The 144,179-nt window shown below is 41.8% G+C and overlaps 2 protein-coding genes and 1 long non-coding RNA gene across 6 annotated transcripts; all 3 read left to right on the top strand.

The window, feature by feature from the left end:
• Nucleotides 1-59,719: 59,719 nt before the first annotated feature.
• On the top strand, nt 59,720-68,878 carry GHITM (growth hormone inducible transmembrane protein). 2 transcript variants are annotated; one of them, XM_030241217.2, is made up of 9 exons: nt 59,720-59,842; nt 61,201-61,360; nt 62,896-62,995; nt 63,232-63,343; nt 64,604-64,745; nt 65,778-65,886; nt 66,970-67,158; nt 67,701-67,872; nt 68,678-68,878. In XM_030241217.2, exons 2-9 carry the CDS (start codon nt 61,232-61,234, stop codon nt 68,763-68,765), a joined length of 1,041 nt encoding a protein of 346 aa, XP_030097077.1. In that variant the 5' UTR covers nt 59,720-59,842; nt 61,201-61,231; the 3' UTR covers nt 68,766-68,878. The 2 variants fall into 2 exon arrangements, with proteins under 2 accessions (XP_030097077.1, XP_030097078.1); XM_030241218.2 differs by having other exon boundaries at nt 59,741-59,838.
• Nucleotides 68,879-78,555: 9,677 nt separating this feature from the next.
• Nucleotides 78,556-86,374, top strand: LOC108961643 (uncharacterized). Its single transcript, XR_001989999.3, has 3 exons — nt 78,556-78,722; nt 80,797-80,865; nt 83,407-86,374. It is a non-coding gene; the product is annotated as an uncharacterized LOC108961643 (long non-coding RNA).
• Nucleotides 86,375-90,719: 4,345 nt separating this feature from the next.
• Nucleotides 90,720-143,796, top strand: CDHR1 (cadherin related family member 1). 3 transcript variants are annotated; one of them, XM_050976511.1, is made up of 17 exons: nt 90,720-90,918; nt 99,207-99,302; nt 107,371-107,516; nt 108,341-108,391; nt 109,217-109,306; nt 109,794-109,880; nt 111,594-111,710; nt 113,299-113,442; nt 115,752-115,830; nt 118,692-118,792; nt 120,538-120,741; nt 123,773-123,925; nt 128,021-128,185; nt 130,237-130,304; nt 132,789-133,017; nt 133,906-134,160; nt 141,111-143,796. In XM_050976511.1, the coding sequence occupies exons 2-17, from the start codon at nt 99,266-99,268 to the stop codon at nt 141,660-141,662; spliced, it is 2,478 nt and encodes an 825-aa protein (XP_050832468.1). In that variant the 5' UTR covers nt 90,720-90,918; nt 99,207-99,265; the 3' UTR covers nt 141,663-143,796. The 3 variants fall into 3 exon arrangements, with proteins under 3 accessions (XP_050832468.1, XP_050832470.1, XP_050832469.1); XM_050976513.1 differs by lacking the exon at nt 99,207-99,302; XM_050976512.1 differs by lacking the exons at nt 90,720-90,918; nt 99,207-99,302; nt 107,371-107,516 and having other exon boundaries at nt 108,342-108,391; nt 109,627-109,880.
• The last annotated feature ends 383 nt before the right edge of the window (nt 143,797-144,179 follow it).

Below are 144,179 nucleotides of genomic sequence, written 5' to 3'. Positions count from 1 at the left end.
TCATGAGAGCCATTGGTCTGGTGCAGCTGGGAAATCTGAGAAAAGCTAAATGCAGAAAAATGTGAGGACCTGCAATGGAGAGAGGGGCATCAGTGGGTTGCAGAATAAGGCTTCTGTTCACTTTGAGATTTTCTGTATGGAGAACATGTCTTTCACAACCCTTTCTTAATGTCAAAATACTTATTTTCCTATTTTGTTTGTACTGTTAATGGATTCTTAAATACAGGTACATACAGGTCTCATAGGAATTAAGAGAAAACACAGTTTTGCTTAAAAAAACTATCCAGAAATCCAAATGGTTTTGCAGAAATTCTGAAGCACCTCACTCTAAATGCATGGCTGAGTGATAACAGCAGTTTCCTTGGGGGACTGCTAATATTTCTTTGCCCACAGTGACTACAAAGTCTGTTAACACCAGCTGCTATTGATCTTTCTATTTCATGGCTGGGTCTTCAACTACCCAGAGATTAGAGAACAGGGAGGTTTGTAAATATGGTAGATAATTCCCTCAGACTGGAATGGGTCAAAGATCCTTAATTTCTTCTGTATTATTTTGGTTAGGTGTTAAATTTGACTTTTTGGGGACTTTTTTGGCTGTTGGTTTTTGTGGGTTTTGGTTGGGTTTTTTTTTTTTTTTTCTAAGAGGACTATGAAAAATATGCCTCAATAGTAGTTCAGCAGTAGCTTTTAATGGTGATTTAATAAGTGTATGTTAAAAATTAATTTTTCACTTTCAGTGGGGGAGGTCAGGGACATGCTGATATAGTGAGGCAAAGAACTGGTAAAAGAGGGGATTCTCATGAATTGACACTTCTGTTCTAGGTTTTGGAGGGTGAACAAAAGATGTTGTTTTCTGACAAAGAGAAGCTCTCTTGATTGCCTCATTCATTCTTAAGGGTTATGTCAATCAGCCATTGCTTTTTCCAGGGTTGGGAATAGCCAATACTATTGTTGTTACATGGACTTGGTGGGAATGTTCTCTTACCAAGGCCAGAGTGAGCAAGCTCAGGGAATCTTGAGGTGACCAATTACTATCATTTTTCCTTCAACTGACTTTTGACAGATGATGGCTCCAAAGTGGTAAAACCAAAGCAGCAGCTTTGCCAGCTTCATTGCTTTCATTTTCAGTATTTTTATGTGATTGATAGATATACTCCTCCCTCAGATATGTTCTGCTTATTCTCATACACAGTTTACACTGTGATTCCTGCTTTTAATATCCTTGTATTTAGACAAGCAGCCAGCCTTTCTGTAGCAACAGATAGCAGTATAATTCACTGAGAATATAGTTCCTTTCCTGGATACTTACTGATATGAAAGAAGTTTTTATCCTGGGGAACCAGCGGTTCTTCCCCTGCTACCTGTGGTAGATAAGATATTGCATATTTAACTAGAAATGAACAAAGACAAGAGGCCTTATTTTCACTTGTAATATCTCCAAGGCACTCATCAGCAGGCTCCTTGGTTGAGAACTTTGCCTGGTTTTCAGCTCACAAGCCAATAAGTTGCTGAGATGTGGGAATGCAGTGGGCTGACTTGGTCCACGTGGATTTTACATATTCAGCCAATTAGTAAGGGACAAAGGAATCTTCCCTTTTAAATTTGGGTGGAAGGTTTTTTCCCTATTTGATGTGAACACATGCAGTCAGTAAGACAGTAACCAACCATGTAAAATCTTTTAATGAAAGAAGGAAAATGCATGACAGAATAGATTTTTAATTTTTTGCCCTGAAATCTATATATTTCTTTCTCACTACTTTATTATGTTTCAACACAGTAACTTCCTGCTTAATGTGGTAGAAAGTATGGATGCTGGACCATTTGGTTTATCATTTAAATATAACAAATAGCTTCAAATTAAAAAACTCAACTAGGTGTTAAAGACAACTCTTTTTGAACTAGGTGCACGGGGCAGTGGTCTCTGTGCCCTGCTGCCTGCAGAGAGCTTGGGCATGTACTCAGACTACATCCAGTGACTGCAGCCTGTGCAGGCAGGAGCTGACAGGGCAGAGGCACCTCCCTGCAGCTGCTGGCTCTCTGCTCTGTGTCAGGTGAGCTCCAGGGGTGAAGGCCACTTGCTTGCCTCAGCTCACAGGAGCTCACTGCTGTGAGCTCCATACCTTTATTGCCATAACTGTAACTCTTACCCAAGAGAGATGGCAAGGCATCATTTTGAAGTTAATATCCTCTAGGATAATGCATATGCTATCCAGCAAATATTTGGTTTATCTTCCTGAGGAAAAGTCCTTTCATGGGAAAACCTGCCCAGTCAGAAATGCTTGCACAGCATGGCAATGCTTACTGCAGAAGGGATAACTTCTGCCTCATATTTTTTCTGAGTGCAACATCACTGCAGTTTGAGATAGGTTTAAATCAATGTGGATGATAGTTAAGTATTCTGGTTTAAAAATGAAAAATTGATTTTCACCAGGAGGATATTTCAATAAGGTCAATAGGGGCATGGTGATTGAGTAAATCAGCTTTTGTTCACAGTTTACCAAATCTCTGTCACAATAACTTAAGCATGTTAACATTTGTAAAACTAGTTTCCCTTGAGGGAAAAGTGGTTATCAGGGCCTTCTCCTGAGAGAGAGAAGCTTGGCTCTACTGCTTATATCAATAAGCATTGATTGAGTTCAAAGGAGCTCTGTGGATTTACATACCCAGAAGTCCTGCTCAGGAGATCAGACACCTCTAACCTGTTTTGCTTGCTACCTCTGATATAATGTGGTTCAGATGGTGAAATTTGGTGTCCTCTCTGCCCTGGACAGGTGTGTTTTAAGGGCTTATTTTACTTCTCATTATCCTCCTCTGATTCTGTTAGTAATAAATTAACTTTACAACTTTAGGTTGAGCCTGTTTTCTTTCACTCCCTTGCAGTGTTTTCTCTCCATCCTTATCTCAACTCAGGAACCCTTTGTGATTTTTTTTTTCCTCCTCTGCCCAGCTGTGGCAGGGGAGGGTGAGCAAATGGCTTTTGTGGGCACCTGGCATTTGGCCAATGTCAAACCACAACAGATGCCTAATCCTGAAATTCAGCCATGAACAATGTGCATGATTTTACTCCTGTAAGCTTGTGATTGTAGTTTCTCAACTTTCTGACCCACCTGAAAGTACCAAAAGCCTGATTTGATTTGATGATATGGTGAGGTGGGGAGCTGTGTAAGGTTCCCAGGGTCCCACACAATTTGAAGGGTTACTGTCACCGACATGTTCTATGAAAAATCCTTTCCTTAGGATTTTTCCCCTCCTGAGAAGCTGAGAGGCCTCAGGAACAAACTGTAAACAATTCTTATCTGCTGCTGTGGAATGCAACAGGGGAATCTGTGATTGGTCTCCTCTGGTTGTTTCCAATTAAGGGCCAATCACAGATCACCTGTCCAGACTGTCTCAGTCAGAGACAAGACTTTGTTATTCATTCCTATTCTATTCTTAGGATTTCATCAGAAGGCTAAGCTTTCTTCTATTCTTTTATATAGTTTTAATATATTATCTATCATAAAATAATAAATCAAGCTTTCTGATACATGGAGTCAACTTTCTCATCTCTTCCCTCATCCTGGGACCCTTGTGGACAATACCACAGGTTACCATAAAGAGCGGCCTCTTACTGGGTCTGGAAAGCAGGGTCATGCATCTGGAAGTGTTGTCTTAGATAGCTCGAGTTCTATCCTCATCATAGTATAAGGATTTCATATTATCAGAGCTTCACACCTTCTTGATACAGGCAGCTCCTCTACACACTGACCGTTCCAGGTCCTCACAGTAATCTGACTCTCCTCACTCCTCTTTCCTTACTCTTATATAGCACTAGTTCTTATTGATTGCAGGTGTGGCCTGTTAAGATCAGACCCACCTCCAATCTTCAGCAACTGACCCAGCTGCAACTCATTGGGCTTGCAAGATCACCCTCTACATGGAAAAACCTGATTGGGAAGATGGCTGATGGCTGTCTTCTCAGCCCTGTTTTCTTCTGAGGGTGGGATCTGTTGGGATGCATCCAGTTCCCATGCCAAACCCTCAGCACAGTTCAAGGGTCAGTGAGAGATTCCCTGAGCTCATCCTGCTGTTGGTCACAGCATGCTGAGAGTTATTTCTTGTCCTTGTTGCTGTCCAGCTGCTTGAGAGCATGGAGGGTATGAATTTTGTACACATGCAAAACTGGGTCTAAGTTCGGGTAACTCCTGCTGCAAGGAACAGGTAGTTCTGTTTCCCCTGGGCACTTGCACAGATCTAACAGCCATGGGATAAGCAAGGTATATATTCATCCAACCAATCAGGGGGAATAAGGGGAAACATGCCAGATTTTGATGAAGCAAACTACCTTTTATGGCTTACCTGTTTCTAGTTATCACAAAAGTCTCTAGGTTTGCTCTATTTTCCTAGAAACTGTTTTTCTGTTGTCACAGTCAAAGTGAATTTCAGGTTTCATGAACTTCCTTTCACCTGATTAGACAGAAGCAGTTCTAGGAAGCTGTTCTTTCTTTTATCCTGGAAGGTTTAAAAATGCAAGGATCAGTAATAGAAAGTTGTAGGTATTATCTTTAGACAATATTGTGTTTCTGAGTGGAGGTGATTGATATGGAAATGCTGTGCAGTGTAATATTCACACTATCTCTGTGCACATTTTACAAGTGGAGAATACAGTGATTTTTTTTTTTTTCCTCTACAAGTTTTGACAAGAGAAAATCCTAAATGCAACTTCTCTAAAACTTCAGAGATTGTAGCATGGGGGATGCAGATGATGGGAGGAAGGTTGTACCCTCTTAGCTTCTTTTATCTGGCTGGGGTCTGCCAACAGTAGGAGTAGAAATAAACCTGTTGTAACAGGAAAGCAGAGTAGGAATTGACTCTGAAGGAGGAGCTTAGCAGAAATCCCAGCCAGAGACTATTTGGACTGATTGACTGTGCAGCCGAAACCTGCATTAACTCCACTAGATGGGAAAGCTCTTCTTGGGGACAGCTCTTACTAATCTGCATTTTAAACCTATATTGCAGTTCTGCAAAGCTCTCTGGCTTTGTTTGTCTTCTGATAATTTCTTCCTTGCTTAACATATCGTGAAAAAGTTGAACCTTCCCTATCCAAACAGACAAACACTTGGAAATTGAATGAGCCTCCTGAAGTTCCTTCTCCCCGACTCGATGTGTTCAGGTTTTTGGTGGCCACTTGGAACTTAAGGCAGCTGCTCGGGCAGGTGGATTGTCAGCTCTCGCAGCCATCAGTGCACTGGGGCTGTGGGGTGGAGCTGTGTGCCCCTCCCATCACTGACACATTCTCCCCACCTCGAGGAACAGTCCTACAAGGCAACCTCTTTGTGACACAGGTGCTCATTTAATTTCAGCAGTTGCTCACATGCAATGAAGCCAAGTGTGGCTCCTGGGGAATTCTGTTGACTCCAGGAGATTTACCGTGGTGTAAATCAGAGGCCAAGTGACAGAGGAAGCCCATATGTTCTCCTGGAGTGCTGATTATGGGGGAAAGGAGCTGGATCAGAAGAAAATGATTGCACCCAGATTGTTTTCAGTGTTTTAATGACTAGCTTAAGGCAGCAAATAAAAACAGAATCAGAGGTGATTTATATTTTTGCTGAAATCTAAACAGGTCTGGCCCTAGGCATTTGCATTTGTTCCTGTCTAACACTGTGGCTGACTTCAAACATCTTGAACTGCAGGAATTGCTGAAAGACTGAAGTGAAAGCTGCTTGTATAAGTCAGTGTCAAGACTCTCAGAGCCAACAGAAAGGGCAGGAGGGGGTATAGGTATGGGGAGAATTGGGCTGCAGAAATGGGTTGTAGAGGAGGAGTATCACATTTGTAGGGAAAGCACTGCTATCTGTTGGAAATACCCTCCACTCCTCTCCTTGATTAGCAATAGCTACTCTGATAAACCCATCTCATTGAGATCAAGAATTATTACACAACCACAGAATATGCTGAGTTGGAAGGGACCCAGAAGAATTATCAAGTCCAACTCCTGGCCCTGCACAAAACCATGCCCAAGAGTTGCACCATGTCCCTGAGAGTGTTGTCCAAACACTTCTTGGACTGTGTCAGGCTTAGTCCTGTGACCACTGCCCTAAGGAGTCTTTTCTAGTGCCCTGCCACCCTCTGGGTGAAGATAATTTTTTTAATATCTACCCTGCTGCCCCCCAGGTTGGCCCTCCTGGCTGCCAGGGCACTGCTGAATCATGTTGAACTTTCCATCAGCCAGGTCCCTTTCTGCAGTGCTGCTTTCCAGCACCTCATTTCCTAGTCTGTCCAGGATTATCCCACCCCAGGTGCAGAATCCAGCACTATCCATTGTTGGAATTCATATGATTGGTGACTGCCACTGCTCTAACTTGTCAAGGTCTTTCTGTAGGACCTCTCTGCCTTTGGGGAGTCAAAGGCTCCTTCCAGTCTTGAATCATCTGCAAACTTGCTCAGTATCCCTCCCAGTCCTGCATCCAAGCATCCTATGAGCATGCATAAGTCCGGCATACAATGAAGATGTTGAAGAGCACAGGGCCTAAAATAGAGCCCTGTGGAGCTCCACTAGTGACAGGCCTCCAATTTGATGTCACCCCATTGTCAGCCCATACGTGTCCAGAAGGGTCCTGTAAAAGACAATATTGAAAGCTTTACTGAAATCCAGGAAGATGACATCAGCTGGTTTCCCTTGGTCAACAAGATGGGTTACCCTGTCATTAAGGAAATCAGGTTTGATAAGCAGGACTTTCCTCTCATAAAGCCATGCTGGCTGTGACCTATAGCTGCATTGTCTTTCAGGTGTTTTTCAATACCTCCCAGAATCGTCTCCATAACTTTACCAAGCACAGAAGTGAGAGGCCTGCAGTTTTGGGGGTTTCCTTCTTGCCTTTCTTGTTGATTGGGATAATTTCTCAAGGACCCAGCTGTCTTGTGTTGTACCCACTCCACAGCTTTAGCTGACCAGGAAAGGAAAAGGAGCTAAGACTTCAAATAAGACTGAAAAGTTTTGCAGCCTGTCCTGAGCTTTCATTTTTTACTCCCTACTCAAAGTCCCAAACAGAAGGCTGCTTCCAGAAAGAGCAGCATCAGGGTGATTGGCCCTATGCATAGCCAAAACCACCTGCCATCTAGGGCAGCACCTTGTTAGTTAGAAGGAGAAAAAGGTGACCTGGAGCCCCATACAGTAAGGTTTGTGCTGCTATTAAGGGAGCAGCTGAGATGTGGGACAGCAGCCACTGGTATATATTAATAGCAGAAAAGCACTCCCTGCCTTTCACAGGCAGGGCTTGCCATTGCACCTCATTTTTCTCTTGTCACAAGAGCAGCCTCCCAGACTTTCCAGGACTGTTTCTGGCTCTCTATCCCAGTTTTGTCACTCCAGAGTTTAGTTTTGCTTACTCTGCTGTGTCTGTGTCTGGCAATAATCCTGAGGACCAGTGCCATTAGATCAGCAGGCTGGGTCCCAGTTCACCCTGTTTGGGTTGATCAGTGCCCTCCAGGATCAGGAAGCTCAGAAATGCCATAGCCAGAAGCCCTGAGCAAGGAAAGAGGGCTGAAGCCCTTTCTATATAGGCAGTAAGGCTGTAGCAAAATCTGCATATTAAATGGATGTTTGCTTTGTACATGGAATAGCCCCTCTTGCATTCAAATTCACATGAAAGAGATGCTGAAGTCTGTTCTTCCTCACTCACTCAGTGATGTGCTGTGGGTGTTTCAGTGACACACTGAGCTCACAGCACCATATTTTCAGCTTCTTGTTAATGCTTGCCAGGGTAGAAATCTCATTCATGGATGACACTGATCTTATCACAGATATTGATTCATCAGCCCAAGCTGAGTATTAGCAATGAATTTTTTCCTACACAGTTCTCAATCCAGAACTTGGATTAAGTATTCTGCATCAAAGGGACTCCTAATTTCTTTTTCCAGCATTTTCCACTGAAGTCCAAGTGCCTGTCACATAGCAGCAGATCAAAACAGGGAGGAAGGGTGAGGTGAATTGCTGATATTTGCTAGTTTTAATTGGAATGGCTCTTCCAAATGAAATCTCTCATTAATAAATTCCATTTTAAAAAGTAAGTCCTGGAAACTGGAGTTTGGGGTGTATTGGAAAAAAACAATACCAGGGAAGGGAAAGTTTATCTGTTGGAATAATTTATGGTTTTGTTTTCATTTCTCTGTTCTCATTCTGTTTGGGGAATATGGGGGAAAGCAAGGGAAATTCATAGAAACCACAAGGCCATTTAGATGTTTTAGATGCTTTTGTGACCTCCAGATTTCCAAGGTTCAGTTAGAAAACTACAGGCTGTTTCAGGGAAGGGTGACAGTTCCCTCTTGTACAAGTCAAACCTGCCTGAGTAGGGACCATGGGTACTCTTGGGTCTTCACAAATTGTTTCCCAGAGGCCATTTTCCTGTGCCAACAGACGATTTAAACATCCTCAGAGTTTTTCAGGATTGAGTTTTGATGCATTTCTGTTCATTCATCTACTTGCAACTATCTCTGTGACCAGATAAGCAATGTCCTGTGGCATTGTCTGCTCTCTTCAATACTATTAAATCTATATAAAGCTATGCAGCAGCTCCTGTCAGAAAACTGCAGGACACAGGCAGAGAGAGTGATGTGAGAGACAAGGCGCTGTAAGGGACAGCACCATCTGCTTTGTTGACAGCCACTTGTGCAGAGAGGACTAGGCACTGATTAATTTGTCAAGGACTCATGTGAAGATCTGTGAAAGGAGGCAGATCTGTGTGTGCACAATGCACCAGGAGGTGTGGGGGGCAATGAGGTGGCTGTCAAGATGAGAGGGAAGGGTGATAGAGGCTTTCATTCAAAATGGGTGTCTGGATATCTCACTTGGAGAATGGGACAAAGCCATTGACACAGCTGGCTGCAAGACCACAATGAGTTGCAAGCTGTTGCTGAGCAGCAGAATGTAAGTATAGGTAGTTATTTACGGAGCACAATAAGATGTGAAAAAGAAAGAGGAGGCTGGCTGATAACCCTTGGTTGATTTACATACATACAATTTTTTTTTTTTTCTTTCACTAAAACCTATGGGTTAGAAGGTCTGCTAATCTCCACTAATTGGCAGTGCTGCTGCCAGGCTCATGTACAAGGGATAAAAGGAGCCAGAAGGATGAGGGACTGCCAGAGAGATACAGTGGAGGGATAAGGCACACCAGTGTTCAATGGGAGTTTTCACAGCTGCAGTCCACTCTGGGTCTTTTCCTCAGGCTCTGTTTTCTCCTAAAGCCATGCTATAAAATCCAGACAAGTTATGTAATTAAGCAAATTAAAACCAGTCTAGAGGCATTTCTGTCAGCCTGGCTAACAAAGACAAAAATTGCTTCTTTCACAGAAAAGCTGCAAAAAAGAATTATCTTCTAACAATTGGTGCCAGTACTTTAGATCAAAAGAGAAGTAGGATCAAATATGGATAGCAAAGACTGAAAAATTTAGGGAGAATTTTTTGAGGGAAGGGAGTTTCAATCTCAGTTTGTAACAATCTCAGCACTTTTATCAATTATCTGGAAATCATCTGTAAAATAGACCTGAAATATAATGAGTGACATTAACCTTTTGAACAATTCAACATTGCCTATTTGTGGTATTAGTTATCTGTGGATCAACAAAAATAACAGGTGAAGACCCCAACTCACAATAGCTCAGTTCTGGGCTTTTCAGGTCTTACACTGACAGACAGTTTATGGCAAGGGTCCATTGCTGAAATAAATCCATCTGGCATGGCATAGTTGAGTCCTCTAGAGAAGCTTCCATATGGAGTCAAAGAAGCAAAGAGGAATGCTCTCCCATCCTCAGCACTGCATTTTTGAAAATGAAGAGATTAATATCACAAGTACCATTCCATCCTCTTACAGAGCCATGCATATACCATAAAAGACAGTAAAATTGTAAGAATAACTCAATTTTTAGGGACTCCATACCAAAAAAAGTACAGACCTCTCAAGACAGGATGTTTGAACTGGACATGTACCTTTGTCAAATGTAATCCAGATTAGATTCAAGAGAAGTAAGGGTGAAGAAGATGAAAGGGTGAGAAGTAAGGGTGAAGATGGTGGAAGTTTTTGAGGTTCTGCTGCTCTGGAATGCTCACACATTCATTGCCAATCAAAGGTATGTGGATTGTGTGCAGAGACATTAGTCATAGAACAGGTATAAATTAAAGGAAACTTCCCATCTTCTGCCAATTTTAAGGGCACTGGATGCTTAATGAAAGAAATTCCATTTTGAACTCACTGAAAGCAACCCAAGAGAGCAGTGCAGTCTGCTCTTCCACAGACAGGCAAAGAGGGACTGGGGCACAGACCCCTTTCACTTCCACACAAAGTCTTTACTAATCCCTTGGTTACAACAAAGATTTGTCTCAGTTACAAACTCCTAGTCAGACTTCCAAAATACTGCCCAGCAGCAGGATTGACATTGGAGCTGTGGAGACAGACTTCTGCCAAAGTATAATTGCAGGATTGGGGACTATGTTAATCAGAAGTTTGTTCCCAAATCTGTTAAAACCATGAAAAAAAAAATCAGTGGCTTTGGATTAGACCTTCATTTATGCTGTTTAGCTTCCATGTACCAGACTGATTCCTAACTTGGCTGGCTTAGTAGGTTTTAAGATGTGAGTGTCCACCTCCTTCAGGTTTTAGCCTGGAAGATTTGAGTCACTTGGGAAAACTGTTTCATAATTACTGTGAATCCTGGTTATAAAAATTCATCTCATGAAAAACGTGTTTTTCTTGCTGATTTTTCCAGAGGAAGGAGGAGGAAAATTGTTGTAACTGGACAAAATTTTGGCAGTATTTAAAAAAAAAATCTGTGGAGAGTTGATTTTATTCTAGGTTTCAGGGTGGCAGGGATTTGGGGTTTTTTTGGGGTGGTTTTCTTGTTCTTGTTTTAGTTTGGCTTTTTTGTTTGGTTTGGGTTGTTTGTGGTTGATTTTCTTAATTTTTTTCTTATTATTTTACTTTCTGATGCCTAATGAAATTTTGGCTGGTAAAATGCCTCGTGAGACATCCCAGGCAATTCACCCTGTGTTTTATGTGCTATCAAAATACATGGCTCCAGCCTGTGCAGCTGCTTGCTGTCAGGTTCATTACATCCTGAGCATCCATGGCCCCAAGTGGTTTCTGCTGAAGCCTCTGTCATTCATTCATTGAGGAGATGACAGACTGAGGAGAGAGCTGATCCTCATGGAGGTGGGACTGGGGCTGCCTGATTGATTGTCCACAGAGGACAGCAGGCACTGAGTCAGTCTGCAGGGAAGGAGGATACAACAGGCAGTTGGTTTTGTCTTTCTCTGGAGCATTTCATCCACATTCCTGCAAAACATGTGCTTTGTTTTGGCTTTGTTCCACATAATAACCTGACAATGGCTAAGGATTTTAAATCTTTTTTCCTTTTGTTTCTCATTTGTTCCTAGGAATTGGAGAGGAAAGTGATGCTGTGTGTTTCAGACTAAGCCGGTTTGTCCTCTACAGAAAAGCTTGGTGCATTTTACCTCATACAGTGTTAAATCACCCAGAAGTGTCATCACAAACAATTACACCTGGGAGCTTTACATTCTCAAACAGAGAAGTGAGAGGGTGGACTTTTGGAGCACACTTCTCCTAAATGCCCTGGTTGCACTGCACAGCTTCAGGGAGTCACTGCTGCCTGGCAGGGAGTCACTAGACTGCAGGGGAGGAGTGTGTGTGGCACACGCATTGAGCTGTGCAATTTGCTGCTCAGCGCCCTGTCCCAGGGCACACGTGGCACCCCAGCCACCCAGGGGACACCAACAAGGCAGTGGCACTGGCCGGTTACCAGCTTGGCACTGGGAAAGGCTGGCAAAAGCTGCCACAAAGCTTGCCCAGCAGGGAAAGAAACTGGCATGGCTGCAGAGGGTGCTCTCAGTGGGTGGCACCTTTTACCTTGGAGTACAAGCAAGCTGTGAGGTGCACAGGCCAGCAGCAGCAGCAGTGACTGGGCTAGTGACCCATGGTGAGGAGAACCATGAGGAGAACCACCAGGAGAACTGGATCTGGGCCAGCACTGCAAGGGCTTCACCTTCCCATCTCTGTGCCAGGCTGATGATTCAAGTTTGCCTGGAGCAGCATGTGGTGTAACTTGACTCTTAGTGCTGGTTTGCAAGTCCAACTCTCTCCACACGGCAGGATTTTGAAATGACAGGTGTGTGTGCATCTATGAAAACATTGCCCTATTTCCCTAAACCCTCAGCTAAGTGATCTTGTCAGGTGACCAGTCAAAAAGAAAGGCAGGAGAGGAGCTGCTGTCACAAACCCACCATTTGCAGAGGATGTCTGTATCGTGCACAGTTCATGCAGGTAGCTGGTTATTTAAGATCATTGTTCATTTTAAAATGACATGAGAATTTGAGCAAGGATTAATATGATTTTGCGCCTGCAGATGGACAAACATGGAATGGGCAAACGTGAATGTTGATTCTGACATTAGGGAAAAAAATACAGTGTTTACATCTGAGCATTAGGGTCAAGGATTTCCCTGTCTCCCCCTTCATTACAGCATTTAGTGCCTTGTCACAGAAGGGTTCTCTGAGGGCTGCATTTGTGATCACAGGCTGAGTTCTGTGGCAGAACCCAGAGCAATCAACTTTGTTGTGCATCTCCAGCAGAGATTTAAGCTGATAACAGTTGTATTTGTAAACTTAATGCCCTTTTATGTTACCCTGCACATAAAAAAAATGAGCAAATAGCACTCTGAATGGATCACCATGAATCCTTCCTTCCCATGGGAAAGACTTCATGGACTAAGCAGAGCAACTCTGATCTTCACTCTGGCACTGGCAGAGGGGCACTGCCATATTGAAAGCATTTCAGACACAGTGTGCATTTGCTGTCACCTGAGCTGGAATGGCTGTTTAGCACAACACAGAGTCTGGTGCAATTTAAAGCCTCTAAAACAGAACCACAGAAATTCCCTTTCCTAATTTGGTGCTGGCTCAGGTCCCCAGATGGCTTCAGCATAGCAGTACATTAAGCCAGATCCAGTCCTGCCTCTGCAGCAAATCCATGAGTCCAGATTAATATTTTGGTAGTTTTTGGAGGATTTTTTTCTCTTTGTGTTTGGGAGGGGTTTTTTTGGTTGGGTTTTATTATTACTGGGGTTTGGGGGATTTTTGTGGTACAGGGAGGATGGAGGATTGGATATTTCTCTTTTCCCCCCTTAGGTCATCTGACATCCTTCATTTTTCTGTGTAGATCTTCCTCATGTCTAAATGAGTTTTAGTAAATCTAATCCTCCCCCCTCTGTTGTGGCAGCTGCAAGTGGTCTGTCTTCCTCACTCCTCAAAATATTAATAATTGATTTTGAAGAGATCATATTGTTTACTTTCCTTTATAGCTATCCATTGCCTCTTCCTTGTAATTCTATAATATGCCTTCTGCTTAAATTTAGGTTAGTAGCAGCTCTTAGCTTGAATACTTTGGCCACCCCTAATGTGATAACAAATTGCTGATTATCAAAGGAGTGGTAGCACTTAGACTCCCACACACACTAAATCTAGATTAAGGAATGTGAGAAATGAAATGTAGGCAAGAGAATGGTTGGTTCCTTAATCAGAATGCTATTAAACAGCAGAACACAGCCCATTACTAAAAAAAAAAAAATAGAAGAGACATAATTGAATATTTAATATGGCAAATATGATGAAATGGACATCTGGAGAAAAGCTGATGTTACAGCCTATCATGTTCTAATATAATCAAAGAAGAGGACAAGTGAAGAGTGTGTTTCTCCTAATGGGTCTAGGAAGGGATGAAAACCTGCCTTTAGTTTCTGGCTGTTTGCCTTCATGGAGAGTTCTGTCTATTGACTGTTCCACTGTCCCTCTGCAAAGTGGCTGTAGTAACACCTGGCTCCTTTACTGCACCAGCTCAAATGACCCAGTCTGTGGAGGATCTGGGATTTTTTTTCTTTGTTTTTCCTTCCAAATAAATAATAGTGTGGTCTTTTTAGTTCTGCATCCCTGTTTTTGTTTTTTTTTTTCCCTTGAGAACATCTTAAATTGAAGTTCATATTTGAGAAGGGATTCTGTTTTCATGTCTTCAAGATCATTTATAAGATGATACTTTAATTAATTAAGATGCTTTAATTCTATTTCATGCCTTAGAATTTTTCTTAAACTTTAATTTTGGAGTGAAGAAGCCTCTGGATGTAAGAATCTCTTCTTATAGAAACACACATTTTTATTTGCATACAGAAAAATTAGAATATCTTAAAAACATAGCAGCAGTGTATATAGATGCTAGGAAAACAAAAAGAAACTTGCAAAATAAACCATGTGATCTTGTGGTTGATGTGAAGATAAGAAAAAAGCATAATTTCTTTTGAATTATTCTGTTAAGAATGAGTTTTAGGGTTTTGTTTGGAATTAGTTTTGGAGACACTCCTTTTTGCTTCTAACTTGCCACAGAGCAGTACTAACTCTTCCTTCTGTATTTTTTTTTCCTGTCTGAAAGAGCAGAAAGAGGCACTTCTGTTTATTTATAATCCCTTAAACTGAGATACATAGCCTGGTGTTCTTGGCAGATTGCATAAAAGACCCATCTATGAACCAATAAAGAAATGCTCCAGATTGATTAGATGCTGGATAAGGCTTAGGCTGAGGAGAGCTGGCCCAAATCCATTTAAAGTTAGGTACAGGTCTGAGTTATGCTTCATCCCTGCCTGCCTTTTCCTGCCTTCAGCTGCAGTTCATTGAAGCTGTTGTCTAGGATACAGGCAGGCTTAACTTATTCAGCCCATGGTTGAAATGCAGAAAGAAAATAGTTTGTGGGCTGATGCAAACATTCATGTGGCATTTGAAAATTCACTTACCAGAGCTGGTTTCATCTCTCACATGGGAAGGTGCATGTTCTTAGGAGGGACCTTGGAAGTACAGTGATAGAGACCACAGCAGGTGAAAGAGAGAGAAACAGACAACATCCTGATATCTGCATCCTTCTGGGTTTTGTATTGGTGCTGCACAACTGACAGTGGGGATAAAATCTTCCACTTCATTCATTTATTTCACTCAAGTTTAAAACTTCCTACCATCCTGGATAGTCCTAGGGACCTGAGAAGCTCCAGACAGCCTCCAGGGACCATCCCAAGCTGCAGGACACAAACATGTATGTCTGTGGCCATCCATCATGACTGGGTGAGAATTTGAAAGCTGCATTCTGTATGCTGTGTCACCACTGAGCAGCTTTCCTTGGCTGAATGGCACAGCCAGCACGTGAGGAAGAGGAAGGGTAATGCTGTTCTGCTCATGGGCTTTCCTTGCTAGGTAATTATGGTGAGGAAGCAGGAGCCCACCATCTTCTGCTTGCTTCTGTCAAGGAGGATCATGGAGCTTCTTCTATGACAACTTCCATTAGGGAGAACCCTCATTTAAGGAAATTAAATATCCTTTGTCACAAAATGTCATAAAATTTATAATTTTTATTATTTAAAATTTTAAATAACTTTCCTTTTAAAATTATTTTAAACCATTTTTAAATGAAATTATGCAGGTGATTGGTCTGGAGACAGGAGATTTTCCAAAAAGTTGGTGGGTTCAGGCTAATATGTAGGGGTTTGTGCAAGTCAGCCTTTCCCTTCCTCCAATGCAGGAGTTTTCAATGGCATGCAAAACAAAGTTCCAAGCAGAGCAATTAGCCAGTGTCTCTGGAAAGCAGCACTGTGCCTCTCAGGAATGAGCACACAGGAAGGGTCTGGTAAGACTTTGTGAGTGACAGAGCTTTAATCAGCATCCTGCACAGAAGAAACTGCAGGGAAAAGTATATTATTTTGCTCCATTTCTCTAAAGATAAGCAGGGGGGAAAAAAAAAGGGAAAAAAAAGAACAAACAACAAATCCCCAATAATCACAGCTCATAAATTCTTCGTAGTGTGAACAGTCCTTAGGTAGATACATCCACCATGGGAGGTGTGTGACAGCTTCTAGGCACAAGCTGCTGCCCTCTGTGTGGCCTACAAATTGCTGTGTACACTAGCTAACACTTTGCTGATGGGCTGGGCTGTTAAACAGGAAAGAGCTCTTGACTGAAAACAGACCATTTTTCTCCTTCAAAGCAGATGTATTTTCTCATCACCACCTTTCATAGTAATTCAGTGATACTGTTTGCTGTGCCAGCATCATTTTCCCTGGCTGTTTAATAACCAGGCTCTGAACCAGAGCTGCAGAGGATCTCATTATTCTGCTCCAAAGGTAGGAGAGGAAGGGTAGATGTGAAGAAAAACATCTGTTTCTGAGCATGTCATAAGTAAGGTTATGCTGCCAACTGCAGTATGATATCTGAGATACTGCAGTCAGTATCCCTGCAGCAGCTGTAGGAGAGGAATGAAATGAGAGGAAAGAAAAATCAACATGGAAAAGCATTATTGATTTCTTTTCTGCAGCACCGAGTTTAACCTGAGTTTAATATTACTTGAATTTAAAAGATTTGGAAGCTGCTGCTTGCTAATCCATCTGCTCCTATTTGTTATCTCTGGAGGATTTGCAAAATCAGAAAGAGTTAATGCTCTCCTGATGTTCCCCAGTGCCTCAGAAAGGAGACCCACTGACTCACATGTCCATGAGGGAAGTCAGAGCATTTTGAAATGTTGTGAAAGGCGAGCTTCACTGCCGAGAGAAACATCCTTCAGAGCAGGGCAGGTGCCTAAAGCACAAGGAAGAGAACCGTGGAGTGTAACACACTGCAGAGACATGTGAGCTGTGGGTCAGCTTTCCCAGTACTAAATCTTCAGTCTGGGGCTTGTTCTGTGCAGTGCTGGCTCTGTCTGTCATGGTCTGGCCACCCAGAGGTGCAGAAGCAGCAGCTCAGAGAGGCTGTGGGGTGGAGGCTGGAGAGGTGGCACTGCCATCAGCTGGCACTGCTGCTGTGCCCCAGCAGGGACCAGCCAATCCTGAGGCAGAGAAAATCAGCAAGTGCTGCTGCAATGTTTGGCTTTTGCCTTTTTGCTTCTGGTTCCTCACAGTTTTCTTCCGGGCACAGGTCTGGCCTTAATCTGCTCGCTGTGAAAGTCCAGGGAAGTGCTAGGACATGACACCAGGTCCTTCCAGCTTCTCTATATAAATCACCCTAATTTAAAATAAATTTCTAATGGGAATATTTGACATAGGATTTTTCAGCTGGCAGAGCATTGCCCACCACATGCCATGTTTTTCTTTCTGGAAACTAGTACCACAGGAGAGCCTGAAAATTACTTTCTTGCAACGGGACTGCCCTCTTTTCACTAGGTTTGCATTGATTTTTCTATCATTTTCAGCCATGAGTTAGAGGACATTTCAACCTGCCTCTCCAGCATCTGAAGAGGTAAAACCTTCTGCCTGTGGTATTGCAGTGACTATTTCAGCATGGCTAGAGTTAGATGGAAAAAAGTATTTCAAAGGTGCTTTTAGGATGACTTCAGTTTTTAGCTGCCTCTTTAAAAACAAAAAAAATATTTAAAAAAATATCAAAAGTAATATAAAAGGATGACTAGGGAAAATGTGGACACTCTCTGGAAGGAAATGGGAGACCTGGTTACCCAGGACATGAAGAAGTCTGAGGTACTCAAGGACTTTTTGTCCCCTCAGTCTTCACTGGCCATGAAGTTCGACAAGGTCTGTACCTTGGTCAGGGCAATCCCAAGCACAAATACAGGCTGGGAGGAGAAGGGATTGAGAGCAGCCCTGAGGAGAAGCTCTTGGAGTGTTGGTTGCTGAGAAGCACCTGGCAGTGTTTGCAGTCCATAAAGCCAGCTGTGTCTGGGGCTGCATCCAAAGCACTCAGGGCAGCAGCTTGAAGGGGGTCCTTCTTCCCCCCACTCTGTTCTGCTGAGCCCCCACCTGCAGTATTCACTGGGATCTGGGGTCCCCAGCATGTGAAGGATGTGGGCCTGTTGGAAAGAGGCAAGAGGAGACCAGAGGGATGGGGCACCCTCCCATGGAGATGAGCTGGAAAAGTAGGTGTTACTCAGCCTGGAGAAGAGAAGGCTTCAGGGAGACTTTGAAGAAATCTTCCAGCACCTAAAGGCAACCAACAAGAAAGATGGGAGAGACTTTTTACAAGGTCATGTAGTGATAGGACAAGAGTTAATAGCTTTAAACTGAACTAGGGCAGTTTTAGGTCAGATATGAGGGAGAAATTCTGCACTGTGAGGGTGGTGAGGCACTGGAGCAGGTTGCCCAGGGAAGCTGTGGATGCCCCATCCCTGAGAGTGTTTAGGGCCAAGCTGGATGGAGCTTTGAGCAGCCTGGTCTAGTGGGAGGTGTCCCTGCCTTTGGCAGAGGGGTTGGAACTAGGTTGGTCCCTTCCAAATCAAACTATTCTATGATTCTGTGATAGACACACCAGTGCCCTTTAGCCATGGAGCTGTACAGCACAGCAGCAGCACAGTGAGGACAGAACAAACCTAGCCAAAAAAACACAAGGTCAGGGAAAACTTGATAGTGTTCAGCCTATGGATTTTTGGCTTGTGGAAATTTTGTCATGAGATGCATTCTATTTTGGCTGCTAACATTTTTATCTAACAATTTTATCTTTTTTTTTTAACACTACAAAATATTTGAGGTGAGCATGAGCAGAAGAGAAGCTAATAGGCATTTTAACCAGCTGTTTTAATGAGTAGGAAATGAAATAATTACAGAATTGAGAAGGAATCTTGCATTTTGGGATCACTGTTTCAGTCCCTACCAAGATCAGCAACAACCCTGGGGTTTACTTATTCTTTGCTTACTTCTCTGCATCTCACAGAGAAGGTGGAAGAGTTTTTTTTCCAGGTGCTTTTTCCCTCTCTCCTGCTAGCAGACTCTGTTGGGAGCCCAGGGACCTGGCTAGGGCTGGCCATTATTCCCACTGCTAACTTAGGATATGGATAGGATAAGTTGCTCCTACACTGAAGCTTTTGTACCTGAGTCCCTTCCCAGCTGATTTTCCTCCCTTCATTTACTTATTTTCTTCAACAGCAAAAAACCAAAGAGTTACTTTCTATTCCTAAGACTGAAAGGTGGGTATGCTGAGTACAGCTGAGGGATTCAGGAGCATCATTCAACAGGCCCAAAACATTGGTACTTTCATAACACCTGTTAGAGTATTTAAGATGGAAAATCTTGCAGCAAATGAGATGAGCCTCTTTCAAAAGGTCTCTTTGTTTTTTAAAGCTTTTGGAAGACTCCTGAGACATGAGCCCAGAAGGCTGCCCATTTAATAAATGAGAGACCAAATTTTGTTTAATATTGTCTGTTTCAGAGAAGATGCTCCTGGCAGATGCTGTTTATTGAAACAAAAGCTTGATGGCTTTTGCTAATGATGGTGTATCCTACAAAATATTTATGTTTTGGGAATACTCTGAGTTGTGATCTTTTGGTAGGAGTTTTTATTGATGGAGTCTACCCCATTATGGCGAATTTATCCTCTCCTCAGAGTTATATATATAAAACCTTTTCTCTGTCATTAGTTTTCCTGTCTCCAAAATGAGAATTAGCATTGCAGGATATTATGGTATGGGTGAAAAGATGAATCGTTACTCTTTGGAAAGGTAATTAACCTCCAAAGGCATCTGCCAGAGAGCTGCCATTACACCATCAGCTGCACTCTGTCTCAGTTTTAGCCTCTCCCTGTCCTCCTCCAGCTCTCAGGGGTGTGTTGTTTATCAGCTCAGCTCAGTGCAGGCAGGAAGATGGATACCTTCAGCCCAACACCTGCGAGGAGCAGGGTGACAAATGCAGGGCTCTCTTGCCATCAGGATGCAGAGCAGAGCTGTGACCTTGGCAGTGCACCTGAGCAGGTGTTGGCAACATCCAGGGATGCTGATGAATTGTGCTGGCTCAGTGCAGGGAGGGCTGCTCGTTAATGCAAGCCTGTGTCAAGGAAAGAGGAGACCCTTAGGACAGGCCCTTAGGTGAGCCCTGCTGCTCTGTGTCAGGGAAAGACAGCTGTACAAAAGGCACATTGACTTTGTGTGAGAGGGAAGGGGGAAGAGCATCTCTCTCCTGGCAGTTCAGGTATGAATCCTGGTATGAGTGTGTCGTAGCACTGAGAGAAAAATTCCTAGCCTGTCTACAGGCACTTGTTTGCTAGTAAACAAGAAACACTGTTCCAAACAGAGATGATTAATGGCAACAGAAAAATTTAGGAACTGGGTGGAGAGCTTTATTCTGCCTTGATCACAACTACCCATTATGTCAGTAAGTTCTGATTTTTTCAGACTAATGGTAGGTGTACACTCATACAAACATGCAACTGTGCACTGAGCTCGCTCTCAAGGGACTGTGGATTTATCTCTAATGCTGACAGATTTATTTCTAAAAGACAGACTATGCTCACAAATGCTCCATTGTGAGCTGTTATTTGGAACAGAGCGAAACCTGGTCCCAATGGCTAAGGCAAAATGGAATAGGGTTTTTAAGTCTTTGCCCTCCCAAATGAAGTGATTTTTAATTGAAACCTTTTAGTTCTTACCAGCATACATGAAAAAGGAAAAGCCAGTGAGGATTTCATACAGATTTCCTGGCAAAGAATTTTGTCACAGTGTTGGAGGAGTGCTTACCCTCATGTGACAACAATAGCAATAACCAGTCTTTTGCTGCTGCTGCTTCTGTTGCAATGCATGTTTTATCTTATATTAAGATAATTTGGCTCTCTGTCACCCTTCAGTGACCAAATTGTAGTTTAGATTTTCCATAACAAAGAGCTAGAAAGATGTTGGAGATGATCAAGACACATCTCAAATAGGAAAGACTCTTATGCTTCCTGAGTTTCTTGTCTTCCTGGATGCCCCTGATTTTTTCCTAGACACTTCTTTGTGTTATTGCCTACCTAGGTTTGTACATGCAGTCTGCAGTGCTGGAGAGAATGGTCTTACTAATTCAGGAAAGATTTCCAGAAACTTTGAGGGGTTTTCTCCCTCCTCTTATATGTCTGTTGCAGCATGTGTATGATGTGCCACTGCTGTACATGCCTTTGCCTTCCCCATCCATAACGTGGTTGGATTTTTGTGCAGATGGGCATGTGAATATCTGTTTGCAGAAAAAAGCATGGCTTCTTGTACAAAAAATCTCTGCTTTCATAAGAAGCACATTGATCTCAGCAGATAGTGAGCTCTCTTTAAACCTCAGCTCTTCAGTAAGAGCCAAATGCCACAGAGACAGAATTAAACTCACCTTACTATAAAGACACTAGGAATGCATTTAAGCAGTGCTTGAAACTTTCAGGTATGGGCAAGGGCTGCTGCATAAAAAACAGCAATTGTTTCCAAACTCTGTAAGTGATTTTTATTTCACTGTTTATGTTGCATTCAAAGCATGAAATGATGCACCTCCTGAAGTGCAATGCTCATTTGAATCCATGGGTTCCAGCCTCTCCCAGTCAGTGGGAGTCTCTGCATTGATCTTGGCAGGCTCTGGACAAGTGTAGGCAGAGAAGACTGATTTTGTCACCAGAATAATGAGCAAGCTGCACCCCCTCTTCTGTTATTGAGAGCTCAACTCACACAGGCATTCTCCTCAGGTTCTTGTTCCGTTCCAGGTAGTAATTGGATTTCACATGTACATCCTTACATCCCTAAGCAATCCTTGCCTGGCAGGTAATGCTTTGTAAACAGCCATCCATTGCCAGAGCAGTGCTTTCCCAGATCTTTGAGCCTGAGAGTTTCTGCAGAGGAAGCATTTCCTCCCAACAAACACTTTTGTATCTCCTGACAAATGGTTCTACTAAAAGAATTGTGAATTTGTGTGGGTTTGTTTCTCTTTGCTGCCTCTGCTGCTTGAAGTATCCTCAGGAAGGTCAACTGACCTTTATCAAGCCCTGGCCACTGGCAAGATGATATCCATAATGAATGTACTTCAAGGAGCCAGTGCTCCAGCATGAGTGGTTTAACATCTGACCCCTTCAGTACAAACAGTGCAAGACACAGAAAATACTTGACTCCTTTTCCTAGAGCAGAGCAAATTCCAACTGTGTACCAGATAGGGTGTACAATATCACATACTTATGACCTAGCTAGAAGAATCATGCATCCAGTCCTTCACTTGGTTAAATGTAACAGTTCCTGCAGCTTGTTTAGGTTTTTCGCTATATGTGTGACCTGTACTGCTGGCTGGAAAGATGCAAAGTTTACTAATTTCCAAGTGTTGTTTAGGTTTCTTTTGATGTCACCTGCCCTACCCTCTAAAGGAGAAATACCTTAGTTAAATCATGAATATATGGAAAAGCACAAAAGAAGGCAAATAACAGCCTTGAGTTTGTAACAAGTCCTTTTCATTTTCTGTGATACAGGACATAACATCACGTGCTCCACACTGGCCAGGGTTTTTACTAACACTCACGTTGTGCTCCTCCATATCACGATGGAAATGTTTTCCCAGGCAAGCTGAGGTGAAACACCAAAGGCAGGGTGTGCACCGTGGGGTGAGAGCTGACTGACAGATGCCAACATGTCAGTCTAGGCCTTGAGTGACTGCAGGGAGGTGGAGCATAAATGAAGTGCTTCCTCACTACTCTCACCTGTTTTAAACCATGGTTCTTTTCTTAAAATTAAGAAAATGGCCCATATTAGGCCACGTATGACACAAACATGTTTATTGAAGTAACCCTTTGTCTACCTTAGGGTTTTTTCCACATGAGCTGTCAGGCCAGCCAAACACAGAGTGTAACAAGGGAAATTTTGTGAAATCTTCCCTGTGTTTGAGGGAACAAAAATGGGAAGATCCTTTCAAAAAGGGAAGGGCTCATGCATTGGCCTTATAATTTTTAAGTTTGTAAATGTTATGGTATTTCACTCTCTTAGTAATAACATGGCTTTCTGGTCATTGTGAGGGGTATTTATTGCACTGTCCCTGAAGTTTTCATTGTCTCCCTGGGGAGAAACTGTTGAAGTTTTGAGGGGGGACTCTGATCTCCTTTTGAATGACAGTCATCTTTGCAGTATCAGAGAAATCTCTATCTCTGTTAAAGCACAAGCTACTGTCTGTTCTGCATTCTGGAAACACCAGTTTGGGGTCCATGGAACTTAAACCTCTACTGGGTATTCTTATGGCAGCAGCATTTGCTGGGATTTTGATGTGTTGGGGCTTTGGTGGGGGTGAATTTGTTCTGGAGGCTTGTTAGTTTTTCTTTTTGCTTAGGAGCCAGGTGGTTCCTCATGTTCCAATAACCCTTTTAGTAGGGATTTTACACTGACATTCCATCATTATGTGCAGGTAGATTCATTGTTCGGTATAATTTTAAGGACAACCTGGCTTTGAAATACTCCCCTCTGTGACCAGAGGATACACACGAAAAGTAATGGTAATATTTCAAAGCAATCATTTGAAATACTTTCTTATACTCAGAAAATTATGATCATTTATTCCCTGTTCCTAATTCAGTACTCATCCTGATTTAGAGATTTTAATTTTACTGGTAATGTTATTACCAGTTGTTAAATTATAGAAGTCTATTTTTCTTCTCTACCTCTGATCTAGATAAATGCAAAATCAGAAGTTACTTGAACTCATTTGAGATTAAATAAAAGAAAAATGAGAAAGAAGCTTGAGGAGGTGGAAGTATTTCAGGATGTTATCACATATTGCCTGAGCACTTAGATTCCAAGATGATACATACCTAAAAACGCCAAAGACAGATGTATCTGGCATTATCTCACCCTCTAAATGCTTGGTAAAATTACAGAAAAACTGAGACAATAGAGAAAAGGGGGTTTTTCTTCTTTTTATACCTCCACCTGTGACAGTTACCCTTAAGAAAGCCTGTCACATCTTTTGATAAAAGGTCCATCCTCAGTTTTAAATGGGAACTATCTGTGCTGAAGCAGACATTCAAAAGCACTTTCTATAAACAGTCCCTTGGGAGCCTTTAGCTCCCTGCTAACACAACAACAAGAAGAAAAGTCAGCTCCTGAGTCAGGCTGTCCTTGCCAGAGGAAATGGGGGAGAGCCTGAGCCCCTGGCAAGGCACTGCCACTTAGCCCAGGTGGGCACCAAGGCATGTCTGCTCACTGGCACCCACGGGGCAGTTCCCAGCCCTTCTGCACACACAGAAATCATTCCAGCCTGTGAGGAGCCAGGCACAGATTCCTCTTCTCCCTTTGAAAGTCTGAGGCAACACCCTGGAAGTAAATGAAGCTGCACTCTGCTCTCACAAGCAATTTTATTTTTTCAGATAAATGTATGTGGCTCCGAACAAAAAGGAGCAAGAATTAAGGCCAGCTCTGACCCGGGTGTAGCATGGTGCAATGCCTTGCACTCCCAGGGAACTGTGACCATTTAGTCCATGTGAGGATCTGTCCCCAAGCCTGCTGTGAGCAGAGGGAAGCCTGTCATGAGCTCAGACTGTCCTTCTCTTGCCCTTCCTTTTGGCATAGACTGTCATCCAGAACACTTGCTTGCAGAAAATGCTTTTTGTTTAGTGCTGAAAACTCCCTGAATTATGCTGAAGGACACTGTTTTTCTCTACCACACATGCACTGTGTCCAGTAGAAATTGGTTTAAAAACAAGCAAACAGAAAACACCTCTCCCAAGAGCCATCCAGGGTGAATTGACTAAAATTTTCATGTGGCAGGGAATGGAAAGGTCTGCATCCTACTGCTTCCTTTTCTGCAGCACAGGAGAAAGGCAGTGATGGACAGAGCATGTGTGAGAGCAGGAGGGAACAAGGATCTCTATGTGGCTGCAGGATATGAGGAGAAACAGTGAGTAGCAAGAACCTCTCCTTTTAGACACACTTTAAAATGTTTTTCTGAAAGGCGATGCCTAGTATAGGCTTGGTGAAGGGAGGGTGTGGGAAACACAAAAAAACCTTTTCAACAATAGAGCTGCTGCAGTGGTGAGCTCAATGGTGCCACCCAGAGTACCTTTTTGCATAATATATGATGCTCTGTGTGGGTCTGGAAACTGGGAAGATTAAAGCAGATGATCTTTCTGCATGCAAAGCAGCCAGAGACAGCATGATGGATTATTACTGAATACATTTCTGGCTGTGCATAATTGTGTTCTGATCTTCCTTGTTGAAGTTCTACCACCATCTCTCTGCCAGACTATGTTACTTAACTCATAAGAGGCAAAAATACTCTTTACTTCTCCATATTTTGACCATAGTCCTTTGACCATAGTCCTTTCTGGGGTCACTTGCATTTGGAGTAGTTTACTGCCAGCTCCAGTAAAATATTAAAATGGCACCAAAACATCAAGAGCAGACCAGCAAGGGTAATCAGGTAACTGGCTGCATGTAAGGTCTGGGAAAAGAGTGTCTGTTCAGATTTTGATAGGCTTTGTTTAACACTTTGTGGTTATTTCTGCACTGTCTGATGTCTGATTTGCCCTGAGAATATTAATGCAAAACAACAGAGAGGGATTGTTCTGTCAATTACCTTTCTGTCATTTCTATTTGACCGTTATTAGAAAAACACGATGCAGTGTATTTACTGAGTAAGGGTTAAATAATCCTTAACACATAGTGGTGAACAGTACAGAAGTCTCTCTTGCTTACAAATGAAAAAGTCAAAATGAAGGTGGCTATGTGCACTGGGAGTTTCAGGAGCCCTGAGATCCAAGTGCTGAGGGACAGGCAGGTGGTCTTGGTCAGCACAGAAGAGCTGCAGCTCTCCTGGAGACGAGACTTGTGGTGACATGGTTTGCCCTGCTGCCCTCTGCATTGGTTGGAGGAGCTTTATTGCAGGCTTGGCAGTGTGGCACCTGCCTTTACATCTGTGGCGTGTCACCCACTTCAAATAGTCCATAATTATTTTAACCCCTGCATTAAACAACTTTTAATTGCACATGGTACAATTTAATGGTACATGGTATATGAACACTTAGGTGCCTTTCACTTCTTAATAAATACAAGTGAGAAGTGCAGAAACTGCCAGAAAATGTCCTCCTTCTTTCTCTTCCCTGACTCAGTAAAGCAAAACTGGAAATTTAAGGAAAGATTTAGGTCAAACTTATGTTTAGATATTTTTTTCTCAGAAATAAATAGCAAAAGTTATTCTGAGGCAAGGTTTAAAAAGGAGATATTACTCCTTCACTCAAATCCCTGAAGCATTTCAACAGTCTTTATTTCAACACTTATCATATTGGCAATTTCTGGAGAGATATATACACAGATATATAAATGTACGTATAGCTGTACCCACAAGCAGTCTTCAATTTGCATTCACTATTACTGCTGGTCCTTAATATCAGGCTGTGCTAATTAAGTTGTAATGAACAAATGTGCATCATTTGCTTTCCAAGCTTTTTCATCTAAAAATGGGAGATTTTTATGTTCATTATGACATTAATTCTCCACTTACATACTGTTACTGAGCCTTTTGGATATAACCTTCAAGAATATCGATGCTTTCTATTTTCAACATTTTAATTTCTAGCCTTAAAAAGAGATGTCAACAGGTGAAAAGGGTACTTTAATGCCTTATTATGCTGCTCAGCTCCAACTCTAATACTATGAATATTTTTCATTTATTCAAAATTAAAGAATTTTTGCCATAAATATATCCCTCAGTATTTTTATGTGATAAATAAATGGTACAAATAATACATTTTTTCACTCTCAAAGTTATAAATATGATTTAATTTGGATCACCACATAACTAGTAGGGGTATATAATTTTTTTTTGATGCTTCCATTTTTCCTTTTAAGATGTCTGGAATTGTCTCATTCCAATTTGCACAGGACTCAATACAAAATCACATGTTTATAGAAGGCAACTGGTTGCCTCTAGACAGCAAAAGCTTGGCTTTTCCTTAGCTTAAAATGTTTGCTTGTCATGAGCTGCAGAGAAAGGAACCATTTAGCTCAGCTCTGGTTTTGGCTGCCATTTCTCCGAGCTGTTCAGCAAGGCACAGAGTCCTCCCTGTCCCTCTGTTGCACTGCAATATGTTGGAGTTGCAGGAATTTCATGGCATGAATTGCTGCCATGCTGAGCAGAGCCTGGCTGAGTGGCTCTGCTGCTGCTGCTGAGCCCAACAGGAGGGCCCTGAGCAATAACTGCAGGCAGGTTCCATGGGACAGCTTCTCCACAGGTGCTCTTTTGGCCAGTGCCAGGCCGAGGTGTGCCAGGAGAGGCCAACCCCTGGTGCCTCCCTGCAGCTGCAGCTTGCTAACAAACACTAGGTTGGTTCCTCCTTGCTCGAGAGAGTCAGTCCAGTAAGTGCAGCTTGTGAAAAGAAAATCTGCCTGCAGGATTAGCTGTGTCTTGTGAAACCAAGCACTTGTGATGGTTGCTCCTTTTAGAGCCAGTTCTCACCCCGAAAAGGATTCTGAGATGCAGTTTCTTGCCAGGCAGTCCTGTGTTCCCACTTGCAGACCAAACCTCAAGGGCTGGCACCAGAAATAACTCCATGGTCTATGGCATAAAGCAAACCTGTACTGAATCCTGTTAAAATACAGGATGTATGCAGCTTCTCTGGAGCTGCAGGTTTTTCCTGCCTCTGGGTGACTCGTGGTGAAGAGCAGCTTCTCTTTCAGGAGTTGTGCAGCCTGTTCCTGCAGCTGAGGGAAGCTGGGGAGGGGTGGCAGCAGAACACACCTGAGTGCACGTCAGGGCCCTCGAAGCCATGGGGAGGCCCTGATGTGCTCCAGGAGATCAGAAAGCCCAGAGAGAGATCAAGAGCAGTGACAGCCATGTCAGTGTTGAGAGGGCAAGAGAAATATGAGGAGAGCATGTGCGTTATCTGAGAGGCTTCAGGACTTTGTGGCTCTCCTTCCATACCTCTTTACATCCCCTGATAGGTGCATGTTTCCCCTACATGGCACTAGAAAGTTGCAAGCAAGACCTTCAGGCATGGGGAAGAAATTGGAAACACAACTCTGTCCAGCAATTACACAGTCTTTTTCTGATGGCAGCATCCTACTGCTGCCTTGCTGGGCAGTTTTCCCTTTGGGACTTACAGGGTTTTCACCGTTTTTACTCTTGTCTGTCATCTCTGTCTTAGGCATAGTCCATTTTTTCCTCTAGAGAATTGCTTAAGAAAATACACTGAGGAATTAGTTCCTGCAAGTCATTCCTGAGCACAAACAAAAAGCCTTGAAAGTGATGAAAGGTGTTTGTATCATTTGTGAATGCATTGATATTTATCCCTATTATCCTTCACATTTTCAATTCAAGCAGCACATAATTTATCAGCTCTGTTGTCAAATGCTGCATGTAATTGTGTTAAGTAGAAAGCTTGGTGGGAGAGGGGAGAGCAGATGGGGGGAGATAAAAATTCACTTTTTCCCAGGAGAATTGCAGAGCAGAACTTGCTTTGAATTTGGTGGCCATCTACTCTTTTCAAGTACTCCCATGGCACATGTTGTAAAAGTGGAGCAGTATATCAAATGTAGGAGTGCAGTTCAGCTAGGGCAACACAGGTAAATGTCTCACTGGAATGATGCAGAGCATGAGACTGGAAATGCTTCAAAGGTTTGCCAAGTTCAGCAGTTGCATAGCAGCCCCTTGCTCATTGACATCACTCTGAAAATGAAGTCCCTTAGATACAAGATGCCAGTGTACTGCAGTGGTCTCCTTTCAGTATCAATATTATGCTGCTTTGAGTAGAATTTTGTTTAGTTCTTTTAGTCTCCTTCATGAAAACATGTAGACCACACGGGTAACAGATGGCACCACTTAGACTGGGGATGTCAGCTGCAAAATAGGCTGGAAAAAAGCTACTGACATGCTTTAATTTCTGTAGGAAAACATGGCTTTATGTTCCCTGGCTGTTCTGTATTCAACAGCTGTGGAGTCACAGTAGAAGACCTGTCAGTCAGATCCCTTAATGTACTTTGCAGAGTTGCTAATTAAGACACTCAGGTAGGGAGCACACCAATAAAGTATGCCTATGAAAGTAGCAAAGGGGACAACTTGGGGACAAGGGCCTCCACTTTATTCCCCACATTAAGGCTACTGCAGCCAGCATGGCAGCTGGTTCTTCTGCGGCTTCTCCCTTTCTCCCTTTCTCATCATGACCTCTGGTGTGTTGACAGAGCAGTCCTTTGGAAAGTGTTCTTGCTTATGTCTTTGTCAAAGATGCATGGACAGCTTCTCACCAAGATTTTTTGCATCTTGTAGGCCTAAAAAATTACATTGAAAACATGTAGATCTTCCTGCTAGCTTTTCCCTTTCACTCTGGAGGAGCTGCAGTGCAGGGAGCAGGTTGGGAATTGAGACACCTTGATGTGTTTCCCTGGACCTGGTAAACCTGGTTAGGAGAGAGCCCTTCTGCAATTCTTTTTCCAGCATGCTTAGAAAAGCACTGAGGAAGTACATTGCTGATGGAAGGAACAGACTCAGTGCCTGCAGGATGGCACAGTCTAGGGTAGTAGGGAAAGAAAAAAATTTCTTTCTCTTTTTTATTCTTTTGATCGTGAATGGAGATATGGAAATTGCAATAAAACTCTGTGTTCTCCCAAGGTGCTTTGCTCATATGAGGAGGGAACGTTGTGACCTGGAACTTTGGCACTTTAAGAACTTAAACATTAAGCCTAGTCTTTGAGGGGGATGTGTTTAAAAAGAGGAGATTTCTTTAGTTAGATTTGGTGTCCCCATGGAAAGGATGCTGCTCTGGTGCAGAGCAGTGCTGTGCTATTACTCCATCAGTAGGGTTTTGCCTTTTCCCCTGTTGAATGCTGAATCTGTGCTTTGAACCTTAGTGGCATTGCCTGCTTGAACAGGACAAAACAAGGCAGCTACTGAGCTGTCATAGGGATGGGAGCCACCAACTCCAACCAACCACAGAACCCTTCAGCCAGCCTGGCAGGGAAAAGCTTTTCCTGCTGTGATGAAACCGTGCCCCATGCACTGATTGCACTGACTGTGAGTGAGAAGTTTTGTGCTGTGGCTTGAATAGAAAAAAGAGAAATAGGATGTGGCCTGCTCTGGTGTGTCAGCCATTTGGGAGCACTAACAGTGACAAGTGCCTGTCTTAGGCAGAACAGGGGGTGTGAGGGATTTGAGCAATAAGTGTTGTCATACTGGTACTTTGATGTCAGCCCTGACTGTGCCAGAAGAGCAGCTTGTCCCCTGTTAATAGATTAGATAGATTAGCAGAAATTTCTGTGCCTCTCTAGCATATTATCAGCAGTTTGCCTCTGTTTTGCTACATAAATAGATTAAGCTTTAGCTGTGCTCGTATCAGACAAATTTTCTTTGCTTTTTTTTTTGAATAATCGTCAGATATTCTCATCAGTTTTGTCCCACAAGCAAAGCTTTGAAAAAAACCCTAAAGAGCTGACTGAACAGTTGCTTTTCTTTCAGCATCTGTAGCTGTTTAATATTTTGCTTGTCTGTCTCTTCAGGTGCACAAGGGAGAGAGAGCTGCTCTCTCCAGTCTGTATCAAGACAAGCAGAACTTGATCAGCTGGGGAGAGAGGACGAACTGCCATGGCAGTGCCAAAATTTCTGGCTCATGTTCTTGAGCTCTGCTATTCGTGTGTCAAAAATTGAAAGTGTAACTGGGTGAATAATCCTCAGGCCATGAAATTCGTAAGTGAGTTTCAGCCAGGTCTTTAGTGGGGATTTTGTGAGTCCAGTTGTAAATCTTCCTTCCATTTGACATGGGAATCATGTAATTTATGCGGTTCTGGAATTGTGGAACCAGGCAGTGCTTTCGGTCATTGCTATTTTTATATTAATTTATTTAAGTGCTATGGTGACCTGTTACCTTTCTTATAAAATCAGAATTTTGTAAGTATTTAAAGCAAACTGACATGTGAAGGAGCTTTGTATATAGTTCTGGATACTCAGGACCACAAGCTAAACAGATTTACATTTGCTGAAACAAAAAAACCCCTCCTGATACTGCTGTTGCAATATAAACACCTGCTATGGTGGGGGCAGGTATCAATGACCTCAGTGACAGAGCTTTCTTTAAGCAATTTTGAAAAGAGCGATTGTTTCTTTCATGCACAAATTGCTTTTTGTGTTAAATTTCTGCTTAAGAGCCTCATCTAAAGTCAAATCTCTACAATGCCACTACAGTACTTGTCTCACAAGCTGAATCCATTGTTGGATTTGGATTTACTATCTCCTATAACTTTTAGCCTAATACTTACCTCTTGGCAGACTCTTTAGGCATAGCCAGTAATGAATTCAGGAGATATTTCATGCCTGAGCCAGGAATTTATTTGTCTCACTTCTGTGAATGCACAGAGTGGAAGGACTGTGTGTCTTGCTGCCATGTACTGAGAATTCTATTGAAATCTTATCCCTATCTATTCTTATACATCTGAATCCTGTGCAACAACTTACTCTAATTGTGTCTCAAAACGTGTCTTACCTGGCGAAACTGTGTCAGCATGAAATGAATCTTCCTTGGACAATGGTGAAAGGAATTTACTGTGCTTGGATCTTTTGGGGTTTTTTTTTGTTTGTTTGGTTGCTTGGTTGGTTGGTTGGTTGGTTTTTAAAGTATTTGTGACCTAACCTAGAATGTCATTAATGCTCTCCTCTATTCTGCTTACAGTGTGAACATGTAGACAACTGTCACTAATTCTCCAGAGCCCATAACCTAGATTTAGTCTTGCAGAATTTGCTTTTATACATGGTAATAAAGCATGGGAATGACACCTGGCTTTGGTCATCTTAAGTATGAAAGCATTATCAGCTCTTGAAGTGTGAGCTACAAGTTATTTCTATGAGGTGGAAAAGGCTGCCTAATTTTATTTCTCCTTGTATAGAAAGGAGGAATGATAAGAACAAAAGCTTTTGAAAGTAGCCGGTGAAATTTCTTGGAAATTTTTTTCACCTAATTCAGTGATTTCTCTGTAGTAATCAGATGTTGCTCATTTGCTATTTTTCTTTTTTATTATTATAAAAGTGTTGGTTGGTTTGTTAGGTTTTTTTAAAATCACAGCTGTGTCAGCCCTACTTTCACCCCATCATTCTCTCAGCAGTGGATGAGAATTTGCTGCAGTGCATTCTGATAGCCTTAGTGCTTGTCCTTCAAGTCAGTTCTGTGGTTAAACAGATACTTTGAAAAAGATGACAGAATCCAAAGAGGATGAAAAATCATCCCAGTTTTCCTTAGGGAAATAATATCCTTGATGTAGAGTCTGTGTTACTTAGTTTTACTCCTGTATCATTTTTGTGCTGTCTTATTTTTCCCCTTCTCAAAAAAGACACAGGGATCTAGCCAGGCACACAAACTACAAAGGGCTCTAAAATGCATCTCCCTATGTGCCAGGAGAGCAGAGTAAAATACTGCAGCTTTCTGTGAGAGTCCATTTTGTACCACTGGATTACAAGATAGTGTCACATAAAATTTATTTCTATTTTCTGACCTAGAAAGACAGATGAATAATGTAAGACTGTCATAAAAAAGAAAACTAGCTCAAGATTTATTCTTTAAAAGAAACAAATACTATTAATTTCTGGTTCTCCTCTCTGGTTCCTTCTTCTTGACTAGTTCCCTAGCAATCACTTCTAAATTTCAAATTTGCATTTCTGCCAACTTGGCATGCTATATAGAAACAAAGCTTTTCAATAATATATGTATTGTGCCTGCTCTGAAAGCATATTTTGGCAAGGGCTTTTCTAACTCTAACTGGTATCCACTGTCAGAGATTACTTTTCTATTACTATTTAATTTCAATACAGCCTAAGAGAGGCTGCTCTCCAAGGTCCTGCAGAGCAGTGTTACACAGGCAACAGCTTCCTGCAGGAATTTAGGGGCTGTCAAGGAGCCCAAGAAGCAGCCCTGGAAATTCAAATCCTGCATGCAAAGAGCAAAGCTTCTCACTTGACTGTACTCCCAGTGAGGTTCAGAGCTGCTGCTCCTCGGGGACATCTGGGGGTTCATGAACTTGCTACATCCCAGAGAAGCTTGGTGCTAAAGGTCTCTGCTGCTGCTGCTGATAGCCCCTAAGGGCAGGGCTGGACACTGAGGGCTGTTAGGACCTACATCAAGAACCTTTCAATTTCCAACACTCCACGGGGAGGGTTTTTAATGAAACAACAGGTTCCTACTGATTTCTGCCAAGCCAAAGACAGACGGGGGCCAAAATTATTGGTAGTGAGAAATCACTAACTAGAGCATCCTCACTCCACTCCTACAGGGAGCATATCCAGATGTCAGTCCCAGGGGGAGGTTCTTAATATTTTCTCTGATCTGCTGAATCACAGAAGATGGACATGACATGGCTTTCTTGGGCTTTCAGTAATCTGACATTATGATGCACTTACTGGTTCTTACAAGAATGAATACAAACTGTCCCTGGATTTAGTCCACCCTTAAAAGCTTACCATTCACAACATGCTTTAGGATATTCAATTACTGAATCATTTATGCTAAAAAATACAACCATAGAATGGCCTGGGTATTGGTCATGGGTATGAAGCTGTAAAAAACCTATTCTAGAAAGTTATTTTAGAAAGTGTTTGTGCCACAGTATGAAATTAAGCTCCCCAGTATATTGACATTTGTGCCTATGTAATTCTGTGAATAATTTTATAGAAAGCTATGTGATAGGGTGAGTGCTTTTTAGGAATTTGATACTAAGAGATACAATAGACTGCATTTTGTTAAAAGCAAAACAATAATTAAAGCCTGTTCTGCCTACAGTTCTTGTGGCTTTGTTTTTGAAAGCCAACCAAATTTAAGAATTGCTGAGGCATGAAATGCTGGCAGTTAAAATGTATATTTTTCTTCTGTTATAGAGAAATACATGTGAAAGAGAAACTTCAGAGGGAGAAGGGAGTTTTTAGTAAATCTTACTTCAGGATGAATATTCTTCCTTATTTTGAGGTTTGGGAGTGGTTTTTTTTTTCCCATTTAGAATGTTTTTTCTTGTTTCTGACACTGACTGTGTACTAACACAAACTGATGATATGCCAAATGGCACATTTTTATTTACAAAGCATTGGTAAAATATTTCCCATTTTAAGATCCTTTTTTTCCTTTGTTCAGTGCCAAAACAGCTTTATTTTTCATAAGATAGAATTGCAAAAATCTTTCCCTTTTTCTACATAAAGTGATACAAGCTGCATCACAAAACAACTTTCCACTGAAAATTTAGAAAAAAGTGATGAAAAGCAATGCAATGTTTCAACTTCTGATTAAAACCCTGCATTTTTATCATTAGGAAAGAAACAGTAAAAATGTATGACCACCATCAATTCCCAGGATCAGCAATCACTTGTAGGTAGTTTTTTTATTTTCTGCTCCCTTGCTCTATCAAATTGTTGCATTTGAATATTTAGCTCAGCTCCTTTGATCTCCTTCCTCTATTCAGCTCATGTTTCTGCCTGTACTTCCTCACGTTGACACATAATGAGGAATTATTTATAGATAATCGAATCTCTCTCAGTTTTGCAGCCACTGTGAACCTGCTATATTGCATACATTTATCGATAAACTACAGTGTGATTTATTTCAATGCACCCAAAGCCAGCTTCACAAATGCAATTCACTTACAAAAAGATGTTCACCTGCTTTGTAGAATTGTTCCTCTCAGGTGCTGTTCTCATTCTGATCAGCTTGAACAACAAAACCAAAGCTAAAAAGTAGCTGTAGCAGCCTCTCCATTGTGACTATCCCTGGGAAATACCAGTGGTTCATATTTTCAGAGATGTGTATTAGCTCTTCCACAGACATGCTCTTGTTGCATGCCTTCCTCAAAACTCCCTTGTTTCTCCATTTTGTCACCATATTTTTAAGTGGTATTTACAATACTCTTGGTGCATTCTCAGTTGCAAGACTGTTTGTGATCTGTAGGCAATCAAATGGGATAAGCCTATGCACATTTGTGGAGAAACTTGGTATGGCTGGAACATGTACCAAGCACACATGAAAGAATGAGATAAGTGCATGGGAAACCAAATGCAGCAAAAATTAATTTTGATCTCTTGCTTATTTTCCTAAGCCCACTGGCATCTACCTATCATTACAATAATGTTGGCCCCACTGACAGAGGATTCTCCTGTTAACTATACTGCTGTACAGTGAGTTTCCTGCTTATCCCAGCTGTCACATTGCTGAAGTGTCCTGGGATATGAAGCTGTCAACTTGCTGTGTGGAGCCAGACCCATGTCAAGCAGCTGTCATCCCATATTCGTAACCTATCTTGAATCAGTCTGAAGGCTGCTTCCCTAAAGGGACACTCAGAAAGTCCTTAAATACCCAGCTTTTCTTATCTAGAAAGGAGTTCTTGTAACTTACAGGTATCACCTCAGTAGGTATGTATTTAAGGGCCTTTTTTTTCCCTTCTTCTAGCATATCTCAAGTTTGCAGCAAAATCTGTATTTCACCAGGCATGCATATACCCAGTGCACATCCAATCTTTGACCGTCTGGGTGGATGCTGTTAACGTTATTTATACATTACCAGACATGGGCTGGAAGCAGCAAGATAAAAGCTGTATTTTATGAGTGCTCCCAGAAGCACAACCCTCAGTTGCATAATTACCTGTGGCATCTGCTGGAGACGTGTGTTACGAAGCGCTGGGAGCTATTAATTTGCACATGACTACTGCTCTGGTTTTCCCCCATTTGTCAGCTGACCACAGCATGCTCAAGAGCCTCTTCCTCATCTGGAAGAGGGCATTATCCCTGCTTTCTTCTGCAGCCAGGCACAGGATAAGCAGCACCTGTTGGGAAGGCAGAGGAGGGAGGTGGAGGTGTCCCACACCACGTGTCTGTATGTGCAGGAGGGTAACAGGGGTAAGAGAGGCTGCGCAGCCACACTTGGTGGGTGCCTGTGTGCAAGAGAGAGGCAGAAACATGTTGAATGTATGCTGCAGGCTTCCTGTTGGCCTCCTGCAGTACCAGGAAGAATTGTAGCTCTTTAATCAAGCACGTAATTCTAATTGAGGAAGGCCATCCTGCCTAATTAGGGTTTCCCTGCTGACCCTGCAGGATGTTACTTATGAACCTCATCAAATCTGCATTCATTCACTCAACAAAACATCGTTCATGAATAACTTTTCTTTTTGCCTGATGCTTCAGCTGCCTACCTTTCTCTTCCCAACACCATCATTTCTTGCCCTGCTCCATAAATGTAATGCCAGACAACACCTATTTCTTCCACTCTTCTAAAGAAAGCATTAGTCCAAACTAATGCACTTAGCACATGCATTTGCATTTTTGCAGTGGACAGGACAACAGGATTTGCACTTGAGTGGAAGAAATGCTTTCTGACAGTGAGGATGATGAAATAGACTTCTTTAGGTAGGTGGTCTCACCAGGACTAAAAGGCTTTAAGAACAGTTTAGATTATTTTTCACCAAAAGTGCTGTAAGGTGTAGTTGAGTCTGTTTAGTGGCAAGAACGTAAACCCAGTGATCATTCAAGATCCCCTGCATCATTATTATTCTTCAATTATTCTAATAATAATTCTGCAAGCTCAACTCACTGCCTGTCACTGTTTCCAGTTAGGGTTTTTTGGGTTGGGAGACATAAATAATTAATAAAGCTGGTGAAATTTTTAGTGACACTTTTAGGTACTTCCAGGCATGAGATGAGGTACTCAGCTGCACCTTAGTTTGAGAACACAGTTCTGCACCTCTGAGAGCCCTTCATCCATCGGGCTATTCCATGTCTGAGCTTTCATGGCTCCTGGTAAGGAGCTGTTTCACTGGGGCTTTGCAATGGCAGGGCCAAGAAGCAGACAGGGCACACAGCTCTCATACCATCTCACTGCCCTGCAGGTGAAGGATTGAGGCCCCTAGCATTCCTCCCATGCCCCTTAGATAATTAAGGATTTCCAGCATGCTAATTTGTGTTATTACCAACCAGTCTTTCTGCTGCAGGAATCTGTTCTGGAGAGGCAGTGATTTCAGACTGCAGCACTTTAGAGTGCTGTATGCAGAGCAGCAATTAGAGCAGATGAATATTATATCACCAGAAAGTGTGATGTACTCCCCCTGTCAAATTTCAACTCTGGTAATTAAATTCTTTCCACCTACATTCCCCTTCACATTTCAATGGAGAGAGGTATACTTCAATTCTTTTTCCAAATATTTATGTAGGGTTAAGGGGGAAAAACTAAATGTTTCTTGCTGTCCATTCCTCATCTGGTTACAGCTGAGCAGTGAGAGTGTGAGCCCTCTGTATCACTAAACTTGAATGGTAAAGTGCTTTGAGAACTTTAGGAGGTAAAAAGCATTTCTTAATAATCTCATCCTCAAAAGTGTTTCAGTAACTTCTTAGAAAATAATGTCTGCTCTTAATCTTGGTGGAATAACATGGAGCCTCTAATATACACTGTAGGTTTGAAGCAAGACAAGATGCAGGTAATAAAATGTAAGCCTCAGCCATCAAGCCCAGCAGCTGATCAAAACTTGCATAATGCCAGTGCCTCTTCAGATCCACAGTTTTGGTTTTTCATTGTTTCTGGATAATTTTTAACTGAATTGAAGGCTTTTCCTGAGTTTCTTCCAAGCTATTTCTAAAGCCACTGATGTTAGAACAGAACACGGTTTCAGTACTTACTTTTCTATATATTTTATGGGAATTTTTTTTGAATGAGCCCAAGTACCTACAAAAGGAGAAACAGTCAAAACCCCATATCCAAAGGAATTACAAGAGAAGAAATCCATAGTATTCATGTATAGAATAAGGCCTTGTATAAGCCTATCCTAGTACAGAATTGTGGCGTCTCATTTTTAAAGCTCTAGTTCTTATAAAGAACTAAAGCATGCAGTTAAGGAAAATATATAAGCAGATTTGATTTACTGGAGAGCAGTTAGCTGGGATGCCAGCAGCTTTGACCTGCCCATGCCTGCAGCCCCGCTGTGCCACTGGCTGTAGTTCTGTGCTTTGGTGTCTGCTTAAAACTCTGTTTAATGCCTCAATGTTTCCCCAGCTGGTAGGATTCAGTGTAAGTGCTGGAGAGTTTCTAGAGTTGAATCAATAGTTGCTATTGCTGCTTTCTGCCAAGACTTTAACCTTTTTTTGAAGCAGTTGTGCACTACGTTAATGAGTCTCTGCAAATAGAAGCCTGTATTAAATTGGCACTGGAGTTTGTGCCCTGGAGTTTGTTCAGACACTAAAGGCAGCTGAAGGGAAAGTCTGAGTATTATTCTAAAATGTTAAGTACCCAGAATTTCCTCTCTTCTTCAGCTGATGCACAGCAAGTCATCCCTTCTAAATGACCCTGTTAGCTTGAGTTAGAGGCATTTAGTGTTATGACTCAGCCATTACAAGCTGTATCTTTCTAATTCATTTCTCATCTTCCCTTGCACTCTGAGGCCAGCTGATGGATGCAGAGATGGTGCTTGGGTGAAATGCTGAAAGCAGCTCTCAGCATGCTCTGAGCCCTGCAGGAGCTAGAACTAGCTTTTCTCTACCAGGATTGTGGGCTAAACTGATAAGCCATGTGCATGTTTTTTGTAGTGTGCACACGCCGCACACACAAACCTCTGCTCAGTATGTCAGTCTTTATGGTATTTCTGAGAATTGCTCAGGTGCCTGAAATGATATTTTGAGCAATCCTCCTATGAAAGGTTTGTTTAATAATCATTACATCTGAAGTCTTGAATGGCATTTCAAGCCTTTCTTGCCATATCATCTGATTTTGGTTTTGTTTGCTCCACAGACAGAATATGTAAATCCCCACAACAGGTCTCTACAATGAAATAAGAAATTACCAGAATTTTATTGCTGGTTTTTTTCTCTGCTACCTCCTGGACAAAAGCCTCCCTCAAGTTGTTGCTCTCATTTGGCTGGTATCAGCTAGGCTGACAAAAGTAAAACCATCAAGATCAGAAAAAAATTCAAAAGCTTAAGGGAAATCTGAAATGTGCTCATTCCCTGGAAAAAAGACAAAGCACATTTTCCAGATCACTGAAACAAGTGAACATATTCCATATAGGTTTTGTTAAATTATACATTTAAGAAAAAGATCCCCTCACCTTGTCAATTGGATGGAAGGAAGCAAAAGGCTTTAAGTCTGAAAGTGGGGCATGGTATGTGGATTATTAAATGCAGAAAAATTTAAAAGACTTCATAGGATGGAAAACCAAAAAGTGGCAGGCCTGATCCTCTGTGGCACTCAGGCTTCTGAAGGCACTCGTGGTGGATTGGGAAGTGCCACAACAAGGTAGTGGGAGGACCAGGCTCTGCTGGGCAAAGTGGACTGGGGTGAATGTTCCCAAGGGTAAAGCAGAGGGAGGAATGATCTTCCAGCATCGAGGTGGACATGAAAGGATCTACTTCTGCTTCCATGGACCTATCCAATTTGTTCAGTACTGCCTCCATAAATACTGGGGACTTTCTGGTGGGATGCTGCCAGCTTTTGGCTTCTCCCTTCTTCCCTAGCAAGGTGAAAGGGAGGGAACCTGTTAATCCTGAGAGTAGAGGTGCTGGGAGAACAGAGTTTCCATGGTTCTGCATTGTGTGTGTTAGAGCTGTTGAAGATGGAGCCAGCATGTTGGCCATCAGCCTTAGGACTTCTGGGCTCCTGGGATGTTTGGGGCCCATCTAGCAGATGGCTTTCCTCAGTAATTGGAGCATTAGGCACACTTTGTAGGGAAGGTATCAGGCTGGGAAAGAGGACTGGAGAGCCAGAGCAGTTCTCCTCATATGCCTGGCTCCTGACTGCTGAGGGGACTGCCTGAATGAGCCAGAGGAGTGGGGCAGCTCTGCCTTCTCCTGTTGGCCAGGCTGGGCTGAGCTGAGCAGCAGCTCTGTCCTGAGGGTTGCTGAGTGTCTGCACTGTACCTGCACGGAGAAGGCAGCAGCCTGGCAGGGCCACACTAACAGGTCTGGGTGCTTGCTGAGTGAAGAGCAAGTGTTATTTCCAAGGACATAGGAGACTTTTGAGTTCATGGAAACACAGGATTATAAAGCCATCGGTGTAAAATAGTACAGTTTAATTTTCTGAAATGCAACCAGGTAGGTGGGGAGATTAAATGTTGGTCCATTTATTCCCTCACAACCTAAATCCAAGTATTTCAAAAATAATCACTTAAGTGACATTAAGATAGGTCTAGACTTCCAGTAAAATATTGATACTGTTTTTCACTTGATGTTTGAAGATTTTCTTATCAGGTTGGTTTGGTTTTTTATAGTGTATGCAGCCTGAAGTAGAGGTTGGATTTGTTACCTAAGACTTATTCCAAGTGAAGAGGATTTGGCAGTAGTATGTATTTGAACTTACTTGTTTTTCAGAGATTTCTTTACTTTGCACTTCCTCTGAGGTTAAGCTGCCAAATAGCACAGCTTGGGCTCTTTTACTGGTTTAGGAAAGACAGGAAAAAGTTCCCCCTGAACGCCATTAGAGGTTAGATCTCTTCCTCTAGATTTAATTTGCTGAATTCCACTCATACAGAAGGAAGGAGCTTTAGTACTCTTGGCAGACAACTGTATTGTCATTTACAGCTCCAAATAAGCAGTTATCTGATAACACTGATAAATGACTGCCTTGGAGGGAGTGTGTATTTAAGAGGCATTACCTCAACTGAATTATAAGGTTGGTAAGAATGCCCCTCCTGTGCCAGTGGAACAGAAGGGCACACTGCATCTCAGCTTTGCTGTCTGGGATTTATGCTGCTTCACTATAGCATGTTAGAACAATCATACAGATATTTCCATGCTGCTTGCAAACTGTTGGAACGGGTACACTTGGGAAGGGGAAAAGGATGCACATTAGTAATGTTTTCATCATGTGTTTATTATTTTGTGTATTTAGAAGTATGGGGTTTTAGAAGCTTAATAAAGCTAGCTGCTGCCAAAGAAATTGCAAGCAGACCTCCATGGTGATAATTTTTCAAAGCAATCAACATATAAACCCCACTTCAAGTTTTACTTTGGTGGGATGTTGGCATAGGGTCACATCTGAATCCAGATACAGGTTTGGAACTTTCCTAAACTTCAGGGGAAATTAGAGCTGAAATTTGCTTTTCATCATTCCTCACTATTTCTGTTGGAGCAACACCAGCAAGAGACAAATGCCAGCAGAGAGGAAGGAAGGACTGTGTGTCTGACTCCATGTGACATTTGCTAGATCTGAGCATAAAGAGCATTAACATTTAAAATCAACTCTTGAAATTTGTCCTCTCCTGCTGATGGGAGATGTTGACCAAAACCAAAATTCTAGACTGGTGAAATTCTCCACATCTCACTTGTGTGATGAGACAGGCTATGCAGTCAGGTTTAGATTGCTCTCACATTTGTGGCATGTTTTAGACACATTTTTGATGCAATCATGACTTGGCCACCAGTGCTATCTGACAGGCTAAACGAGAATGACATTGAAAGCTTTTTCATTTTGCATATGTTTGCAAGAGCAGCTACTCTTCTTTAATAAATAAAATGTTTTCTTTTGCTTCTGTATTCACCTGTACAGACATTGAAACTCAGCAATTTAGTAAAAGAGCCTGGAGGAAGGTGGGGTTATTGAATTTTATCGTGTTACATGTTAAATAGTTCTTTGCCTTTGAGGTCACTGGGTATGATGTATAAAATTGGGGTCTCTCAGGACATCAGGCACTCTTTCTTCCATTCTTATACCTCATTTGTATAAGGGGGTTTTTCTGGCTTTGCTAAAGCATTAGTAATCCAGTTGAGTTCACTTAAAAGCTCAGACTTTCCCAGAAGAATATTCATTTTCTCAGATGCAGAAAATCCAGCATATCTTGTGTCATTAAATATCTTGGAGTACTTTCAGGCAGAGTAGGACCATGGTCCTTTTGGTTTGGGCAAAACATGGGTCTGACATCCAAATTTTTTCAGATAATTCAAAGAGTTAACAGGGTTTCTTTTTGTATTTCCCCCTACAGAGTCTTGTTATCAGCACAGACAAACATAATTCTTGTTCAGTGCTAGTCCCTGATTCTGAGAGGGCTTACACATATGATTAGATTTCAGTGGAGCAGCTTGTGTATAGATTTAAACAAGAATTTGTTGCAGGGCTGGAGCTGTTGTGAATAAGATGCGTATTACCCTGGGATCATTTGATGAAAGGTGTTGCTATCTGTATCACTCAGATCAGATATGTTGCTTTTACATGAGTGCTGTTGTTGTAGTAAATTCATTTCCTAACATTTAGAATAAAAGATACAAACCCTGGATGACCTGAAAAGAGAATCAACATATCACAGGCACTGCATGTGGATTGCTCCCTGGCACAGCTGGCTGACAGGTATTTCATGGAGTTAAAGGTCATACAATTTTTGTGTGTCAGGCTTCAGTTTGCACACAGATCAGGTATTTTTGACATTCATATTCACATACACTACTTAAAAGTTCTTCCTGCTGACTTAAAGAGCTCAGAATTGGTTGGCTGGCCAAATTCACACAACCTAATTTTTTTTTTGTGCTGCCCACCACCACTGGCTATTACTGGATGTGGCAGAATTGTCAAAATGCTCATAAGCAGCCACTGATTTGTGGCCAGAGCAGGAACACTATGGATAGGCTTGAAAAATGTCATCTGAATAAAAAAGCATCTGCTGCTTTCCTTGGGAGGTAGTGCAAAAATATTGATTTATTTTCTCTCGATGCATTACAGAGACGGAAAGGAGAGCTGCTTGGAGTATTCAACCTCATCAGCCCTCTGAGAGCCCAAGACTGAGGCTCTTATTTGCCTCAGTCTGTGATCCCTGTTTTGTTTTTTGGGATAAACATCACAATCAGTGATTTGTTGAGATGGGTTTAAGGTTCTTGACATTCCTTGAAAGAGCACCCCAGCACCCACTACCACTTCCTTTGTGGTAGTTTTATTAGGAATGTGCCATTTCTTCAGAAAAAGGCTGAACTCCTGAGCTTATTCAGGATTGCGTGTTTTGCATTTGGTTTCATTTGAATCAGGATTTCACCCAAACTGGTCTATCCATGGTCTCTTTGTAAAGTGCCCACCACCTAAATGTGATGTCAGGTGTGTGCTCTTCCAGGAGCATGTACCACATTTTGTACAGATTTGCCTGGTTTCCTCCTCATTCCTACTGAGATCCTGCTATTTGCCTTCATACCCAGCCATTCTAAACAGAGCTAAAGAGAAGCTGTATTTAACGTGCCCTACAAGGAGCACCACCAGTGGGTTCCACCCTTTTCAAAGTGATGCAGAACTCAGCTAGAGGCTGAGGTTGGATGTGTCTCAGGGCCAGTGTGTGCACACTCCCATAGCCAAGGGATGAAAGGAGCTGTTGCTACACCATAACCCATCTGTGCTGGTTCAGTTTCTACATTAGGAGCAGATAAACCTGGAAATGGCTACTTCTCCCCATGGCTGAAATGAGAACGTAGCTGGAGAGTTCAGATGCAGATACTTGTTTTGTAGACCTGCAATTTGAATACACAAATCCCTGCTGATGTGTGCTGAGCAGGAATAAAGGCCTAGTGGCAAATGGGATAAGCAGAGCAAAGTCTCAAAACCCTAAATTTGAACAATTTTGTGGACGGAATACCTATCTGTGGAGCACATCAGCACTACACATGTTAATGACCTACCCTCTAGTATAACTGTGTGTATCAATCTGAAACAGTAAACTCTAGGAACTTATCTGTGGGTTTAATATGGCATATATCAGTTTTGTGCTATGAACTTGGAGCACTTGCCATACATCTCAATGAAGACCAATAAATTGTCTTTTGTATCTAAGGTAGGAAAAACATATCTATCTCTGCAGTGCAGTGAGCTCTGCTAGCTAAAGAATGTTGGGATAGTTTTTGACTGCAACAATGAGATTATAAAAAACATTCTAAAGTGAAAACCTCTCACTGCCACACACTGCATGTTAAGGGCCAGGAGTGAACTCTGAGAGCTGCAGAATTGTCTTTGTACTGCTCTGCCATTGAGATGTATTCTCATTAGGGGGAAAGTGATTCACCCAAAGTAGGATGTCAACAACTTTGCTTTTTCCCACACACTTTCTTTGAACCAAGGGCTTTTTTATTGTCAAGGTCCCTCAGGATCATAGCTCATGAGAAGTTTCATGCAAGTTCCAAACCTACTTGAGTCTTTTCTTAGTGCTGGTACTGAACAAGGCAGGTTTCTTCAATTATTTAATTTCTACTTTCTACTAGCAATGACTGGCTTCATTTTTCTGCAGCTCTTTGGCTTTGTTGCACCACTGAAACCCTGGTATTGCAGGGTTTTGGTTTGGGGTTTGTTGTTTGGGGATTTTTTTTCTGAGGGTCACATCAAGGATAGCTCAGCATATTGCAAAGCAATGTACTTAGCAGCTTCCCTTCCCCCTCAGACACTGAATGAATAAAAACAAATCTAGAAAGACATTTCATTCTGACACCTAATGGCATGCCAGGACCAGACACAAACTACATACCTGATAAAGCAACAGCCACAATCAGGTAAAGGGGATGGGTTTCGAAATGAAGGTTATTTAATGTTCTTGTTGTTGCAGAACATCACAAAATATTAATAGGGACCAGTAAAGAAACAGTATCACTTCTATCAGGAAAATGAAAGCCAAGTTCATTGCAGTCACATGACTCCCATTAAGGGCTTAATAGAGATTCCCTTTACTGCTGGATCATGCCATAAATAAGCAGATGGTGGTGATTTTGGGTCCAAATTGTTGGATTTACATACAAAATGTCTTTGGATAGCAGGAAGAAGGTTGAATAGCTTTAAATTAAACAATAAAAGCATACTGTCTTAAAAAAAACAAAAAACAAAAAAACAATGAAAGCAAGAGTAACAATCCTATCAGTATGAAAAGCTCAAAGCCTGCAATTCTGGCAATGTTTGAAATCTGAGTGAGATAATACATAGTTAAGATTACTCAAATATAGTAAATTGAAAAATCAGTGGAGTCTTGCTGATTTATAGCAATAGATTTTTGTTCTTATGCTCTTCTGATTTTATTTTCAAGTTTAGACTTCAAGTATATTCATTCAAAAATATTTAATAAGCTCTAACCATAAGCCTATTTTGGATGGTTCTGGTTACGCAGCTTGCATCTGAAATTTTCTATAAGTAATATTTGTTTTTAACCTACTTTTCAGTCAAGCTGATGGAAACCTGGCTGCCTTGATTTACACCCTCTGAAGGATTTGTGCCATAAGATCGCTCCTGGCTGCTGTTGTAACATGATCCTGCCCCAGCTCTTACAGCTCCTAAAAGCACACACAAATGGAAAGATTCATGACAGGGTTGCCTACCTGGCTGACTTCAGTCCTGAGCAGCAGTGTCTACATACAAAGAGCTTTATGCCAATGAAAAACCATGTTATACCAATGCCTTTTGCTTCTCTGGATTAACTGTGTCCGGTGTGGATGTCTCCTGGATGCTTTTACATCTAGATACTGATAGAGTGTTTTGTGGAAGTATTCAGTGTGCAGTGTTTGAGAGCAGCAAGGGCAATAGCACATGGAGCATTTGCCCTGGAGCTCCTGGACCCGTTCAGTTGCCCTTGAATGACAAACTGATCCTCCAAGAGGGACAAATGGCAAGGCAGCCACACAACTGAGACAGGATAACTCTGCCCAGCATCCCTCTTCAGCTTGTGGCTAAATACCACATGTTTTTGTTGAGGAAGGTTGCTTGTAGCAGCTTATGTTCTCATACAGAGGATAAAACTACTTTGGCCTGATGAAAATGTCCTCCCAAGCATGAGCCTTGTGACCTCATGAGAAGGGACAGTGTTCCCTACAGCTGCTGTTTTCATTTGGGTGGTTAAATTCCAAATGAATGTAAACTACTGGAGGGGAGCAGAGAAGCTGGAGTTTGTCCAGGTAAATATTGGCATGTAATAATTGCAAGTGAGCTTGTGTTTGCTTCTCTGGGAACGGTTCACAGAATTCATGTACAGGCTTTGCCTCAGCCACAGCTTAAATGCAGCTGTCTCAGGGGAAATATGGAGGTTATTTAATAGTGCCCAGCAGTGCCACAAAACAACTTAGGGCAGGAGGAAAAGGCACCATATTAAATTAAAACTGCACAAAGCAAAATTTAGGGAGACAGAATGTAATTATCCACCTTGGACCCTGGCCAAGGCACTGATGCTAACACCTTTATTATTAAAAAAAAGTAAAAAAATGTCATGAGAGCCAGGAAAATCAAAAACAGGCAAGACCTTGCTTTCAGTCTCTTTTCTGAATGATGGCACCTCACGTAGCACAGTGCCCATTAGCACTATGCCAGGGTATTGATTCAGTACCTACTAAGAAAGAAGAAGGCCACCCACTGAAGAACATGCATAATTAAAGCTGAAAAATGAGCTGATTCTCTGTAAAATACAGAGTTCTCATAGCAGTGTTTCCCCAGGAATACACCTTCAGGGAAAAAAAAAATAGTTTGCACTTTACCTCCAAGGAATTTTGCAAAGGTCAAGCACTAGAGCCAGCTGGATGCATTATTTAGTGACTTGATCATTTTATTACTGAATATTTAATTGGGTTTGTTTTTACAATCAACTATTTCTGCTCATGTTAAAAGGAGTTATCACTAAATCCCATCTCTACTGTGGTAGACAGTGAGACAGAGGCAGCCAAAGGAAACAAATATAACCAGCTGACCTTGATGTTCAGCAGCTTCCAGCTCCTTAGGGCTCCTTTAGCAATTCCCACCTTCCAGAGATTTTCTCAGTGTTATTCTAGGAGATTGCAACAGAAATCAGTATCCTTATTGCTGCCCAGCAGTGTTCTGCAGAAGTATTCCAAATTACACTGTGAGGTCCTGAAGATACATCATCAAATACTTGCAAGGTTCCATGGACTCATGGGAATAGGGAAAGGGAGAAAAAGAGTTGAAGACAGATGTGGTGGGAGCCCAGTTTTGTATTCTCTGTGCAAGCTAGAGACACACAGATTGGAAGTGACCCATACATTCACCACAGTTATGATTTCAGCCATGGACTCAGATTCAATCTAGATTTAGCCATTTACCCTTTACAGCCTGGGTGTCTTCCTGATGGAAAATCCAGAGATTTCCCCTTGATCAGAAGCTCCACAGTTGATTGTGAAATCATTTGAGATTTTAAGGTCTGTGTTGTACAGAAGTTCTTTTAGGCTGAAATTCTGTAAACCTGTGTAAGATGGCTACTCAAACACATTTCTGACATTCTCTAGTCCATTGTGCCATTTTGCTGAATGGGTAGATCTGGAGTTTTAGGAAAACAGATGCAGGAGGTAAAGACAGCCTACCTAAAGGTTGCACATTGGCATTTATTTCACGTTCAAAAATATGGACATTATTTACATCAATTCCTTCCATGTTTGTTTGGCTTGGTTTGAGGTTTTTTGCTACTAGGATATTTCAACTTTCCTGGGTGCATGCTAAATTATTTTTAAGATTGAAACTGCAGAGCAGAGCCTGTCTTTTATGAATAAATACTATTAAGCACATTATCTAGTTATGCTAAGTCTTCACAGGCAGCAGCTTCTACTATATAGCTTTTCTGTATAATATATCCTTCAGAGCCTGTGCATTTACCAATATGATTTTATGGGTATCTGTAGTAAGCTGGAACATTTTAGATTAATAAATTACATAGCAGCGTTATTATGTGCAGGTTGTGTTTGCTCCACAGTTACAGCTGAGAATGACTTTCCACTGTAAATCCAAAAAACACAGCTGCCTTTATATAATCAGAAAAGCTCTATCCACTTCAAGTAAGCAAAAAGTCATAGCACACAGGACAGGAGAATAAGAGGATCTGTCCTTGGGCCTCGTCTTAAATGCAGAAGTCTACACTGAGTTGAAAAAAATTCAGAATATAACAAATACAGCCAGAAAATACCACAATATCTGAAGATAAAATTCTGAAATTAAAAGTATTTTTTGCAAACGTACATTTGCATGGGTCCTGCATAAGCAGGTCATTAATACCATTAAGAACTCTTGTTTGAAAAATCACTGCATGTTTTCAATATTTATGATTATCAGGGATGAAAGGTGTTTCTTTCCACAGGACAATTTCTCAACTTTTGGCAGCTCTTATTTTGATCAGCGCTGAGCACTTTTCAGATTCCTTACCTGTGGTATCTGAATGAAAAGAAACATAAACTTTTAATCAATCTTCTTTACAGAGTCTTCCTTTGTTAATGAGTAGAAAAGGCTAGAATGCTTTTCTCTTAATCATACAGTAATTTCACTAATTCCAGCCTTATGAGACAAAGGGAATACTGGTCTTCATTAAGATCCCAGGCACTACCTATTCTAAGAAAGGATCATTAAAAAAATGAGTGAATATGTTTGTAACCTTCTTGGCCAGTAGCACACAATTACTGCATGTGTATAAAAAGAAAAATAATGATCTGATTCTGTAGCATCACCATCAGTGCCAGAGATATGGATGTACACAGTGAGTCAAGCCCCATTTTACAAGGTATTATTGCTCTGTTTGGAGCTTGGATGTGCAGGGGTTTCTGACAGCCAGTGACAAAAAGCAAGCATTGGTTCATAGCTGTGATTTGGGATAACTTAGCTGGAGTTTCATCCACAGTGGAGACTCACTCCAGTCCTCCACAGCGCCTCTGCTGTGGAGCTATTCTGGCACACCCAAAGACAGCGTGCAGGAAGCTCCCCAGCTATTAGTGCTTTTCATCCCAGGTTAGCACATGAAGGGTTGACAGTCCCAAAACTATACCTTCCCTCATCTTAGCACCAAGCTATGCTCCAGCAGGTTCTAGCAAAGCCACCCACAAGGGACTGAGCTTTGAACCACAGCCAGCGATTCCTGCTGCTATATGGCATGGCCACTACATGGCCCCTGAACTACAGCAGCAATGCTTTTAAAAAGCTCCTATGTAAGAAAATAGTGATGAAAATAATACCCAACATTCCTATATTGGGATTGCTGTAGAGGCTTCTTCAAGATTTTTTTTTAAATTAAGTTCTTTTGCAGAAGTACTCGATGCAAAAAATGTGACATTTTGTAGAAGAGGTACCATCTTGGAAAAGGAGAGAGGTGAGGGTACAGCCACATTCACACTTCTGAATGACTGGCTTGGCATCATGTTCAGTACTTAAAGTAGAGGGAGGAAGGAAGAATGGAGGGATATTTGGAATGATGGCAAAGTAACTACTGGGTGTGATGGAGCCCTGACTCCCCAGGGATACCTGATTACCTGCTTGACCATGGGAAGTGTTAAACTAATTCCATGTTCTTTCTTTCCTTGCTTGTGTGGCTTTCACTTTCCCTGTTAAACTGCCCATATCTCAATCCATGTGTTTTCTAGCTTTTACCCATCTGATTGTTTCCCCAATCCTGCTATTCCAGAAGTGAGCAAAATGGCTCCTGGCTGGGGTTAAACCAGGACAAGGTTACTCCCTACCCAGACAATATCCCTGATTCAGCTAAAATTGTCACTTCCATAAAGAGGAAAATACTAGCTTTTCTCTGAGTCTTGGGATTTTGTTATTACTATTGATTTAATAATCACCTTTTCAGATACTGTGGTGACAAGAAAAAAATAACAAAGGGGTAGATATTAGGTAGTATCCAGCCCAGGATTCTATCTGATTTCTTTCAGTCTGTTGTAGAGTGATGCAGCAAGATAATAATACTGACTTCAGTGCAACCCACTGTAATAGGGTGGAGAATCAGAGCCAGTAGCCTTCTCATGGTAGCCCTAGTAAGAACCCCAGTATTCACAAAAACAGGAAATCCCTCCTTCTCTTCTTTCTGGTGTTTTGTATCTTTTAGTTATGAGCAAAAATGTAAGGGGCTTTGGTTATCTTATTTTCCCAAAAGGAATGATTCTATAGAAAACATCCAATACTGCTTACTCTTTAACTAAATGTTATTCCCAAGTGCTGTGTAATCATTAAGTGAGCTTTAATTTATCAAGTGTGCCGCTCTTAGCACATTTTCACTTATATAGTAGTAAATTAACTATAATAGATTGTAACTGTTCTCCATCATTTAGCAATAAGTAAATCTTACCATAAATACCTTTAAAACTAAACCAAGGTATTTTATGGCACTTGCTCACCACTTGTTCTTATTTCCCATCACAGCTTAAACAATATCCATTTCAAGGAAAAGATTATTTTTCATGCTGAGGTTCAAAATTTCAGTTCATTTACTTTCTGGTTACTGGGAAGGAAACTGCACCACCTGAGGTATGTCTCACTTGGCCACCTCTGGGAGATGAGCAATGCTTTGATAACAGGGATGGGAACACTTCAGTGGCCTAAGTGAATTCGCTGGATCAATGAGGCATCGCTGCATTTCCACAGTGATTTCTTTCAGTGTCTCACAGTTTCACACTTTCATATCACAGGTTTTGCTTTGGTAGTAATCAGCAGCAAGTCTCTGAATTATGACATTGCTAAGGGCCAAATCCCAAAAACAGTAACCAAACAAGAGCCTGATATTTAGAGGAGCTCTCACCTTTTAATCTGCAGCTTTCTGAGCTTGGATGTTAAGTCAAGCCTCTATGCTTGTGTCTAAAGGGGGAAAACTCCTTCTGAAAGACTGTCCTTATGTGACACTTCTTCTCTCTGTCCCTATACAGACAGGGAATGACCATGATTAATTAGAATAGCTACTAAAGTAATTTCTTGAGGACAATGATGATATTTAACTTCAATATTGTTTTCTCCAGGGCTTTGCCCTGGTCCTTTAGGATTGTGCACTTCAAAGGGAAAAAAAATGGATCTGGCACTTACATTTATAGGCTAGGCTGACATTGTTGGTTTGCTGCCAAAAAGGCATATCACAGAGGCACCAGCTGAGGGATCTCAGCCACTGAACCTTGGTGCTAGCCTTACAAGAAATCACTTCAATAGTGACATGGACTATCTCTGTCCTATTTGTCCTTAAAGTTACAGAAGTGCCATCCAAAGTTAAGTTAAATCACAGATTTCTCATATAGGTACAAAACCCTTCAGAATCAAACTAATGCCATCAGCTTGTTTCACATTTCACAGCCTCAAGCAAAGTCTTAGAGGATGAAAATTCTGCTTGTAAAAATCCTTCTCTATCCTTGCTCTCTTATTGCCCCTTGCATATCACAGACCTCTTCATAGGACATTTTCCTTTCTCTGGGTTTCTGTATTGTGGCTTTGGTCGGGTTTTTTTGGTTTTGGGATGGGTTTTTTTTAGGTTTTTCTTAAAGGCTAAAACAAACATGGCCTTAAAAATAACTGTTATTCTTCCGACCTCAGGAAAAAAATGGGTCTGCGTTTTAAAATAATTGAATTTTCATTTGAAATCTGTTTAACCACAATGGCCTCTTGTCAGTATTCTCACTCAGAAATGTTCTTCCTGCTCTTCTTTGACACCTCTTTCTCTCTCATTTCATAGGGATTTTAGTCTCCAGCAGAAAACAGCAGAGAATAAAATAGTTAAAAGAGGCTAGTGGAATTTGAGTTGCACAGGGGTGTTACATTAATTATTTTTCCAGTGAGTCCATATGTTCTTCTAAATATACCGAGTGATGGCATTAGATGGGTAATAATCAGTGATTTCTCTCAGTAGTTTTAGCTGAATTGTGAAATAGAATTGTTCCCTGGAAGCTTATTTTCACTTGGCAAATGCAAATACATCATTAGTCATGCAACTGCAAAAGCAAAACAGAACAGGAATTCGTCCAGCATTTTCAACGCTACCATTTTTTCACATGTAGAAACTTATCTTTTCCTTTATATGCATCATCAAAACAAAGTCTTTTATTTGGAATTTGGGAATTTTTTTGAGGGAGGATGTTTTGGAAGTGGCCCCCTGTCACAAGAAAATTCAATAAATATTGCTGTATTTAGAATCTGGATTTCTGTCTTCTTATGGATTTTATTTTGTCAGTCCATGTTATTTAGATATTTATTATTTCAGTTCTTATGCTATTCTGAAAATGAAGAGAAATATTTATAGAGCATCATATTTTTTCAAATGCAAACACTTTTCATTTGTAAACAGTACTCCTTAGAGTCTGTAGAGAAAGGCATGTGTGAGCAAGTCTAACACCAGTATTTTACTCCTGCATCTCCATAACATAACCTTGTTCTCAGTGCATGAGAGGCCTCTGTTTTTCTTGTCCCAAGGTATTGAACTATGTCAGCAGAGGTTTGATCTGTATTATGTTTATGTGGCTCTGCTTAAAGTTACAAAAGGGCAAGTTCTTTAGGACAAGCTTCTTTCAGTAGTGGTGCTTGTCTTACAATATTTTGGGAGCATGTGTTTCCTTCTCAGTCTTTTCATTGACAGCCATATGTCAGGGAGTGCTGCAAGCAGATAGCCCGGAGTCACTACAGGTGTCCTGGTGATAAGACTCTGTTGTGACTCTGATTGTAAAAATATTTGAAATTTTCATCAGATATATAATATTAAAAGCATGCTGGATAAATTATGAAAAGAAAAATGTAAAGCAGCTGAGTTGTTTAACACCTTAAATAAAAGGACAAAAAATAGGTGGATCAAAGAAGCCTAAAAAGCCAGTCTGTTTGCTCTTTTTTCATCAGATGTTGCTTGGATCCCAGGGGGTTTCATTATCCAGATGGAAAGCACAGGGCTTGTTTATCAGAGTGCTGAGGCTTACACTGAGATGACAGCCTGGTCTGCAGTCCCCTGGGATGTGTGGGCAGAGCCATGGGCACAGCTGAGCTCACTGATGCCTCACCTTTGGCTGGGATCCTTGGAAACCCTGGTAGCACAAGTTCAAAACTTCACACTGAGTTTCCTCAGCCCTTCACTGAGAACAGGGCCTTTGACTTCAAACCCCTCTTGCCAGCCTTTGATTTCCTGTCTGCACCATGTGGCTGCTATCAGTTTACAAATAGAGAAAAATTAAAATTGGTTTATGAACTGTTATTATTATAACTGAATTCTGCTATTAGCTAGGTCTAAACGCTTTTATATATTCCACACCTCTATTGCCCTTTGAGATTTTTAACTGTTGTTTTCTTGTACATTAATAATTTCCTTGTATAATTGTTCCCAAGAGAATGAGCTGAAAGAATTATGAATTAATTTGCATCTTTTAATGTACTAATAAACTTTGCAAGTAGAAAATTTCACTCTATCCAGGTGGAAACCAATCACTTTAAATCAAAGCTTACTGAATTTCAAATAGGTTTTTTTTCAAGAAGTTGGAGAAGAACAGTGCTCTGCATGTTAAAAGTAATTAGAAAGCACAAGCAGCAATTTCAGACAAAGCCCTGGGTCATTTTTTTGCTGCAGCATTGAGTTCACAGGCACTTAGGAAAATGAGTATTTGTTGTATTTAAACAAAATGAATAGCAATTTCTTGGAGGTTGAGAGGTCTCAGCCTGTAATGGTAGATTTCACCCTTTCATTGAAAAATATTTTTAAACTGGTTTAGTGTTTTTTTATTATCTGACGTAAATAAATAATTCATGGTATAGCCTCTAATACAGGGTTCAATAAAAAGAAATGTCCTTTTATGTACAATTTATTCAAATAGAATTTTGAGTGAACAAAATGTTCTATCTCAGGTATTCATTTATAGCCAAACAATGTCAGCTCCTTGTTCACCAAAGCACTCATCTTCATTTATCTCTGAGCACTTCAGAAACAAAAGCTTTTCTCCTGAGTAACTAAAGAATAAGTTCTGGGCATCTACTCTGAGTTTAATACATGGGAGTGTTACTCACATAGTTACCGACAAGCTTAAGCTGTTTACTGAACTGGTGATTTGACATCCAAGATTATTTACCTTCATGTATTGTAGCCTTGGTAAATCTGAGAACAGAAATGCATTCTCTAGCCCCCATTCTCCAAATGAGACACAAAATATATAATCAATGGAGAAGACAGGTCTTGATATCAAGCTTCTGATTTTGGAAGTTTATTTTAGTAGTTGATAAAGTTAAGCATTAACACTTGACAGGGCAAAAGGCATTGGTTTAAATGGCAACAAACTGCAGAGGCCAGAATGAATCCCAGCTGGTTTGGGACACAAGGGGCAGTGCAGAAGGGGGAAGGAACTGAGGAAGGACAGAGTGAAAGCAAGGATAAAGCATGGCAGGTTTGGCAGGGGGCAGAAGAGTGGTGGAACTGTGACTAAGGGGAGGCCAAGGGAATGTCACAAGAGGTGAGAAAAGGCCAGATGGGCATGTGCTGGGAAAGGGAGTGAGAGGAAATGGGGGTGCCAGGCCAAACAAGGGGTACTGCTAATGAGGCAGAGGGAGCAGATGTAGATTAGAGGCACAACTTCATCAGGATTATTGATATGGCCAAAGAGAATTAAACCTACAAAAGAATGTTCAGTACAATGTGGATGATGTTTCCTCTCAGAAAATAGAAAAAAGAAGCAATTTCTAAAAACATGGCCCAAATATGAATGATCAAAATCTGAATGCAGGAATTTTTCAGGAGATATAGATGTTTACACTTTTTATCCCCCTTAAGGCTTTGAAGAACATAAGCTTCTTTATCAACATAGCCTGATACAATGCTCCTTTCTTTAGCATGTCCAAGAAGGAAAACATTGTATTGACTGAAGAAATCCCCAACAGAACCTGTTTCTCTTACAAAGCTCCTAGGCATGCAGATTTCCACACATTCTACCTGAAAGAGTTTTTCTGTTCTAAGTTTAAAGTTTGCAGAGCGCTTGCGAAGAACACTTGTGTGTGCTCAGAGCACTGTCATGAAAAGTACTGACAACAGCAGAACACCCTAGCAGTATGAAAATACTCATTTGAAACAGTTGCTCTTTTTAGTATTTGAGATTTATTGTTTGATTTTTCAGTCTAATGCAGAGACTGCAAACACATTGTTTTCCATTCTTACATGTTTTTTTATACAAATGTATATTTAATTTTTTTAATGTCTGTGGTAATTAAGGGATATTTTTCCTGTGCTCAAAACAGCATTTTTACACACAAAAACATCCAGCTATCCCTTAAATAGCCCAGAAGACACTATTTGACACCACAACTGTCTGCCACAATGGATTCATATTATTTTAGCACCAGATAAAACATGTAAAATTCTTTATAGCAAAAAACCTTTCTCCAATTCCAGACTGGAATTACTTTTGCTAAATGTAAATAAATATGAAAGTCCTCAAAATATACAAGCTGAAGTACAAATTTCAGTGCAATACATTTTAAAAAGAGCAAGGTGAAAACTTCACACCAGAAAGGAGGGAAGACACCTCAGAGCCAGCACAGTTCACTACCACTGAAACAAGGCTGCTGTCTATTGGAGATGTTTTGAGATCTGGCCAAATAATCCAAGACCCTGACAATTATCACACCTGTAGAAAATATGGACACTGCTTTACTCCTGGCACTGCTGTTGGTGCACAAATTCCTGCACAGAAGGACTTATTCTCCCATGGTAAAGTAATACTCTATTTCATGGCATTTTTTTCTTGCCGGGATTTAAGAAAGTCATCAGTACTGTCTCCCCAAATTCCCTCCCCACTGCAGTGTTTAATGATATCTAATCTAAAGTAAGAACATGGTGCCTAATGAATATTCATTTGTCACATGAATACCAGGAACAGATTAAGTCCAAAAGTCTCCTGTACTCTGCTGGGAGAGATATCTGGAGTGCTGGAGTCAGCACAGCCAGAAAACCTTCAAAATATTTTTCTTTAGAGCTAATTTGAAAACTTCAATGGCAAGGTTTACCCTAAGGAGAAATGGTGCTAAGCACAGATTTATTTCTTTCCTGCTGATGAACGTAGCCATGCGAATGACTGAGATGTTTTTTCTTGCAGGAGGGTGCCAGAGCTGCCAAGTTAAAAGCGTAAGCTTCAGAACTGACACTGACCCTATTTATTAGCACAATAATGGGCTTGCTGTGACTCCTGTGGCTTTCCAGGATTGCAGAGGGCTAAATCAAAGTGTGCTTTTGCTGTCCCAGTGCAGGTGGCTGGCAAGGCAGGGTGCTTGGTTGAACATACACCCCATGGTGTCTTCTGGAAGATGCCAGTGTTACTTGGGATCCTCACTTTCAGGGCAAAGCAACACAATCCCATCAGAAACTATTTCTCTCTGAAACTTTATTTATTGAAAACACATGATGTTTCCCCTACAGGACTTGGGGGGCAGAGACTGGACCAGTCTCTTTTGGAGTCAGGCAGTCAGACCAGCTTTCCCCAGGGCACTGCTGTTAAAGACCACATCCCTTAAGCCCTGGCATCAGCCATTTATGGGAATGTCACTGCTGGGAACTAGCAGAGCAGGGAAGCAGGTGAAGAAGGTCTATTCCTCACCTGGTTCCTGCCTGGAAGAGAGGAAGGGTTTGGAGCCTGACTTCACACTTCCCTCAGGATACTCGAGTCCCCTCATAATGGCATTTTCTGATCTTGCAGAATTTCTAATTAGAAGTTAACCCTCTAATATCAAACTCTAATTGATCTTCTCTAGAGAAATGTAAGATTTCCAACACATACAAAACATGTTATTAAAAACATGGCCTATTGAAAAAAAAAGTAAGAAATTTTTACATACAAGTAAAAATTTTCAGTACAAGTTTTCCTATTTAGACTTTTGATTACTGAGGAATTGTTCACCTGCTTTCAAAAATAGTATCTTCATGAGGTTTCTTTTTTATTACTGTTTTTTTTTGTTGCTTTGAAAACAACTTTTTTAACAAATGTTTACTGTTTTCCAAACACCTCTTACTGGTGCATATCAGTCCTAAAAAAGCCAGAAGTGCTTCAGATCCTTCAGGAATCATCAATAATTTTAGACTCATAGAATAGCTGAGGTTGGCAGGGACCTCTGGAGATGATCTAGGCCAACACTCCTGCATAAGCTCAGGACTGTGTCCAGTCAGCTTTTGAAAATCTCCATAGGATTCCACAATGTTCTTAGCAACCCATCCCACTGTTCAACCACCCTTACAGTAAAAAAGAAAAAAAAATCACTAAAAAATTCTTACTTAAAAAAATGTCTCATATTTCAGTTTATGTTCATTGGTTATTGTCACCAGAAATCACTGATAAGAGTCTGGCTCCTTTGCTCCCTGCCATCAGCTGTTTACACACACTGATAAAGTGCCCTAAGCCCTCTCTTTTGTCCTTGGCAGCCACTGGCCCCTGGGGACTCTCTCCAGTGTGCCTGCATCCTTCTACTCTCCAGCTGCACAGCCCCAGCCTGTGCTGGTGGATGTGCTCCTCCTGCCCAGGTGCAGGGCTTTGCACCCCCTTTTCCTGAGGTGCATGACATTCCCGTTTGCCCAATTCTCCAGTAGGTCTTCCCCCTGGATGGCAGCACAACCACCTGGTGCAGCACCCGCCTTTCAAGTCCTGTGCCACTGCAACCCTGAGGGCAGCTCTGTGCCCCCAGCCAGTGAACAGAGGCGCTGAGCAGCACCAGAGCAGGGGCTGGATGCATGGAGCATTTGAGCGTGGCCCTAGGGAAGAGCAGTGTTCTGGAGCTCAAAAGCCAGCAATCTGCCTTGGTGGCCAAGCAGGCCAAGGGCATCCTGGCCTGTATCAGGAATGGTGTGGCCAGCAGGAGCAGGGAGGTCACCCTTCCCCTGTACTCGGCGCTGGTGAGGCTGCACCTTGAGTGCTGTGTCCAGTTCTGGCCCCTCAGTTTAGGAAAGACGTTGAGACGCTCAAGCGCATCCAGAGGAGGCAATGAGGCTGGTGAGGGGCTTGGAACACAAGCCCTGTGATGAACATTTGAAGGAACTGGTGGTGTTGAGCCTAGAGAAGAGGAGGCTTAGAGGTGACCTCATTGCTCTCTACAGCTTCCTGAAGGGAGGTTGTAGACAGGTGGGGCCAGTCTCTTCCACCAGGCAGCAACTGACAGAACCAGAGGACACCGTCTCAAGCTACGTCAGGGAAGGGACAGGCTGGATAGTAGGAAAAAATTTTTCACTGAAAGAATAATAAAGTACTGGAATGCTCTTTCCAGGGAGGTGGTAGAATCACCATCTCTGGATGTGTTTTTTTAAAAAAGACTGGACATGGCACTTGCTGTTATAATCTAGTTGAGGTGTTAGGGCATAGGTTGGACTCGATGATCTTAGAGGTCTCTTCCAACCTCATTATCTGTGATTCTGTGATGGGGGCGTTTGTCTCCCCACCAGGTCTCTCAGTCCAGCTGTTACCCTGCTCTTGTAGGCAGGAGCTGCAGCACTCAGAGCACAGCTTGGCAGCTGTGCAGCATCACCAGGGATGCAGGGACTGAGGTCTGCCCCAGAGAGAGGGGCAGGGACACCCCCAGGCAGGATCCAAGTGGCTACTTACAACCGAGAAACCCCTTGGGATTAGGAGGCCACTGCTGCCCCACTCACACAGATTTGGCCAGCTGGAGCTTTTACAGGTGTTCACCATTGAGGAGCAAAGGAAATTTCTGTGAGAAGGCTTCTACAGCTGACTTCGCTTCAGTGTGGGCCCTATGTAGATCTGGGTTGCTTCTGACAAAATTATCTATTTAAGAAACAGTTTGGGGAAAAGCTGGGATGAGTATCTTACTTAAAAGTCTCAGGAGAGTTCTTTACATGATTATATGCTGTAGCAAAATAGGTAAATTTGATTCCTTGCATAAATTATTACTATTAATAACTTAATTATAAATTTAAATATTAATTATTATAATGAATCCTTTAGTACCTAACAATTATAGAGTGTTACAAACTCTGAAATAAGCACTACAAGTCTCTAAATAAACAACATATTCATGGCCTGAAAGTGACTTTTTTTTTTTCTTGCGCTGTAGGAGACCTCAATACAATAGACACCAAAGCTCTGGATTTTCACTGACTCCAACAGAAAGCAAACAAGTGTCAGAGTAAGTAAGAATCAGATCTCAAACCCCAAACCAGTAGGTCTGGCCTCCTCTGATGGAATTTCCCCACTTCTGTCATGTATTCTTCTGCTTCATTCTTCTAAATTCAAATTCTTCCTTACAATCTTACATGCTGGTGTGGTTTCAGACCACTTCAATATATGATCTCTCTTGACATTCATTTTGTGAACTAGCAGGTCACTGTATTTCCTTTCTTATACTTTAAACAAGAAGACACAAGAGATACAGCAAGGCTAATTGCACAATTCTCAAAAGCGTATCTGTAACTCTCATTCTGTTTCTGGACTTAATTCTATATTCAACACATCTTTTTTATTATATTTGTATTTGATCCTGCTTAAGATCTTTCACAGTCTGTTTTACTTGGCAGTGAAGAACCATGGCCATACGTAGTGTTAAGGTTGAAAGAAACTACACAGGTGTGCCTGGAGAGTGGAGCTGGAAAGGGGTTCCCAAAGCAAAATTTGGTATTATTTTGAGGATTTGCTAGTCCAGGGAAGGGCTGCTCTGTCCATCCTAAGACTCAGTTTAGGATTCAGCTGGGAAAAAAATCTCAGAGCTCCATTTGGAGTGAGGCTGGAAGGAAGCTGCCAGTGGAGACAGCTGTGCCCAAAAGGGAACGTTTAGGGCTGTGGAGCGCCCCTGCAAGGCCGGGATTAGAGCGGGCAGCATCCATACTTGTGATTTACATACACAACGCTGCTTTTTGTGCTCATCCGGCACGTGAGCACCACCCTTAGAGCATGCACTGTATCCACAAGAGAGATGTAACTCCAAAGGGGTTACAGAGGGGGAATGCTCTGCTGGAAGGAGAGGAAACGCAAAGTTCCTGAGCTGTCTGACACGCTGGGAAGGACGAGAGTGAACTGCACAGGCGGCGGAGGCCGTGAGCTGGGTGCAGACACGGTCAGCGGGCCGGCAGTGTAACGCTGCAGTCCCAGAGCACTCAGGGCTGCCATGGCACCGCTCCATTGCGGTATTGCCCCCTCACGAATCCCCGGCCATTGCCGTCGCCCTGTGCGGGCATACCTCGGCCCGGGCCCGCCCCGCGCGCGCCCCCTGCCGGCGCGCTGCCCGCGCGCTTCCAGAACCATCGCTACCCCGGCCAAAGATGGCGGCCGCGCGCGCGTCACCGCCCCGCCGGCCAATGGCGGCCGCGGGCCCGGGCTCACGTGGCGGGAGCGAGCCAGTCGCCGGGGGCGCGCGGGGCGGCACTGCGTCACTTCCGCTACTGGGGGGGCCGGGCCTGGTGCAGCGGCAGAGCGGGACCGAGCGCGCAGGAGGCGGCGGGACCGCGCCGGGCCGGGGCAGGTGCGGGGCCGGGGCGGGGGCTGGGCGTGGGAAGAAAAAAGCCGGAGAGGGACCGACCCGGCCCGGGCTGAGTCGCGAGCCGGGCGCCGCCCTGCCGGGGCTGGGAGGGGTTTGTGCGCGCTGTGGTGCAGCAGTGACGCCCCGGCGCTACGTTACGCTACTGCCAGTTAAGAGTGAGGGTGTTCTGGTCCTGGCTCTCGGCTCTCCGCCCTCCTTGCTCTTTATAAAATACTTGAAGTTACCTTGCTCTAAATGCCCCCTTCCAAAAAGGAAAGTTAAAATCTCCAAGTTGGCCCTGTCAGTTCCGCAGGCCGTGTCATCCCCGTGGGACAGCTGCCTATGGTGCCACAGTCGCGGCGTACCTCGTGAATACTTCCCGTTACAAAAGCGGCATTTCATAACTGCTGCGGAGCAAAGGGGCTTTCTAGCAGCAGGATTATTATATTCTCAGTCACGCCTCTGTGATTAATCCGAGCTCTCCAGTGCTGTGCGGGCTTGTTTCTCACCCGTATTTAAACCTGCCTTTCTTTAGAATGCTCTTAGCTTACGTTGATCACTGTACCCATAAGATAAGACCGGCCATTTGGAAAAGGGCACTGGTATTTGGGGTGTTCAGTGATATCACGGGTTGTGTGTAATTGCAGTTAAAGGACATTAAAGTGACTCCAAGGCCTTGGGTTTTTTTGTATGATGTGCACCATTTGTGGTAGTGAGCTGGCAGTTTTCATGCTACCAGTGGGACACACAGGCTGGTTCTGCTGGTGCTGTGGATTTATCTGTGAGGGGTGTCACTGTTTTCTGGTCAGAATTGCTTAGGATCATCAGAAACCAGTGTTCTGGGCTGTGACCTTGACTGAATGCTGTCCCCATAAAGCTAACTAAATCTTTAAAGGACGGCTTAAAAATCTCTCTCTATTTTCCACCATACATCCTGTGCTGTTTCCTCATTTGGGTTTATATTTTGTGGAGTTTTAAGTAAATTTGGAGAGCAGAGTAGTCAAGCAGTGTTGTGTCTGAAAACGAAGATTAGTTGCCAAAGTAACTGAAACATAAATTCATAAAGGGTCTTGGTTTAATTTGTACATATGAAAAGTGGAATATGATCCTGTTTTTGAGTTAATTGTGAGAAAGAAGTCTCTGATGGAAGACTTATACAGGTAAAGCAAAGTTAAACTGTGTATTTAAGAAGATTTTACCTCCTATTACATTATTTCAGTGATAATACTGTTTTTACTACTGAATTTCTCTGGTTGGTTGGTTTTTATTATTTCTGTTGTAGTTGAGAGTAAGTATTTAGTGTACCTTGTCTGAAAACCGTGTAACAAAACAGCAAAATACAATTTCTTGTGCATTTGCAGGAACACGGTGTGTTAAGCTATCTCAGCAACCATGCTGGCTGCCAGGCTGGTGTGCCTGAGGGCACTGCCATGCCAGACCATCCGCCCCACCATCACTCAGGTTTCCCCAGCCTTGAGGAGCTCCAGCATAAAAGCATACAGGCTGTGGCAGCCTAGCCAGGTAAGGTAATTCTCCTTCTGATGGCCCTGACTGCACATATTTTAAAGGGCTCAGAGTATTGCTAAAAGAATCACTTTGCATGGAGTACCTGATGTGAATGAGCATGAGCCTTCTGCTTGTTTGAGGCACCTGCTCTAATTTGCTGAAGGAAAACTGTTCTTCAGTCAAAACACAGGGGTTTTGGAGCAGAATAAGTTGGACAATAAGTTTGGAGCAGAATTCTCCTGTTTCAATTACTGACTTGTGTCTTGAAATGAATGGGCAAAAGAGGTAGTTAGGGATGGACAGGCCTTATTAGATAAGGTGGGAGGATCAGAAGTTCTTTGTCCTGTCTCCCTGTTCTCAAGTTAGAGTCTTAAATATAACATTAAAACAAACTTTCAGTTGTTTAGTCCCAATATGTGTTTAGAGCTGTAGTGTAGGTTAGAGCAATTTCTGAGCTATGGCAGGACAGTCCCAGATCTAGGCAGCATTTTTAAAAACCATGCTGTCATTATCCTGAGACACTGTTTATCCTTCCCTGACAGAGGATGTCTCAGGCCCGCAGCTCACAACTGTTAGGGGCTGTTGTTGCTCTTCTGCCATCTTCATGAAAGTGCTAGTGGCAAATTCTTCGCCTCTTTTGTATTTTCCTCTTAAGCATTCTAAGTTTGTAGGTACATGGTGGGCTTTTGTGTTTGTGAGTTTTCTAGCATTGGGCTGGATTTCATTAGCTGCCAAGCACAACTAAACTGAAGGGCTCTGGTAAACCCCTTGAATTGTAGTCCTCTAATGCTTGATGAGAGTAATGCTTGTAGGTTTTGTATTTCAGTATTGAAACAAACTCACAGCTTGGTGTGAGTCCTTGACGGCTCAGATGCAATCTTAATTTAAAAATTCCTGTAAAAATTGGTAAGAAAACATAAAGTTGTTTTTGAACTTAAATATAAGTGTATTCTCTGTTGCTCCTGCAACTCACTAAGACTTTGAGCAGCGCACTATAATTACTTGTAGCCTGTTGACCTTAAAAATCTTGAGTTTCTATGCCTTCATTCAAGGTTTGTTCTATAAATCAAGGTTAGACTTGAAAGCAAGGAATTTGTGCTGCTTTTCCAGCTTTAGTGTCTCTAAAATAGCACAAAAGTATTGTGCAGAGTTTTTTTACATTGAAGTGTTTGCATGAAGAGTGTTTTAGCATAGAAAGCAAAACGTTTTTTTACAAAACAAAAAAGTAATGATTATGTTTTTATTTTTAACAAAGAGGCTTGTGGCAGTGTTTAGTACAGTGGGACTAAAGTAGAAGAAATGCAGTCTGAATATTCCAGCATCTGGAATTCACTGCATTGGTTCTGTACTTCTAGAATATGTCAGTATTTTTCACAAAGGTTCTTAAACTTTAATGGTCACTTGTTTTCCTTGGGCACAGTTGCTTTGTATGTATGAAGGTAAATGCAGATTATTAAGAGATTAATTAACAATTTTAGCAAGTAAGTTGGTAAAACTATCTTCTATTTTGTTTCATTAAATATTTCTTATGTTATTTCTGAATTTAACAGAGTTATGCCAGCAGAGCAAGAATGGGTGCAAGGCGTGGAAAACTTGGCCAGGATCTGAAAGACGCAGCATTTGAGCCATCTGCAGATGCTGCACTTAAAGGTAGAGGAGCTCTGCTTTAAATACTGAGGATCTTTCAACCTGAACTTAAAACTTCCTCGAAGGAATATATTTTTCACTACTGAAACAGGCAGTGAACTGACTTGAAATGAAGCTTTTAGGAGGAGGGGTAAAGTGGAGCACCTATTGCAGATAGATCAAAATTCACATGAGGATGTTGTTAACTGTCCAAGAAAAAAGTATTCATGAGAGAGTGTGTTTTTTATTTCTTGACACAGCTGATCGCCTGGGGAAAATCATTCTTGCTGGAGGGGCTGCTGTTGGCCTGGGAGCCCTCTGCTACTATGGAATGGGCATGTCCAGTGAGATTGGGGCTATCGAAAGGGCTGCGTAAGTAAGATGGTTTACCTTTTCAGTGGAGCAAATCTCCTTTTTAGCTGCTATCACCCAGTGTATGCTCAACTGAGGTTTTTCTAAGCTCTGAAGGGTAAACCCCCACCTGTGTGTCTGCAGGTTTCTAAAGCAAAGTTAGAATTATTCAGCCTTATATGGATAGTAGTAATCTGAGTGAGTTTGTTTTGCTAAATCTAATGTGAAGAGTATATAAATTTGTCTTATGAGGTGTGCCTCAGATAACTTAAGAAGTGTGGTCCTCTGAGAAGCTTTGCTAAGACCAGTTTCCCTGGTGTTCTTATGAGACTATTCATTCAACTATATTACAGCTGTTGAAAAAGTCTCCATTAAACACAGTATCTAGGCATAAGCTTTGATCTAATAAATGTGTTCTTAAAACTTTGAATTGCTTCTTGGTCAAGAAAAAAAACCCTGGTGAATTGCAAAACTGTATAGTTAGACTTGAAGGATGGGTAGTAACAAGTATAGACTTGGGAGAAATGTGTTGGACATTTGCCTAATTTTGCATTTGTATTTGGAAATAACAGTCTGCATTTATACTGAACATGCGCCATTTGTGTCTCTGAGAAGCTTGTCATAGATAGACAGACCTATGTCTGTTTTTTTTTCCTACACAAGTCTTGATTAACACGTCAAAAGAGTGAAGTGGGAAAAATATATGGACTGTGTTAAAATTTAGTGTTAGCAGGAAAAGTTTCCTTTCTATGGTGCAAGCAAATGATACTGCAGAAACTCACTTATGTCTTGGTCTGTTGCTATTGTTAGAGCTCTCAAAATGACGTTTGTGTCCTGTGGTGTCAGATAACCATGTGCACTGTGACTCAGCAATTTGTGAGCTGCTCAGCAGGCTGCTTAGTGCCAGTACACATTCTGTAGACCTTTTACCTGAAAACAATTTGTTATATACACACACCATTCTTTTATTTTTTCTGCAGTTAAAGGTATTTGTTACTCTATTTTCCATGCATGCTTCCTGCTTAGAATTGAATTATAGTTAGCATTATTTGTAATTTTCAGTGTTGCTACTGAGTTAATATTAGATTAAATCAGCAAGACTGACAAGTTCAGTCCCATTGTAAAGTAAAGTCTAGCAGAAGTTGCTAGACTTCATCATTATAATGAAACCTCCCTTATATCCATGGCTAGGAATGCACTTAACAGCTTGATTGTGTTTTTAGCTGCTCTCTGTTGTGAACCTGGTAACTGCACTGCTCTGTATAACTGCTTATTTTTCAGTATTTGGCCACAGTATGTGAAGGACAGAATTCACTCTACCTACATGTACTTTGCGGGCAGCATTGGCATGACAGCTCTGTCTGCTGCAGCAGTGAGCAGAACACCTGTACTCATGAACCTCATGACAAGGGGCTCCTGGCTGGTAAGCTTTGTTATAAAAATAAAAGTGTTTGCTGAGGAATGCCACCAAATGATAGTTGATATGAAAAAATCCGAGAAATGTAAGTGGTGGAAAGTAAGGCAAAACTTAACCTACATTAGTGTCCTTATCCATAAAGGCTATTCAGGTATCCTGATGATACTTCATGATGTAAGATTTGGTGATTCTAGTCACAGTCTGACATGTATTTTCTATACTGTTTTGATGGTTTGTCAAAGATAAACTGCATGAGCAAAAACCACTATGCTAGCCTTACCAGCTGTACATATGCAAGTGAGAACCTCTTAGAAATAGCTACCTAAAGGTAATGGCACAGTTTCTATTGCTGTCTGTGAATAGAAGCTGAGGTCCCTGTGCATTCTTACTCTTCCCTGTGGCGCTTTTAAAGCTCTCTCTGTTCGCCAAGGCTGAAACAGTACTGGTAGGCTTAGTATGTAGTAAGCGTGTTACATGGAGTGAAACAGTAACAGTTAAATGCTAACACCTACATAACTTAGGGAGATGAATTTTATAAAGCATCAGTGGTGATAAAAGTTGTATACTTCTGACCAGTTTGGTAGATGTTGAATGATTCTGCTTGGAATCATGGGTAAGAAGAGGCACTGAGGTTAAAAAAAATCGTTGGTAGCAAAAAGCCAGTAAACTAGGTGTTGGTTTTGGGTGAAGAAACGTACAAGAAAAGAAGGAAGGCTAGCACATTTCAGGTACCTTAATGAGAGTGAGGAGCAGAACCATGAGTTTTCCCTTTCTGACTTTACACAGCCAAGAGAGTTGCCAACTTCATCATTAAATTTGGATTTCTAGAAAAGTGAGTAAACATAAATGAAAATTACTGCAAGCTAAGATCTGCAAAGATTGGACTGTAACCTTATAGGAGTAGAATCGATGAATACTCCCTCCAGTTGTGAATTAGGTGGCTGTTTTCAGAATCAGTGTTGACTTTCAGACTAGGAGATTAGAACAGAGACTGTATGTCCATATGCTAACTTGAGCACTGTAATGCTGTTTCTTCAGGCAATTGGTGCAACTTTTGCAGCCATGATTGGTGTTGGAATGTTGGTCAGGACCATATCCTATGAACAGAATCCCATAGCTAAACATGCAGCATGGATGATGCATTCAGGTATGTGGTTTTAGTGTTTGTTGTAGAGATGTCTGTGCTTCAGTGTGACCAAATGCTTACTTTAACAAAACTCTAGCTTTAAAGTAAATTTTTATATACCACTGTAGGGGAGTTGAGGTTTTTCAGAGATCAGAGAGAACTCCTGAATATCAGGGAAAGATGTCTTTTAAGTGTCCTTAACAGAAGTCTAGGTTTTTTCATAGTCTTCTGAAAGTCATGCTCAAGTTAAACTTGAGGTACATACACTCCACACTGAAAATGGAACTAGATGGTTTCATGGCTGCTTTGATTTTGTGACTGCTTTCTAACACTACCACTTCTGTAAGTGCTCTTGCCTACAGTAACCATTCCTCAGCTGTGCAGGATTGGAGGTATTGGAAACCTGACTAGAAAAAAAAAGATTTTTTAGTATTAGTTTACTTTTGGTCTGTACTCACAGCTAAAATACCTGATGGACACGCATCTCAATTTCTCAGTAATAACACTGACTGTTTTGATGGAAATATTTTGAAGTTCAGAAAAGACATGTGGTTGTTGGACGCTGGAATCATATTTGCCTCTCCAGAGCTAACGTGTCTGCCAAGAAGAAATTACGTTTATTGTAGTGATTGTTATTAAATGAAAAAACCTAATGAGGTATTAATGGGCTAGATACACATTTTCTGCAAGCATCTAGGAAAAAAATCTGACTTACTTGCCTAACTAATTGTTGTATCAGAAATCTGTCCTGCTTTTCAGTGTTCCATGCTCCTAATGCTATTATGTAGTCAATATGTCCATGCTAAATAGCTCTTCTTACTGGCTCTGTTATGAACCAATCAGTATGTTGACTTTTGTTAGTCTTTTTTTCTCCAAGATGAGCTCCCTGAATTGTTCTAGTGGTAAATAAAAGTGTGAAATTTAATGAAATTTAAGGTTGCTAATTTATTGTGCTCCCTTCTAGATAAGAGCACAATCAAGTGCATTGGTGTTTTGTAGTGTGTAGATTAGTTTGAGCCATGCCATGTGGCTGGAGATGAAAATCAAGTGGGTTTGGCATGTAGTGTTCCAAGTCTTACATGTGTTCTGTTTTACTTTGCCTAGGTGTCATGGGTGCAGTGGTGGCTCCTCTGGCCTTCCTTGGTGGTCCTCTGCTGATCAGAGCTGCCTGGTACACTGCTGGAATTGTCGGGGGGCTCTCAACTGTGGCCATGTGTGCTCCAAGTGAAAAATTCCTGAACATGGGAGCACCACTTGGCATAGGCTTAGGTTTTGTCATTGCTTCTTCAATTGGTAAGATACTGTTACAGTTCTCTCATATAAAGTAGTTTATTAGCTTAAGCTACTGCCGTGCAGCTCACAGTTGCAGGCTGGTCTGCTCAGTGAAGATTTGCCTTAAATATAGCCCTTGCAACTCCAGTACAGCAGAAAATGTTCTGTCATATTTGTTCCTGAAAAGGAATTTGAAGTTATGGTTTTAGCAGATGTTAGTCTGGCAAACACCTGATAGGGGTGCCTTATATTTTAGATACTGCCAATGAGTAGGGAAGGCAGTAAATGTCAATCCACTTGTTTTCCTTTCATGTGTTTTAGTCATTGTTGTAGACATGTTGTAGTCTGAAGAAGAATGCACAGTTCCCTGGGGTGTTCAAAATGAACAAGTCAGGTTGGGTATGTGATGTCTTCAGTGTGCATGCTAAAGTTCTTGGTATCAATCACACACCACAGACTGAGAATGGAATGCTTACTGGAAACTTCTGCTCTGGTGACTGGAGTGTGACCTAGCTCCGAGTAGCAGATAATGATCTTTAGCACCTTTGTCCATTCCTCTGCAGGATCCATGTTCCTGCCTCCCACCTCTGCTTTTGGCGCCGGCCTGTATTCAGTAGCAGTGTATGGTGGCCTGGTGCTCTTTGGCATGTTCCTGCTCTATGACACACAGCTGGTGGTCAAACGGGCAGAAACTCTGCCCCTCTACGGCGTGGTCAAGTACGACCCCATCAATGCGTAAGTGTTCTCTGGTACCACAGCTGCTCTCAGGGTCTAGGTGAGAATTTGCCTCAACTTACATTGAAGTATGCTTTGAAAATAGCCTTTTAAAAGTGTATTGCTGTTAGATGTGAAGAATCACAGGGTTTGAAAACAACAGTGACAAAATAGCTGCTGAAGTTAAAACTGAAATCATTGTGAGAAACAGAATTGAGCATGGGATGTCACATGCCTCCAGCAATACATTCTAAAATGTAAATTGTTTTCTAAAGCATTGCTGGCAGAATTTGTACCTGCTTTCTGAAAATAGCTATCAGTTGAGACAAAAAAAAGTTAATCTTCCTGTAGTCATTTATTATTTATTAGCCTTTGTCACTAAAAAAAGCTGCAGTGGTGTGATGGGGAAGGAAGGATTGACTTTTCAGTAAAGACCAAGTCTGACTAACAAGTAACTTTCTTGTAAATGTCTGTCTGATGCTAGGTGAATTCTTAGCTCCTTTGGTTCTGTTTGATTCTAATTAAAGTAGAGCAATTTCTTGAAAATTCTTGGGAGATAGATCAAAGTTCAGTATAAAAGCAGAGGCCCTAGTATGAGAGCAGGATACTTAGGATCAGGTCTGTTAGGATTTCTGTAAATAGTTCGTGCTGTTAGAGGTGGGTAGAACAAAACACAGGTGTTTGACATGCAAAGTAGTGAGGGCAGACATAGCTGGGTTTTGTAAAGATAGTTCATGCAGGCTCTTAAAATGAAGTATAATGGTGTGAAACAGCAAATATTTCTGTATCTGTTCAATAGCAGTAACTGTAATTTCTTGTTTCCTAGATGCCTGGGTATCTACACTGATACACTGAACATCTTCATTCGGGTGGCCACCATGCTTGCAGGGGGTGGAGGTGGCAGGAAGAAATAAACAGAGACTTAATTTTGCAACTGTCTGACAGCCTACCTAGTGCACATATTAAATAAACATTCATGGTTAAAGCAGTGATGCTCCAAGTGAGAATTATAAAGCATTTCAGCATATTGGTTCAGTGCAATGTGATTCAGTCTTAGTTTTTCTTCAAACACTTTCCAGCTCCGTTTAAAATAGTCTGAACTGCTTTTTCTAATTGTACATTATTTTGAGAAAGTAAATTATTTTTAATATATGAAAAAAATAGTCCTGCCTGCTATTTAAGGGGTTTGATGGCAGTTCAACTCTTACTTTCTCCTTTTTTTTTTTTTTTTTAACTGTTGTTGCATAGTAAAGAAAGTAATTTTTGAACTGGTATCCCATAGGCAGAAAGGGATACAAGCTATTTCATGAAGTGCTGCTTAGATGCATCAATTTTCTGTTAAGGTTCATAAATTTTATTTTAGTGGCATCTTCAGAAGAACAGAATAAATTGTATATGGCCCTAAATGCAATCATGATTTTGAGCTGGGCAGAAATTTCAGAAAAGATTAAGGCAGGATTTGACAGGTTAGATGACCAAAAAGTATAAAGGAGACAAGATATGGGAACTGTGCAGCATTTGTCCCATACATTTGTCCCAAACTTCAGTCTCCTTCTGGAGTACACATGAGAATTCCTTGCTTTAATGTTGCCTGGCTATAATAGCTGGCTTATTTTGATACTAGATTTATAAAACTGTTGAATGGCAATATAGCTGTCTTTCTTCTGGTGGCAAAATTCCTATACTGCAGATGAAGGTCTGTCCAGAAGAGCTCCTAGTGGTCATCTCTTGGAAGCTTGTACAATTGGCACAAAAACTGGGAATTCAGAATGGCATGCTGTAAACCCCAAGATCATAAATTTATCCTATTTTTGTGTGCATTATTAGTCTATTTAACTCTTTTCCAAATTGATCTGTTAAATGTGGTCTAAAATAAATGTTCCCGAACAGTGAAATTGATTTAACAGTAAGAAATTTATACTTTCCAGACTCTTTTGCTGTATGTTGGAATGAAAGAGGAGTTCTTGGGCCATGAAAATTTTGACCTAATGTCAGCAGGTCGTATTTTCAGTTTCTGGCAAATATGTTATGTTTATGTATTGACCTATGAACAATAAAATTCTAGCCTCACAAGTTGACTACTCTCACTTTTCCCCATGTTAATAGAAATATTTTAGTACCTCTGCACTAGCAGCTTGGTGAAGAGTACTATAAATATTTTTTGGTTATAGTTACAGTTTCCTTTGTAAGAAGAGTACATATTCCTCTGTAAAAAAATCTGCAATGATGATTCTCAGTTTCACTGGGTAGCACCTTTTTGGTGGTGTTTCTCAGTTGGAAGATATTGGCTACATTTGAAGTGTTTCTGTTGGCCACTTATTGCAGCCAGTGCTGCTTTTATGTCTGTCACACACTGTAGTATTTTTTGACTCTTCAAACAGAAGGAAGAAAGAGTGGATTGTGAAGAACCTTGTTGCAGCTCCTTTGTGCCCAAAGATTATAAGGCACAATCTAGTTCCTGGCACTGTTAAAGCTGGAGGGACATCTGTAGTTCTTAGAAGGAAGAAATACTCGGATCATGTCAGTTGTAAGTAGCCTGTTCAGAGAGTTTTATCTTTTTAAGCAATTTGATACCCTTAATTTCTTCTTTTACTGTAGCCAAAAACAGCACTGTGTTTGTCCTCAAAATCTGAAATGTACAGGGAGCTGCCTTGAAATTCTGACATTCATGCTTGTTACAGAAGAAAACTCGGGCAAAAGAACCTTTTTTCTAGATTCTGAGCTAAAGTTTTAGAGCTTGACTATAACCCAAGGGAGGGATTGTGGTCTGTTTGGAATAGTGAGGTGTAGAAACCAGCACACTGCTTACGGGAGGTGTTTGCATGAGAATGAGACTGAGAGGAAATCTAATAACCTTTTGAGAAATAGTGCCTGAAGAAACAAGAGCATCATTTGTGCTCAGTCTTGTGGAAAGGTGTGACTTGGCTTCTGTGGATGACATTACAGCATTGGCAGTATTTTCCTAGTGTTTGTCTCCAAAAGAAGAAAAAAAAACAAATTGGAGTGGTTCCTTTACATTTGAAGTCTTAAGTCAAAAAGTAAGCTATGTCTTAATTAAGACAGCTCTGATTTGATGGGAGATGGAAATCTACAGCCAGCACTACTGTCGGTGACTTCTGGCAGACCTACTTAGGATCATAGAATTCTGGGGGATTTTTTGCAGGTCCAGGTGTGACTCATCAATACGTAAATTGAATTTGCCTTAATTCCCCATCTTCTATGGTAATTCCTTATTATGTGTGCCAGAGGACATTAAAGACATAAATACTGTGTTTAGTCCACAATTTAATTACATTCTGATCTTTTCTACTGATTATAACTGGTTTTTACGGATTTTCATGATGTTTCAAGTAATTCTCTTTTTAAATTATGAACTTAATAACATCTATATAATATTTATTAATTTTCTTCAATTTTATCAAGAATATAAAAAAATTCTTTTCCTAAGAAAGTATTCTTCACTGTCAGCTAGTATAATTAAGGAGGCCAGGTTCAACTGACACATATTTTAAGTTTGCATAGCAGAATGCAACATGAAATTTAGATCTCACCTAATGAAATTGTTGAATGTAATTAGCTTTGCAACTTTCATCCAGCTTGCCCCACCTCTAATGCTGCTAAAAGCTGTCAGGTAATACACACCTTCATAAAACCTTTATAATAGTTCCCCTGTAACACAGTAACAGGGTGTACCTGATGTCTTTTGAATTGGTCCCAAGACAAAGATTATTCCTTCCTGTTCCTGCTGTCATTAAAGAATAGAACATTCTTTTTAACTCTACAATATTTGAAAATAATTTGTGATTACAGGATAATTTTGCTTGAACTTCAGTTTATAGCAAACTTGGAATTTAGAAATTGTTGCCATAAGTTCACTTCAAATTTTGAAAAAGACCATCGGGAAATGCATTTAAATAACCCCTCCACAGAGTATTTAAGTAAGAACTGGATTTTTATTTCAATATTCAACCATCTTGGTGATCTTTAGTCATCATAAGAAAGAGAGATGGGGAAAGCAAGACAGGCTCTTGCAACACAGGAAACGATCCATCAGTCTGTGACAGCCGTGGTGGGGGGAGCTGCTCAGACCTGTCACCTGGCACTGCAGGGGCAGCTGCTGCAGAGGCACGTGACCTTGTGGCACAAGGTGTGAATCAGGCACTAGCCCAGCATTCACCCACCCCATTTTTCCAAATACCGCACAGAACTGGCAAGCTCAAACCTGACATGTCTGGAGTGATGGCTTTTAGGTCTAACCACCTCTCCTTTGCCAGTGATGAATAGGAGTAGGTACAGAAAATACCATCTTTGCTAATTCCTTCACTCAGTTCTGACACCTTTTGGTGTGTGCCTGAGACATCATTAAGCTTCTGAACAAATCTTTAGTACTGCTGTAAGGCATTTGTTTTACGAGCTTATGCACAGGAGCTAAACCTTTGCTGCACTGTATTGGTGTTTGTTTTTCCTTCTATGAATGAGCAACCTTGTAATACTTTATGTAGTACATAATTACAATTTGTATTCTTGCTAGTGAAGAACACCAAAAAGAACTACTGAAACTTTTTTTAATTATCACAGTTTCCTTTAAAGAAAAGGCAAAACATCACCTTCTGGTAATGTTGGTCAACAGAAGTTAGAGTGGGATCGGGAAGAAAATGAAAGGCTTCTAGCCACTATCAGAGAAAAAAATTACTCCCAATTTTAACAGGAAAGGCCCAGATTAAATATAGCCCCCATGAAAAAGGCTAACTTTACATTTTTATAAATTGCATAGTGGTCTACATATCTGTGGAAGTACTAGACTTCTTCCTGGACACTATCTCAGCACCACTGCAATGGTGAGATAGCAGAGGCATGGTAATTGCCTTGGAGTTACAGGTTTTCCTTTACTGCCTGCAAGTGTAAAATCACTGCATCATCCCACCTAGATTGGACATGAGATGTTGCACATCTGCAGACCCTACCAACTCACCTTATTCCTGACTGTTGTAATGTCCATTCAGAGATAAAGATCTCTTTTTTTTCCTCCTAAGCAGTGCAGTACATCCTCGTCCATCACCATCTTTTCTAAGAAAAATGATGCTACAAGTTAAAAACCCACAAATTGCAAAACCAGACACAAATTGCATACCTTGTAGCACTGCATTCCTTAAGGACTTCTGAAGGACTTGTAGGAACAAGAGCCACTGATCAGATTCTTCCTCCTGCCCAAGACAATGTAAGAAAACAAAATTCCACATGTGTTTTACAAATTACATTTGAGTCCCAAGGGGATGAAAAGAACTACTAGCTAAGCTGAAATGCAAAAATCTCACTCTTCTTAGGTTTCATACCCAGATGGATTCATACAGAACTCGGACTCTTAAAAGCTTCAGCAGAGTTCTCCTGTCCCATCAAATTTTCACCTGAAAATAAAGCCATTGCTGCTGAAGTCTTTTTTCTTTTACTGCTTCCTAGTCACATTGAGTACAACTGAGGTGACCATAAATGCTTTGGTGGACAGACTGTGTTCAATGCATTGAAATGCCCAGTAAACTGGATTATGGGATTTTAGCAAGCTGACAGTAAATCAACAATGGAACATTCTCCTCAAATGTCTGTCTGTCGGAGGTGGCAGGAGAAAAGTTCAAATTCATACCATTTTAGAAATGAAAAGATCTTTAGCCTCTAAATCCTTAGTTCAAGTTCTGGACTTTATTACCAATTAATTTTGTTTGTATGAAATGATTAGCATATCTACAATGTACAGAATAACCAGAAAGAGGTGGCAGCAGCCAAGTAACAGCATCAGGACAAAACACTCTGTTATCTCTGCAACCACCTCCTATCAGATAGCAGAGACAGGTCTTATTCATGCCTTCAAGGAAGAGATTAATATGCAGAACAATCTCAAAATCTTTCCAAAAGCCTGGGGGCTGACATCTGCACAGTACTTTCTATTTTGGAGGCTTGCCAGCTGAAGTAAACATCTTATCTATGCAGGAACAAGAAGAGTGAGATGCCTGCCCAGACATCTGTCATTGTACCACTTCACTTCCTCTAAGTTTTCTGGAACTAAACATTGGGCAGCTGGACTTGTTACTTTGTACAGAAGACCAGATAGACTTCATATTATTCTATCATCTTTCTGAAAAAAAAAAGTGCTGAGCGAAAAAAGGACAAATCCTTTAGAGCCATGGTAAGTGGCAAGAGGGATAATCTTCCCTGCTTAGGTGCCTGGGTTTTCCCTACTTTGGGAGAAGTAACATGCAGCTACAGATCTGCCTCCATAATGAGAAGGTTACACTCCATAATGAAAAAGTTACACAGCTCCCCTCATCACCCTGTCATGGAAGTGTGAGCTCTGGCAGATTACCTGTCAAAACCAGTCTCTTAAATCACATCTTGCCTGAACTAGAAGACTGGGCTACCACAAAGAAATGTTTCCATCATACACAGCACACTGAACACTGCACCTAATGTAAATTTTTCTGCCCTGAACCCTTGCCTCATTTCATTATGCTGTTTAGAAGCCTACAGCAACCAGATAAACCACACGTAAGGCTTGAAAAACTAGAGAGAGAACACATTAACTAAGCAGGGGGAAAGGGAAAACATCTGTTTTGCCACATTCCCAGCAAGAGGAAAGTTAAAACCAAGCAAAACAAAAACAGCTGCAAGTTCCATTTTAATAGAACTATCTAGGACAGTGACCCGTGAAGAGAATGGAGTGAACAACAGAGCCTGGACACCCTGAACAGCACAGAGATTCACAGACACACCAGCTGGAAGTTCTGCAGAGGCTTTACTTGCAGGCACAATGTGAGGAGTGGCAGGACACTCATTGAAAAACCTGTGTCAAAGATGCTTTAAACCCTGTTCCAGGACAGTCTTCAAAGTGTTTATCAGCTCACTATAAACTGCTAGGAGAAATTATAACCTCAGTTCCACTCTTCAGTCTGATCTTTGTTATTTAGTATAGTTAGTATGTCCCACATGTTGTCATTACTGCTTCTTATACAGTGACTGCTAGTGCAGCCTTCAGTTTCTACCCTGTGTTCCCTCCTTCAAAAACAGACCAGCACATGCTCCTGGATGACTATGTTGGTTCACCATAAGTGGTAGGCGTTGAATTAAATTAACTTTGTATCCTTAAAGTTCTTAATGTTTCCTGCCTTCTCACAGCTCAAAAGATAGTTTCATTTAGCTCTAAATTTAACAAGACCATTTGCTCCAAATGTGTTATTCTCCTTATGTCACAAACAGCTGTTTCAACCTGGTTAGAAGAAAAATTCATATACAAAATGCAGATTCTTAGAATGGCATGACCTTTAAAAAATATTAGTGACTCTTATATTAACATACCACTTCCAGAAATAATAACTCTATGAAGCTTGCAAATTTAAGAGTTTTGGCAAGCACAAAAGGAGACTCTGGATCATGCCTTAATTTAACATTAAGAAATCAAACTACTTTCTTTAAGATTTTGAGAGACATCCTATGTGGCTTTTGAACACCAGGTATTAACAGGAACATAATGCAAATCTCAGGATGCATCCCTTATTTCCCTGGATGATTCAGAAATACCTCTGCACTCAATTTCAATCTCTTTTTCAACTGGAAAGATGTACAGCAGCTGCTACTCATTTCATAAAATTAATGTCCTCTAGAAGACTATCATACAGATGCTTCAGACTTCCAGCTGACAGACCCAAAGGACACAGGTTAGCAGGCTTTTTAGTAATCTCTATTTTTATTCCATCTCCTGTCTCCAGCCACTCCCTTGACACAATTCTGTCTCATTATATTGTATAGTCTGCAACCTTCTTTGGTAAAGACTTTTATCTTAGGGCAAGTCTAAAGCTTATGCTAGATCATTGCTTCTAGTCTTCCATTTTCAGTTTGCTTAACATTTCCTGTAACATTAGCATTTATAGAAGCATATGAAACAGGGCATTAAGAATTACAGGGTTTAACCACAGCAATGATCAGCTTTTACAGCCTGAAATTTAAGATATAAAACACAGGAATTTCTTCTGAAAGTATTTGGTTTAGGAGGAAAAAAAGTCTTCCTCAGGTATGTTTCTTCACAAAACTGCTAAGCAAAATACTGTACATGGACCCCAATACTTATTCAAAAGAATCTCTCAAGGTTCACAACTAGACCTCTCAATTGGTGAAAACAAGCAAATAAATGTCAATATCCTCACCCCAATAAGTTATGTTGACAAATTCATGCAGTATTTTAGTTTTAGAAAGTTTCAGGTTTTCTCTTTGTGTTCCTAGAGCAGCCTGACAGTAAGACAGGACAGGACAGCATCTATTTGACGACAGCATCTCCTCAAACAGATGCTGTCCCTGAAAAAATGGGCACATGTTCCTGTCAAACCCCTCTCTGGGGCTTTTGGGTGTGCAGTGATGACTGTACAGGTTTGCCTCATTTCCCCTCATAGTAGCTGGAAGGCTTGGATTGTAACAGAGGAGACCAAGTAGGAGCCTGCCTCTTCCACGCAGAAAACAAGTGGGGCATTCAGGGAGCACATGCTGTTTTCTTGCTTGGGGTGATTGGTAAAGTCACAGTGCAGTGATGTATACTTAGAAAAACAAGTCTTCGTAAATAACTTCCATTGCCCAATATTATGTTGTAAATATTTCAAAAGAAAGATGGGGGGTTTTGAGGTAGTGCCGTTGGCAGCACTTTTTGTTTAAATGAGCAAGTTGGAAATTTCAATAGCCATCACGTGATCAGGTTCTATTTTGCAAGTCATCCCCCATCTTACCTGTTTACTTTTCTGTATTCATCTTTTATTACTTATCATGCACACAAAAAGAGAAGGTGATGGTTCTAGTTAAGGCTAAAAATACATGAAAAATTTTATGAGTATTGTTGTGGTTTAATCCCAGCTGGCAACTGAGCCCCCCACAGCTATTTACGCACTTTCCTCAGTACATGAGCTTGTCTAGAACTTTCTGAGAAAGAGTAATGGAGATAAAATACTGTAGTCACCAAATGAAATCCTTGCTTCAGTGCTACCACTACTCAGACAGCCTGATTGAAAGTTGTAGAAAAACTACTCTCCTTCCAGCCCTTTCTTGTGCCTTATTTACATTTCAGATTTTCTGCGAACCTTTGTGAGTAGGCTGACCAGCTCCATTTTACATGCTCAATTGATGTTGGGATTTCTGTTATTTGATTCAGTCTTAACCAACAAAAGTGTTGACTTTAAATGTACAAAATGAGGACTCACACCTATATGTTTCAATATTCAAAAGAAGCCTGAGATCATAACAACAACATTGTTGTCATTCATCTTTCTCTGCATCAACAGAACTGCAGAAGTCCCTCCTGACATGCTTAGCAGGGAGGTGAGCCAATGGCCTTACTACAGGCTGAACAAGGTGTGCCAGTGTGAGGCAGGGCTTTCATAAAGCACTTTGAAGGTAATTCTATATTGTAGCAAGTTTTGTTAGTGATTTGATTCTTGAGCCTTGGTAAAGCCAGCCTTGGCAAACAAAAAAGTCTGTCAGGTATTAGCAATCTTCACCATGTATGGGTATTGCCAGGGAAGACTGCAGAAATAAGCTTTTGGGGCTAAATTTGGTAGATAAAGGGGTGATCTAATTTGGAAGGCTGCTGATGAATGCAAGAAACAATTCCTAAACCTGAAATTGGAAACCTTTAAAACAGGGGCTGGGAGCAATATTTGTGCACCAGAGTGAAACCTTCTATCCTGCTGTAATTCCAAGTCTGGGTGGCTTGCAGACATTGCTCCCACCTTTAAAGGCTACATAGCTTTTAACATATTCTGTTGTTAGAGACCCAAATCTTACCAGATTAAGCTGGAAGAATTGAATGCTCTCAAACTTGAACTTTTTGCCCTTATTAAGAGGCACACCTCTGTTGTCTTAGATAGCAAAGGTTCTATCATCATCATAGTACGAGGATTTCATATTATCAGAGCTTCACACCTTCTTGATACAGGCAGCTCCTTTACACACTGACTTCTCCAGGTCCTCACAGTAATCTGACTCTCCCCACTCCTCTTTCCTTACTCTTATATAGCACTAGTTCTTATTGATTGCAGGTGTGGCCTGTTAAGATCAGACCCACCTCCAATCTTCAGCAACTGACCCAGCAACTCATTGGGCTTGCAAGATCACCCTCTACACACCTCTATAGTTGATCCCTCCTTGAAGAACTTTTTTTTTTTTAAGTACACTTTGTGAACCTTGATACTATGTTGAATTTGATGACTTCTTAATCTTAATTGTTAGCTGGAATCTTCACAACCTTATTATTCAGATATAATAGAAACTGAGATGTTAATGATAAACCCAGAAATCTGCCGCTTAACCAGCTGTCTTGTTAATTGTGGTAACAACAGACTGGCAATTGCTTTGATTAAAATACCCTGGGTTTGGTTTGTCTTTTCAAGCTCCAATCTCTCTCCATACAGATTCAGTTCTGCTGTGCTTTCTCCCTTTCCAAGCATGCAGAGGAGCACACTAGGTCCTCTGGAGAGGCTGCTGTGAAGCAAAGGACAAGTCTTCTGCCTCAGAACATCCCTGTGTACTTTAATCTTCAAGCTTCTGTGTAACTAGTAAGGAGCTCTCTATGCTGCCTCATTCTGAGTAAATTGCTTCTTGAAATAGGAAGTGCTGTTTCTTTTTATCTGTTGAGGTGCAATACAAAGGCCAACTCTCCACCCATTCTGAACATAACATTCCTTTGGGTCTATCTTATAAAAAGCTGAGGTTGTGCTAGAGGACACTGAGACACTCCTTCAGCCTCCTCAGAAACGTCTCGTGACTAGCTGGAAGAATGAAGCTCCTGGCACTTTGTGGCTTTTTGTTTGTCTGTCTTTTGTGCCTCAATGTCTTTGCTGCAGAAGGTACAGTATTATTGTCTTCTAACACAGGTTTCTCTTTTCCTCTTCTTTCCTTTTTTGATATAAAATGCTTATTTACTACATTGATTTTAATTAAAAGAAACAAATGGAGCTTGACAATGAAAAAGAGGATTGCACTTAGAAAGGTCTTAGACTGCAGAATGTGGTAACATATCAGTGCTTTGGTTTGTACAGTACTGTTTCCTCTGCTATAGCCTGTTGCACAGCATCAGTAACTTTTACCTTAATCTGTGTTCTGAAATCTGCTCTTCTGAAAATACTTTCTGTTATATTTTCCCAGTAGATAACCAGCCATCCACCAATGTAAAAATAGTATAATTTTCTCAGTAGTGGGAAATGTGTTAATAGAAGAAGCTTCTACCCTTGTGAAATAAGGGAACATGAATCAGTCAGGTTAACAGAGTATATGATAAGTTCTTTATAGAACAGTGAAACAAATCAGAGTAACTCTTCTGACCTTCAATCAGTCTAAACTTTGTTTTCCTTTGGTTTTTTGTTGGTTGGTTGATTGGTTGGGTTTTTACCACTGATGACCCCCACTTCATCTGCAGTATCTTGAGGCACTTAGTTACCATTTTGCAGTATTCCAAATTCACAGAGCAGTTAAGATCCTGAAAGCAGAGGATTTTCCATCTGTCTATAGCTACATCTCTGCAGATGTCATGGTTCATTTGCAGAAGGACAGTTCAGTAGTATTTTTAAATTGAGAGGTGCAATCTAGAGTTACTTGTGCAGATTTAAGGTTTGATATTGTGAATCTCTGAGACTCACCATGATTTTTCACAATGTGTATTTTATACAACATATAGAGAGTAAATGTGAGATAAAGAAAAACAAATAAGCTAAGTGTCCAAAGGTCAGGAACAGCAGACTTGCCATGCTTGATATTTTCTAGAAACCTTCTAAGAATTGCTTTATGTGTAAATATGAGCATGGAGAAACATGTGGAAGCTGTTTTTCTAAATGGTTAAGTCAGCTGCCCAGTTTTGTCATTTACTGGTGTCTGTGCTGGTAGAGCTATTTGCCTGAGCAGTGGTAGCTGAAGCCCTTCTGCTCTCTTTGCCTGTTCTACTTGTTTTTATTCAGGTTTTTCCATAACCCTTCAGAAAAACTTTAAGAACAGTGCAAGGGCAGTTGGAGACTTTCTAGAAGTGTCTTCAGGAGCATGAAGGAAGCCTGTCCAGGAAGGACAGGAGATGGCCATATCAGTTAAACACAAATGAATACCTGCCAGAATACCTGCCTGTTCCTGTAATAGCGTTTCCTTCTTGTTGATGTGCGTGGGACTTCTATGAGTCAGAAGGTGGGGAGGAAACATGCAAAGGACACTGTTCCTTATCTATAAGCACTGATGTCAAAGTGAAAGTGTCTGGGTGTGCAAGATAAATGTACTTTGCATGTTAAACCTGTTACATCAGAACTAAATTATGGTGATAACTCAGCTTCCATCACCAGCCTTGCCTCAGTGATTTCCAGAAGTATTGACCATATCTTAGATTTTGTTGGTGAGAAATCATCTGTCTCTGTCCTTTCTGCTCCTCCTCAATTCCACAGTAAACCTTTTTCCCCCCCTTTATTGTGACCAGCACTGTGGTCAACTGCAGTCAACAGCTCACTTATTTAGGCATGATGAGAAGGAATATTTCAGTGGCTTTGCCCATCCAAAGCAATTTATTCTACATTCCTGTGCATCTGGACACAGAGATGCTCTTTTTTCCTGTTGGTTATTTTTTATATTTTCTTAAAGTGGTGTAACTGTTATTGTATTGCCTGCCAGTGTGACATTTTGAAGGATAAAGAAATCTTTACAATGTGTATCTGATGCATCTATGAGTAATGATAGAAAAGAGCAAATAAGTTCCTGTTCCACACTAGGGACAAAGCTGTGCAGAGATCTAAAAATCAGTCATGATAATCCTTTGTTTTACAGATCCCTCTACACAAGGACATCAGTGGTAAATACAGTAAGCAAAATGTCTGTGGGTTCTGACACATTTACTGTATGTGTACAGTTATTTGCATTACCTGTCCCCACTGATAATGTACTGTTTTTCAGCCTTAGGTCATAGGGTTAGAAGACGCTGCTGCTCAAAAGCATCCGCAGTCAACAAAAATCGACATAAAGGTAAAAAGGTTTACAGTTTCATTAGATGAATTAGGTAATCATAAGAGAGAAATCATAGCACTCTGGGTTTTTTTCCATCTGCAAACTTCACTGAATTTTCCATGCAGGTAAATATTAGCTTCATTGAATCACTGAGAACTTGTTCTCTTTTTCTTAGGAAATTTACTGAGTGTTTGGATTGGGAAGAAATAAGATTAGAAGAGATTAGAACCCATTTAATGCCCATAGTATAAAACAATAAAGAGAAATATGATCAGGTCTGATTAAAGGAGTGACAATGCTCCTCATTGATAAGAACAGAAGTGAAATATAATCCTGGCTTTGCCCTGCTGTATTCCATCACCATTCATCTGTGGCTACATTCATCTTTATCTTTTGAGAGATCAACCAAAGTGTGGTTCCGTAAATTCCCAAAAATACAGTTTTTGAACCCACAGCTCTACCAGGAACAAGAATTATCTGAGATTGAATTTGTTCTAAATATGTGCATCTAAAGACTGTGCAAGTAAAATTACATGATATCTGTGGTTTCAGTGAGACCCCAGTGGAAAAAAAGCTAAACCATGAACAAGTCTAGGTTAAAAGGATTAGTATGCTCCTTAGAATCTTAGCGTCTTAAATCTTAATGTTTACAATTTCAATAAAATGTCTAACTGATAACTTCTGTTAAACCATAAAGATAAAGAATTTGATCTAAAATAGTTTATTTCCTATTTCTAATCTTTTAATCATAAAATTAATAATTTGAAGTTCCAAGCAAATTCATTCTAGCTGATAAAATATCTTAAATGCTTTATTACTTTTTATATTTAGATAACTTAGGTTAACTAAAAATCTTTGTTACTCTACAGTTTTCCTTTAACTGGAGCCTTTTCTTCCTGTCCAGTCTCCCAGTGCTGAATCATGGGCTCTGTTTTATAGGCAGAGTCCCATTGGTACCAGGAGCAGTGAACAAATTGCAGAATTATTATGGGTCAGGGGTTTATAGCTGTCTGGGTCTCCTCATTTAATCAGCAGGTGTAGTAGCAACTGGGGACTTGGGCAATAGCAGGTTCCCAGCTGGCCCACAAGGCCTGGGGGTGTGTGCAATGCCAGAGACACAGAGGGGCTTCTGTCACTCCTGACCTGAGCTGGATTGCATGTGCCTGATCCTGCACCTTTTCCATATTACTGAGACTTCATGTGATCAGCACAGCTGTTACTATTCAATCTGACTACTTTCTGCTATCTGACAAAACTGGGGATGCTTCAGGCTTTTTAACATGCAACAGGCATGAAAACTCTCTGCTAAAAGTGCTGTAAAGAGAATGTTCCTTTGAAAGCAGACTGCTGTTTCCTGTGGATGAAGTCCAGTGATGCTGGTCTCACAGAGCAACGGAAGGTATTGTGCTGAGGGGTAGAAAGCTGTACAAAGGAAGCACTCCAGTAAAACCTGTAAATTTGCCACGAAGATCTACAGAGGAAATCTGAAATGCTTTCCTCTGCTCAAACACAGTAATTCTTTATGATCTTTGCTTGTCCCATGACACTCTGCCCTGGTTCTCAGAGCATTCCAATATGCTTACTGTAATCAACTCCTGTCCTTACCTGCAGCCAAACCTTTTTAGGTCAGAGATTGTTGTTTATTTGCTTCCTTATAGGGTGCATCTTTCTGCTGCAAATGACTTCCTCAGATCTGCTTGTATCAAAATGCTTGATCTCAATTGGTTTCTACTCTTATTGAGAGGCATTTGTAAAATCCTGGGCCTAATGCAACAACTGCCCAAAGCTGAATTCTTCTGTTTTAATGTGTGGTTCTTGACTGGAATTGTACAATGTTGGCTTTGTTTTGTATTGTTGCTATGAGATTTCTGGGTGACTTGTGCTGTCTTTGTTAGGGGGATATTGCTTTATAGTTTGCAGGCAAAGCACAGGGATTGTTTTTCAGCATTGCTCTGCACTGTTCTTTGTGCTAGGCAATTGCCATGGGCAAGCTCCAAAGCCACTTGGAGACCAGCTCAGTGTGGCTTGAGGAGAGGGTTATGAATAACCATATATAACCACACTGGCTACTTCTTTTGAAGCAAAACCACTGATTTCCTAGAATGTTGTCATTCCATCAGAAACAATTGCTGTCCCAGAAAGCAAATACTTCAAGCCAATGTCAATCTGTGGCTTCTGACCAAGAAACAGGGAGATGATAGCAAGGGGAAGATACTGTTTAATGTATCAATTGCAGAATTCAAGCTCTGGAGAGACAGTAGCACCATCCTGTGTCTATGAAGACCTTCATCTAACTATGGAAACTTCCAGCAGCAGCAGACTTGCAGCGATTGAGCACCCTCACTAAAGGGAAAATAGGCTGCTAGGAGTGAGTGACCTCCAGCAACCTAATGAAAAGAAAAAAAAAATTGCCATCATGTTTATTTTCAGACCACTGCTAATCTAAACCTGCCCACACAAACATGGCTAAATTTCAGATATTAGAGTTTTGTGCCATTCCCCACACTCCCTATTAAACAAATCTCTCAATTTTCTCTGTTTTTCATGTTTGTTTTACAGGTTTTAAAGCAACTGCAGTGGAAACAAGGAGATCCTGCAAGCCTTGTTCTCGGCAAGTCCCTGTAGTGTTTTCTGGACCACTTCCACAGCTAAAATAAGCAGACTGAGAGGAGGGTGAAAAGCATCTGCCTACATGCACAACCACCAGTGCTTCACTATCTTGAGGACGCTCCTTTCACAGACAGGGCATGAGTGTACATTGCTTTCTGTTTGAGGAAAGGCTTCATTACTGTTTATTCATTCCTTCACTCAGGCAGTTTTGATAGTATGAATCTGGCAGAAGGAGTCAGGCAAAGTTGTCTGGCTGCCACCAGACTTTTTGTCAGTGGAATATTCCTCTGCACCAAGCAGGAATTTAGCTCCTCAAGTAAGGCTGGTTGAAGAGGTATCTGAATTGCACTGGTTTGCATTTCTAAATGCCTTTTAGGCATTCCATTGCCTAAAAGATGGTGAAGGGCTGATGCTTTTGTTTCTAGTTATCAGTATACATGCATATTTAACCTTTTCTTGAATCATTTATTTTATATTAACCAAGGTGTTTCTTTGTATGATCATTAGTCATTGATGATTTTTCCTGCAGTCCTTGTAGTCGGTGTTAGCAATCCACTTGGAAGTAAATTTCTACATATGATAAAAGTCTCATCATTTAGAAAGGGCTGAGAAACTAGATAAACAGATTATTAAAACAGTGGTGATGGGCCAGATTCAAGTAGGCTTTTCAATATATTTTCTGAGGGGGCTAAATCTGACTTTAAAATCAAAGTGGCCTGGTTTTAACTTCCTTAAGAGTATCATCAGGTGGTTATTGAAGAGCATACTGAAAAGATATTAAACCTAATCAGATTTCATCTGTTCCTCTGAAGCCAGAAGGCAGCTGTTCTTTCAAGACAGTGGAGTTGTGTGATCACCTCAATAAACAAAGCTTACTGGAGCATGAAATAAATGCTAAGAATAATACCAAAGGGCTGAATAACAGAGAAACTGAAGCACCCACTGATACTTTAGCCATGTATCTTCTGTCCTTTCCTAACTGTCCTCTGCATTGCTGCTGTTTCTCTGCCTGGGGGAGAGTCCTTAAAACTGAATTACTTGCTTGTTCATAAATTCAGTTCTCCTTCTAGTGAATATGAGGAGGAGTAGAAACCTTTTCTGCTGCTGGGTAAATTGCAGATTGCAAATAGTAATTTTTCTGTCAGTACTCATAGTACTACTCTTTCTCTTAACATAATTGTCAGTATGACAGAAATGGTTTTGGTGCCCTTCACAATTTGGGGGAGTTGAATGGGAACAGTCAGAGGTCTGTTGTAACTCACACAGGCAAATGCAATTCCAAAAGGTCAGGTTTATGGGCACTTGCTCAGGGTCCTGCTCTTATTGAGAATGTTTCTATTGTACTGAGCACCTGAACCTATTTCTGGCTCTTCTGTGTGCTTGCTATTACTTTATTTTCACTTTTGTTTTGAGAGTAGGTAGATCTGACACTCAGCTTCCTATTTTTGAAGACCTGACCATGCATACCATTTTTTATATCAAGGATAAAGGAACTTCCAGTCCTCCTTGCAAGACCTCTGAATCAGGAGGTTGGTGAAGGAACTGTGTTTCATTGTTTGGTTGCTGGTCAGGGGGCCAACATATTTTATTTCTGTTGTTTTGTGGAGCTCGCAGAAAGAATCTGTAGAATATAAATGACAAGTAAATGTAAAAGGCATTTTTGGTATTGTTTGCAGCAGGGTTTTTCTCTGTAAAATATGGCCATGTGTTTACAGCTCTGTATAAAGCTTCACAAACAGGTTTGAAGATTCTGTTCTCTAATGAGTTTAAGCCCTTTTATATCTAAAAAATGTACTAAGATTTTCCTCTTTGCCTTACACCCTCCAAACAGCATGCTCCAAACTCTCATACCCTCCTCCAGGCAAAATGTTCCCTCTGATAAGAAAAGCATAAGCCCCAGAGACCATTAACACAATTCTTTCAGAAACACTCTGTGTAGGCACACAGTTTGTGGTGATTGGGAGTGGGGCTGTGTGAGCCTCATCCCCAATGGGCACAGCAGTGAGCAGCAGTGAGCAGCACTGACAGCAATGAGCCCTGGAGTGCCCAGGGGCACTGACCAACCACCAAAGGGAACAGAGGGCACACAGGTGCAATGCATCAGCATGAGGGTGTAAAAGGCTGGGCTGAAGAACAAGAAGGGCAGCTGCTTGCAGCCTTCTGAAGAGGGATGGTGTTACTCTGTGTGGGCAGACACCTGAAGCCACCTATGTGGTAAGACATTACTGTGTATGGGTGAATGCCTAAAGCCTTCTGAAATTGTATGGTGGCACTCTGTATGGTGGCTGTCTCAACTGCAGCATGTGCTGTGGCATGTGCTGTGACAGCTCTGGATCTCTGGAGAGATCCCAACACATAATTTAATGACCTTTAGTATTTTTACTCACTAAGTTTCCCAGGCTGGCCTCAATCCCTGGCTGGGGGCTATTCCAGCTGAAGATACTACTTGTCTAAAGTCCTAGCCTTGGCTGAGCAGACTACAGCAGGAACCTCTAAATAATTTCAGTATGGATTGTGACTGCTGCCCAAATGCTTTGTTGCTTCATATAGAGGTATCAGAATATTGTGTGTCTTCTTGACAGTAATTCCTCAGCAGAGATCGGCTCTTATGTACCAGGCCATTTCCTCATGTGGTACAACAGAGCTACCATCTGATCATGGTTTCACTTACAGGCATCTGTTCTTCCTTTTTATTTTCCTTTCACTTCTACATATATTTGTCTGGCATTACCAGAAGAGAAACATATTTGCTCAGTGGCTTTTCAAAATACACAAGCTGTATGCTTATATAAAGTAAATTTATCTTGTCCAGGCTGACAAATGCATTTTTTTTGTCTTGTGTTTTTGTGTGCAGTTGGCTGTCAGGCAAGAAAATTGCACAGCCCTTAAGTTGCAATAAAGATGTTTCTGAAGTGTCTCTATGCCTGACAGAACAGATGTTGAATCCTGGTCTGACCTTGTCAATTAAGTGAGCCAGGTGTGTCCTCACTTTGTTTACAGCTTAATACCACCAGCTAACACCAAATCAGTCTGTTTTATTTGGCACTGTGACTGAATTGTCAGGAGCACAGGAGAAATGATTCCTGTTGACAGGGACTGTTGATTTAGAGGCAAGTTTTGGGATCTCCTTTTCTTAGTGGGTAGTAGGAGAAATGAAAATATGTATATTTTTATACAAAATTTTATCCCACAAGGTGTAATGGGGGCTCTTGACATTGGGTTTTCAGCTCTCTAGACTGGCTTACAACTGATGCAAAGGCCTAGGTATCCTCAAGGAATTCAGGATTTTGTCTCTGGGGCCAAAATCCTGAATTCCTTGAGGATCTTGGATCCCATTTGCCAAGGAAAACTACACTCCTCTGTGAACAATGTAATCTTAAACAATAAACTCAGCTGGAATATAAAAGCAGAAGGCTATTTCCTGTGTAGACACATGGCCAACTCTTGTCAAGACTGAGTAGAAGACTCCTGGTGGCTTCAGTATTTGTTGGATCAAGTCTGAGGACCTGTTGTCTGATTCTGTTTTGTCCAAAGTTATTGCTAACCAGTTTTAGGAAAATGTTTTCAGACTGTGGAGGCAGGTCAGATGCATGTGCGCTTTTTACCAAAGTTTTTTCTGGTGAGAATTTATCCAACGCTTATCTTTTTTCCTTCTTGCAAATTGAGGGGAAAACCCACTTATACAGTCTTTTTTACTTCAGTTATCATTAGATATAAGCAGTTATCTTTACCATAGATAATTGCTCTGCAGGACTCATTTTTTTTTTTTAATTGCTGTTGGGGAGCAAGAAGAGCTCCCTAATGTCAGGAGTAAGGGTGTTGGCTCCAATCCATGAATGCCTGTGGTTCCCAGTACCCTTCAGTATTATAAGACAGGAGCCATTGGATAATCTACCTTGGTTTTGAGCACATAACTGTTCCATCACGCTTTGTCTTCTGATCTTAGAGCAGGGCTCTCAGTACAGAAGGAATTCCCAGGAATTACTCCTGTTTTCAGTGTCTCAGTAGTGGATGTCTGCTAGAAAAGTTCAGGATATGGATTTGTTCACATTGTCATTCAACCTTTGTGCCAACATCTGTTTGTGTGTTTCGGATGTACTGACTGGGAATATCTTTAAGTGTGAGGGATTTAAGCCCACGTTTCCAGGCTGATGCTCCACAAGGGAGCTAAGGACAGATTTCCTATAGGATAAGCACCTTACAATGCCATCTGGTCAGCTCTGCACACGTTATCAGAGAAATCAGGTCACTATGTGCCTGTGAGCAATCCTCAGGTGAACGTGACTGGTCTGGCTTCTGCAGCCTCACAGACACAACTCAGCTGATTTGTGGAATAAGGACTTTACAATTAAAAATTGTCCAGCAGGTGTGTTTTATTCCAACAGGAATAATAGTGCAGGTGTGTTTTAGTCCAGCTGGGATGCATGGGGGGGGATATTTCCACCAAAGACAGGTGTACCTGGTCAGACAGATTTCAGGTTTAAATACACATTGATGCCCCAAGCTCATACTTCCCTGCCTTCTCATTCCCTGACCAGAGTCTTTGGTGGTTGTGGGTGGGCATCTTTGATGAAGTAACATCATCTTCCTTGATGTTCACTTCTTGACCCTTTCTTCTGGGCAGGTGCAGGGGAGGTTTGGCTTTCTCTCATGTCAGTTTGTCCTGGCCAAAACCAGGAGCCTGGTTCGTGCTGGCTCCTTAAGCAAAAGGTTCTGCTTTATGGATTTCAATACCTGAGTCTTGCTTAACTAAGTTTTCTTATCTTTATGGCCTTTACCTAGCAACTAAATTCTTATGTGTTCTGTTACAAGTTGTCTCTACTTAGCAGGTTACATCCTGGTTACAAACTGTGTTCTGTACTTCGTCAAATTTGTGGAATAAGCTATAAAGCTATATATATATATATATATATATTTCTGTTTTCTTCTACCTGCCTAAATACATTATATGCTTCTACAATTCTGAATTTTCATATACACATACATTTTCCATATCACAGTTCTCTCAACAAGCTCTTGCACCAGGCCTAGTTTCTGCCAGACACTCAGGCTGCATCTGGGATGTTCCCTTAAGAGCGGATTGCTCCCAGCTGCTCATACAGCACAGGCACTCAGGGCTGATGATCTACACCTGGTCTAGGAGGCATTGGAGCCCCAGCATTCAAAGGTTCCACCACACAGAAGTGCCTGTTTGTCAACTGCCCACAGGCACCTGTACTTGTAGGCACACAGTTTGTGGTGATTTGGAATGGGGCTGTGGGAGCCTCATCTCCAATGGGCACAGCTGTGAGCAGCACTGAGAGCAAGGAGCCCTGGAGTGCCCAGGGGCACTGACCAACCACCAAAGGGAACAGAGGGCACACAGGTACGATGCATTCCACTTCTGAAGTGGAATGGTGTTACTCTGTATGGGTTGAAGCTTTCTGAAATTGTGTGGTGACACCCTGTGTATTGTGGCTGTCTCAGCTGCAATGTGTGCTGTGACACATAGAATTGTTTAACTGCACCGCTGTGCACTCCATTTGTGATATGTGCTGCAGTCACAGCAATTATGTTGCATTAGGTCAGTGAAGTAGAGTGCTTTTCTGCTGGGTTTTGTCATGTTTGCTCTTCAGAACTGATGCCAACCTCAGGGGGCCAAAAGACATGTTCCTGAGGCATCCTTAGGGGCTTGCCAGGTCTCTGAAAAGCACATCTCTGTAGCTCATGCTTCAAATTGTCTCCCAAAACTGAAGTGCACTGGAAAATGCTGTTTTTGCTAAATGGGTCCTCCACACAAAGCTTCCTGTTTGCATTGCCTCAGAATCCTGTGTCCCAGCCAGTGCTAGTTGTGTGGGCTGTTCACTGAGCACTGCTAAAACCTATTTGCATCACAGATTTCTCCCCAAGGGATCAATATGCCTGTATAGGAAGATGTTTTCATCAGAAAAAAACAAAAGTGTGAAGAAGTCCATCTGTTTATGAATGCTATCAGAGAAACAGTGAGATGGTTAAAAACAAGATTCTGTATGAGCTGAGATAATGCAGCAATGTCTTCAAGTCCCTCTTTAAAGCATTGTTTTTGACTCAGTGGCTTTCCAGTTGTTAACTTCCATACTTGGGAAGCCATAAATGGTGGCAATTGTCACTGAGCTCTTATCTTGATGTTGTTTGAGTGTACCAAGGTTAAACAATTCAGCATTTTCCTTTTACTTAGTTAAATATGTACCAATACTGCTGCTTTATTCTGCACACATCTTCAGGAGCATGGTTGATGAAAAGAGAGAAAGCACTCTGTGTCTTCACCTTAACCTCATAACTCCACCTCTGATAGTCTTTGTAGGGAACTCCTCCTTAATTTCCATTAAAGTCAGGACTCAGTAGTTTTTAAAACAGATCCTTGAGTCTGAGCAGTAAAGTCAATCTACTCTTCATGATTTTATTATAAAATGTTCTTTGCACTTTTTCCTGTCTTTTGAACAGAACTTTCTATTTCCTTCCTCAACATTCTTTCCATGCTTTCTTTTGTTCCTAAACATGTCAAGTCTTCCTCCTTGTCAGTTCTTGTTGAATAGAAAATTAATATTTTGCCTCTTGGCACGATTGTCCCTCACCCCTTCTTTGTCTATGTGGGATCTCAAATTCTGTGGTCTGAATTTCCTCAAGTGCTGAACTACACTAATTTGTCTCCATGAAATTCTGTCCATGAGACTGACTGGAGTGTATATTTTCAAAAAATATGTTGTAAAATGGGGCCACATTACCTTTTTTGCTTTCAGGTACTAATTTTGTATCAAGGACACTTACAGAATTTGAACATCTGTTTCAAGGCCCCATGTAATCATCTTAAAGCCACAGTATGAGAAGGGATTTTTCTGTCATTTAATTTGTATTTCAGCATTCACTGCAGTAACTTTGGACTGTGTAATCTTAGTTAGCAGATGTGAAAGTTTTTTCTCAGATGTTTTATTCATTCCTCAACTTAACATCTATTATTGAGGTTCTTGCTATGTAGTTCTCTCGATTTATCTTATTGATAGATTGTTAAAAAAAAAAAGCCAAGTACAGCATTTTGGGATAAAGTACTAGAAATTGTGGGAGGAGATGCTGAGAGCATAATGTTCACAGGTGGAGCTAGTAGGAATGAAGAGACAATCTTTGGGCTCTCACCAGGTTAAACTATTTGATTTGAGAACCATATACACAACACTGATTGTAGAAATTTCTCCAGGCAAAGAGTAGATAGTTGATGGAAAATGTAAGTGAGAATAGAGCAATAGTCCCATGTGGTTTGGAGGTAAATTACTTCAAAGCTGAGTATTTCATATTCATGTATTAGAAAATCTGTTGACACATTTGTTTTCTAGGTTAAGGACAACCACTGCTTTGGTGTAAGACTGCCTGGATACTCAGGTTTCCACAGCAATCCAAGGCAAAGGCTGGTGGATGCCCTGGCCAGTGGGATCTCCATACCCTAACAAGGTAAGTACCTTGTCACTTAGCCCAGTGTGAGAGTTGCTGACTTATGGGATTCCCTTTTGAGAATGGTCCAAGGCACACCTCTGTATTGCCAAGAGAGATCACAAGAAGAGCCACCTGCAGTCACAGTGTCATACGTTTATTTACCTGAGTAAAATGCAGGGGCTGCTCACCCCTGTGGCCAAAGTGCTGGTGTGGCTCAAAGCTGATCTCTAGTGAGGGCTTTGGTTCACCTGCAGTCTTTGCATTCGTGCCCTTCCTGTACTGAACAGCTGAGTCTGGTCACACATGGCAGTGAAAGGAGCATGTTTCATTTTCATAGATCCCCTGCTTCAACAAGTCCTGTTACAGTCTTGTAAGCAGGACATCCACGCAGGGATGCCCATGGCATGCACACCAGCCAGGAGATTTATGGGGAGAACACAAGTGCTTCTTTGCTCTGCCTAAACAAGTCTTGTTATTTTTCTCAGCCACACTGAGTAAACTATAAAATTTTGATTTATTCATTATTCACACTCCAACTCTGAGTTATATGTATAATTTTTACAGGCAAAACAATGAACAATACTAGTTCTTTCATAAATAACTTGGACTGCCTGTCTGCTGCTAAATGGCATCCTTCACACAGATCTGTGTCATGCTCCACAGCACCACATCCATCACAGATCATGCTGCTGGAGGGAATGTAGGCTATCTAAATATACCTGGATATTCTAGGGACTATTTGTTCATTTTCCATCCCTGTCAAAAGAAAATGAGGAGAGTGATTCGTAGCTCCAAAGAAGCAAGGTTACTGAATTGTAAATGGATTTTGCAGTGGTCTTTAAAAGCCTCTAAGCTAGCAAAATGGATAGCAGAAACTTTAATTACTTAGCAGCTGCAGAAAATGTTCCCCTTTTCTCAGTTACCTGCAGGACCTTTTTTGCAATTGCTATAAAACACTTTTTGGCAGACTAAAGCCAGGAGAAGCTGTAGCTGAGATGAAGTTGCTTCTTTTTCCCAGGAATTCCCCAAACCTCTGCTGCCACCCACAGTGAATGACAATAACTCATAAATAAATAAATCATGCAGGCAAATGCTCTGAGATTTTTGGTGTGTAGGCTAGCATTTTTTTCTGATGGGATGAGAGTACCATCTCTTTACCTGTGTGGAAAAAATGCCCACCACATTTTTTTGGCAAAGCACTTTGTTGTCTGTTTTAAAGCTACTGTGGAAATGCAAAAACTGGTAGATATTTGGTGTTTGCTCTCCCTCTGTTTTCCTGACATTGTAATTTCTACATTCCTTTGGAGAAAGAATAGCTGAGTGTTCCTGTTCTTGTTATCCAAAATGGGGGGGGGCGGGTCAAACCCAAGAGGCTCAGGTTGATATAATGCTTGCAATCACCTCTCTAAATCTTGTTTTTTCTTTCCATAAATTGGGAATGTTTTCCTTCTTCTGCTCTGTGGCTGTATCTTCCTCAATCAGTTGAGTTACAAAGTCTTTTTCATGATGTGTGTTTTATCAGATAATTTTTTTCTGATGAGGGTGGTGAAATACTGGCACAGGCTGCCCTGAGAAGCTGTAGATGCCTGTCCCTGGAAACATTCAGGAGCAACCTGATCTAGTTGAAGATGTCCTTGCTCATTGCAGGGCTTTGGACTAGATGAGCTTTAAAGGTTCCTTCCAACACAAACCATTCTGTGGTACTACCCAGGTTCCCCCATTTTCCTGCACTCTGCTGTGGTTTAGCATAACTGCTTAGTGGAGCTGCAATATAAAAAAGGATCTGTATACAGCTGAGTTACAACTGATGTTGTTCATTAAATTCCTTAAACCAAGCAGTACAGTGTCACTTTCAGCCTGGAATTACTGAACTAAGAGAGGTTTATAAATTTAACCAAGGTCACTCATGATCACATCAGTATCTTTTGATTACTTTTATGTGAATTTAATGATCTTGGGCTGATTATTTATAGACTGTCTGTTCTAGACATGAAAACCTTCATGTGTCAGAACTGTAACAATGAGCTCATTTTCCTTTTAGAATGTTAAATTCATTCAATTAGTAGCAAGAAAATAAAAGTGAGAGGAAGAAAGAGGTGCTTATTTGTTTGCATTTTAATGTGTCACGACTACTAAAACTTCCACGTCATTTTAACAAATTTGCCTATCCTAAGTGATGAGAGTGGGCTGTGGAGAGATACATAAACTCTCATTTAGGAGGTGGCATATTTGTTCTGGCAACTGGGAGGATCAGAATTCAGTGATAATGGCCAAGGACTCAAGCACACATCTCTGATTAGATTTAATCACCAAGACATAGGACTGATTCTCTTTTGTAGTTCCTACTGAGCAATGTTTGACCCATTGCAAGTCTGTTTCTCTCTCACAGCTGATAATCCAAAATGTAGAGATGGACCTTGAAGACTTCTGAGGGACTTTAGTCTTTCCTCTCCTGCCAACAAATTGGCCCAGACTGGTAGATTCTCCAGTTCCTACAGTTTCTCCCAGCAATCAGACAGAAGGTATGGTGCTGTGCTATGCAAATGTAAAATCTGAGTAGCGTAAAATTCTTCACCACCAAAACCAGTCATCTAAAATGTAATCAATAGCTGTTCCTGGATGTACAGCATCATCTGTATTCTGTATTAATGGAAATTGGTGGAGAGTGATGATATGTCCCAGTACAAGTCATCTCTGTCCTTTGCAGGGAGATTTTTAAGAGGAGGAATAATGTTGTTTGGGCAGGCAAGAGTGTTTTGTTTGGTTTTTGGTGGGAGCTGTGTGTTTAACTGTGTCTCAGCTCTGGTGAAACAAGAGTGCTCTGAGCCCTTCCAGGTGCCAGCCAGGCAGCAAACACCAGGCAACAAGTGTGACCATTACAATTACCTTACCTCAGCATGTCCTGCTGCTCCTAAGGTATTGGGAGATCAGCTGAGGAAATTCTTCTCACACCATGCTGTGGGACTTGCTACTGAGCTGACCCTTTGGTGTGCAAGGGACAGCCCAGCTGGGGCCAGGGTTGTTAGGGTGTCTGTCTTACCTATGGTTTATGTCATAGCCCCTTCCTTTGTTTTCAAGCTAAAAAAGAACTTCCCAATCACTTTCAAAGATGTGAGAATAGAGAGAGTTTTGAGAAAATTTGGCTGAGGCTCCACTTCTCTCCTTAGCAGAATTGCATGAGGAATTCTGAGTGTACTGTGCTGTGCATAATGCCTCCAAGTATCAGTGCTAAGTCCCACAGCCCCTTTTAGCCTTTGATTTACAAAGCAAAGGCCACAGTGTGATTTGGTGTCTTTCTGCACATGCTGAGGTTAAAGGGTGCAGCACTTTCTATGTTGAATGTGCATGCCCAAATGTGCACACAAAAAATGCTGAGTACTCCCCTCCAGGTTAATGCCTAATGTCATACAGATCCCAAATTCAAAGACAAGTATATTTAAAAAGTAGCTTAAACTATTGTTTTATGAGTGTGGACTTTATTACTTATCAATACTTGTCTGGAGCATAGAACAGAGGAAAATGGAAACACAAAATGTGAAGACAGTACATAGTAGCTAAAAAGGCAAAGCAGGTCAGTGGAAAATAATATCTGTTATTTCTTTTATTTTATTTTTCTCACGATTTTTAAATTGCAAATGCATGGAAGCATCCAAAAGCTGATTGAAATGCAACTCATGAAAGCCTGCCATTTATATGCCAAGCAGGCATTCCCCAGGTGGGCAGCTCAAATGTGATTGCCCTGAGGTGGAAGAGCCACCCACAATGTGGAAAGAGTAATTTCCCTCTGTGCCAGCTCAGTCAGAGCCCTCTGCTCAGCCTGCCAGCACAGGTGGCAGCAGGTGCCAGCTGGGATTCCAGTGGCACAACAGGGCACTGCCTCCCTCAGCTGTGAACAACCCTCCCAGTGCCCCCACCCCAAGCTCCTGGTGGCATTGCTGTGAAGAGGGAGGGGGTGTGCTCTTGGGGAAGTTCAGGTGCCATTTTATGTTGGCATCTGCTGCCAGTTCTAGTCTGGCCTGGGCACAAGAGCAGCTGTCTTTGTGGGACCCACAATTCCCCCATTCAGGGTTGTGTAAACATAAAAAGTGCAGCTCTTAATAGTGGTGAAAAGTCCCTTTCTTGTCAGCCATATTTGATTAGGGAGGATTACTAGTCTTAGGCTTAAGTTTTAGGGCTAAAAAAAGTGAATATGGTAGGGCCCAGGATTCTCCAAGATTCTCAAAGGCTCAAAGACATGAGAGTTAACAGGGAAGGAGCTGGCCTTGTGTGTGGCTGGTTTTGTGTCTGGCCCCTGTGCCTAGCAATGATCTGGTTTCATGTTGGGAAGTAGCTTTGTCTCAAGGGAAGAAAAGCATCCATGGCTCAGGGCATCCCAGGGGCTTCTCAGTGCACAATCCAGCCATTTTACAGCCATGCAGTTGTACACCCCTGTACACTCCACCTATGAAATATATTCACTGCATTTTTGTAGCATCCATCAACATTTAAACTTAAATTGTATAAAAATTCAGGTTGTCTAACAAGCTCCTGTAGATCTTGCTAATCAGTCACCCAGACTTCTGTTCTGAAGATATTGGAATATTTTCTGGATGTTTTTCATACTGAATAGTTAACCAAACCCTGGGAAATCAGTTGATCCAGATCAGGTGGGTATATTTGAGATCAGATGGGCATATTTCATTTTTCTTTCACGTTTCTTGCTACTTGATATGCTAAAGATGTACAAAATAGCAAGTTTCTTCTACATAGAGAGAGGGATCATACCATTCCCAAAAATGTAGGGACAGAAGGTACTGCTTTCTGAAACTCCCTCCTGCCCCTTTTCTTCCAAAGGAGAAAATTCATCAAAATAAGCCTGGATCCATGAGCTGTGTTGGTTTTGATCAAAGTATATTTTCTGACAGAAAAAAAACAACTCTGTCAAATGTTGCTGTGTTAGGTATGGCTCTGACTGTTCATAGACACACATTAGCTAGATTTTCAAACTGTAAGGGGATTAAGAGCTTAAACTCATTGAAATTCAGGAGGGAGGCATTTTGCTTCCTTGGAGATGCAGGCCCTAGAGATTCAGATCCCCAGGGGATGAAACCAGGGGAACAGACAGCTATTAACTTTGACAAGAGCTCTCCATCACTTGTTCTAGGAAAATTCTCTGTAGAAAAAAAAGCATGTTGTTAGTTCTGGGTTGAGGAGGCAGATGAGAAGACATTTAGGTGCTATTTATTTTTTTTTTTTTTTTTGGGCACCATGCAGATCTATTTCTGTGATTTTGTCAGTGGTTTGATACTATATTTGACAGAGGTGGGGTGATTAAATCTACAACGGGGACTAAATTTATATCTATCTTCTATATGTGTATCTGCTCCCACACAGTTTTCAGCTTTGGATCACCATATCCTGAATTTAAATTGACTAAAAATACATTTGTTTTCCATAGTTGCCTGCTGCAGGTTTCCCTGGGCATTAAAGGCCACTGCTGCAGTCACAAATTGGTTCAACATGGAGCTTTTGTAAATAGTGCTCTACAAATATAATCATACAGAGCCAGAACAAAGGTCTGATCCCATAGGAGATGGTCAGAAAGAGATCAAGATGTCAAAGAGCCTTCCCCTGGTTTAATTTCCAAGCTTCTGGCAGGTGATAATGTAGTGCTTTACAGAGCCAGGGTTTGCATCTGTGTCATCACATTTGTTAGTCATCAGTGAACCCAGTCTTCATTAATTTGTTTCATCCATTTGCAGCTTTCATTTGCTCTCTGTACCATTTTCTGGTAAATTCCATTATGGGTGATGAGTTTTGTTGACACAGGCCCAAGAGTTTTGCTCTTCTCCTTTGGAGAGCCTTACAGCTGACCTGTTCTGCTGGCAGAGGTGTCCTGCCAGCAGCACTGTGGATCCCAGGGGATCTGCAGGTACCCACAAGCCCTGTCCACAGCATGGGAGCAGCATAGCACTGTGTCTGCAGCAAAGGCCTCTCCTATGGCTCCCTCCAGCATTTGTCAGGGTAAGGTACACCATAAGTGTGTGACAGGATCCAACTGTCAGCTCCTTCTGTAGGAAAACTATACTGGAGCTGCCCAGGCTGTCCCTCCCCTCCCTGAGTGATGAAAGCTGTCCCTGGAGCCCTGCCCATCTTCAGCTCTGCACCCCACAGGCCAGGCCTGGGAGGGGAGACTCTGTCTGTGGGGTCATGCCTGGGGAACAAGCAAACAATGATAAAATGTGTGGGTGACTGAGGGAGCCAAAGCTTCCACTGCTGCCCTGTGTGAAGCTGCTTCCTGGCTCTGCGCCTGCTTTCAGTGTTTGCCCTGTGTGTGCCTACCTCACCTGTGCCACTGCAGGCACCCCGCATGTGCAGCTTCTGCCATTTTTTAAAGCACTGTGATGGGGAACTCTTTGACTGATCAATTCCTTGGACATGTCCTTCACTCTGACTCTTAATTAACCCAGAAAACTCCATTAACACACCCTTAAAGAGTAAGTGCTTTGCCAAAGGTCAGGTTTAAACAGCTCAGCTCCAGTGTAAACATCTCAGTGATTGGCAGCCAGGTGCTGCAGGATCACAGTCACAGAATCATCTGAGCTGGAAGGGACCACAAGGGTCATTGACTCACATACTGACACTGATGGAGCTCCTTTCAGGCAGGTTTATCTGTGAGCATCCTCAGTGTGGCTGATTTTGAACCATATAGTGTATTGGAATATATGTACTTTTAGTTAGTGTAAACACCTTCTATATGTCAAACCAAGCAATTTAAAAAAGCTATTCTGGTAACTTTTTCAATGTGTTGATGGTTAAACACACTTTTTAGTATGCTGAAAATTTCCTGCTGAAAGTAAAAGATGCTTTCAGCAATTCATGCTGTTTAGGAATTAAGTGATCAGGCCAACTCATAAAAAGAACATTCTGCATTTTTAATATGCAATGTTTTTGTATTTTTTTTGCTATCATAAGTGCTTTATTTTAAATTGTAACAATCATTTCTATTGTTTTTGCTAATACTAGATTTTCTTCCTTTGTAGTTTCTCAAGATTACCAGAGCTAAAATGAAAATAAACTTCTTTTAGCTCTTAAAAAGAGATAACTGCTTTTGAGAATTAAAGATAGAGTTCAGAAAGAAAACAAATTTCTACTTTACCTTCTCCCTGCCTTGTGTGTTTGTACAGCACAAATACAGTACTGAAAGCAAAACATGAGAGTTACACTGATTCCTCCAAATCTTGTCTCAGAGATGAGTCCCACAGCTCCCTGCAAAGTAATTGGTCTAATTAGGTGGTAGGAAGGAGCTTCTTTAAATTCCTCAGAAATTAAGACGTGTCATCCGCTTAACATCTTAGCATCTGTTACTGCCTCTTCCACATTTCTCTGCTCCATCAGTCTGAAGGGCACTTTCCTGGATGTTTCAGAGAGATAAAAAAAATAAAAATAAATAAAACCAACAAAACCCAAGCCCTTATAACACAGAAGAAGTTGGCTCTTTCTTCAGTGGGATGAAGCATGTAAGGCATTTCACCCCCTCCTTATTTCTCAGTTTGGTGCATGTTTGCCTGGGTGAGTACAATAATCACTTTGTGAAGTAAAAGTATAGGAGAATACAAGCAGAACCTTAAATCCTGTAGTTATCCTTACTGATGTGGTGATGTTGTTCTGAAATATTTTCCATGGCAACTGGTCCTTGTGCAAATGTTACCCTCTCTGTTTATTTACTTGCAGTTTTGTTTCAAATGGGCTATTTTGAATCTCTTAACAGTCAGTCAGTACAATGACAACTAATTTGTTGTTTTTGTTTTGTTTTTTTTAAACTTTGCTGTTGTCTGGCAGCAAGTAAGTATTTAATTATGGCTAATTGCTCATCTAGTAGGCATAATTTTAAGGCAGGATTTGCTTAGAATACTGGGTAAGGTACCGAGGCACTGGGAAAGTTTCAGGCTTGTATGTGTAGAGGAGAAATGTTCCATCATTACAAGCTGGAAAAGTTCATTTTTCATTGAAGCTGTCTGGAACTGGTTGAGTTTTTTTAAGGGAGATCCTGCTATTTGTTTTCTTTCTGTTGGCTGGGAGGTTTTTTATATACTCTTTCTATCTCCTGCTGTGTAAATACTGGCACAGTGTCATGTAGAAGTAATTTTATTTAAAATATCTACACAGATACAGTTCTGAAAGTCCATTGCAGCAACTGGGTGTGTTATGCACTCCTAGTATTCCCTAAACAGCTCCTGTTTACTGAGAGTCAGGTAACTGAGACAGCCAAATAACTGTCACCTACAAAATGCTTTTGTTTGGCTTCTGTTTTGTTTTAATTGCAGTTCAGGCAAATTATGCCCCCTATTTCTTTGATAATGGAGCCAGAAGCACAAATGGGAACATGGCACTTCTCAGCCTTTCGGAGGACACGCCTGTTGGTCAGTATTAAAATTTGTCTGTTCAAACTGTGAAACTGGAATTGCTTGCTCTTATAATTAACATATATTTTTTCTTGTTGGTTGTTGTTAGTTGCTGTGATCTTACATGTTTTTCTCTCAAGCTTTTAATTGGCCTCAATTTAAAGTGACATATTTGAATTGTAGCTGCAATTTAAAACATGAATTCTAGCTCCCTCTTTTTTTGTCTGCCAATTTATTCACAGCTTCAGAGCACAGACCTTTGGGGTCAGAAATAAATTCATGGTGGGAGGTTTCTTACCAATTCTATAAATGCTTATGAGAAGAAAAAATTACTAGAAATTAGGCTATCAGCCTTGATAAAAGCAAGCTGTACATTGAAAAACTAAGGGGCATGCTTTTTTCTAAACACATTTTTAATATGTATGAACAAAAGGTAGAAAATGTTTCCACTTGCAGTGAAAATTGTTTTGTCTAAATAACTGATGTTTTTTAAAAAGGTTTTGGTTTATTGAAATTTCAAAAATTGATACAATTTTCAGATTTCAGCACTCTTAGGCAAGTCTATTTACGCTTCTTTTAACTGTAGTTGCACTAAGTTAAATAAGAACAAAAGGTGATTTATAATCAATATTTTCTGTGGGGAAAAAATAATCTCCTAAGACCTAAACAATTACATAAATATATATATATTAAGTGATGTACATCACCTTTACCTCAAACTTTGCACTGAAATTTTGTTTGGGATTTTCTTCTGTTCATCTGTAGCTTTCACAGGTTAAATCAGAAAAATATTTAGTTAATGCCAACTGGGTACCAAAGCACCCCTTTACTCGTGCCTCATGCAGAGAGTAGAGATATGGCTGCACAGGGGGTGCAGCCAAACACCCCCTCCCAGGGCTTAGGCAGCTGGGGAAGGCCAGGAGGAGGGAGGGATCAGAGGGCACAGCCTGCTCTGCCAGCTTGACACTGCCACCCACGCCTTCTTAAAGCAGACCAAGGTCACTCAGCGCTAGGAAGCTGCTGCCTGGGTTTGCTCAAAGGCTCCATTTCTGACCCAGTGGTGTTAACGTTGTCTAAGACCCACACTGGGCCTACTAGAGGGTAAGGAGGAGGGTATTTGGAAGCAGCAAATTCTCCTTTACCTGCTCAGCTTGAGAAGAGGAGGGGGAGAAGCAGCACATAGCTGTAGTAGTGACACATCTTGACAATGAACTTGAAAGGAGCTTGCTTATGATGCAGTTGGAATTTGCTATAAGCTTGGTCAAGCTTAAGTGGAAACCCCAGCTTGAAGGCCAGCAGTAATGTAGTTATTAGTGGCACTTGCAAAAGCCAGAGGCAGACCAAGGAGCTGCAATTTTTGCTATACTTCTGCCTGGATTCTCATGGAAACCACACTTAGCTCAACCTTGGCAATCCCTACGGTTCTGCTGATAGCTGGAGTTAGATTAGCCAGTGGAATCACTTGTCCAACTGTAGATAAGGCTGTAATGCCAGACAGCCACAAAATGGGACCCCCAACTCTGTTTGTTTGGGGTGGTGCTTGCCAACTCTGCCACTGAAACCTCAGGCAGTACAGCTCACTTGCCATCCAAGTCCCACTCCCTGGTGTGGTGCCAGCCTCTGCCTGCCACCACTGGGAGCCTCCAGGCACCTGTGTGGGGGATGAGGAGATAAAGATGGCACAGAGCCACAGCATGAGAAAAATGTCCCTCCTGTCAGGACTGCAGCACCACATGGTCTCTCAGATGACAGCAGTCCCTGCAGCAGTGAAGTACAGCAGTAATTTCCACTGCATCTGATCTGGTGCTCTAGCAGCCAAAAAAAGGACAATGTGCCTCAACAAACAGCAAAACAGCAGTGTGAGGGATCAGAGCCTGTGTTAGTGCTCTCCTAATTAGCCTGAGTAAGAATAATGAGATATATGTAATGGGCTTCTGTATGTGCTTTTGTAACTTTAGCAACCAGACTAGGAACATAGCGGTCTCTGGAGAGCTTGTGCTTTGCTTGCAGCAGTGATAAAGCTCAGGCTGCTCTTTCTTGAGAGCTGCTGTGCTTCCTGCCTACTAGCTTCATCCAGAATGTGCTTACATGTGTTTAAATTGGCTGGCTTGTACTTCTAATTTGATGTGTAAATGTTCTTTAAAAGACAAGAGAGAAACAGCTTCTCTCTGAAAGCTCCAAAAGACCTGTAGAAACCCTTGGGAAAGAGAGATAAGACCTTACTTTTGAGAAGACCAAATGTGATTGCTTTGTCATACAGCTTCCAGTGCTTCTTTGGGCTAATTCCCAGAACACCTTGACAAACAGCCCTAAGTGCTGCAAGGTCCTCTCTTCTGAAAGCACTTTCAGAAGTTCCATTGGAACATGGTTGCTTGGGATTTGCTTAATGCAAACTGCTGCTGCCTGTGTCAGCATAGCCACTCCTCAGGGAGGCTTTGGCAGAGAAGGGCACAAACAGCACTGACACTTCTGTGCTGCAGTGCTGGGTTTGCTTTCAGCTTTGTACAGGGCAAGAGGACCAGAATTCACATCAGACCACAGCCAGATCTTTGTGCCAGAGCTCAGTGCTAAATGGCTACCAGGCTGGCCCTTTCCTATGGCACTGCAGAGGAGAATATTGTTCTTCATCACCTCCTGTGATCTGCTCCAGAAGCAGGGGAAGGCATCTGGTCTCCCATGTTCATGTGCAGTCCCAAGCATCCACACTCCCACAGTCGTCTCTCAGGCTGAGCAGGATGATTGGTGACAAAACAGGGGAACTAAAACTTCCATATGTTTGATTCTGGATGGCTTCACTCAGGTTTATGTGCTGCAAAAATGGACAGGTTGCTATCAGATATCCCCTGTCCTTAAATTAAGTTTGGAGTCATGGGCAGGATGCTTTCCGTGGCAGCAGCTGGTGTCTGATCTGTGCAGTGCCACAGACAGCAACTTTGTAAAATTTTTGGAGGTTTATTAGTCTTTGACCCTGCTGAGATTGCAAATGGTTGGCAAAGTAATATGTGTTAGTTTTATTCCCAGACATCTGTAGGCAAGGGACGTGGAACATTTGGGAACACTGAAAGGACATGATGGAGTCTATGTGTGGCTGTAGAAAGAGACATTGCAGCTCTGCAGCTGTGTGAACACATCAAACTCATTACCATTCTTGTATCATCCTTAACTTTTACCTTCTTTTCCTTTGTCCAGTTTTACTTATTTACAGATAGTTGTAACTTGTGTACCAAGCTATCATAAAAACAGCAAGTACAATTTCTGCATGAATGCTTGAAAGTACCTGCAGATTCCCAGATCCTATTTATTGCTGCAGGGCTTGAGAGCCCTCAGGGTTAGAGGGTCCAGAACAGCAGCAGCCCTTTTCAGTGCCAGATTTAAGAAGAATGGGAGGAGTTATGAACTGAAATAGCAGTTGGTGTTTGTAGTTTGGTGGGGCAGGTGGGTAATTTGCTCTTTGCATGTGTACATACAAAATGTGCATGTGCTCCTAATCAAGGTCGTAAGGCAGGAGTGGGATGCTATTTCAGGTTGTTTGTTTCATCTTACCTCATAATCCCTGTAAGCCTCATGGTGGGGACAGGGTGGGGTGGGAACAGCTGCAGAGCAGGGGATTGAAGCATACTCAGAAGGCCTAAGTTGATTACTCTCTCAAAGCCCAACCATCATCAGTGCACTGTAGATCTCTGCATGATCTCCTTGCATTTCCCTTTCTGTTTTTTCCCTTGTCCCCAAGAAGGCACTTCTCCCATTAAAAGCCAGTTTGCAGTGGCAGTTCTTGGATCAAAGCTACAGCTGCCACCTACTCACCACTGGGTGACTGACCCCTTCTGATCCCTCCATCCTTCAAGCTTGCCCTATTCCTACATGCTGCTGGTCTCCTTTCCTCCCATCATTCACAGCTGACTGAGGAGAGCCTTCTTGTCCCCGGTGGTACCTATCATCCTTCCCTTGTTTCTGTCACCCTGGTCCACCTCTAGGCAAGCTGGGAGCTGCCAGAACAGCAGTGTTAAGCACAGCCTGCCTTCTGCACCCCTGCAGCAGTGCCAGTGTGCACAGAGGAAAGTCCCTTGCAGAGCTGAGCACTGCACAGAGATGCTCTGAGGACTCACAGGTGTTACAGCCTTCAATTTTTTTTAGATTCTTCTGACAGAAACTGCAGATACATCAGAAAATTGCACTCAGATGGTTTCTCCTTGGAGCTGGTTGCCATGGGTGCTGCAGGGACATATTGCTGCTGTCTGTGGGGTGATGGTCTGAGCCCCGTGCTGAGCCCTTGCTGCCATATCCCATCTCTCCAGGAGAGGCACTGGCAGCTGCAGAGTGTGTTTTGGCTGCTGATGATGCTGCCATGTCTCTGCTTTGCCAGCTGGCTGCTGTACCAGCTGCTGCAGGGAGGGAGCAGGAGTCCCCTGAGCATGGTCTGGAAGGAGCAGTAGCAGAGGGTGAATGGGGAAGGGGCTTTGGGGTAGTCACAGTGTGTGTCCATGGCCTCCAGGAGCCTTGGGGTGAGCTTGGTGTGAAAACAGCCATCTGCAGCTTTAACTGTCCATCTCCTCTTCTGCTGGGGAAGTGGGCCCTAGTCTGAGACAGGCAGAGAGCAGACATGTGACCCCGGGCAAGGTGGTATTTGCTGTGACATTAGGAACAGAGATGTCCTGTCCTGGGAGCATGGCCATGCATGTCCCTCTCAGCATCTTCTTAACAGTTGTCAGCTGTGCTGGCCAAGGACAGTGGCAGGACTGAGCATGAATCCAAAATGTGCTTGGCTTGTTTAACTGACAGGAAAGGGATCTGATTGCTGAGTGTTGCACAACAGAGAGGGAGAGTGTGTCTTCTGTGAGAAAGCAAAACCAATCCCAGAACCTAGGGCAGAAACTGTGATTAAATTTGAGTCAAAAATGAATTTAAATGGGGTAAGGACATCATGAGCCAGCCATTCAGCCCAAGTGGCAGAGCAGAGAGCAAATGACTTTTGAGGTGGAATAGGAAAAACAGAGTGAAAAAGCCTGGCATGGCTCATGGGAGGAAGCCACAGCAGGAAGCAGCAAGTACCACCCCAGGACTCCCCTATCCCAGCCTGCTGCATGATCTCCTGGGTACTCAGAGTGTCCAGCTCTTTTTACTGTGGCATTTGCCATATCCTCAAGTAAAGACTCTTCTATTCCCATATTTTTATGACAGGGAGAGGGTATTTACTTGGTATTCTCTGGTAAGATTTTATCTGTCTTTTTCATTTATTTTCTTTTCAGCAAGTAGAGGCAGCACACTGAGAACAGATTTTTAATTGGCATTAACGCTGTGGTGAGAAGTGTTCCTGGGGGTGTTAATGATATGGAGGGTACTGTGCAGTGAAATTACAATTTGGAAAAAATAAGGAATTATAATGAGTTAGAAAGTAAATTTTGATCCACAATCTAATTTAAAAGGCATGCAAGTATTTTGTATTATGAAAAATGAAGTATCAGCATTAGCTAAAAAGCAGACTCCAGTGTAAGGATCAATGAAGTTCATCATTACTTGCTCATAAAGCTCAGTAATCTCAGTCTGTACCAATATCAATGTTTCTACTCCCATTTAGCAGCAAGAAAGTTCCTGCCTTACTTATAAGAAAATTCTAACAAATGTAGGAAAGGAAACTGAGATTTAAAGAACCAGCCCGGGCTTAAATGGGTTCACCTAAACTTTCAATCTGTTGCTCTCCAGCCCTGTGCCCCCTGAGGAGTGGTTTGCATCTGTGTACTGCTGGTATTGGTATTTCAGGGCAGCCACAGCAGAGACCTTGTGCCTGGTGGTTGCTCTCAGACTCTGAGAGTCCAGACGTGGTGTCCATCCTGCTTCTCCACAGCACAGAGAGCACTGCTCAGCAGCTGCTGCAGACATCCACACAAGCTAGAAACAGGCAGGAGAGCCAGCATTGTTTCAAGTGCAAGGGACAGGAAAAGGTAGTAAGAAGAGCAGAAAACAACTGAGAAGTAGAGAAAACTAATGACCAAAAAAAGGCTGCAGAAAAGCACTGTATTTATAAGGATATCAGTGGGATGATGACAACTGACACCTTAAATCTCCAACTGGACCCAGCTGTGATATTAAGACTTTGAAAAAATTTTGAAAAACAAGAATAAATGAGTCAGTGCTGGTGCTGCAGAATCCTCCACAGTTTTCAGATTTATGTCTCATCTATAGATAGTTGTATTAGGAAGCAGATGTCTTTTTCAGGATACTAATTTATATCAGTCCCAGTTACTTCCTTGTGTTTCCTTGTGTATAGAGAGTTGTTACAGTCAGAAGTGTCTCATCATACTGCTCATTGTCTTTCCCTAATAATTTTCAGTGATCACAGTTACAGATGTGCTGTTATTTTCCATTCTGTTTTGTAGAAAAAGTACAAGAAAAACGTGGAAAAATGTTTTGTGGTTTTCTGAACTGTTTTGCTAGTCTTGATTATTTGTTGGCTGGCTGAACCAGCTCATACAAGGATCTCTTGTTAGTGCTCTTGTGGGTGCATTGGTTTTTGCAATGTAACATTTTTCTGTACAAAGGTGCCCAAATATTGCCCTGATAATTATCATAACAGAGCTCACTCCTAAGTGAACACATATGGTTTAGTATGATCTCTTGCTATGACAAGAAGACAGCCATGCTTTGCAAATATCACCACTGATGGCTGCATGTCCTATGGCCACAAAGGCCCCTGAGCAGCTTCACCATTTGAATGCCAAGAAAGAAGCAAATGAGGACCAAAAGGATGCTTTGCAAAACTGAGGAAACCTTTGATAAGCTGACCTGTCAGTGGTGTAGGCAATGGTCTAGAATTAAACACAAACTTACAGATCTGGTCAGTGATCTATGAAGAGAGAAGAGAAGAAAAAATTATTACTTTTGAGTACTGAATTAAACATCTGTCAAACTCAGGGCCAGAGTAGTTCAAAACTGAGCCTTAGTGTTCTTCCTTAACTTTATGCTGACTTTCTTAGCAGGGATGATTCTATCCTGTGTTTGGGTTACATGCACAAGCAAAACTCACTGGTAACCAGTGAGTCACTTGCTGCAGTATTTCCAGTGCAGAGGGCTTTGTTAGATGTAAAGCAGTTTCTGTGCTTAACCTCTCCAACCTCAATGTCTCAGGTAAATTAGCCAAGGCACAGCAGATGGGAAGGAAACAACAGTGCTTTATATTTCAGGCTCAGTTCACTGGTGTTTGTAAACTGCTTGAAGTTATTTAGATGAAGGTGTTAAAGCATAACATAATGACAGATATGTAAGTCAAAAAAATAATACTAACACTCTCACCATGCTTTGAAAATATGGGTGTTATAACTCCCCCAGGAATTATCACTGATAATACACAAAGTCAGTTTGGTGGAAAAACTGGCACCAACTCCTCAATGTATAAAAATACAAATAACAATCTTTCTCCAGCTCCTGAAGGAAATACATTGATGAGTTTGGAAAATGTAATAATTTATATGAGCATGAGTGGGTGTGTCAAGTAAAGAATTTAATGAGAGAGAGCTAATGAGTGGGAGTGAAATAGGAAAGAAGACTTTTGCATCAATTAATTCTGAAAGTGGGAAAGTATGAAATGTCCTTGCACCTCCCAAGTTCCAGAGCTCAGATCTAATCCTGAGGGAGCTCTCCCTGAAGGGAGATTGCCAGATTCTCTGCATGCTAGTTCGCATTTCTGTTGTTCCTACAAAGAAAAGGTCTTTGAGGGCCTTTTGGTGCTGCTGAGATTGTCACCCACTTGTACAACAGCATCACTTCTGGCTCCCCTGGGCTGAGAGCTGGCAAAGAGCTTGTCACCTATAGAAACCCTTGGGTCTTGACAGTATTGACCTGGATGCAGCTCCACAGGAAAGGGCCTAAAGTGACAGAAACCAGCACTGATGAACTTAATTTAACCAGTTGGCTAAAAAGTTGCCATCAGGACTATTGAACTATCTGCTCATCCATATTTCCCAGGAAATGGGCTTGATTGACAAAACCTTTTCCTGCTGCAGGGTAGTCCAGGTTCTTAAGGAACAGACCAGTGAAACACTCACGGATTGAAATAACCACAGGGAAATGCTGTTGAATATCAATTTTTCAGGTAGCCATGTGTACACTCTGAATGGAACTGACCCAGAAGGAGATCCTGTGACATATGGCCTGACCTATGAAGCTGGATCAAGGCGTTACTTTTCTGTTGACAAGAATCTTGGAAATGTTACTTTGATCGAGGAGCTTGACAGAGAGGTACAATCAAATGGCACCACTCCAGGTGTTTGTGGAATTTCTTTCAGTTTAATTTGATCTGAGGCTTTGAGGGACAAGGCCAGTTTATTGGCCCCTGAAGCATGTACTTTGCAATTCTGAGACATTATACTTCACCCATCATGGTGCATTCCAGTTGACTTGTGCCACCAACATTGCTATCAAATTTTTCAGCAGCTGTCTGTCCAGCTTTTTTCAAAAGAGAAGTATATTCTTTATTTTTTTATCTTCCCTGACCCACACCCCATCAAGAGCTTACGGGCACCCTACTGTCATCAAATCCTCAGACAGAGGTCTCTCCTGTCATTAGGAAGAAGCATAGAGATTTGTGTAAGCAGTGTTTCAGGACACTCCTCTAGTACATCATAGCCCTCTAGCCAATGTAACTATGCTGGTTAAAGATGCCTAAAGCCAGCCTTATTCTGGGAATAAGGCATTGAACTCTTCACATCTCCTCACTGAGAAGCTTATGCAATATTTGGTAAGCACTTTAAAAATCTGTACACTAATACAGAACAATTTTAACCAAAGTGCCATTTTAGGGAACATTTCTTGAGAAAGGTGACTGATTTTTATGAGTGCTTTAGGAAGCAAGAGGGATTACCAAAGCAACCATCTCCTGACAGTAGCCACAGAAGGTTCAAGGAGCTGGAGCTTCCAAGGAGTCTTCCTGGCCTGTGCTGGGATTGCTCTGTGATATTAGTTGTTACTTTCATCTGCCTGCCTAGACAGGTTTAAATCTGCAGTCCCTTTTCCAATCAGGAAAAACACCATCTCTCTTACAAAAGACTTTTCTTCATTTACAGAAGGAAGATGAGATTGAAGTTATTGTCAGTATTTCAGATGGCCTGAGTACAGTAAGTATTTAATTATGATGTAGCTTGTCAAACTGTCTGTCCTCATAAACCTACTCCTATTAAATTACCTTAAAGGGACCATCTCATTTGATCAGAAAACATAATCTCATTAGAGCCTTACCTCCTGTTCCAAGAGCCACTGAACTCACAGCTACTCAAGTCTCATTTCATCTCCTTGCTCAGCTATTTGAGGATAATTACAATGAAGTGTGAGCTGAAATACTGACAGCAGCCTGCAGAATTACAGCAGCTTCCCATGAAGTTTCACTGCCAGCACAGTCGGATTTGTGCCTAAGATCTGGAGGCTTTTTGGAGAAAAGTGTGACATTATAGGAACTAGTGTTGGGTGCCCAAGAGCTGCCTGTCCCCACCCCCACAGTGTTTCTCTAGCATGATGTTAAGAAGATTTGCTTGGGCTAAGGTGGCGGGGGGTTTCTTGTCTGCTGCTGGATAAAGCTTTGTTCATGTCTAATCATTAAGGACTTATTTGAGGCACTGAGAATCCAGTCCTATTTCCACAGATTTTCTTGGCATTTTTAATTTATGGACTGATGCTGTCAGGGCCAGGATGGCAGTCTGCTAGTAGGATGATGTGGGCTTCATCACTAGAGGTTCCACAAAAGCGGGACCCTCTTCTTATCTACAAGACTGGATGAATCTAGAGCTCTTCCACATCTCAAAGAAATTGATTGAGATTTTTACAAGAAATGTTTGGGATGTTCGAGCCTCCTACAGGCACAACTGCCCTGGAAATCTCTGTAAAAAGGAAATAATGGGATTCATAAATAATGGGAGTCATAATATGCTGTTCATATTCTACTCCAGGTTTCCGAAAAAGTCAGGATCCTAGTAATGGATGCCAATGATGAGAGCCCAGAGTTCATCAATACACCTTACATAGTCCAAGTCCCAGAGGTTGGTGAAGTTCCTTTGCATACTGGAAATATACTTCTCTAGGATGTAAAAAGGGGCTAATATGTTTTCAGTAAAATAACAAGTTGTGCAGGACAGACTTGCATTGTTTTTGTTTAGGGTTTGGGTAGATATTTAATATACACTGCAAACTTGGGGAGTAAGTCTGTAGGTACTCAAGGTGTGCTGGTTTTGGGGTAAGTTCCTAGATGTGAGTCAATGTGAGTTTTTAGAATTTAATACAGTGGGAATAGGATATACCCAATCTTAGCTAAAATGTTCTGATATTTTTATTTCACAAGGTGTTTCTTCTTGTTTTCCAGTTTTAATCTCTTCCCTCTTTCCCTTCTGCTCTTTGGTTCCCTCCGTGCTTTTACATTCTTTCTACTATTACTCTCTTTTTCTGCCTCCCTGCATGTTCATTTTTCATTTCTTTTACCTCACCTGGTTTCTGTTTCTGTGTGACTCTGCTAACTCTTTCTGGTCACAGAACACTCCCTCCAGCAGCAGCATCTTTAAGATTGAGGCAATAGACAAAGACACGGGTTCTGGAGGAAGCATCACCTACTTCTTGCAGGTAAAGTATTGTCCTTACCCTCACAACTCATCTCTCCTTTACTGAGATTTCAGAAAGCAAATTTTAAAAAGATTTTGGGGGTTGAGTGAGTGCACTGTTAGTGCCTATTGGACCAATTTTGTACCATGCACTAGAAAATAAGCATTGGCAGAAGGGATGTTGTTTGATTGCAAGCAGCCAAGGGTGATCCAGCAGGCAGCAAGAGGAGTTGGAGTTGCCACTGACACTCCACTCCTGTGCTTGCCAGCAGGACCCCTCATGGCAGGGCTCTAACTGGCCCTTCTTTTGGAGTGACAGGGAGAGCAAGATTAGCTGGTAATCTTGTATGCTTATGGGATTTCTAAAGCATGAAATAGCTTTCTTAGGGAGCAAAACACACTAGAAACATAAATGTGCCCTTTAGTGTAGCAGGCTGGTGCATAATTGATACCTGGATCACAGTGTGAAATGAGAGGTACTAAATCTTCTCCCTGACAAAGCAGTGACTGCCTGAAACCACCCTTTCAGTTGCTGCCCACTGGTGAAGAACTGAAAGGGCTCCAGATTTAAAGCTGAACTTCTGTATTACAGATCTTCTGTATGCCACAAGGGCAGTTATTTGCATTATGTCCTTCAAATTCCCTCTTCCTACAGGCAGTTTCATCCAGGTTCTCTGCAGTTCCCTTTATTCAAGAGGAAACATGAAAAAAAGCAAACAATAAACAAAGCAAATTTATTGCAATATTTAATTTTGGATAATAATATGAAGACAAGTTAGAAGATATTTACATAGCACTAAAGCTAATCCTGTTAAGAGCTTGGGCATACTGTGAAAGAACACCTTGAGTGCCTTGTTGAAATTTAGCTTTGATTTCACAAATTATGATCCATGTGCAGGATTCAATTTTGCACAGGGCTTTTTCCAGAGAGCTGATAGTCTATAGACCAAGAGGCAGCAATTTCAAAACTCTATGTCTAGTTTGTAAGATATTTGTGTGGCAAAAAGGATAATAAATATGTGTATTTGTTGAAAAAATCTTGCCCTGTCTTTGAGTCTCTGAGAATCCTCAAGCTGCGCAGAGAAAAGCTCTCCATAGGTATGATAAAGGCAGGTGGTGATGTCTGCTGAAATGGCCAAGATTATCTGAAAGTGGCCATTGTGCCTGGATACAGGAACAGAGGTGTTTGCACAGATATCTCCAGTTCAGAAGAATGGAGGGAGGCATTTTTTATGCCTTTTTTAAAATCAGGTGTCCTTTAGATTTTGTTTGTACATCACAAAAATCACCAGACCACCACTGTGTTTGACAATAATCTATACATGCAACCTTCCTGCTTTTTTTTGAAACCAGTAGAACTTTGAAACACTAAGGGGTAACACCATTTATTTTTTTGTTCCTTTTCTCTTCATCTTTTTTTCTGTTAAGTCTCCCTATCTCTTTCCATGCAATTAACTGAGTTAACCAAAAGTGTAAATTTTCACAATGAAATACTAAAAGATTTAAAAAATCTATATTACAAGAAACTGTTTTATTCTGAATAATGAGAGACGTGTGGTTGGTTCATGAATTGTTCATAAACACAGAGGTGAAATTCATCAAATGCATTATTCACCCAAACTGTATCATTATTCTAGTCTTCTCCCCTAGCAGGTGAAATAAAAGATGAATCCCTATGGCAATCCTATCTCCATATGTGTAATCTCTGGCTGTTTCCTCTTTTCTTTCCTTCTAGAACATCCATGCAAATAAGTTTACGATAGACCGTCACAGCGGCGTCCTGCGCATCAAACCAGGGGTCACCCTGGACTACGAGAAATCAAGAACACATTTTGTTGTGGTTGTAGCCAAGGTGAAAAGCTTTTATGTGAGACTAGAGGAGGTGGGGTGTTGTGTTTGAGTGGGACCAATTAGTTTGAATAGAAGTGCTGCTGAAACATGGAGGCAGCAGAGTTACTCCTGCTGTAACATCTGGAGGTGTAGGGGTTAACGTGGAAAGGTGAGGGAGGAAAGGTAGCAGGTGTCTGCTGCTGAACAACATCTGGGGGATTTGGAAGGGGGTTTCCCACATTTCCTTTATGTCCCCTGTGCCATGGGACTCACCTAGAAGTGAAAGGTTGGTGTATCCAGCCCTGGCTTCAAGAAGCATCAGCCTGTGAGCTCAGGGCTCCTCATGCTGCCCAGGGCACAGCCCTACCACCACAAGGACAGCCCCCTGGCAGGCAGATGGTCACAGCCACTACCCACAGTAAGACACAGGGCACAGCTAGACCCAGCACAGCACAAGTGATGGATTTCTTTTCTGGAAATATCTGTGAATGTTTCTTTATTTTACTTCCTGGCTGCCTCGTGGCAGGAGCTTATTTAAATCCTGCAAATATTGCTGTACATCCCTTTTTGCCACTGTCTTTCCCAGCAGTACTGTGTCTGTGACTGCACATGCCAACAGGCATTAAAAGTTTATAGATTCTGAAGTCTCTCAAAATCCTGTGGGGACCTGTCACACAGACAGACTTACATGGGTGAAAAGAGGGCAATTTTGCTGTAATTTATGGGGACTTGGAGTTGCTCATATTTTTAAAAAAAAAAAAGTATGGACATTTTCATGTATTTTTAGCCAAGACTCATTTGAGGAGTAAAAAAAATTTGGCTTAAATTCTACCTTTGGGGCAGTAAGGAAGAAAAAAAATCAGTGTGTCTTTTCAAAAAAATTGGAATTTTTAGAATTGGTACTGCAGACATGTTGAACAGTTCACACTCTTACACACCAGCATGACTACTGACCTACAGCTGGTGCTCTGAGACTGAGGGTGTTAAAAGCTTCTGAAATAGCAAGTTGTCTTCCTAATTGGCTCTGCTGTATCAGTGGTGCAGAGCTGGTTGTACCAAGTCCCCAGAGACTGCTTACACAGTGTAGCTGTCTCACAGGTTTTGGCTGCACAGCTCCTCTGTGCTTGCACTTTATCACATTGGAGTTCCTAGGAGACTTTGAGCATGTACACTGTTTATTTCCCTCCAGAGATGCACTACCTTGCTACTGTGCACTGTCTTGTGTTCATGACAAGACTATATGAGGGATGAAAAGTTGTAGACCTTGGTCACTAACTTCTGCATCAGTTTCTAGCATTCTTTTTTCCTGAAAAAGCCCTTGAATCCCCTGTCCCTTCTCTAAAGACCATTTATGACTGCCTATATTGGCTCAATCACTTTTAATATAAGAAATTACTTATGAGGCACTGCAAGCTGTCTTCCTAATCAGAGTGAGAGCAGGACAAATGGAAAAGAGAAGGGAATAGGGCAGCACAGATTAAATCTATATGTTCAGAGAGGGAAAGGATTCCTGGAACTTTGCTTCTGAAGGCTCATGAGGTCCATGTAATGCCTCCGCTGATTTGCAGGCATGCTTCAGCAGAGGTATCTGACAATGACTTCTTTTCTAGGATGGTGGTGGGAAGCTCAGGGGAGACAACAAAGTCTTTTCAGCCACAACAACAGTTACTATCAACGTGGAGGATGTTCAGGACACCCCTCCTATGTTCATCGGGACTCCCTACTATGGATATGTCTATGAGGACACAGTCGCAGTAAGTTCTGGTTTCATACATGGGAGAACAAGTACAGCCTTTCCCATCTTGCTCAAAATGGCCCTAAGGTTTCTGGCATAGGCTTTACTGGAAATGGGACCTAAACTCTGATTTGACTCCTAGGTGAACTCAGCTGACCAAATCTCACACTTATTCTTCCTTATGTCTACTGCCAATTAGTCATGCAAAGCTTCCTGTTTTTTTCATTGAAGTCAATAAAGATTCTGCCCATTTTCATTGGTCTAAACCCAGACTGTGACTAATAGCTCTTGTGCAGCTCAGACCTCCAGAGGCACTTGGCTGAAGGCTTAAGCAGGCTGCCAGTCACCTCACCTTAACACATCATGCTTAAAAGCCTTCATGTGTCTGTTTGCTCTGTGGTCCCACAGTGCTTTTATTTTCTCACTCAAATCAGTCTGCTACCAACAGCTGGTTGTACAAGGTGCAGACAGAATTTATGCCCAAATACTCCAGACTCTCTGTGTTGTCCCATGGGCATCCCCTGGGGATAAGCAACCTTGACATCCCCAAAATGTAGGAGGCTTTCTGCTCAGTGATGGCTGGTTTGGCAGGATGGGCCAAAAAAGCCTCCTAGGTCTAAACTCAACCAGATTATCAGTCAAGCAGGGACATAATTAGGAGAACCAGTCATTTTCAGCCACAGATTCTTGAAGCTGCAAACTAATGAATTTTCTCTATATCTTAGTAGTGACATGATTGTGTATGGATCAGCTTTCACCCTGATCCATAAGATTTAATTAAAATTTTCTTCATATATAGGGCAAGAAATGGTATCTACCCATGAAATTATCCAACATTAGGCTATTGATCAGTTTAGCAGTGTGATTTCACCGTGTTCATTTGACCTTCCCTTGAGTTGCAAGAAAGATTGTGTCTTACCTTTCTGTCCAGAAATGTGCACTGCAGCCCGTGCATGACTATATACTGCAGTTCACTGCAGAGGCTGTTACATTTCAGCAGGGCAGAGAAGTAATGCTCATGTACTTTGCAGGTGTTTAAAATGAATGATATTATGTATATTGATTTATTCTGCATGGTTACATATAGATCTTGAAATAACTATCAGGTGCACACAGGAGTTAGTGTTTACTATGGAAATGAGAATCAATAAATGTTAATTACATCCAGCTTGAGCTCATAACTTACCATTATGATATAAGGATGGAAGCACGAATCAGTCCTTCCCTGTGTGGGCTTTGCCATTAGAACGAGCTCCACAGAGAAAGAGGCAATAGCTGATTTTAGTGGTGTTTGTACATTTGGTGTTAATTTTGTAAACTTGCTTCTTTTCTCCTTGGTGGATTTGTCAGGATTTACAAGTACTCTGTCACACTCAAAGGGACTGCACTGCATTTTGCCCAGTAGGCAGATTTTATTGCTGCTTCTAGCATAAACGATAATAAACACAGTTCTGTATTTCCAGTTGCTTTAACAGAGCCTTGCTCTTGTTTGATAAATTCACTCAAGGGTTGTCATGAAAATGTTCCTTGTTGCCCTTTGTGATTCACTGACAGTTACTTCAATGTTCCCCGGTTCTGCAGCCTCAAACAGTAGCACTTTAGTTCAGAGGCCTGAATTGTACAGCTCATTGCCACTTGGGTGAGCATTTTAATGTGACACTCATCATCCCTCTGAGCTGATAGGAGCAGTCACATGAGCAAATGGTCCTCAGTACACAAATTCCATATGTATGGCCCACAGCCATGTTACTTGTGCAGAAAGACAGACAGTGAAGGTTTAAGGGCAGTTAAATCACCATCATTTTCATCACAATTTTATGCCCTAGATGTTCTGTGGGCCAAGTTGCTCTGTGATCTGTTTGCTTCTATTGCCTGTCTGAATTTAATTAGGAAGGACCAAAGTAACCCAGTGACTTCTTGGCAGCTGCCTGTGTCTCAGCACACTGTGTGGCCGTGGGACACAGAAGCAGCCAGAGGGAATCTTGGTAGTGCCTCAAACTAAACTTTGGTTTTCAGATTGGCTGATCCAAATCCTCTCTCCATATCTGTGGCTCCAGGCAGGTGTCCTTGGTCACAGCTTCCAACCATTCCTGTGACCAGCCAGCCCCCAGGGCTGAGGCACCCATGGCCATGCAGGGTGTGCAGCCATTTCACACCCAGAGCAGTGGGCACTGGCCCTTTTTGTGCTCCCAATATGGCACAAGTGCCCACTCTGCCCTCAGCACTTCACTGCAGAAATACTTCAAGGAGTTCAGTTTATTAATGTGCAGTTGCAATTTCACTGCTCTGATCTCAGCACACAGACTGTGATTTCTCATTTCTCCCCAGGGCTCTGAGGTCCTCACTGTGGTTGCTCTTGATGGAGACAGAGGAAAGCCTAACAGTATTCATTACTGCATTGTGAATGGTGAGTAGGTGTGTCTTAGATGAAATTTGAAGGGCACTCAAAACTCCATCTGGCATTAAATTAGAACAGAATATATTAGAGTTTAATAAATCTGAGACAAAATCTCAGGAAATAATGTCAGGTACCTCAGACAACTTCGGGGCCCTGTCTAGCAGAAAATAGCCAAGATTCAATTCAGTGAGTTTTAACATCTTCTTCACAGAACTATGCTTGGAGCTGTTAATGTTGCTGATTTGTTAGGCATCAGTAGCCTGCTTGTCTCTTCAGAATGTGTAAAGGGAGATGCATTCACTCTTCTGAGCATCTCTATCACTTAATCTGGGAGGTGAGAGAATTCATTGGGAGACCCAGACATGGCATTTGGAGGGATATTTTTATTAATACAGTGATCAAAGTGGCTAAACAGTCAAACCTCTACTTTCTTGGAAGAAATTATATTACCAGTGAAGAGACATTGGTTTTACACTGAAGTGGAAGAAAACAGATTTATCAGAAGATTAATGCTTTCCATGAGCTATTCTGAGAGTGTCTGTCACACATCTTTTAATAGCATGAATGTGAAACTTAGTGGAATTGGTGATTCATTAGGTGGTAAAGGCAACAGCTTAGAGCAACTAAACTCCAGGCTCCAGTTTTGGGGATTTTGAGTTTTATACACTCTCCCTTCCAAAACAAGGCTGCTGTAGCAACTGGGCACCTCAACTCACAGGTGTGAAAGATCCCAAAACTTCCTAAGAGAAATCTGAGGTGTAGTTGAAGAGCTATGAAGTGCTTCATTGTGTTAAGTGATCTAAGCAGCCAGAACAGAGAGATACAGCTGAGTTTTTGTGTTGGTATTGGGAGTTTTTGTGTTTTGTGTTGGGAGAGACCCATGCTGAGGTTCCTTCTTAATGTGAGGAAATAAACAGGTAAAAGAAAGGTAGAAACATTGAGGAAAAGAGAGTCGCAGAAGACAATGGATAGAAAATGAAAAAAGGTAAAAAGAAAGGTGCAAAATGAGGAGCAAGAACAAGTAAGTGGGATGAAAATATGCTAAACAAGGGAGAAATTAAATAAGGAGAACAAGTGAAGGCAGAACCAGGGAAAATGTCAAAGGGAAGTAAGATTAATGAGAAAAGATACTGGATTGTCAAAGAAAATAGACAAGGACCAAAAGGATTCTCTGGGATAAAAATAAATGGTAAGTGTTTAGGAAAGAGTGAGAAAGGAATATGGAAGGGGATAACAGATAAGCAGAACAAAATAATGGGGAGCAAGCTCTTTTTTCGTGCCCATTAACAAAGGGCTCTATTTTTGTGAAATGAAGAGGGGAAGGAAATATGCTTTTAGTGCATAGAAAGTTGAAGAACAGAGAACAGAAGATTGCAACAGGTTTCTACTCCTGCACCTCAGATGCTGGCATTATTTTTGACAAACCATTATTCCAATAACTGCAGGCTGGGATGTTAAAGGATAAGAAAACACTAACAGCAAACAGGAAATTGTTTGCTCCTAATAAGCCTGTCTTATCCCAGAAGTGTAGAATAATGATAGGAAATGCTCCAATCTTCTAAACATCTGGAGGAACATACATACTGCTACCTGTACTCCAGGTTACCAGTTTCCCTGGGATAACTAGACAATAACATGAAGTATGGTGGTTTGAAACCACTATTGACTTAAGCTTCTTCTCAATCAGAATGTATTTTTCAGGCCAATGTATCTTAATAATTGGGTATTGTGAGTCAATATCTGTTCAATGTTGCATCTAGAGTGCTGTAATGAAGTTGCAGTTATTGCAGGTATTAGCAGAAGAGGATACTATCGGATGGTTTAAAAATCAGCATTTGAAATGAGTTTGAGGAAAAGAAAAATGATTGGGCTTTGGAGTCATCATCCTTTATTTCTGAAGGCTTGATCTCCTACGTTTAAAGGGATTTCCTCTCTTTTCCTTTCAATAGTAGACTGCCACAAAGCACAGGATGTGGCCAATACTGGACATGAGGCAGCATCAGGGCTGCCCTACATGGGCACCAGCCTGCCCTTGGCTGTGGTGTGAGATGGTTCCTGACATCCTGGTGAGACACTGCTGCCCCTCTGCAAGCTGGCATTTGCTTCAGCCCAAATAGAGCAATCTCAATTAACTGCTGCCTGGAACTGCTATATATTCTCTCCAGATCAATGGAACTTGTGTAGCAGTAGCAAAGTCAGCCTGCAGCCCTGTCCTGCCTCTGTCAGCCTCTGCCTCAGCTCAGAAAACTTGGGTTTACCCCAGATACTCCAAAAAACCCTTTTTGTTCAGGGCAGCCTTGCAACATGCTGAAAGCTTTTTTTTGACAACTCAGTGTTTAAGACCAGAAGACACTACTCCAGAGATGCTGTCTGAGGGAATGACTGCTTTTCTTTTTGACAGATTGTCAGACTTCTCACCTTAGCTGATATTAGTGAGAGAAATGTTCTTGTTTTCAGAGACTTAATTAAGCATTTGCTAATTACAATGACAAATGTCTATTTTTATCTAAACCAGCATATAAAGAAGGTAGCATAATTAAAACTAATACCAAATTTGCATGTCTGGATGCTGAGTCTTGAGAGGAGCCCAAGCAGGATGGGAAGAGGAAAATGCTGACAGTTGCCCATAAGGGAAGGATTCCGCCGAGCTGTTCCTAGGGGAGGAAGCCCTTTTAGGCCCTCATCTGTGTTTTCATCTCAGACCAGTGATAGAAATGCTTCATTTTTGAAGATTGGCTTCAGATCTACTGATATATATGGATACACATATGGACAGAGATGTGCTTAGTGAAGAGTATAGTTGGTTTGCCCATGCTTGTTCAAAGAAACAAAGTGTGGCGTGTAACCAGAGCATCTTGGTTTCATTGCAGGAAGTGAAGGTTCATTTGAGATCAGCAACACAACTGGAGCCATTTCTGTGATAAAAAGCCCAAATCAGCTCAAGAAAGAAGTGTATGAACTAAAAGTTAAGGTAGGTACTGTGGCCACTTTTAGACTATTGGTCTAAAATGCCATGAGTAGGCATGATTGTCCAAAATTGTTCAATTTATAGCTAACTTTAATTGTTTCAGAAATTACCTCCCATATTTGAGCAGAGTGCCAGATACTATAAAGCAGCACTAATTGCTGATGTTAGGATATTATTGTTGAGATATTTAGTATCTCAAATTATTTATTTCAAATGAAATCATCTTGTCCTAATTTCATCTCTGAGGCTAGAGAATCAATGTCCTTTACAATCCATAGATATCTGTTCTCTGTGTTTCCAGATTTTATTGCTAAATTGGGAATTAATGTCTCAAAACTTCCATGTTATGAGACAGGAAACAGTCAAATCTATGATTAGTAATAGGAGAGGGCCAGATCATGCAGTGTTATGTCAGCATCCACTCCTGAGGCACTCTTCAGCCACACACAAATACATGCTCACACCTTGATGAACTTACACCTCGATGAGCCACTACTCATGTGACAGGCTGTGTTATTTTAAGCAGTTTCAAAAGCAAAAGTGTTTAAAAATGCAGAATTAAATTGTGAAGGCTGTATCAGTTTTCTCCAGCCCATTGGAACTGCACATTATTGTTGTGATAAGGACAATACTGGCTTAAAGGCATCTTTGAGGAATTGCACCCTGCCAGAACCAGTGTGTAGCACCCCCAAAGGCACTTACTTGCTCCTGGGCTCAAGCAGGGCAGGTACAGCTACCTGGGAGAACACAAAGTTCTCATGGGCTCAGTTAAACTCAGGCACCATTTCTTTCTCTATCAGCTCTGCTTCACTGCATTTTGCTGCCATTCCCCAGATGCAGAATGGGCTAAAGCCTTGCAAGCTTTTCTGATCTTCTAATTATATGTGTGGTGACCCAGAGCTCATGCAGGCTGCAAAAGCTTCTAGAAGAACCAAAAGGGTGTTATATTACCCAGCATATACAGTGACAGGCACCTCAGTTGCCAGACTAGTGTCTTTGGAGAAAGTGCCTTTGGTTTTGAGCCCTTTGAGCGAAAAGGCATGTTAGAAATAGCTGTTGGGCCAAAAATATCAGCCAGTTTCCGCTCTGGCAGAAGAAATGTCTTAGGTTCAATGCAGTGAATCAGGCTGCATCTTGCAGTGGTTGAAACCCAGACAGATTTGATCTTATGGTTCAGAAAATACCCAGGTTTGCCTGTCTGCCTAAACCATATCCATCTTAAATTAAGCTCATCTAAACACCACAGCAGAATTTTGAATTGGAGGCTGAATCTCAAAAAAAAAAAAAAAAAAGCACTTTTTCTAATATTTACCTAAATGCCACAAGTGCAGTTTTTTCTCACAGTATTAAAGGCTGAAGTCCTTGCAGCAATGAGACAATGAACTGTCTGTGGTACCACAGCAAATTTAAACATTGTCTTCCTTTTCTATTCTATCAACACGTAAGGCAAGCAATTACCTTGCCTCTATTGGATTGCTTTTAGAGAACTGTTTTCACCCAGACTGAGCTACTAAGATGACAAAATTAGAGAAAGAATCAACTGGAGCTCTACTGGGACTGGTTTATTACCATAATTTTCTAATCATCATAAACTTCAGTGTGAAATGGACTGAGGTTTTAGAGAAATAAAAGTCTATGAATCTTCCTACAAGTTAAAGTGCTTTGTACATGTGGAATAATACCTGAACATGAATCTGAAGAAGGAGAAAACTGTTTCATCATTCTTTTCTTCCTCTTGCCTGCTGCAGGCATCAGAAGTCAGTCAGGAAGGTGGCATCTCTGAGCACACATTTGCCATGGTGACCATACGGGTAGTGGACCTCAACAATCATCCACCAACATTCTATGGAGAAAATGGTCCCCAGAACAGGTTTGAGCTGACCATGTATGAGCATCCCCCAGAGGGTGAAATCTTACGGGGATTGAAGATTACAGTCAATGATTCAGATCAGGTAAATGGAAATTTTCAGTTTTCCTGTCCTATTTTCCCAAAGATTAGAAAGAGTTCTTGGATGGAGAAATGTCATTTTAGAAACTCAGCTGTTTCACCTGCATTCCCTAAAAGCCTAGGACAGACAAAGTAGTGGTAACACAGAGAGACTGGACCCAGGAGTTCAGTTAGTCTGTCATATACTGTTATGCCAATGGGCAGGGTGGTCCTAAGCCTGCAGCCCAGGTCTTGTGGAAACAGAAGTTGAAGAATCCTTATGAATTCCCTAACTGCTGGTTGTGGTCACTGTTGCCAGTGTATTGTCTGAGAACATACTCCCTTTGAAGATTTTCTTGGAGGTTCCAAGCCCTTTAGTAACTTCAGGTGCAATTACTGTCTGTATCTTCTTCTGGCCCTTATGTTACAGTCAGGGTCTGAAGTGCATGCTTTGATTAATCATTCCCACTGGAATGATTTTTTAGGTAGTCTTAAAAATTATGCCTGAGCCAAATTCTTAACAGATCAGGGAAAAGGAAAGAAGATTCCATCCATCTCAGCCTGCTGTCTAACTGACCTGGGATACCTCTAGGTACTAGGGCAGTGGCTGCTATAGGGACCCCTAAGCTAAATACTGTATGAATGGCATCCATCTGAGTTAGCCTCAGGTTAGGTAGTGACAAGAAGAAAGCTTAATGCATCTGACAATTGTATTACTATTGGAAAGAACTCTCTTCTGTAACTGTGCTCAGTATTGTGCTGGTTTGATGGTATTGTACTTTATCAAACCCACTGGCTTCTTCCCCCTCCCTCCTGCTGCTCTGCAGTGAGCAGATAAATGACTGCTTTCAAAGCAACTCTATGTCTCTCCTGCTATTGTCATGGGGGATGGTGCTGCAGAAGGGGAGAAACAAAACCCATCTCTTCTCTTTAGAAACAAAATATATATCTAGGCTGACAAAATATTCAGGCTGCAAGTTAGGCTACAAAATAAGCAGAAAACACTGATAAATACACTGTATAGATTTCTCAAGAAGCTTCCTCTTATAGCGTAAGGCATCACTCTGGGGGGGGAAGGGTTGCTTTTCTTCTAAGGCAGAGAATGGAATGTTTTCCCTTCCATCCAAGATGATTCTGTAGAGAAGAAAATTAAACATGTGTCTGTCTCTGTTACAGCTGCTGTTTTGGGGGAGTGGATGATACAAGTGAGGAGGAGGAACCTGTGGTTAAGGTCTGGTTTAGGCCTACAGATTGATGGAAATGCCATGCTTACTTGCAAGAAAATTATACAGAAATTTCTCTCCCAGACCTTTTCAGCATGGCTTAGGACTCAGTGCTGCTGTTCCCTCAGTCATTCCTTCCCATTCCAGTTCCATGGCTGTCTGCTTGGTGACATGCAGCAGCGTGGCTGGCTCTGAGCAGATCGGGGTTCCGTGGGCATCAGTGGCAGAAATCACTCAGCTGTTGAAGGGAGGCACTTCTCTCTCTGTCCCATGCCACCCTTCTAGTCATATACAGTCCCACCTGCCACACACTTTGTATGACTTTGTCTGACTTTGCATTGTCAGACTGTCCAATCTTCCTATTAGCACTATTTTCCAGAGCCCAGCAGCTCTGGCTTTGTGTGTTTGGCTTTACCACCCAGCAAAAGAGAGCCCATTATCATCTCTGTAGTTGGGGAGCGGGTTTGTGTGACCAAACAACACAGACCACTGAGTTTGGATCCAAGGTCATTCTGTTTCCTTTAAGGCACTACTGCTGAATACTTTTTCTCTTGACATGAGCTAGGGCTGCTCAAGAACTGCTCATAACAAGCTCTCCAGGGATACAGCTGAAAGTAAAGTTGACCTGTTTGAAAGTCATTATTAGAAATTCATCATCTCAAGATTCATGCTACAGGCAGAGCATGGCACCAGGCAGGCAGTGAACGTGGCTGTTTGTCACAGTGTAAACATGACACTGAGAAATTGGTGAACCCAGAGAGTTTGGTGAAGTAGGCTCAGCTCATTTTCACATCTTCCCTGTAAGGCAGAAATATGAGGATCCCCCTTTCATCTTTTCTCTTACATGCTCCAGTTTGGTTTAAAAGAATTAGCCTGGCCAGCTGGCTCTGGCTCACTCTTCCCAACTTGTATACAAGTGATGACAACCTTTTAGATATTGCTGCTTCCCATGTTCTCTCTGGCTAGAAGGTTTATCTGTGTAAGGGGATTTGCCTTCTCACTTCACCTGGAGCTGCCAAGAGTGTGTCAGATTTTGTCCTGCACAAGTGGAGCTCTTCTCTCCCCACAAGTGCATTAACTTCAAAAAGATTTGGTGTTTGCATCTCTGGTATAGTTTAATCCAATCAGTGCAAAATGCGATACTCCACACCTGTTTGGAAATTGCCTGTCTTTGTGATTCTGCATCTTCATCATGCAGAATGCATGAAGAACAACTCACACAGCCTGTGAGTTATTAAGACACAAGCTGGACATGGGAAGTGTTCAAGGCCAGGTTGGATGGGGCTCTGAGCAACCTGTCTAGGGGGACGTGTCCCTGCCTGTGGCAAGGGGGTTGAAACGTTCTGATGTCAAATGTCTCTTCCAACCCAAACCATTCTGTGAGGCTGGGTTTGTGAGGGTTGTGTTGTCCTTACTGGAGCAGTTCAGTGTCTTTCCTTGGTAGGAAGCAGGAGGAGGCAGGACTTCCCTGCAAATATGCACGTGGTGTCATCTCTGTCTATCTCCCAGTATGTGGCACGAAACCCAAGGCTGCTTGCCACAAGATTCTTCTCTTAGCCAGGCCTGCTGCAGGGTTTTTTCCATTATGACTGAAAGAATAACCAAGCTTGTCAATCTATTTTAAGAAAAGCTGTGTGTGTCTTGTGACTGGAGCTGGAGGGATTATACAACTAAGCTTCTTAGTGATCTCCTGCCCAGAGGATGGAGAGCAGAGGGCTCTCAGCAATAAGGCTTGTTCTCATTTTATGTAGTTCAAAGAAACAGAGCAATCTAGGCTGTAAGAAATGTGACATTACTGAAAACAATCAATGTCATATCTGCTTTTATCAACAGGGAGCCAATGCTAAATTCAACCTCCGTCTTGTTGGACCTGGTGGCATCTTCCGAGTGGTTCCTCAAACTGTCCTGAATGAGGCTCAGGTTACAATAATAGTGGAAAATTCTGCTGCCATTGACTATGAAAGCTTCAAGGTGTTAACCTTCAAGGTACTTCTGCTTTCCAGGTCCTCTTTTTCAGTGTACACAGTATGAGTATGATGGCTTTTGTATCTGATGTGATTTAGCTTCATAATCCACCCAGAGCTGTCTGATGCATTATCAGAGACATGATAGTCCATGTAAGGGAAACTCATTTCTGCCTCTAGTGTTCACCACCTTCACAAGGTTTGATGGATGCATCTGTGGACTGATTTAGTCTAGTCAATGCAAAACGTTGATTTTTATGTCTCTCTGGAAACCGTACATATTGGTGGCTCTGAATCATTCTAGACTGAACCCTCAGGGTGTTATTTCTGCACTCACAATGATACATTCACAGGATGAAATCCTAATTTCTCTGCAGCAAGAACTTTACCTACTTAGTGCTAAGTAATTTGATTCATGATCATCCTTTTGGATGTTGGCAGCCTGAAGACCCCAGCTGACTGGAAGATAATTCCCCAAAATTGCTCACTGCCTTTGTCAGAGTCTATCTATCTATCTATGTGGTCATTTGCAGGCTGACCTGAGGCTCACCCACACTCTAAACCAGCCCTGCAAAAACCAGTTTAATCCAAAAGCTGGAACCTTGCATTATCACCTTCCCTGATGGATTCTTTGGCTCATCAACAAGATAATTAAGTAGTCTAGTTTTCTGTCAGCTGCCTCTGAACTTGAGTGTAGATATTTCAGTTCTGAGTGCAAAGAACTGCATAGACAATCCCTGTAATCCTTTTAAAAAATTGCCAAAACAATCTAGCTGAGTATTAACATATGCTAGTTTTGTAACATACAGAGAGGGGCACTTTTTGCACAATCCAAAAGCCAAAATTCCACAATTTTGTCCCCCTCCTTGCTGTATGGTTTGCTTCGTGTCCTTAGCAAGTTTCACTTCAGTATGTTTTGGACCTCTTCTTGTAATGTTCCTAAGCCATTTTGAGCTTTATAGGTTATAGATTCTACAAAAATATGAGGCATCATTACTGCATTAAAGTGGAAGATTCTGAAAGGGCCATAAAGTGCTACTAAAACTAATTATAACAAGCACTCATTTATTCAGGTTAAACTACCAAAAGACCAGTAAAGGAGTTACACATGGCCTCCTCATGAATGCCAATAGAAATCAAAGTAGTTAATGTGATTGCCATGAACACCAAAAGAATTAATTACCAGGAAAAAGGATATATATTTTTATAGCTTAAGCAGTTATTCTTTTTTTTTTTTTTAATTATTTCTACTGGAGAAAGACTTTCCAAAATTATTTCCACTGGAGATATAAGATTTGGCTTTAAAAGTGCAGCCTTTTTCTGGATTCCAAATGGAGAAGGTGCAGATGGATGATATGGTAGCAATATATGGCAGCAAATATTTTATAAAGGCCTCATTCCTGCCCTCACTTTCCTGCAAAGTTCAAATCACTTCCTACCCAGTTTTAGTTGTCAGTGTAGTCAATCTGGTTAGAATTTTGGATTAAATATATTTCTGTTTAATGTGTATCTCACAACAGCTTTGAGAGGTTATCTTCAGGGTTTTGGTTTTTTTCTGTAAGTGATGATCCCTTTCCTCTAGTTGATTTTTGAAGAATAAATCGCCAGAGATAATAACCGCTTAAGCTATAAAGCTAATTTGTCTGGGAGATGCACTGAAAAACTTTCTGAAGCAAAGGCTGCTAGACAAACCTATCTTCCATTTAGTGCTGGCTCTTAAATGTAGGTGGTAGTCAGGAGTTCCTTCATTTTCAGCTGTCTAAGAGCTCAAATGGGTTTCCCAGAGTATGGCAGCAGTGGTAATTCACACATCTGTGCAGTCCCTCTGCCACAGGGGCCAGATATTGCTGTCCCACCTTGTTAGGGGCTGCCATGCTTTGGGGGCAAACCTCCTGCCTCCATCTCCTTCAGCTTAGAGCACATCCTGCCTTGACAGGAGCCTGGACATGTTGCAGACACTCACACCTACAGACTGGGACCAGGTGAAGCTGAAATTGTCTTCAGCTGCCAAAATCAAACTCTATTTTAAAAATTTACCTACCACTTTTAAGACTGCATGTCAGTTTGCTCTTCTGGCACCTAAGTATGAATTGTTGATATGTAGTCCTGTGAAGTAATAGTTTTACACTATTTTTTTTTCTCTCTGCATGAAACAAACAATACAGGTCTGCATAAGACACTGCAGGCAAGTAAGCTGACAAAATTTCCTCCCTGAAGGAAGATGTTGTCAGCATGTTGACATAGCAGGACCATGGCTGCCTAAAGGAGAGGGAATAAAAAATGAGTGTAGAAAACAAAGTAAAAATACTGAGCTTTCATAAGGTGTACTAAGATGGGCTGATTGCAGCAGCAAAGATGATTTAACTGCAGATGTTATAATTTAGTAATAGCTCCATGTGCTCAATCAGCACTAAGATTTTACCTCTGTACTGCTTTAGGAGCTGAGATTTCTCATGAGGAGGTTTTTGCTGATGTCTGCATGGCTGTCCCTTCAAAAATTTCTTTTGCTATAACACCACCTGAGACTCCCAAACACAAAAGTTAGCACAGCAATGGAGTGACCAGGCTCCCCTTTTGGAGCAGCAGTGTCATTCAGTAATTGCAAGCAATCCTTCGAGATTCATTTCTTCTCTTTATTTCCAAGCATTATAAATGTACACCCAGCAGGCACAGCTCTGGGAGATGACACTGAGATCACCTTTTCCCTGTCTACTTGAACAGCTTCCCGCTCTGCTTTCACCTCGAGGTGATACAAATTGTCTAAATCTGGCAGAGCAGAGCCTTGAGCCCAGCGGGTCCCCAGGCAGTCGGGGGTGCCACTGCTGGGGAGCATCACTCGCCTGCCCTGCAGGCCCTGTCCAGGGAAGGATGAGCTCCCACAGCACCAGGGGAGCAGGGCATGCTGTGCCAGCCCTGCTGCTCCTGCCAAAGCTCCCTTAGGCACTCCCTCTTTGTGGGAGCTCCTGGGAAACGTCTCCTAGCAATTAAAACCCCTGCAGCCAGATTTCTCAGCTGAGCCTCTTAGATCTCAGTTCATGTCCTGCTCAGTAGCCTATTAGTGGTGTGCTGTCTTCTTAGAGCCCTCCTGGTTTGTCTTAACTATGTCTCTGCCCAAGCATGAAAAACAAACATTAGACCATTGTTTTTGGTGTTAGCCATTTGGGCTCAGCCCTCACAAAGCCCAAGACTGATGGCCTAGGGCTGATCCTGTGTGAGGCAGACACCCAGGACAGACCTTGTGAAGGTCCCAGTGGCTCTCAGTACCCATTGTTGAAACTGCTCTTTCTTGCTTACAGAACCACCACAGACCACCTGAGCTTGCTGCTCTACCAGCTGAGGCATCCTACTGATGCTCCCCAAATCCAGCAGATTTTGCTCAGTAAGGAGCAGATAGATACAGTAAATACTCAGTGTATTCTATGTGATTGCCTGTCCTTTCAGATGAGCAGTCATAAAATGAGTGATGTCAGAGCGCTCTGTTCCCCTCAGAGACAGTGAGGCAATTCAAAAGCCCTCATTTGATCTGATAAAGTTCTAATCAGCATGAGGCAATGAAGGTAGAAGTGCCATGAAGTCGGTAGTAGAAGTCCTCACAATCTTTGGGGAATGGAATTCTGCTGTACATGCCTGACCATCCAGCATTTGGGGTGGGAGTAACGCTGCTTCAAAATAACTGGGTTTTTTGACTGTTTGGTGCAGTTTATTGTTCCTGACTTCTTTCTTGATGAAGAACTTCCTCTACAAAAGATCACAATTAAGTTTATGTGGTTATTCAAAATAATTCAGTGTTTCTGTTTCCCAAAGTTCTAGGAGCTGACAACTTCTGTAATGGTTTTTGGATGTGTGTTGATTAGTTATGACTAGTCACATCTGTCACATGAAGTCTAATATGAATACACAGGCTTGAAGGCCTCTCCCCACAGCTTGATTGCCCATCTCAAGCAAGCACATACAAACAAGCTGAGGCTGCACACTGACCTGGCTCATCATCTCCCTGGTTCTGAGCTGTCTGCTCCAAGCAGCCTAAAATGCACCAATGTGCCATGGGTGGTGAAGGAAGCTCCTTTAAGAGAACTAATAGATGCTTTGCAGTGATTTCTGGTTTTTCTCTTCTTAGCTTCTTGCAATAGAGGTGAACACACCGGAGAAGTTCAGCTCGACAGCTGACGTGGTGATTCGCTTGCTGGACACCAATGACAATGTCCCCAAGTTCTCCTCTGACTACTACATTGCCAGGATCCCTGAGAACTCCCCAGGGGGCTCCAATGTAGTTGCTGTTACAGTGAGTTTCATTCACCTCCGAAGAAATGTTCTCTTTTCTGGGTGTCTGTGGAAACAGTTAAAGTACCTTAAAAATAGTGGACAGGGCAAATAGCAAATCTTACTCAACATTTGATTTCTGGAACAAACTCCAATTCCTTTCCAGAATTAACTGAAAAAAAACCTACTTAGGGAAAAAATAAAGTTTTAGACAAACATTATTTAGAACAACAAGGGCCATCTGCTTTTAAGACAAATCACATGGCCTTTGAGTATTAAGAAAGCCTCAGCCAAATCAGTGCCCAGTGGGAAGATTCAGTTATGGCTAAGTGGAATTGGATTTACTGGATTTGCTTGCTTAAGTATGAGTAAAAAGAAAGCATGATGGCTGCTTAGTAGATATTAGTCTCCTCCTCTTGGGAGGAGGCTGGCTGCTAAAGGAATAATTAAACAGTTAATGAGGGCAAGAATATAAAATTAAAGTGCTTAGGACTGGGAAAAAAAGATCCCTATGTATGCATCTTCACACTGTGGGAAAAATATGGCTAAAGATTTTCCAGTATCTTGCATTTTCATACAAAGAAAGTCAGGGTTGTTACCTGGGCCCTGAGTGCTGGAGGAGCATTTCCAGCTGCCTCTCTCTAATGCAACTGCTGAGACTGGAAACAGCCCTCATGTCACAAAGCCAAGAAAGCTTCTGGCCACCTGGGCCTTGGTGGGGGATGCAAGTCACCTTGCAGAGGCCACACAGGTAAGGATGGTGGAGGCAGGTTGCCAGAGATCTCCAGCAGAAGCTGGCAACACATAAGAAAGATGATTAAATAATCAGAATAATAAAGTGCTGAAGGCAAATTTTAGCAATGGAAGAATCAAAGAACTGAAATATAAACAATAGAGAAAAAGCTATTGCATGAAACTAATAGGAAATCTATTAGAGACTCTTAAACATAAATATCCTTGAGGTAAGAGGAAGAAAAAAATCTAGGATGTGGACAGTAAAAAAAGAAGTGATTTAAAAAATGTTTGCAGAAGCAATAAAACTTCTGAGCTAAAGTGCACAGGAACGTGTAGCTGAAGGAGCCCATGTAAAATTTAGTCATGTGCTGTCAACTCAGTCCTTGACCCAGATTCACAACTATATGTGAAAAACTAAGATGTTTCAAGTACTCAGAATGGCAATTCTGGAAGAAGTCCCAGGTATGCAGATGTTTTAAGTAAAGTAAGCCAGTACTAAACTATGCTGTGGTCAAAATCATGGGGTAAGAGCTCATGCCAATCTGACTGCTCATACCTGCAGTACGGCTGCAGGTCTGTTGTGTTAATCATGCAGGAATCAAAGACATTGTTCCAGTTCTCAAATATCAACAGGAAGATGAATGAATCAACTAGCACCACCATGAATTTTGATGGCCAGATACAATGGTATAACACCTCCTCAGAGCTGTCAGAGAAGCAGGAGCTTATGGAAATACCTGCTACCAAATCAATAGCTTTCCTAAGCCTGAGCTAAGAAAGGAAGCCAACAAGAGCATGAAACAAAGATATCATCTGGTAGTAGTATTTGCATTATTAAAAGTCACACAGGCACAAGTGATTAAAAAACAAACAAAGCTGAAATACAATGTATAGATTGAAACATTTGTTATTCATTACTATAAATTGACTTAATTAAACAAGCAGAAGCTTAAAAATACAATACATAAAGTAAATAATTTTGTCTAGGGAATATTCATTAATGTTTAACTGATAATTAGGAAGGCCTGAGAGCTGGCAGTGTGTTCATGTCATTGAGATTATCTCCATCTCTATCAAAGGAGGAGGAGGTAACTGTGGATGGATGGGGCCATCTAGTGTCACTCTCTGTGCCAGAGCCCCCAGGCACAGGGACAGTGTTCCTGGGGCTGGCAGGGACGTTTAGGTTGTGCACTTTCTAGGTGCATATTTGCTCATGTGGTTTCACACTAAAAATGTGATGGCAAAGAGAGTGAAAAGCATTTGGGCATGTTGTTAAAAGAAAAATTAATGTTCTTTTTCCATTTTAGTAAAGTAAAACTCTTTTTTCCTTTTTATAAGGCTACAGATCCAGATTCAGGACTTTGGGGAGAAATCAAATACTCTATCTATGGAACAGGAGCAGATCTGTAAGTAACAAGTAAAGAAATAAAACTACATAACCTCTAAGCAGAATTCTAAAATAATTTTAAAAGAAAGCTAGCAAGCTCATTCTTGGTCTGCTCATTTCCAAGGACATTTATGCCACGTTCTTTGTGAATTCTGTGAACTATTACTGTGAAGCTACTGTGATCATTAAACATCTACTTCATGAACCCAAGGAATTCTACCCACAAACCCCCCAAAAGATACAGGGCATCAATACACAGGATTTGTTCAGTCACCATTTCAAAAACACTTGTAAGAGAAAGAGAGGTTTTGGTCTAGTTGTGAAAAGTCAGTTCTACAGAAAAATAATTTCTTGGGTTTTTTCCCCTTCCCTTTCCATATGGCTTTACAAATAGCTATTGTCAAGATAAATCAAGTAAGACAAGATATTCAAGGATATACACTTCAGCTTTGGAGGTCAGCTGCACTGGGTGTTAAAAGCCTTTCATCTAAACATAACAGTCCTGCATCAGGAAAAAGGGAACATGATGTTTACTTGACTTGGTAATAATGCCTCGCTCCCTCTCCCTGTATTTGGGGACAGTGCTGGGGTAGAACATCTTAAAAAACACTGATTCCTTTACACCATGTCCATCCCAGCTCCTAGACATGGCTGGGATCAGTGACATGGCTGTCACAGATATTCCTGCTGGAGCCTGCATTCTGCAGAGCAGAATGCTGGACATGAATGAGCTTTTCAGGCACTCATCTCAAGAATCTTTTTTCCTCTGTACGTTATCCACCTGGAGCTAAAGCTGAACTCTTCTTGTTTAGGTGAAAGCCATTTAGGAGGCACAATCAAAGTGAAAAATCCAAGATGTTAAGGGTGAACCTCTTCTGTAGCCAGAAGGATACACGTTTGGGAGCATTTCCACAATGGATTATTTTGAGCTCCTCACTAAGTCTTTAAGCTAGCTGCTAACTGCACCGAGAGAAGCAAGAAAAGGTCATGTCATGCAGGCAGACCTCTTAGGTTTAGAATGTAGCAGCTGGTGGAAAGAAGCTTGAGAAGGTTGTTGACAAAGGATTTAGGGGGAAAAAAATGTAAGCACAACTTTATTCTGATTGGCATTATGGGGCTGCTCAGATTCACCGTTCCTATGCTGTTGAATGAAGAAATTATGATGTGGACTTTTCCTTCTTAAGTATCTTTGTTTGTTTTCCTCCTGCTAGAATGGCATCATTCTGCAAGGCTGGATTGATTTTCTAGCCCTGGCGCCTCTAGATGTGCTGAACACACAGTTTGATGCAGACAGGAGGATTTCAGCCAGAGGCACAATGTTTCTGTCTTGGATATTACATCAGTGGGTGTGCAGTTGCGTGAGCAAAAAGACAGAAAGATGAGTTGTACTGGAGTAAGAGAAATAGTGTTAACTGTTGAAGATGAAACCAATCTGATGGCAATCCTACTTTGGTAATCCAAGCTGCCAGTGGGAGCACTTCCATTCTTCCCCTAAAATGGGAATGATGAGAGTCCTGTCTGCATGATTAGGCTAGGCTGGGTGCTGAGGAGGCAGCACAGGCACTGTCTCCTACATAGTTTTTCCCACCTCTTGGATTTCATCAAAGCTTGTATTTGTATTTAACAGGGTTATGAGAACAATTGAAGATTCTAGATTGCTAAATGCCCCTTTTATAATCACTCCCAATTGCATTTACAGTTACAATACAGAAAATATTTTGCTAACCTGTACATTGATCAAAGGAAATAGAAAAACTTTCATCTGTTAAAAGCACTACTGCTTGGAGCCTACAGTGGCAGTCCATTTTAAAAAGACACTTTTTTGGTATCTTCTCTATAAATCCAAACTTTGGGCTGACACTTTTGACAGTGTCTCTGTAATTACAAATGTGTAAAACTGAACTTGCAACAGATAAATCTGAACACCCACTCCATCCCTGTGTCAGTCTATGAAAAAATGGTTATTTTTGGAAAAGATAATTTGCCCTGTAGTTTGGGAGAATTAAGAGCAGATTTTTTTTCCTACCCATTCTGAGAAGTGAAGACCTTAAATATGATATGCCTCACACTTCTTTTAGATATTTTGGTGACATAAATCAATCTCAATTTATGCAGGACATAATCTATTACACTGTACTTTTAAACTAAAAAAAAAAAGTAAAAAAATAGGCTTAATGTTTTTCCTTTTAATGCAAGAAAATCACTCTGGGAGGAGGCCATCACACTGAGCATTTACTGAGGACAAAGACCTTTAATGGAAAATGCAGCTAAAATGGCACAAGAGAGAGAGCACTATGAGACACTGATAGTTCTCTGGTTTTCAAGCCTAAAGGAACTACACAAAAACCAGGTAGAGTGCAAGATTTGGAAACATCACCCGGAGAAGAATTAGGTGAAGAGTAACAGTGTCTGGGCACAGCATTTCAGTCTTTACAGCTTGGAGCAAAGGTGGGATCTAAACACACATTAAGTGACCAAAAGTCTTTTCTTGCTTCTTTTCCAGGTTTCTAATCCACCCATCAACAGGTATAATTTACACCCAGCCCTGGGCTGTGCTAGATGCTGAAGTGAACTCAAAGTATAATTTCTATGTGAAAGCAGAGGACACAGATGGGAAATACAGCTTGGCTGAAGTGTTTATCACTGTGCTAGACGTCAATGACCACTCTCCAGAGTTCAATGAAAACATCCAGGAGAAGACAATGATCATTGGGTCACCAGTGAAGATAGAGGTGAGAGATGGCACCGTGTGTCACAAAGCAGAGTGCTTTGGAAAAGCCCTGGCTCTGCTGTTTACTCTCAGGGGTCATGATGAATGTCTGAAAGTTGCCTTTTCTTGCAGCTTTATTTTGCACATCCATTTGGATGTAACAAATGGATTAAAGTGTAGAATTATAGTATTTACTGACTGCTGAGAAGGAGAAATAAATTCTATAGGCAGAATATAAAGTCCTGTTACAGTATTTGAACAATCAGCTGGGGGACAGTCCTGGATTATACAGTGATCACAAGAAGCCCAAACAAGATCAGTGAATGAAAGTACAGGGTTTTGAACACATAACCTTCCTGACACCCCTTTGTGTTCAACCACACAATTTAGTTCCCTTCGTTTTGAAGAACCGTATCCAATAATCCAGTGCAGAACAGAAGGTGAAAAAATGCAACAACTCCCAGGCAGAACATCCTATGTTACACACATTTAAATGCACATCGTGAAGCCTGATCACACAACACCTAATGTTAGTAGAATAAATATCACAGCACAAAAATTAAGGCAGCTATAGTTTATGGCATGGAGCTAATCCCATTGTTCTTTATCGCTTCACATTTGCCCCCCATGCTGTATGAGAAGCTCCCAGCTGAGGATCATTTGCATTCTACGGATAGGTTACAGTTCAGTTTTTCCTCTGATTTTATTTCTTCTCAAATAGAAGTAATTTATAAATAAAGGAGCCTAGTCCTGCTGGTTTTCACTAGAAAATGTAGCCTAGCTTCCAAGATGAAATGACAGCAGCCCAGTCATGGCACAGATACTATCAGAAGTGAATGCTCAGGAGATGTTTGTCCTCAGGCAAAGATACAAACACTAACACCTTTGTTTTTCACACTTCCCCTACCAGGCCATAGACCAAGATGCAGAAGAACCCAACAACATTGTGGATTATTCCATTATGCAAGCAGATCCAGCCAATGTGTTTGACATAGACCAAAGCACTGGGGAGATCAAGCTGAAATCCTATATCCGATCTCTGGACATCATCCACAACATCACAAACAACAAAGACTGCATATGGTCATTGGTGGTCCAGGCCAAAGACCGAGGTTCCCCCTCCTTCAGTACCACAGCAGTTCTGAAGATTGACATCACAGAAGAGGTAAGCAAATGTTTTAGAAAAATCCTTATGGGAGGCAATTCCTGAAAGGCACCAAACAGTAGACATTGCTTGCTCCATTTCTGAGACTTTCTTGCCAGCTCTGTTTTGCAGAGTATTTCTGTAGCCTTGTGGTGAATTTGGATTCTACAGCCACAAATGTGAAAGATATTTTGATCAGAAATATTGCAAAGGTACAAAGGCATAATGTAATTGGGAGATGAATTTTTTGTTAGAGGTTGATAGATATGAATTAAGGTCTATAGACTTCTGAGAGTAAAGTTCTGCTAAACTTTACTACTAAACTTTACACTGCTAAACTACATTGCTAAACTTTACAACTGCTAAAGTTCTGCTTTTTTATTTTCATCCAGGAGAAGAAAAAAAACCAACTTTTTCCCTTACAAAAAGTGAGTGGAAAACAGCTTGGGTCAGAATGAAATAAATCAGAGAAATCAACCTAAGTGACATGGGAAAAGGGAGAAAAAACTTTACAGAAATGCTTTAAAGTATATAGAACTTTGGATGGGAGTTCAATAATTGCAGTATTATTAGCAGATGAAACAAGAAGACTCTAAAACAGTCTTGCACATGTAGGTTGAGATTTTCCTTAGTCCAGCTTTAAAGTCAGCTGAAGAACAAGCAGCAATTTATGGTATGCAGCATGCGCTTGCACGATTCTTATTTATTGTAACTTCCTTGCCATGCCTTTAACTAGGTACCAGCAGGGAGGAAATGGGCTTTAAAGTAGATGAGAAGCACATCATTAGCCTGACAGTCTCTGGACCACACTCATAAACTGGGCAAAGATGCAAATCTCATCCTACAGACAGCAGCAAGCCTTCTCTTTGTTTGGTCACAATACTCCCACTGCTCTTAGGTCTGTTATAATGTCTCTCTGTTTACTCCATCTCCTCTTATTCCACTGATACTCCATATGAGGCACATTCATATGATAGTTTGTGAACACAGTTCAGAGCCTGCTGGAGTGCCAGGGGACTCGGGTCTGCCCTAGCAGGGCAGTGCCTGGCATGGGGCTGCCTTTTGGGGCCAGCCAGCCCTGTGAGCGTGGGCTGGGCTTGGTGCTGCAAGGCTCTGCCATGTGGAGCTGGGGGACTCTGCATGCAGGGTGTCTGTGGTAACTCTAGAGATTTAGCTGTTCTTACAGATACAAAGGGCATACACTGTTTAACACTTGGATTTCTCATGGAAATTAAGTTTTCATGGGTTTTATACCCAAACAAGAATTGCTACCCACAGCCAAGAGTGGGAATACTTGCACTCCCTGCCTTGCTTCCAGGCTCCTCACAGGCTGCACATTTCAGGAGTGCATGGCAGCAGGTAGACCCAGGCCCAGTCCTCAGCCATGTCCCTGCTGATGGCCACCAGCCTCCCCTTCCCTCCTGGGTGAGCTGGAAACCTCTCTGTCAGCATGTGGGGCTGATGGGTGTGAGTAGAGAGAGGGTGTCCCACACCTCCCTGCTGGGGGACAACATGTTCCTGAACCAGCTGAAGAAGGACAACTGGAAGGAAAACAAAAGTAGCTGATACATTGGGATAAGGAGTTTCCTGAATTTCCCTCTAGTGCCTGAAGCAATTGCAGTACCTGATGGTGTCTTGTATGAAGTCCCCTGTCTGTTCCCTTTTCTACCCCTCCAGGGGTACATATTTGGAACAAAATGAAGGAGAGCCCTCCTCATAAAGTTTAAGGGGAAGCAGAGAGCATGTGATGACATGGATTTCCTCACACACAGTTCTTTTCCTTCTTCCCATGCTCTTCTTGATGCCAAGTCCCAACAGAGAGTCTGAGATAGCAACAGAATCTTCTTTCTTTGAGTAGGTTTCTTCAGCAGGATCTGGGCTACTAATCTAGGGTCACATCCTCCATAACCTTTTGTATGTGTCTCTATTACTTCTTCCATGGCTTGTAATGATTTGGGTGGGTTGGGTTGGGGGATTTTTTATCCCATAGCATCCCATTTTTTTTTTGCAGAAACAGATTTCAGTTTGCAGGTACATGAGATGCAGTGCCAGTGTCCAAAACCCTTGGTCACTGCCTGCATCCCAGGGACAGCACGGTCACTGCTAACACTTTGTGAAGAAAACAATCTCTTGGTGTAGGCATATTGCATATGCACACACTCTCTCTCTTTCTCTGAGGCTGTTACAAATGTGCATTTCATCCCTCTGTGCTCCAGCTGTACAAAGGCTCTTATTTCACTGTTTGGTGGGCATTTATGTATTACTGATTTTGGATAAGGAGGATATTTTTGAATGCATCCTCTAGAGGTTTCCTGCAGTGTTAATCACAGTAAGTAATTAAACAGGCATATTTTCTGATTAACGTTTACCATTGCAATTAGCACAAGTCTGTGCCCTTTGAGATGGATGCCTTGTGGCTAAGTTCAGCAGTATTGCACATCAAAAGGACCTTCTCTTGGAATAATACAGTGCTAAAAGAATCCAAAGGCCTTTTAATTTAACTGAGTCTGATTTTATAGAAATTGGTATTGAGGGGCATCTGTTAATATTCTGTCCTTTCACAATAAATAAAAAACACCCTTTCACAGAATAAAAAACATATGCTGGAAAAGCCAGTCTTTTTCCATCCACATGTCTCACTCAGAAATCTGTTCCTGCCTGATATTTTCAGAGAAGGCTGATTCCCACTCCTGTTCCTGAAAGTTGGCCTGATGGGGGCATCCCTTGGCCTCTTGATGACTCCACTGAGGCTCTGCAAATGTAGAGGGGGCGTTTATTTACACCTCCTCAAAGACTGAGGCTTAAGTCCGTATTTAGACAGCATAATCTGTAGTTCTTAATAGCTTTGACCACTCATTTAGACTTCTAAATATAGCTGGTGAGTCTCAGTTTTAGATTCTCTTAACTGAAAGGTTCAACAAAAATCTTTGAAGTAACATGGAGATCTTCTCTCCTGTACTAATGGCAACCATGGGAGCTGTGGTTGCTGGCACTGAACAGCCCTTGCCACATTTTCAGAGCAGTTAGCCTCTTCTTTCCACAGTTTCATGGACTTGAAAAAAGTAGTGGTTTGATTTGAGAATCACACTTGCTTCATGCTGGTGTGTGTTTTGCAAAGTGATGCAAACACAGCCTTCATATACAGTGATAGCACTGAGCTTTGGGATAAGCACTGTGGGATCTAGCTTTGCAGGGGATTCTACCTCGGATCAGGAGTCACTTCTGAAGCAAATCTCCTGATCATCCCCACATGTTGTGGTATGGCCTGTGCCTCACATAGCTCCAAGCACACAAGGTGGACTTCTTTCAGAGGAAAATGTGTTTTGGGAACACACCTAGTGTGCCTGGGCACCAACAGGCAGTCCTTCCCTGCAACCAGGCTAGAACAAAATCCCACAAACACTGAATGTGTGGAAGTGGGCTCCTCAGAAGCAGCTGGTTCATTATACAGATCCTCTTGCTCAAGTCAACACAGCCTGAGTTGTCTGTAACACAATCATTGAACCAAGCATTTACAAATGAGTCCAACTCCAGCACTGCCAAGTCCATCACAAAACCATGTCCCTTAAGTGCCACATCTACAAATAATCTGCAATAGCTTGGGCTCTTAACAGGTTTGCCTACTTACTTAGACTGCTAAATATAGGTGGTGAGCCTGAGCTGCTCTTGCGATTGAAGAGCTCAACCACATTCCTTCTGGGTCCAGCTTCTGGATACTTGGTCCATGTACTCTGCTCACTGCAACCCATGCATTAGGAAAGGCTCTTGAGAAATTGCCACAGCCAAAAAAAAACCCCAAACCAGCAGAGCATTGTATTCTGTGAGCAGTGGCATTTGGGTATTTTAACTCCCTTGGTAACTGTTAAGGAGTGTTTCTTCCACATCCTGGCCCACAGAGATATGACAGCTTTCATTTAATCATGTATCTGCTTTTATTTTATGTGCACCAGACAAACCAGTACCCTTCAAAGTGCAGCATGCCTTTTAGGAAAAAACAGCAGCTTCAGCAATTCAACAAATAGTGGCAACAAATGAGCTGGCTACGTGGCACTGCTGATAATCAACACAAGGACTTGATGTTTTAAATGTGCACTTCCCACAAGTCTCTCTGCAGCCTGGCTAAGATTATGACATTCCTGGCCTGTATTGCAAGTTATTTCTTCTATTTATCCTGCCAGTGTCATGGCCATGACAAACAAACTCTCCCACTGTGTGCTTACACAATGTCTGATGTTTTTATGCAGAACAGTTGTTGTCCAAGGCTAATTCCAGGCAAAGCTTTGTATTGTAGAGGTCAAGTAACTAAAATAGAGGCTGAACCAGCTAGCTGTTAATGGGTTTAGTTTTGGTACTAATCATCTCTTCATCACTGGAAGCTCTGAACAGATGCCAGATTTTCTGAGACCAGGCAACTAAATGAAGCCAAATGTCAAAACTCTCCATTCTCTACAATTTTTTATCTTCTTACCTCTGCAGCTGTAGTACATGTTGCCCATGTAGTGTCTAATCTCATTTATTCAAGGTTTTCAAATACCTAGTCAAATTCTCTTCAGCCATCAGTGCCTTCCTATAAAATAGATCTTGACAAAACTCGTAACAGGTGGACTCAGGTTACATACTACTTAGCAGGGTTTATCTGACACTTAATTTATCTGACTTTCACATGAAGTTAAGTAAGCCAGGGTAGAATTTCTATCTGATGGGATTTAAGTACAAAAAAGTCCATGTAATGCAGAACAGCAAAGCTGATGTGAATCTAAGTTCCACCAAAGTCATGGGCTGCTTTGCTTTTAGTTTCTAGTTCAGGTCCACTCCTAATTAAGAACTGGAAGAATTCTCTGTACAGCAAAATGATGAAAATTTGTCCCTACCTGCCCAGTGACATGGTCTGTGATTTTCACTAGCATTTCTTTGCTACTTTCTTGTTGGCAATGGGACACATTCAGGGTAGGAGAAGAGTAGGCTTGATAATGTGTTTGAGATAGGTTGTGAAAAAAACAGAAATTAAGACAAGGAGATGTTTATTAGCTAATTTACGTGCCCCAAGTTTATGGATGTGACATCAATGACAAGAGGTATTCTGAAGCACACTCTGGGATACTCTTAGTCATCTTCCCCCACAGACTGGGGAGAGCAAAGAGATGGGCATCCTAGACTACAGTCACACAAGGAAATCCATCTGTTCTTCAAGTCAGAGGTTCAAGTCCAAGCTACTGACAAGGCTCTCCTTATACACACTGTCTTTGAGACCTATTTTAGCATATGGTGACTACTGCTCCACAGGAGTCCTTTTCTCCCCATTGGCCAAAAGGTGGGAGCTTAGACCTCTAACGAAAACACAGCTCACTAGACATGCAAAGTTTGAGTGAGGATTCCCTCATGTAGTCAGACAGGGGACTAGAGCACAGTGGACAGCCCTGTCTTTCTGCAGCCACACATCACTTTATGACCAACTCTCAGTGACCAAACCTGCATGTGAATGTGCCACTTCTGAAGGCTCTCCTGGCCTTACATAGCACCACTGTCTGTTCAGACACCACCTGTATTCACAATGAAATACAGGTGGTGTCCCAATATCCTTGGAAATGCAGTCCAAGGATAGGCTACCAGGCCCTGAATAAGGGTGATCTATGTGCCATGCCTCTAAGTGTTGTCTTAGATAGCAAAGGTTTTATCATCATCATAGTACAAGGATTTCATATTATCAGAGCTTCACACCTTCTTGATACAGGCAGCTCCTCTACACACCGACTTCTCCAGGTCCTCACAGTAATCTGACTCTCCCTACGCCTCTTTCCTCACTCTTATATAGCACTAGTTCTTATTGATTGCAGGTGTGGCCTGTTAAGATCAGGCCCACCTCCAATCTTCAGCAAATGACCCAGCTGCAACTTATTGGGCTTGCAAGATCACCCTCTACATCTAAGCCTTTATTCCCCAATCAGCCAGGTGTTTTTAAGTGCTTCCTAACTTCTTTTACTGTTTCTGGATTCAGTTTGACACCATTGCAACTGCCTCCTCTCCTGTGCCTAGTTCAACACTTAGCTCCCTTTATTTTATAGGCTCTCTATCCTGTGCACATTTCAGCCTAGTTCCCCAGCTGTATTTATAATAGATACTGGCCTCTTTCAAATATAACCATGTGAGGGTTGACCATTTCTCTTATTTTTGATATTTCCAGATCAAGTCCAGGGTAAAATCCTATATTTTAGGCCTCAAGAAGCGTCCATGGACAATTTATGGAATATGCATGAGTGGCGTCCTTTCCACCATTTCTGTTACAATGGTGATCTCCACCATCATGTACTGGAAAAGTGTGAAAAGATCCAAGCTCCACCCACAGGGCAAAATCCGCAAAATTATACGGGGACCTCCAAGACGCACAGTGTGCTGAGCTGGAAAGTGAACTGGCCATTCATTTGTCCTTAATATGCCATATGTAGCTTATGTCATTGCTGATTTCTTTTCTTTCTATAAACAAAGCTCTTTAGCTCCACTTATCTCCCCTACCTCAAAGAGTTTTGTTATGTCTGTAAAAGAGTACTTGAAAACAGAATGCAGCACATATCTGCTAACCACTCATTTGTATACTGACATTTTATAAGCAGAAGCTTTCTCCTAATCCTTTTCAATGCCATGCTCAGTAATTGAGCCAATTATTTTCTTGCTCCATTCTTGCAAGTTAAACACTATGGTGACATGCAGGAATTTGCCCTAATTTGGTGGCAGTACTTCTGTAAGCTTTTGTGTTGAAGTCATCTACCTCACAGTACTATAATGTTTACCCAGTCTCCAGCCCCATCTCAATTCTCCACCCCTGGTCTGGACTGGCTGTGTGACTCTCATCTTTTTTTTTAGAGACAACTTCCATCAATCAGCTCTACTTGTAACATATTTTGGACAAATGAAATTTCTGGGTCACTGTCTGTCCCCTGGGGTAAGTCATGTGTTTTCTTTGTACTCCTTTACAGACTCTTCACAAAGGGCCTATGGCCGCCTTTTTGATGCAAACTAAAGATAACCCCATGAAAGCCTTAGGAGTGCTAGCTGGTGTCATGGGCATAATGGTGCTGATAACTATCATGATCTCTACTGCCATGTTCTGGCGCAACAAGCGGTCCAACAAAGTCATGCCGGTGAGAAGGATCATAAAAAAGAGACAGGTGCCACCATCCCGGACAGTCAGGATGGAGTGGCTGAAGTTCAAGAGGCCCAGCAATGCTGCAGAGAAGTTTGTGGTTGAGGAGGACGTGAAGAGCCTGCACAATGAGAACAGCAACAATAACGTCCAGGTTGTCCCTGTGCCGCCGGCAGTCCCCCTGCCCCCGCCACCCCCTGCCCTGGCTCCCCGAGGCGATGGCCCGGGGTGGCGGGTGCCCACCGTGTCTGGCTCCCTCACTCCCAAGCATGTCATCAAGCCAGCAAAGAAGAAAGGTCACAGCAGCACCCACAACGCCCTCGTGTCAGAGCTCAAAATGAGGTTTGAGAAGAGGAACGCAGCTTTCGGGGAGCCCCATATCTAGGTGCTCTCAGCAGCCCCAGAGACTGCAGACTGTGGCTGGGCATGGATGTTTTTACTTGCTGTCTCTTCCCTGTGTCTGTCAGCACCCTGTGAACCAGAGCAGCTTCTCGCTGTGATAGCCACCCCTCACCTTCTGCAAGCACCATCATGACTGCTGTTCCCTCGGCTGTGTCCCACGGGCCCTCCTTGCAGCTGTATCTGACCATGGTGCTGAATGTGCCAGAGGACCAGGGACTCAGGCTCGCCCTGGTTTGGAGGTTTCTGCCCAGAGCTTGGGTTTTCAAACAAGATGCTCTGCAGCCAAGGCCCTGATGGATGCTTCTTCTGACCTGGTCTGGCAGGTGGGTTTGAGGTGTCTGAAAATCCATCACTTCAAATCCCAGACCCGCTTTTGAAGCTGTTGGCCTGGCTGTAGCAGCAGCACTGAGTCGAGGTGCAGGTCTCCTACAGCAGGGGCACTGCTCTGTCCTGTGCACAATGTGCTTTGCAGCAGCTGGCGGAGTGATGTGCTCCTGGCCTGAGTACCTTCATTCCCAGAAGGTAAGCGGGCAGGCTTGGAGAAGTTCTTCCTTTTCCTGCAGCTTACTCTGGGTTTTGCCAGAGCACATTGACATGATGCTTCTGCCCTGGACTTGCCTGCTGGGGAGAGACGGGAGGGTCACCTCAGCCTTCCCTGGACCAGCAGGGGCAAGATTTGAGCATGGAAATTCAATAGCAGCACTCACTCAGCACTGCCTCCTTCTGACACTGTGCCCCAAAAGAGCAGGAGCCCAGCAGGAGAAGGACATGAATAAAATCACTGGGAAAACAAGGTAAAACTGAGAGGCAAGTGATAAGTGGAAGACAGAAACAAGTGCTGCAAAGTTGCATATGTTGGTCAGGGAAGTGTCTGGAAAGATCATGTGGTGTTGTACACTGCTAGCAGAAGGTGTCAAGGAATATATTTCATCACCTCTCCTGGCTTGTTGCAGGGACTGATGTGTGCAACATGAGGTTTCCATAAAATATTCAGGTTTTTCTTCTCAGTATTTTTGAGTGAATAAACAACATTTAATGGGAGGGGACTGGCAGGGCAGCTGACAGGTTTTTTTTTCCTGTTACGTGACAGTAGAAAGGCACCAAGAGCAAAGCACTTTTTTCACTGGATCTACCCCACAGACTCCCCTCAGGTTTGTTTCTGAGGAGATGCTTTTCAGCTGGGCCTGGCTGTTTACCATCCCCTGGGGAGAAGGCAGCACCGACTGACCAAGCTGGCTGGGGCGCAGCACCCTGCCCCCTCTCTCTGAGACCCAGCCCTGTAGAGAAGCTGTGCTGTCATGGTACCAGGAACATGTGAGGAGCGCACCATGTTAATTCAAGGGGTTCATGAGAGTTCTCCAGCTGTCATTTCAGTTGAACCAGCAGACCTCCTGGACCTCCAAGGCCCTCAGGATCTCCTCTCACTCCAGCAGCTTTTGCACCAGGACTTCATCAGTTTAGGAGATAGCTGGTTGAATATGAAATTATGTACTTACAAGGAAAATCTTGTATTTTTTTAACTTCAATTCAATCTGCCTAGAAGCCATAGTACTCGTGGCTCATGTCACCCATGAGCTGAGCCAGCAGCTGTAGCCAAGAGATCCAGGAGAGTCCCAGCTGGGGGCCATGGTAGGAGCACTGCTCCCAGAGCCTCTCCTGTCACATCTCTCCTTTTCTCTACTGTTTTCTTGCTTATCCCTCCTCCTGGGGCACTGTGATGTGAGGCCAAGTTCTCACCTGTCCAATCACCTCGTCCTTGTCCCCTGGCCATAAATAGGCCAGAGGGAGGGGACATGCAGCCCCTGACCCCACTCCTGCTGCCCTGTGCAAGCACCTGCCTTCTGCTGGCTGGGTGTCTGCAGGTTCTGCAATATTCCCCCAAGTTCCTGATTTATTCCCCATTCCACTGTCTTCCCAGTGTTGTGTTATTGCCAGTATTCAGTGTTCATTCTCTAATGAGGAAAGCCTATAAAGACCATTCAATTAAGTCAGATTTAACAGGAATTACAGGCTTATAGTCTTAGAGATTATATTTAAGAGGCAATAAAGATGTTTTATTACCATGTTGTGAGACTCTTTCCCAGTTACTCTGTATTTCAACTTCAAGACTTTTTTTTTATAAATAAATTTTTAAAAAATCAGCAAAAGGTGCTTCTGTGCTTGGTGTGCTTCTGCTGGCAATGATGCCTTGTGCTCACCTGTTACATTACCAGACAGCCACTGGCAGCCAGACCACTTTTCAGGATGACCAAATGGACCTTCGGTGGGCTGTGAGTCAGGAGAGGGGCTGTGTGGTCTTTGGAAACACCAGGCTGGAAGGAGGGGAGGTGAGAAGCAGGGGCACAGGCCATGGGCAGGGTCCCAGAGAGCCCTGGCTGAGCTCCCGTGGTACAGAGCACTGCAGCATGGTCCCAGGGGCAGGGAGGCAGCACATTCAGTCTGTGCCAGTGCCCAGGGTCTGCAATTTGTTATGAACAAATCCACATGGTCAGGGGATGTG

Source organism: Serinus canaria, chromosome 6 (assembly GCF_022539315.1).
Source record: "Serinus canaria isolate serCan28SL12 chromosome 6, serCan2020, whole genome shotgun sequence".
NCBI lineage: Eukaryota > Metazoa > Chordata > Aves > Passeriformes > Fringillidae > Serinus > Serinus canaria.
Note: the sequence above shows the minus strand (reverse complement) of the source record. Positions and strands in the feature narration are given on the sequence as shown.

Bases quoted from the DNA above. Each gene is read 5' to 3' on its own strand.
- CDHR1 (XM_050976511.1), top strand. From the start codon at position 99,266: ATGGCACTTCTCAGCCTTTCGGAGGACACGCCTGTTG. The intron at 107,517-108,340 runs GTACAATCAAAT...CTTCATTTACAG, and splicing joins TCGAGGAGCTTGACAGAGAG to AAGGAAGATGAGATTGAAGT. The intron at 133,018-133,905 runs GTGAGAGATGGC...TTCCCCTACCAG, and splicing joins GGTCACCAGTGAAGATAGAG to GCCATAGACCAAGATGCAGA.
- GHITM (XM_030241217.2), top strand. From the start codon at position 61,232: ATGCTGGCTGCCAGGCTGGTGTGCCTGAGGGCACTGCCATGCCAGACC. The intron at 62,996-63,231 runs GTAGAGGAGCTC...TTCTTGACACAG, and splicing joins TGCAGATGCTGCACTTAAAG to CTGATCGCCTGGGGAAAATC. The intron at 63,344-64,603 runs GTAAGTAAGATG...CTTATTTTTCAG, and splicing joins GGGGCTATCGAAAGGGCTGC to TATTTGGCCACAGTATGTGA.